The 121,896-nt window shown below is 38.9% G+C and overlaps 2 protein-coding genes and 2 long non-coding RNA genes across 13 annotated transcripts in view; 2 read left to right on the top strand and 2 right to left on the bottom strand.

Annotated features, from left to right (window-relative positions):
* Nucleotides 1-318: 318 nt before the first annotated feature.
* Nucleotides 319-53,537, bottom strand: LOC474655 (zinc finger protein 474). Of its 8 annotated transcripts, XR_005366574.1 has the most exons (6): nt 53,347-53,537; nt 26,333-27,579; nt 19,250-19,454; nt 5,460-5,545; nt 2,954-3,134; nt 324-491 (listed from the first exon to the last, which is right to left on the bottom strand). XR_005366574.1 is itself a non-coding variant. In XM_038551939.1 (5 exons), exons 3-5 carry the CDS (start codon nt 27,365-27,367, stop codon nt 340-342), a joined length of 1,368 nt encoding a protein of 455 aa, XP_038407867.1. In that variant the 5' UTR covers nt 27,368-27,579; nt 46,636-46,743; nt 53,347-53,535; the 3' UTR covers nt 319-339. The 8 variants fall into 8 exon arrangements, 7 of the variants coding, with proteins under 7 accessions (XP_038407867.1, XP_038407866.1, XP_038407865.1 ...); XM_038551939.1 differs by lacking the exons at nt 5,460-5,545; nt 19,250-19,454 and adding an exon at nt 46,636-46,743 and having other exon boundaries at nt 319-491; nt 53,347-53,535; XM_038551938.1 differs by lacking the exons at nt 5,460-5,545; nt 19,250-19,454 and adding an exon at nt 32,715-32,826 and having other exon boundaries at nt 319-491; nt 53,347-53,535.
* LOC111097999 lies at nt 53,522-65,048 on the top strand. Of its 2 annotated transcripts, XR_005366575.1 has the most exons (5): nt 53,522-53,644; nt 60,699-60,912; nt 61,685-61,818; nt 64,568-64,799; nt 64,986-65,048. It is a non-coding gene; the product is annotated as an uncharacterized LOC111097999 (long non-coding RNA). The 2 variants fall into 2 exon arrangements; XR_005366576.1 differs by lacking the exon at nt 60,699-60,912 and having other exon boundaries at nt 53,535-53,644.
* Nucleotides 65,049-103,804: 38,756 nt separating this feature from the next.
* LOX (lysyl oxidase) lies at nt 103,805-118,396 on the top strand. Of its 2 annotated transcripts, XM_038551944.1 has the most exons (7): nt 103,809-104,797; nt 105,142-105,250; nt 106,820-106,957; nt 108,209-108,365; nt 111,789-111,884; nt 112,239-112,354; nt 116,525-118,396. In XM_038551944.1, exons 1-7 carry the CDS (start codon nt 104,191-104,193, stop codon nt 116,529-116,531), a joined length of 1,230 nt encoding a protein of 409 aa, XP_038407872.1. In that variant the 5' UTR covers nt 103,809-104,190; the 3' UTR covers nt 116,532-118,396. The 2 variants fall into 2 exon arrangements, with proteins under 2 accessions (XP_038407873.1, XP_038407872.1); XM_038551945.1 differs by lacking the exon at nt 116,525-118,396 and having other exon boundaries at nt 103,805-104,797; nt 112,239-112,358.
* Nucleotides 106,441-121,896, bottom strand: part of LOC106559462 — a 29,257-nt gene continuing 13,801 nt past the window's right edge. Inside the window, exons 2-4 of the long non-coding RNA XR_005366577.1 lie at nt 107,746-107,852; nt 107,411-107,629; nt 106,441-107,045 (exon numbers count right to left, since the gene is read on the bottom strand). This is a non-coding gene — a long non-coding RNA (uncharacterized LOC106559462). The remainder of the gene's footprint in view (nt 107,046-107,410; nt 107,630-107,745; nt 107,853-121,896) is intronic.

The following is a 121,896-nucleotide window of genomic DNA, read 5'->3' as shown; positions in this document are numbered from 1 at the left end:
CAACAGTTGGCTCTGATATTTCCTGGAGACAACAATGCCAGCCCAGATGAGGTGCAGCCCACTTGTAATTCTGTCTGATGGGGTGTGACACGGCCCCCAGTGTGTCTGTGCTCCTGCACACAGCTACTCGTTAAAAGCAAAGCGTTGGCCCACCGCATCATGGTCACGGTCACACTCGTGCCACCAGAGCCCTGAGCTGGCTTCCCACACTAGACCACCTTGAGTGGGTTCCAGTGTTTCTTGTTTCCTCTCCTTCCCTCCTTTTCCCCCTTCCCTCCATACCCCAATCTCTCTCAAATGATCTAATTCCTGTAACACTTTTTGCTGGGAGAGAGGGCTTTACTTGGCGACTTTGGGTTTACAGGATCGTTGGTGAACAATCAGCCTGTCTGGCAGGAAGGTACGCCCACAAATATTACAGGGAACCAACTGGCTCAGGGCACTGGTCCAAGCAGCTTCATTTAAGGCATCGAGATCATAGAAACCTTTAGCTGGAAAGTTAAAGAAAAAAAGGAACAAAAAGGAAAGAAAAGAAAAATGGTAAAATGGATCAGTTTTTGTTCTGGAGAACCATACTCTACTTTTTATGGAAAATATTTTCAGGAAATACCTGTTGACTGAGGCTTTTAAACAAATCAGACAATTTTTGCCAAAAAAAAAAAAAAAAAAAAAAAAAGAGTACCGCTCCCTCTTTCAAGGGTTGAGTAAAAAGTTAGCTATGAACCGGAGACTTTTCACTCCTTGGATTTTTAAAAAAGGGGAAAATGTTGTTTTATGTGTTATGATATGCATTCTTTACTAATTATTAACATCTTTGCTTACACATTATTATCTTGCAAATACAACTTTTGGCCTTCTTTCAATTGACTCTAAATATAAACTGACAAAGGGAAAAGAACATGCATCTGTGTTTTTCCTCTTCTGTAATCCTTCAGTGGAATGTTCTTAATAGGCCAAAACTGACAGTTTAGGGTGAATTTAGGATGAATGATATCCTAAAAATTTATCATCTCTTCATGGCCATAGACTTGAAGATTCTTTAAATAATTTAAGTGAAGAATGCAAACAGAATAGTTAATCAGATGAAGAGAAGTGTCCTTAAGAAAACAAGGAAGACATCGAAAGATGTATAATCTTCACTGGCAGAGAGTACGAGAAAAGGCATATGGCTTTATTTTAGAAAAACAGTGTGGGATTTAGCTTTAATAAACCTTATTTAAATAGAATGGCTTTAGTACATTAAATTGACTGTGTCTTCGTATCGCCCCAAATAGGCCCCCCCTAAGTGTAGCCAGGCACTCAAACATAAATTGCATACTTTTCTTTTTGTCATTTTCACAGCAAATATTTCTTCATTAAAGCCCAGGCAATTCTCCTATGACTTCATCCTAATGGTTCACACAAGCATAGCAAACTTTAGATTCCCATCCTGCTACTCCTCAGGTTCTTTATTTCGCTCCACGGGAAATGAACCCCAGTACAACCTCGGACAAACTCAGTATCACTTTCCATTGCAGGATACGATATGTATTTTGAGAGCTTTGAAAATTATCGAAAAAAGAACAGCACGGACTTTCTCCTTACTCATACATGGTAATATGGATTCAAACATTCCACTTTATTGAGTCTCATTGGGGATGATTTTGTAACATGGTTACAAATGTTGGAGTAGGGCTTTGCCTTTGGATCCGGAGGAAGGGTTGTTTGGACTCCATGACCACAGTAAGTCATGGAGTGGAAAATGGGATGGGAATTCTCTCTGCTTCCAGATGAAGGATGCCTTTAGAAACAAAAACAGCACGGGGCCCAGAGCAAAACTGCGGGGAAGTGAGGTTATAAGGCCTCCCATTTCCACTTGTGGGCAATAACAGACTAATGAACCCCCCTTCAAACCAGTTGTTTCTCTCTCCTTTTCTAGACTCATGATCATTATACTCAGGCAGAGAAGCTGATATAGTCAGAAGTGCAGAAAACAGATTTTTGATCCCACAGAGAATTTCTAGGAAGAGAGCTTCAGCAAAGTAAACTTCTTTGTGGGCAAATGCTCTAATTTCTATGGATGGATGTGTTCATCTTGGGCTTTTTTTAAGATTTTATTTACATATTCATTAGAGACAGAGAGAAGCAGAGGGAGATGCAGGTTCCCTGTGGGGAGCGTGATGTGGAACTCCATCCTAGGACTCCAGGCTCATGACCTGAGCCCAAGGCAAACACTCAACCACTGAGCCACCCAGGGGCCCCTCATCTTGGGCTCTTTTCCCATCTGAATGATGAGTCCTCCTACTTTTGGCAAGGATTATGAATAGTCAGATTCTAGCAGCCTTTAGAACTTTATCATGACAATCTAGATTCCACTCTAGGTTGTTAGAGAACTCTCTTGGGTCACATCTCTAACAAGGTACTTAGGACTCATTTATACTAAAAGACTTGGAGTACCCTCCAGTTATACAAATCTAGTTACATAAGGAGGATTAATAAATTAGATAATACTTTTCTTAAGACCAAGAATGATTTTCCTTTGAGGGGATCCACTGAGAAAGTGACAATGGTAGAAATAAGATGAGCAAGCCCTAGTTTGCCTGGCAAACATTCTCTGAACTACTTTGTTCTCACCCTAAATGAGCAAGCAAAGGCTCTGTTAGGAGGCCACACTCACAGCAGCTTATGGAGTTTTATTTGCCTTGTGCGGTGCTTTACAAAATATTAGTTGCAAAATTTCAATGATCTGGGCATTGCCTATCGATTTCTGGATTTCTTGTTTCTTTTGTGTTATTGAAAAATATGCCCACATTGGGCTAAATTTCTTAATGGTAACAATGGGAAATAGGTTGCTGATTTCAGTTATTTGAATAACTAAGAAAGGAATATCTGTCCTCTTATAAGTTTAGCGAGAAAAGTCTCCCCTTATACAGTCAAGTTTTTTGTTTTTGTTTTTGTTTTTTCAAAAACTTACCAGTAATGGTCCTGACTTCTGGTTTTTTAGGTTCTGATCTCCTTAACTCTTTAGGTAACAAGTTGTTTTCATTATGCCACTTTTTCAGACATTGTGGTTCATGGATGGCAATAGATTTTGTTCCATATTCACGACCACAAATGTAGCAAACAACTGTTGGTGGACGCCTTATCATTGTTGGCTACAAGTAATATAAAATATCTGTTAGATAAAGTTCAAGTGCAGAAATTATACTTTAAAATTATAATACATTCAAATTAACTAGACAATCACATTAAAAAAATTCCAACCACCAGATAAATTGAACTTTTTTGGCAATTAAGATAATAAACCGTGTCATCTGAGTGATTGGGGTGGGAGTAAGGATGGCTTGGGAGGATAATAGGAAATAAAGAGATCACCAGAATTCTACAAATTGGTACTTTATAAATGTGTTTTAAATGTGTTTTCTCATTTAATAATTATTGATCACTTATTTTCTGGCTATTCTCAACACTGGCAGAGACTACGGAAATAAATCAGGTATCCTTTCAATAAAGTCAGGGTCTAGTATGCCAATATTCCTGAAAAGTAGAGTCCCAAGTGTCATTGGAGAGTTTAGAACTAACACTGTATACCACCTGAACAACTTCCTGTGATTCTAGGCCTTTTTTGATATGGACCAGGCTCCACCCCCAGGCAGGATGGTTAATCAATCGCATCTGGGAGTTGGTTGATAGTAGCCACTTCTCCACCAAGCCATGCTCCAAGAGCCCCCCACCTCCACCCGTCCATCCACAGGAGATGGAAAACAGTGTGAGTGAAGCCTCAGGGATGAAAACCTGAAGGTGAATACAGAGAAAAGCAACTAACATAAAATATTTTTATTAATAATAACAAATAGTTGCCTGGCGATCAGTGTAGCCTTGAGAACTAGAAACAGATGATTCAGCTGCAGCCATGCTATGAACAACCGTGAATGCCATGTTAAGATCTGGGGCAGCCCTGGTGGCCCAGTGGTTTAGTGCCACCATCAGCCAGGGTGTGATCCTGGAGACCAGGGATCAAGTCCCATGTCAGACTCCTGCATAGAGCCTGCTTCTCCCTCTGCCTCTCTCTCTCTCTCTGTCTGTCATGAATAAATAAATAAAATATATTTTTTTAAATCTGGATTTTGTCTTGTAAATGATATGAAACTGTTACATAGGGGACTAACTTATAAATGTACTTCAAAAAATTAGTCTGCTGATAATGTATATCAAGGGCTGTCTTGGCACCATGTCTTGGCACCATATCTATGAGAGCTTGAGCATCCATGTGGCTCTGGGGTAAGGAAACAGAAAGGCAAGTTGGGGAAGGAGAAAAAATGGATTCTGTTCTGGACCTGTTGCATTTGATAACCTAGTAGAATTCAAACATAGTCCAGCTGAAATAGCAAATAGAGGCCTGCCATTCAGAATTCATGGATTTCAGAGCTATGCACATAAAGAAGATGTTTAAAACCATGAAAATTCCAGAAAAGGAGTATATAGAGAATGTATGAAGGTAAAGTCCTGAAAGCATGTCTACAGTAAAGAGACTGGTCAAGGGAAATCACAGCCTAAAAAGATAAAGGTTCAAGTTCACAATTAAAGAAAAAGGGCATGAAGACAAAAGACTCCACTCAATTCTGGACACACTTCTGGTTTCCAGAAATGTGGTGTCAATAGTTCTGTCCAATGGCACACTAAGTAATGGGGAGGTTGAGGAAAGTCACTAGATTTGGTTGCCGACAGATTATATACCAGTAACTTTTGAGAGTTTAGCTCCAATGGCAGATAAGGATAACAACTAAACTGCTAGAAGTTAAGGATTAGGTCAAGGAGAACAGAAATCCACTTTCAAAAAGTTTGCAGAAAGGAAATTTGAGAGGTAGAGTTGAAGAAAGATCCATTTTTGAGGTGCCTCGCTGGTTGACTTGATTAAGTCTCTGACTCTTGGTTTCCACTCAGGCCCTGATCTCAGGGACATGAGATCAAGCCCTGCATCGGGTTCTACACTCACCGGAGATTCTCTCATTCCCCGGTTCCTCTCCCCTGCTCGAGCTCTCTCTCTCTCTCTCTCTCTCTCAAATAAATAAATCTTTAAAAAAAAGGTCTGTTTTGTTGCTGTTTTAGGGGTAGAAGTGTCTGAGGTAGAGACAGCCTGTTAGGACTCAGAGAAGAGGGATAATAAGTAAGAGAACGAGGTCTCAGAGGAGGTATGAGGAGATGGGATCCCGGGATGTAACTGGAGATGTTAGCCTCCAAGGACATAGAGAAAAAGTGAAAGAGAGATGGATGATCAAGAAGGGAGGCATAAGTGGAGCTCCTACAGGATGAATTTAGTCTTCTAAGTATGAGGCAAACCATCTTCAGACAATGAAAAGATTTGGATTCTGGGAATTAGAATAGCAAAAATTACTGAGATTTTTGGAAAAAAAAAAATCTGGGATTCTCTTAGCACTGCAGAGAACATGATAGTAACTCAATTAAGGAAAAATACTCACCGAATAATGGGAAGACCCAGTTAAGCTGAGCTGCACGAAACTTCAGTGGAATGAAATGACCTTTTCCAATAAGTGTGTAAGTAGCACTGGGTGGCATGAAAACAGAAACAAATTAAGTTGGTGGTGTGGTTTCCTTTGGGTATATATAAAAAGGGTAAAATGTGTGCATGTTGGAGAGTCAGCCAGCTTTTCACTAAGGCTAATGGGGGTTATACCTGCAGTGGAAAGAGCAAAATCAAAATAAGAAGGAAACACGTTTCTGGTTTCTGCATACCCAAGCATATATGACAAGATTCTAGGTGAGTAAAGCCACTGACACACACTAAGCAAAAATGGAAAGTGGAGTTACTCCTGAGATGATCCAGTTGAAAAAAAAAATGACACATTATTTATTAGAGGGGAAGTAGATGCGGGATGGGTAAAATAAGGTAAAGGGGATTAAGAGGTACTAACTTCCAGTTTTAAAATAAGTAAGTCACTGAAATGAGACAGATAGGGAATATGGTCAGTAATATTGTAATAACATTGTGGCAGATGGTAACTATACTTAGTGGGATGAGCATTGGGAATAAACAGAATTGTCAGATCACTATGTTTTATACCTGAAACTAATTTAACATATATCAACTCTACTTCAATAATTAAAAAATAATTTTTAAAATATTTTATTTATATATTTACCTAGAGCATGTGAGAGGGGAGAGGGGCAGAGAAAGAGAGAGAGAGAGAGAGAGACTCCAAGCTGAGTGCAGAGCCCAGTTTGGGGCTTGATTTCACAACCCTGACATCATGACCTGAGCTAAAATCAAGAGTCTGATACTTAACTGACTGAGCCTCCCAGGTGCCCTAAAAGAATAATTTTTTCAAAAGCACATTATTTGAAGCAGAATGTTTTTCTTCTCTTATTCTATGCTGAATTATGCCAATAAACCACATTCATCAAAAAATGACTGAATAGGTTTTAGCCTTCTTTTTTATTAGCCATGTAACAGGATCTAATAATGCCTGAAAAGTGACTTTAAAAATATTTGGGGAATTCAAGACCTAAGAGAAAGGCTAAAGCAGAAGCAATAATTTTCAAAACATCCAACAATTTCTTACTGTTTTTTACATGTTCATTTACTCGAAGATTAATTAAATACAGGTTTTTTTTAGTTTAACATGAGAAGCTTGTCTTTCTACTTTGAGAATAATGAATATTAATATTCCATATGAAAAGTATGAGCCAAATCCAGTATTTAACCAAGCATATAAGCAAAATAAATGGCACGGGTCATTAATGAAGACATTCATGTCACAATGTCAGAAGGTTTCTTTTGGAAGGAAAAATTAGAAGAAAGCAGACAGACGTAGAGGCCAGAAGACATGCACAAAATAACTTAAAGGGATGTGGGAGAAAATTAATACCATAAAAAGGCTAAGATGTTCTATATTATATTTTCCAAAGCCTGCTCCATGCTCTATTTGTGGTTGAACTGCAGTTGAACCTGCAACACACTCCATATTCTTAGGTTTTAAACATTTTACTCCTAAGCCTGCTCTAGGGAAGTGCAAGCGAGCAACCCAGACACCAGGAAAGAGAAAAATGCATCCCTGCTGGTCTGAAAGGAGATAAGAGAACCTCTTTATTTTTCATTAGTTTCAGGATTGTCAATCTGAAACTTGCAGAGAGCTGAACGATCTCCATCTCGTGGTTCCTTGCCACGGGTTTGCTCTTCAGCCTCTTTCTCTAGTGTTTTGAGATGGATGTGGGTGTGGGGAAGTTGGAGGGGAAGTAAAAGAGGAGGTGGGTGCCCCAGCGAAAAAGGTAAAAGACCCTTTCTTGGCTAAGGCACTACCGTGACTCGGCACAGCCCCAGCCCAGCAAGGCAGTGCCAGTGAAGCTTTGCCCTGCAGCATGGGGCTGACTACCTGGGGCCTTGCCAGGGCCATGGATTCCAGGAAACTGTAATCAAAAGGAAGGCAAAGAGGAAGCTGATAAGTCTAAAGTTCCTGCAGAGCAAATGGTTAGATCAACAGTTCTCCTGTCAATGTTTCAGATATTCTGGGGTGAGGCATTACTTTTTTTTTTAACATCAAAGTATAACATTCTTTAAGAACTTAATCCCCCAATCTACAGAAGGGCTCTTTCAGGTGTGAACTGTTTTATGGGGTGGGGCAGTTAAATGCCCCCTAATAAACTTTTGTTAGGGCTCATCACAAATTTGCTTTTGCTTCCTGATTTCCTGGGAAAGTCTACTGGGGCTGGATCTGGACAGAGGAGGTTGAGCACTTCAGGGAAAGCTTTCAGATGTGTGTATTTCTTTTAACTTGAATCCACTAACTTTCATATGTTTCCAATCATTTTGCTGGCCACTATTGGCATTATCATTTTATTTTCCACGCAGCAGTTTTTTCCTCCTTTTTACTAATGTCTTTTCTCCTTCAGGAACACTTCATGTTTAATCTTCTGGGCCAGGACTGTGCATGGCAAAGGAAAGAGGACATTTAACAACTTTTCTCCTAGTCAGTGTCATGACCAGTCATCCACCTACTCACTTTTACAACTGAAAATAAGTAACTGTCGCAACAAGTATTGGAGAGGATGCGGAGAAGGGGGAACCCTCGTACACTGTTGGTGGGAATGCAAACTGGTGTAGCCACTCTGCAAAAGAGTATGGAGGTTCCTCAAAAAAGTTAAAAACAGAACTATTCTATGATCCATGAATCACACTACTGGGTGTTTTACCCAAAGAACACAAAAACACTAATTCAAAGGGATACATGCACCCCATGTTTATAGCATCATTTTCTACAATAGCCAAACTATGGAAGCAGCCCAGGGGCCCACTGATAAATAAATGGATAAAGATGTGGCACATGTATACAGTGGAATATTATTCAGCCATAAAAAGAATGAAATCTTGCCACCTGCAAGTGTGTGGATGGAGCTAGAGAGTATAATAGTGAAGTAAGGCAGTCAGAGAAAGGCAAATACCATATGATTTCACTCATAAGTGAAATTTAAGAAAAACAAAAGAACATGAGAAAAAAGAGAGAGAGAGAAACCAAGAAATAGACTCTTAAGCCTAAAGAACACAATGATGGTGGCCAGAGGGGAAATGGTTAGTGGGGTGGGTGAAAGAGGTGTTGGGGATTAAGGAGGGCACTTGCTGTGATGAGCACCAGGTGACTTACGGGAGTGCTGAATCACTATAATGTGCACTTGAAACTAATGTAACACCATATGTTAGCTATACTGGAATTAAAATAAAAAATAAAAAAATAAAAAAATAAAAATAGCTGTGTAATACCACCATCTAAGCAATGGCAGCAGAATAAGGACCAAAAAAGAGAATGTTTCAGTATTAACCAAGGAATTGATAGAAGAATGGAAATGGTTCCAGTAATCCTAGAGTAGGATATCTATTTTAATAGCCTCAGTGACCTTCCTGACAGCTCAGTCTAAAAGGTAACCCCAGTGAACTGTACAACTCGGTTGCCATAGAGCTTATAGAAGGAAGTGTAACAGCTGGTTGAAGGGGAAAAATATTCCTAACATTCAGTGTTATTGTACAAACCTTCATGAAAGAGACACTGAAAAGTGAAATCCAAGTCATTACTAGCAATTTTACAAAAGGTCAAAAACTCTACATTAGATCATTTCTTCTATTAATCCTACAACAAAAACTAAGTAACAATAATGTGAAATTATATTTGTATGATATTATTCTTAGGAGGTTAGGGGAGCATAATCCAGCAATGTAACTTTTCTGATTTACATTTACTCCATGTAAATATGGAGTTTACATACTAATTTATACACGGAAACTCTGCCCCACAGCCATAAAAATTTATATTTAACAGTGCAACATAGAATTTAATCATTTGATTTGACAGGGTGTTTTGTTTTGTTTTCTTCTAAACACAAATAACTACCTGGTTTTCATATACATATATAATATATATTTTTATGTATATAGATATTCAACAATCTGTACAGGTTCTAAACATAAAGGGTCAATAGACCCTTTGAAGATCTAAATGAGTTATATGAACATCTTTCCAGAAAAATGCACATGTATATGGATATGATTTTGACTGATTGGTGGACTCCCTAGAGCCCACTCATTAACCCCTGGAAGTGAGCTGTTGGACCTTTACTTAGATCAAACTTTTTCCCCCAAATAGGTGCTTCTTTGTGTAAGGAACTCTTTGGCACCATTTAAATGCCTCAAAAAAGTGCTGAGTTGGAGCAAGAACATATGAAACACCACTTTTGGCTTTAGGGTGATCTTAAGTCCTACTTTGCCTAAACTAGTCCCCATGATACCTGTTGTCTTGACAAGTATTAATAGCTCCTTCTTGCATTTTTTAAGGTGTCTCCCTTTGATGAACAAATTCTGTGATCACTCTATTTCTGATCCCCTTTGGATACATTATTTAAAAAATAGAAGCAATGCAGAGATGAAACAATCAGACAAGCTCAGAAATCCTGAAGCTTTGACTCTAAGACTAGCAATAGATCGAGTTAAGCTTAGAACTAAAGCAAAATGACCCTAGAAATTGGGAGTTTGAGAAAAGAATTTTAAAAAAAAAAGGACATCTAAAAATTGACATCTTGACATCTAAAAATACTCTATCAAAATTTGGCAAAGGAAGGTGAGGGACAAAGATGTTAATGTTACTAAATTCTTTAGTGTCATGATAAACTGTCACTTAGAACTGTGTAAAATTAAAATCTGGAGCTACATTTTTTTCCCCCAAATCTGGTAACTTATCTTTGTTTCTTAACTGTAGTGGGCCCTCTAAAAACAAATATTCTGTAGTGAAGAAATAATTTTCTTTTTTTTAATTTTTTTTTTTTATGATAGTCATACAGAGAGAGAGAGAGAGAGAGAGGCAGAGACATAGGCAGAGGGAGAAGCAGGCTCCATGCACCGGGAGCCCGACGTGGGATTCGATCCCGGGTCTCCAGGATCACGCCCTGGGCCAAAGGCAGGCGCCAAACTGCTGCGCCACCCAGGGATCCCCAAGAAATAATTTTCTAAAGTTCAGGAATACTATCACCTTGTCTTTCGTTTCTTTTTGTCAAATTAAAGTAAAATTAAATATCTCTGTTTTTGCCTCTATGATATCTGTATTAATAATTTGGATATGACAAACTTGCTCCTATGAAAACATCTGCATGCCTATTTATTTATATATGTTCATGCACAGGGAGAGAGATGTTTGGAGTGATAGCCACTTAAGTCAAATTGAAAGGATCTTGGAGTAATTTTTATGCTGATCATTGTACTTTCCTAACGGCTTGAATTTTTATAATAAAAATTCAATTGTGTCATTTTTATAAGAATAAAGAAAATATAAACTCCAGGGTTAAAAGTTAGGTTGGGATTAGGTAATCAGAACAGATCAGTCCTAAAAGGAAAAATCGTGGAGCCCAAATTACTTTCTGAACATTCCTTAAATAACTGATAAAAGATGACAATCATGTCTGTGTATATAATCCAATCTAGAATTGTTATCAATTAGTAATTGGAACTAGAATTAATGTTTCAATGAATAGTTTTGCACAGCATAAAATAAAACTATAATGTAAAATGAAAATATTTACAGTATCTTAAATTACATTGTTCCACGAGTACCATTTTATTTTGTCAACTGTTTATACTTGAATATACATCATCCACATGCTTACATAGTGAAACTTAATTGAGGCCCTACAATTCCACCCTGTTACTTTAAAAAGTGATAAAAAAAAGACCTGGAAAAAAAAAATCCCTGAAGACAGAATTTAGCATGAATTTGTTTCCACCTAAGATAATCAAAACACAACTCTTTCAGGTATTTTAATTTTGTTCAGCTCATTTGTCGGGCTTGGCTGCATTAGCCAAAATATGATTTCAGAAATAACTAAATGAAGCCATATCATATTAGCCACCTTATGCTGAGAAGTGGCAGCCAAAGGGATAATCTGGGGGGATGGATGGATTGAATCATCCCCTGGTACTGTGTTGCCCATTTGTGGCTAGACTGACAAATCAACATATAATTTTCAGCCTCCCAGCTGCCCCCTTCTTTTCTCTACACTTGACTATGTTTGGTGCAGACTTAGCTTGTCTGATGTGGTACCCGGAATTTCTGTGGTTCTCTGTGGCTACAGAACAAAGGCCAAACGCTTCATGCTGACTTCATTCACGCCAACCTTAGCCCCACGAAGCAGGTCTATTAGCCACACCAAACTCGGCCCCAGACTCCAAGCTAGAGCCCACAGTCCTCAAGTTTTATTGCCCTCGTGACTTTATTTTTCTGCTCTTTCCAACATAACTGTTTAAATTGAGGACAGCATCTTCCCCATATTGGAGGTCATGCGGAATGCCAAGCTTAGCTTTCCTTGGTAAGGGAGACTAGTGTATCAACTACTCATTCATTTAGAAGGCAAAATGTGTAAGTGCTGTGATAAACGGAGCCTACAGTGGGAAGGAAGGAAGGGTTTTAACCAGAAGCCAGTATAATGGACTGCTGCACAGGTGGAAATGCACTTGACCTGTTCAACAATTACTGTAGTAAGTTAACATGAAAATGTTAAAGGAGGTCGTGAAGGCGTGAGAGAAAGCATGTGAGAGCAAGGAAGTAGTGTGTTCAAAATAAGTGGTCAGTCCTTGAGAACACACTCAAAGGTAGGCGCCTCTTCCAGGTGTCCTGCCACCTTCCTGCCTTGGTCCTGACCCCAGACTCCACTTTCTTGCCATTAGAAGCTAGCCAGACATGAGGCACTAGGGAGCGGTTTGACTTAACATTCTGGCAGCCAGTATTTTCTCTGCGGACAGAACTGCATCAGCCACAGCTCCACAGCTAAGGTGCTGTGTTGTTGGCCGAGGGGTGGGGTGGGGGGCAGACAGAGAGAGGGCAATGAAAAAAGTAATGAAAAGTGTCATGATTGTACTGAGATCTGAGCATAAGGATGAGGACCTCATACCTTTGAGATAGAATCAGATGAAGGAATGAATGGGTCACATGGGACACTTCATAATTCTCGTATATTAAAACCTCTGGATTTCTTTCTTGTTGAAGAAATGCAGACTGGTTCTGCCTGCCCTGAAGTAGACAGCACTCTTAAGTGATAAGAAAAACAGTGACACAAGTGGGAAGATCCGTGGATAGACAAAGTATAACCCTACCATTCCACGGGCGATCACTCAGCAATAAGAAAAGTGCTATTGCCACTTGCACCAACATGGATAACACTCAGAGCCTAGTTATGCTGAAAGAAGTCAAATGCAAAATAATACACTACCACCTGATTCCAGGGATAGAAAATCCACACTAAGCTCTAGTGCTTAAAAATCAAATCAGGGGTTGCCTGGACGTGGAAGCAGAATAAAGGTCATAAGGACTCTTCAGGGTGATGAAAACATTCCATATCTTGATTATGGTGGTGCTGTAGCAGGTACATAAAACTGTCAAGACTCACTGAATTGCACATGTTTAATGAGTGCAGTTTATTGTTTGTGTATCATTTCCCAATAAAGCTGGTTAAAAAGCATTCATTCAGACCTAGTTTAGGGGAGTATTTTGCATTGCTGTGCTCATGGACTGCGGTCAGTTCCAAGTCAGAAGCACACACTGTCAGAGGAAATTGCAGAACCAAATGATGTATCTTAGAGTGACTTTTGCCGGGCACTAGAGACTATTGTTAAGTCAATGTAGATTTGAAACCCTTTAACTTGTCTCCCAAGAAATTCTTGAAAACAGAAAAAAAAAAAATGAAAAAAGAACTAGAGAGAATAGAAAATGTTTTATTGAGATTTTTTTCCCCAGGACATCAAAATTTCTGCCCGAGACAATGCACCAGGAGCAACCTCACTCACATACAATTTCATTCAGAAAAGCCCAATTCTAGATTGTCAAGCCCAGCCCTGGGGCAGAGATGAATAATTTGAAAGTAGGGCTATCCCTCCATGCCCATGTGCATGGCATCTGGTCTGTTTGTAACATCGCTTGCACCAGTTTCTCATCTTCCAGTAAAGGGAACTTCAAAGTCTTTTAATATATATGTATGTGTGTGTGTGTGTGTGTGTGTGAGTGTGTGCACAAAAGACAGAGGTCAGGTCAGTCACTTTACTCAGGTGATGTCAGGGATATCCAAAGTCTTCCTTTGCTTCATACTATCCATTCCTCTACATTTTCGCTGGCCTTGTCCTTGACTTCCTCCAGCCTATGGTTATCATCTCTTGGCTCAGTTCCCTCAGGAGGAGAGAGAGAGAGTTCTGAGAGCTTTGGTTCTGGAAAGCCACAAGTACAATTAGCTATGTGTTACCAGAGAGCAGAGGAAGCCTCCCAGGTTTGCGCACTGGGAGGCAGTAGTTTGCTGGGTTTCTTTGCTGTCATGGAAACAGTTGGCCTGTTCCTTTTGAGGAGGTCATTTCAATGGTGTTGTGTCAAAGCAACCACATCAAAACATAAGGGATGTCATTTTATTACCAAATATGTATGTAAATTAAATGCCTGCCTGTTTCTTCCAAAGAACATGCTTTGCATATAACTTGGAAATGAAACCAAAAATACAGTTTAATTTTTCCTTTTTTTTTTAAAGTTGTACCATAATATCCTTGCATTAAAACAACCATATGTCCTGTGTTCATTTGGGGACATTCATTAATCTAAGAGTCAAAGAGGACTCAAGGAACCCAGAGCTAAGAACATCCTGAAAAAGAAACCGTCTCCTTTGGTGTAAACCATGACCTTGATGAGTACATAAGAGAAAGGTGCCCCGCCTTAAGACAGTTTTCAAACCAGCTGGTTGCAATCATTAGTCTGTAATGACACAAGTCACAAGATACAAAATTAAAAGGCGATGGTGATGGGAGGGATACACATGACAATCCTTTCCGTCTCAGGACTCAGCCTCCTAATATTCTTATGTATGTTGACATGTACTTTGTTTCTGGGAGTGTGACTGGTAATGACCACAGTATGGTCAGTCTGTAAATATCTGGGTTAAATGAGATTTTTTTCAACTTCACAAAAGCCAGTAAAGCAATGAGGTTCTAAATATTGATACTGAAGTTGCACACTGAGCAGAAAGAACCCAGAGACACCTCCTAAAAGCATAGCTCAGGATTTTGGAAGGTTGAGACCTACACTAAGTGGAAATGCATCTGGAGGAATGGGTTGTCTGTCAGGAGGTGACTCAGTGTAGTCCAGATAGGAAGAATCTTCTGGTTACAGGCACCCTGCTAGGTACAGAACCAGCAGCTTGTCCTAACAGTTGGGATAACCGTACTTACTTCCCCACCTTTATTTAGAAAATGGTTTTTCCCAAGCTCTTTTTCTGTGACAGTAGGTCAGGTGGACAGATCCCTATGTGGCATGCACAGAGCCCACTGCATGTGAAGTTAGTCAAGAAGCAGGGACAGGGTGACAAAGGGGCCCGCTGAGTGGAGGAAGCATTTCTTAACCTCTCCACCCACTAACATGTTGGAACTCAGAGTATAAGTTCTGAAAACCACTTTCCAGATTGTGGGATCTTTCTAGGATCCTGCACTTTTTGTGGCCCTGTAAAATTCTTAGAAGGTTAGACGCCTGAATGTTTGACCCACAAGAATAGCCTCATTGTCCCCAGGACTCCCACGGAGTCCAAATGGCAGTTGGCAGCTGGGGTGAGTTACTCTGTGCTCAGGCATGAAGTGTGCATGCCAGAGGTCCCTGCACACAGCTGTCACACGACTATGTGCATCCCTTCACAGGTCCCTTACAACTCAGGCTGTCCCCTTCACAGCTTCTCACCCAGGATTCCCCCCATAACTACCTCCCCTCTGCTTCATACTCTGGATCTCAGATTGTAACCTGATGGACCAATGACAATTTCAGCCAATGGGCAGGCATGTTTTATTTGATGGGCACACAGTGTTCTTAAAAGCTTTAAATGTGCTATCTTTAGGTAGGACTTCTTTTCCAGAATACCATAGGCTCTACTACACTCTATTGCCCTACATGCAGCCTACCCAAACCCGGAAAGCACTTGCGCCTGTGGTCCTGAGTAGCTATTGCTCCAATACAAGGCATTTGCCTTATATCTCATTTCTAAGAAAGGAGCTGAACTTATGGTTAATTGGCATGAATGTGCCAATGGCCGAGGGGGGTTTGTTTTCAATCTAGGAAATCTTTACATTGTTGCTGGGATGTCCTACAGAGTCAGTGCATTGAGTCAAAGGACTGAATCTCAGGCTGTGGAATTCAAAATTCACCAGGTAGCAGGGGAGATGTTTAGAGAAGAGGGCATACAATGAAAATTAACAGATTGTCCCAGTGAGAATCCCCTGCTTTCTTTGAATTTAGCACTGAGGCAGTTCTGATGGAACTCAACAGGAGTCTTGAAGCCCATCCATAGGTCTAGAGAAGTTTCTACTTTAGTGGCTGAAAATGGTTTCCAAGACCGCCTAGCAATCGTGTGCACAGTAATGGTGCAAACCCATAAGATGCCTGCTTGCTGGAGGATGTTTTGCTTCCCCCACTCCTGATCGCTGGCTGTCAAAAACAGGGCCTGTCCTGCCAGAGGCTGAGGGACTGTGCAGCTCTTTGGATGGGTGTCATACCATTGACAGCGTTCCTCTTTCTGCATGACAAAATTAAACAGAAAGAAGTTGGGCCCTCACTGCTGTTTTAGATTTTCCACACTCCTGATTCCTTCCATTAGGGCCAAATAATTGAAATGTCTGTGGTAAGTGCACAAGGCATATCAGAGAAGGCAGAAAGTTTGGATGGAGAAATAAAAGGAAAAGTTTTTCTCCTCCATACTTGTGGGAAAAAGAATAAAATCTCTTTTAGAAATTCTTGTGAACATTCCAATATTGAGAATATCTGACCAAGTAGCAGTTAATAATTACCCAGCACTTTCTAAGTGCCAGGCCTTGTACTAAGCACTTAACAGGCTTTAATGCCAATAATTCACTTTATAATCCTCCGGGGGGGACTCAGTGCCCCATTTTACAAATCAGAACATAAGGCACAGAGTAGTGAGTCATTAGTAAAACTTGTTTTCACTCAGACTGTAGCTCTTCCTCCCCTGCCCCTGCGAAGGAGCTGACGAGGGATGATTTGTCAGATACCATCCCGGGTACTATATGGGAGATCTTTCGTTCAGCCTTTCACAGTGGGTACACTGAAGCTTGGAAATTTTAGTAGTTGGCTCAAAGACCTGTGACGTCACTGTTCCTCTATTATCTGATCCCAGGTCTGTCTGATGTTTCTAGAAACAAGGCGGAGGTAAGGTCACCAAAGGTTATTAGAGTATCATTCTCGGTCTTATTTGTCCACAGAGTCAGCCACTGGGTGGGATTTGAGAGAAACCAGCAACACTCCTACGTCTGTTCTCTTGACTACCTTGAATGTTCATTCCTTTGGGGTGAACACTGTCCTCCCCCCAGATCCTCTTTCCAAAAGCAAATAGTCCTATGAAAGATTTTCCTGTGAAGTATTTTATAGAATCCTCCCAGCCCCTTTCCAACAATATAGAGAGGTGGGATTGGCAGGGACAGACAGGGTGCAGAAAGGCCTAAAAAGGAGAACAAGATCAAAATATGAGACCGGGTCACCGGAGACTCATTTCCCAAAGTCAGAATTTTGCCTGCAGCCATTTAGAGCATAATTTCAACAAACTTGACTGAGAATGAATGTGTATAATTAAGTTTCCATTCCCTCAGGCATGTCATACACATACCGACAAATTATAAATAGCATTTTAATATATAGGAGTAACGGCACAGCTCAATCTCAAACCTCAACAATTGTAGTTTGATTGTCTGGAAACCACCAGTATTTCACATTTACTTCTAGAGTTTTCAAACAATTCTGCCCAAATGTCACATCTGGAAGGATCGTTGTTTGAAATTGAATTGTTTTTGGAAATCACTGGATGCCACGTTAAGGAATTTTCTGACCCAGCCTGTATATTGGCCAACTATTAGAGTCTGTTACTTATGATGTAGAGTTTTGTTTTGCGGCTTTGAATGATAAGAAAGACTCAGACAATCATTTGGAAATGCTGCTAATATTCAAGTATCTTCACGTACCTGATTTTTAAAAACTAGCTACTTAGTATTTGGATTATATGCTTGGCATTTGAATTATTGAATTGCTCATCCTGAGATACAAGGCTGAAAAATGTAAGTTAAAGAATAAATTCCACATTGGTTTCTGCTCCCAAAAGGAATATAATTTCTTAGCTGAGGTCGTTCCCCCCACCCCCTTTTTCTCACATTTGAGATAAATATTCTTTTGCCCCCAATGTTTTGAAGGAGATTGGTTGGAAGGTGAGACTTGCCAAATTATTGTTAAGAATTACTTTCCTTGAAGAAAATGGTGGGAGGATGTCCCTGGTGTTTTGTTCTGGGCTTCTCTGTTTGGCATAATGCCTGACCTCGTGGCCATCAGATGACTTTCAGGTCACAGGTAAAATGAAACATCAAGGTAGAGCAAGAGAGGAAAAACTTACAAACTGAGAAAACCACTTAGTTTTTCCAGCTTTTATAGTTGGAGAGAAAAAAAAAAAGCATAGCTTAGATACTCTCCGACCTAAAACTTGGAATTTATGCTATTTCCAATGCTTGATTTGTCTCCAATTTATATGCTAAAGGGCCCCCCAGCTCAGAGGAGAGGCCAAAGAAGAATATTAGAATATTGATATATTGAAATATTGCAAACTTACTGAGTTCCTGGGTATATTAGACCCTTCTTCAATTTCTAGTACATTTCTTCCTTGTATGACAACCTCAAAGAGTTAACATTTTTTTAAAGATTATTTATTTGAGAGAGTGAAAGTGAGAGAGATCACAGAGGAAGAGGGGAAAGCAGCCTCCCAGCTGAGCAGAGAGCCTGATGTGGGACTTGATTCCAGGACCCCAGGATCATTACCTGAGCTAAAGGCAGACGCTTAACCTACTGAGCCACCCAGGTGGTCTGAGGTAAAAATTTGAAAGGGAAGTAGATGTAAGAAGGAAATGAATTATGTAATATAAAGGGAAAGCAAGAGACAGAGTCCTAAGTCAGACCTTCTTGAAGCTCTATATAGGTTGAACTTCTATTCACAGGTTGTGTTGCCTTTGGTGAAGTTCTAAGAATCTTGGGGGAGATATTAGTTGTTGACCTTGGAATTTGGATTTCTGAGAACTGGGTACATCCATTCAGTCATTACTCAAAGATTTACTAAGTTTTTGCAGCTAGAAAACATGGATGTCTGCTTGGGGCTGGAAGCAGGGAGGGGGAGGGACAGGGAGAAACAAGAACATGAAGACAAATGAAATTATTTAAGCTGAATTAATAATTCTTTGAGACTGTGGCATCTTGTAGCTTTGTTCATTTTAGGCCTGAATAATATTGGAATTTATTATATGTGATACTCTCCTCTCACAAAAGTTATAGTCAGTATATCTGTTTCTATAGGAGCAGAAAGCCACATATTGGAGCACCAGTGCAATGACTATCTAATATTGCTTTGGTCTTGGGACTCTGGAGGAGGTAACTCTGTCATGTTCTCTCCTATCACATATACAATTGCGATTTGAAGCTGATTTAAAAAAAATAATTATGTTAAGCTGTCATTTGTACAGAGGAGCATTACTCTTCACGTTTTCATATTAGGAAGTGATACATCAATTTCACTGGTGATGCAGTTGCTCTAAAATTTGTAACTACTCCCCCCCACACACACACACTACACACATAGTCCACACAGGCAATATACACGCACAAATGCCTTTGGGCTGGCTTCTAGAACCAAGAATGCAGAAGAGAACTGGTGTGGTTACCTCACAGTTGTGCTTGGTACACCTGAGAGCCATGGGATCCAAGCATGCTTCCCTGATATGCAGGCATGGTTGGCATCAAGGAAAGATGAAGACATGGCACACAGAGCTGGACATTAGTAGTTCAAATGTCAGCATCATCAGGGGGCAGTTTGTGAGGTCAATACTGGTCTCATGACATCAACACAGCTGAGGTGAATTGGGGCCACTGAAAGGGATTATAAAAGTGAGAACCCCCAGAAGGATCCCACTGAATGTTCCATCTACCATCTCCAAAGACTTCCAAGCCAGTCTTGCGTTTGGGAATCATAGAGGCAAATGGTTCCAGGAGCTTTAATCTTGATTTGTGTCTTGATGAAGACACAAATGACCAAGTAGACTCTTAAAAATAACCTTTTTCTCCCTATGTCTCTCTTTTCTATCAGATAGGCTTGATAAGCTTGACTGGCATTTCATTAAGAACATATGAGGTATAAGTAAACAGATCAAAGTTGGCTCATCTTCCCATTAGCAGCCTAAAACTTGCCTTATCTGCATGCAACCTCCTCTGGACATTGTGCAGATATGAAATCCCGCCCTCCCGGAGTGCTAGGATCCCCCCCACTGCTGTGTGTTTCTTCTCCAGGCTTCACACTTTGCCCTATGACCTCTCCTGTTTCTTCAACCTCCCTCTCTCCACTGAATCAGGATTCTAAACATTCACATATGATCTGGAGGTTCCCATCTTCTAAAGAAGCCTCTCTTAACCCAACATCTCTATTTCTAACTTACTCATTATTTCTCTCCTGGTCTTCAAAGCCAAACTTCTCAAAACACATCCTACTGTTATTGGTTCTAGGTAGTTTCACCATAAGTATTTTTTGCAAGCATATTTTTTTTTTGCTGCATAACTAATTGGCTGTAAGACAATTTTGCCATAAGAAATAAAATAATGAAAAACAAAAGAGGAAACAGTAAAATGGACATAATGAAACATAAAAAGTAATAAAATTATTCATTTCTTCCTTCATTAAAAAAGGTATCAGTTTTCCAAATACAAGGATGCATATTTGAAACTGAGCTTTGCATTGCATTGTGAAAGCCTTCTATACTGTTCATTCTTGGTATATTGTCACATAGTCTGTCTATAGATGTTCCAAAGTTCTATGGGAAACATGGAAGAAATGCTAACACTCTGATGCATTTGTTGCTGGGCTTTGTTATTATTGTCACTGATACATTATCATTTTCTGGTATGGTATAACGAACGCACAGTCTGGCTTCACACTCTCTTCTTTCTATCAAGTCTACATATGGTGTCGTTATTCACTATTTTAAGATCACCACATCTATTCGTCACCGTACAGAGTTTTATGAGGGCTAGGTAAGATTTATGTAATATAAAAATTGGAACTTTGTCAAGGAAGAAATGAAACCAAACTATTAACCAGTTATTTTGTCTTTTACAGCCAATTAGTTATGTAGTAAGAACGTGCAGCAAAATGCTTGGGGCAAAGATGTCTGTGGCAAAGATGCTTATGGCAGAAATACTGGACATGATTTTCATCATCCACACACTCCGGAACCGCCAACACTACACGGAATGTGTCCTTTCCAAGGTTATGAGACTCAATCCACATTGACAAGTTGAATAGGTATTTTTTTACCTTTATCCTACTCCACCTCCCAGTATCCCACACTGCTTTCTACTCTCTTGTGTGTGACATTTTCTGCAGTGTTTCCAGGCTCTCATTCTCCAGCTCCTCCTCCTCTAACCACTAAATCATGTAATGCCTTAGGGCTCAGCCTGTGTCTCCTTTTCCAACCCAGTACTCATTCTGATGACTTTACGTATATATTAATAATGCACAAATATATGTCCCAGTCCAATCTTCTCTTTTGAGACCCAGACTTATATATTCAGCCTGACTTAACCACTTAGATATCTCGCCAGCACTTTGAATTTGCTGTGTGTATGAAGGAACTACTGGTCTTAACCTCCAAGATCCTCCTCTGTCTCCAGTCTTGCCATCTTAGAAAATGACACCAGAGCACTTGTTCGAGCTAGAAGTCTGAGAGTCATGCTCATCCTCTCCTCACACCTTCACATCCCAACTACCACCAAATTCTGTCCAATATTCCTCATCTCTGTCTTCGCTACCAACATCCTTGGCCAAGCTTTCATCTGCTTTCAGCTGGGTCCCCGCAAGAATCACACAACTGATAACCTACATCCACTGGGCAGCTTCAGGGACTATGCTGTTTCTACAGCCACATCTTGTGTGCCTGTCACCCCCTTCATCAGGCTCTGACTAACCTATCTTTGGCCAGAATGTCTCTTCCTCTTACCATTCCCTTCTCACCACATCTTTACTCTTGGCAAATTCTTTCTTACCCATCACATCTCAGCTGAAATGTCACTTTCTTCCAGAGGTTTTCTCTAACTAAGATCCTGAATGTCAGCCTCCCATCATTAGACACTATCATATCACAATTTGGAATTCTATATTTATTTATATTTCCTATTTCCTCCATAAGAATAAAAACTCCATAAGATCAGGAAGTGTATCTTCTTTATGACTCTATATATAGTACTCAGTCCAATACCTAACAATAAATATTTGCTGAATAAATACACTTCTGTCCTCTGTCTTCTTAACACTTAGACTCTTTTTGTATCCCACACATGCCATGTCTCTTAGACTTGAAATGATAGGGTCTTTGGAATTAGATCTGATTCTGACACCCACTACCAAACTCACTATGTTGTTTAACCTCAATCTCCCCAGATAGAAAGTGGGAAAATTTTATCTGTTATGGTAATATTATGGAATATTAAAATGAGATCATGCACATATAGTGCTGATCATAAGGGAACTCAACAACAAAAAAAATCAGTTTCCTTTCTTCTATGCCTTCTTATAAACTCTAAATACTTTTGACCCCATAGATACAAATGTGCAAACACACTTGAAAAGGTGAGAATATGCATCCTTCCCTTCTGAGTCTTTCTGATGGTGACACGCCCATTGAGAGTTTTGCCTTTAGAGAATAAGTTACTTAGCCACAGAACACCATTAACAATGTTAAAGCAAATATATAGCTGTCGATCTAAATAACTGCAGTGTGTATTATATGGGCACTTTCTCAAATATATTTGGAGGTAACAGGAGATTTTTGACAGCATACAGACCATACTTTAAAAGAAAACAGCAGATGGCAGCACCAGATGCTAGAGATGTGTCTGGTGGGATTTTTTAGCTCAAATCTAAACATCTAGGATGCCAAAGGTAACTTAAAACTAGATTCAGAGAGAATCATTTATAAAAAAAAAAAAAAAAGATAATTTCCCTAAATAAAAACATGCCTGCTTTGTAATATAGTATGGGATTTTTAGGAACAATGTTTCACATGGTATAAGCAAAATTCCAAGAAAATAACCACATGCATTATCTAACTAATAAAAGGTAATGAGACAAAGCTTCATTTTGGTTTGTCACTACATTTAATTAACTACTGATCTGTGTTCCAATTAGCCAGAAATGACCTGAAATCCAAGAATGAAAGATGATTGGCTTCTAGGAAAGGGCAACATTTTCCTCAAATATTAAATGCAAGCATTAAAATTTATTCACTCATATCAAGATAAGGAGTAATAATGACCTTTATTACTATACTCCTGAGCATCACGTAGGCAATTGTTTATTAAAATGTTTGCTGAAATAGTAGGCTTACTAAAGAGACTAGAATTTAATAGATTACATAAATGCAATATTAACACTTAAAATGTTAATCTATGCATATCTTTATTATGCATCCAAATTTCCTCTGGACTTATCACCACTTTTATTTATTAAAAAAATTATTTATTTATTCATGAGAGACACAGAGAGGCAGAGACATAGGCAGAGGGAGATACAGGCTCCTCGCGAGGAGGCTGGGTATGGGACTCCATCCCAGGATCCTGGGATCACACCCTGAGCTGAAGGCTGACAACCACTGAGCCACCTAGGTGTCCCTTATCACTACTTTTAAATTCTTGCTTAGGTGGATATTGCTTACACAGGTTTTCCCTTTTTTTGGAGGAAAGAAAGAATGATTCAGCTCCTGATACTATCTAATGCAGATGCAGCGACCCCAGGGCAGTCACACCTTTGAAATAAAGATCTTCACTTCCTCTGCTTAGCATCCTTCACAGCTTGCCTGTGAGATCAGAAAGGGTACATTCAGGCCTATATTCTGGAAGAGAAGCAACGGTTAATTCGAGCGCATACAGTGGTTCATTGGGCAAAGCAGAGCGAAAGCAAAATGCCCACAGATGTCTCGGAGAAGAACTTGTCTCAGGCGGTATTTATTTGCGTGCAGATTTGATTGAAGGGTAACAGGAGCCCCTGTGTCATAAGAGAACTGAGCCAGTCTATGTTGGAGGAACATTCTGAGTGGGGAGGGCAATTCACTCTGCCAGCAAGACTTAGTCATTGTTGCCCAACTGGAGTGAATTGTTTTCCAAGCACTATGATCATGGTTCTGAAAATACTTTTCCTCACCTGAATTCTCTACGAGATTGAACCCCCGAGAGCATTAGGCATGATTGCTGATTCTGATCAACGATTCTAGAAGGAAATTGCTCTGATTGACAAGAGAAGAAGCATACATCTGAGCTGTGAAAAGAATGGCTGTGTGTCCTAGCCAAAAGTTGGCTGTCACAGGCAGATGAAATATTGAAATCTAATAGTGCACAAAGCAGAGATCTTCATGAGAAGTGGATTATTTCCCATAGTGTCTAAACTTTGAATGATACAAATAAATTGTACTACCTAAATTTTAAATGACACAAACAAAGGAAAACAGCCATAGATCAAATGGTAACTGAAAGTGAAAACCATACTACCTGGGAGAGGTTTCCTGCTGAAAACACTATGGAATGGCAAATATCTTTCCTAGGGAAGAAATAAAGTCCATGCCTCTCTGATGCCTGCCACTTTTGTCCATTTTAATTAATGCAAGATTGCTTTAAGTCTGGCAGCTAAAGGGACCCTATATTGGATGACCTTCCTAGGCCCTCCACGAAAGCCTGTGTGATCCCCAAACAGGCCAGCACATATTCAACAGCACCGAGAGCCAGTTTCTCACTGACACGCGCCTTCCCAGGCCTGGGAGCAGGGTTGGTTGTGCTGTGACAGAGCCACGTCCCCTAGATGCCCCTGTTCTGATGGAAGTCCACTACTTTGATCTAAATGCCCAAGTCACCAAGGGCCATCGCTGACCTCTTCCTCTGACATCTCCCCTCCAGATGCCTGGGTGAGTCAGGAAGTGTCTTCCTGTGAAGCCAGGGGCCCAGGCCAGCCTTCTTTAGCAGTCGTGACTGAGTGGGAACACGCCGTGCTCAGCCTGCTGGCACAAAGTATGTGTTATAACAGAAAGCACAAGAATCCTGACCACACTCTTCCCTATCTCGAGATCTGTACTTAGAACATGTGAAGCAAATGCATACAATCAGGAAACAGGGCGGCAAGTCAGAGAGCTAACGGACTTGCTGATTTGCGGCTCCGAGCCATGGAGTCTTGTGTTCTCTGAATCCAGACCCCACACGTTTTGGAAGAAAAGCAACAGCCAGAAGATGGGAAAAACAGATCATGTTTATGAGACCAGCCTGCAGCTCATGCCACATTTAAGAGTTTGGGTTTTGATTTTAGCACAGAAACTAGCCATTCTTGCTTCAGTGTTCATCAGAAAACTTGCCCAGTATCTCTCAGTCTGATTCTTTGGCTTTAGGATCATTGTCTTGGAATCTTCTAAACCAGTACATTTCTAGTCATTTCATTTTAAACATGAAAGTTAGGAAAAAGTACTAGAAGTTTGCCAATGTAATGCAACAAAAAAGCAAGGAAGAAAAGTTGCATTAAAAATAAAGGCTGCTTCCTGTTCCCCAAACTTAGTCCTTCTGGTTAACTCTTTTAGAATGGCTTGGGTAACTTCAGTTTCCCCAAGCAGTCCATTTAAAGGCAGGGGCGCCTGGCTGGCTCAGTCAGGAAAGAATGTGACTCAATCTCAGGATCGTGAGTTCGAGACCCACATCGGGAATGGCACCTACTCTAAAAAAAAAGAAAAAGAAAGAAAAAGAATCCCTACAGGATTTGCTTTAGATAGCCAACCATAGAGAAAAGATTTTGACCACTTCCTATTTCTCATGATTTGACATTCTGTAAGGAATGACACAAAACAGTGCACCCACGTCCTGTGCTTCTTGGCAAGACAAAGCACATGGACCACATCGTGTGGATAGCCACCCCCATAAGCATTCTTCCCCAGTTGTAGTTGATGGTGAACCTTCAGGTAAACAATACTTCACCATACCAGTTGGAGACCCATGGAGTCATGCTTATTCCCAGGTGCCCAAGTGGGGAGCAGCGCCTCGGGTCCAAACCAAACGCAGGGCACAGAGCAACAGTTCTGAGTGCTGCCCAAAACCATGAATCCGCACGTCTTTGCTTTGGAGTATGCCCTGGGGCTAATCTCCCACATATCATAATCATGGAAGTGTTAAAAGAAAACATGCTGTATCTGAAGAGCACATCTATTTCTGTAAGTGCTCCACTGCTTAATTGTTGATAAAGTCATTTGGGGTTTTTGACATAGATTCTATTTTAGTAAGATAAACTCAGCATAACGTGGTGTTGCCAAAAATGAATTCCTAAGGTAGATGACTAAAATAAACTGGTAATAAATATTGGCTGTTGGAATGGGAATTATATCTCTGCAATGTAGACACAGCATTAATGACTCATTTTCAAATAACAGTCTCTCCCAAGGATTATTGGTATGAGGAATCAGGGAAGAAAGACTTCCATCTCTCTTTTAGACAGCAGAGTAGAAGATGGCAATAAACCTACCAGGCAGGGATGTTCTTATATCTACTTTGTCAACAGAGATATAGGGCCCAACAGGGGTCAACTTGGATAGGCTGCAATGAGGCAGACATTTGGCATTGAAAGAAACCATCTTAGGGATGGAGGTAGCTGAGTCTGGGGATAGTTTTCTCTCAATCCCTTGGAGGTAGAATGTACTCCCAGGTCCACCCAATGCATCTCATGTGGCATGAATTACCTTATCAGTCACAGTGGGTGCTGCCATGTTCCTTGGTTGCTTGGAATTAGTGGACTCTTTTAGGCCACCTTTACTCCCTAAAGTCAAATTCTGAATTTTTTGCCCACTAGGTTGAGCTTTACAGCTTCTCTGGTGTACTGGAAGGCGGTCTGGGGCAAAGGTCCGGCAGCAATTTGGACAGGGCACCAGCTGTGCTTGAGTTGACCCTTCTTGGTTGGACAGTCCAGTTGAAAGTGTCTGGGGCTTCTGTGGGAGTGGTCGGCGATGCTCCCTGGGGAGCCGGTCATTTTCTATTTTCCACTTTTCCAGGCATTTGGGCTCATGAATGGGAAGGGACAGAGTGCCAAATTCCCTACCACAAATGTAGCAGATGAGAGTCTTTGGTCGAGCTGGGATGCCACTAGAAGCTTTCTTGGGACCAGCAGGATCATCAGAACTGGTGGGGTTTGGTGCTCTGGGCCTATCACCCTTTAGCTTGCAGCTTCTCTGGTGAATAAGAAGGCTATCTGGCAAGAATGTGCGGCCACAGGATTCGCAGGGCAGCAGCTGAGCTTGGAAACTTTGGTATGCTGCCTCATTCACTGCCTGAAGATTATAGGACCCAGTGCCCCCAAGAGGCTGTGGTTTGGAGGGTTCTGGCCTTCTCAGGTGCTTGGGCAATTTGCTATTTTCAATCCGCCACTTCTCCAAGCACTGAGGTTCATGAATGGCAATTGATTGTGACCCAAATTCTCGGCCACAGATATAGCACACCCGGAATCCAGGCCTGCGGGAGGGGATCACTGGGGGGCTGGGCTGACCTTCTGACATAATTCTCCAACTAGACCGTTTTGAGAGTATCACTGTTCCAGGTCTCATTTTCTGAGGTCCTGTCTTTATTTTTCTAGCAAGACTGACATGCTCTGTTTCTGGCAAAAGGCTAGAGTGGGAGTCACTACATAGAAGGGCTTGGTTGATAAGGAAGGTGGGTTCTTTAGAATGGTGGAAAGTCTGTTGCAATTTGTTGCAAACCCTTTTCTCCTTTCCTGTTTCCATTAACAAGCAAGTCTTTCTCTATGCTTGCTCTGATTTCAGGCCAGATTCCTTTTGGGATTCTGCTCAGAGTGAAGGTTAGTCAGGTTGGCTGTCCTGGGGTTCCACATTGTTGCCAACTCCTTAGACCCAAAGACCATGACTCAGAGCTTCATTGCAGGGCAGCAGTCTGGAATGCTGGAAAGTCCTCATTAAACCTCAGATGCCTCCAAGATCTGTGGGGGAAACATAAATTAAGAACTTATTACACACACACACACACACACACACACACACACACTTTTTAGATTGTAAGTTGATAAAGAACAGTCATTTTCTTTTTTTGACCTAGTATCCCCTTTGGCTAGATAGTAACTAGCACATAAGTTTTTTTCAGCAAATGTTGAAATAAATGTGAAAAAAATTTCCACTATGAATTGCACTATTACAAAATTTAAAGTCGTGTTCTGCCCAAAGAAAGATCGACAATTACAGTGTATCATAGACACATGCGGCATAAACTTACAGAGGCATGGTGGTAAGATCACAGAAGACAGAACTAGAAACTATGACAATGAGATTAATAAAACTGCAGGTAATGTAAAAAGATCTTCTTCCTTTTTTTTTTTTTTAAAGATTTATTTATTTATTCATGATAGACAGGCAGAGAGAGAGAGAGAGAGAGAGAGAGAGGCAGAGACACAGGCAGAGGGAGAAGCAGGCTCCAGGGAGGGAGCCTGATGTGGAACTCGATTCCGAGACCTCAGGATCACGCCCTGGGCCAAAGGCAGGAGCTAAACCGCTGAGCCACCCAGGGATCCCTAAAAAGACCTTCTTCCATTCCCTTAGGGATTCTTAACTTTAAAAAAATTTTTTTAATTTAAATTCAATTAATTAACATATAATGTATTATTGGTTTCAGAAGTAGAGGACAGTGATTCCTCAGTCTTATATAACACTTGGTGGTCATTATTACACCACGTGCTCTCCTTAATGCCCATCATCCAGTTACCTGTCCCCCTGCTGCCCTCCCCTCCAACAACCTTCAGTTTGTTTCCTAGCCTTTTAGTGCCATGATCCTTTTGACAGTTCTCTGAAGCCTATTATTTTAAAGGCAAAAAATAAAAATTTTACTATCACAAGTGAAACTAATTTAATTGAAATAGTTAATCAAATATCTTTAGTTGCAATATATATTTTATTCGAGTTATAGTAATATGCCATACCTAATGGATGCCCCTTAGCCTAAAGTTAAAAGCCCCTGCAGAAGGAATTCAATAGTGAATATAATGAGGATTGTCAGGAAACCCCACAGAGGGGGTAAACTTCATGTAACCTACCATGTATCCACTTTTTTTTATGGGAGTGGAGTATGAATAAATTGGGGCATAAATTTATTTTGGCCCCAAAGCTAAGAGTGCAACCCCAGCCAATACTATTCCTGGTAAAATATCTGTAGATATCCCCAGAGATGAGGATGCTCAGATTTTACTTGATTTTACTTTTACTTTTTTATATAGCTATTGTACTAAATTCTTTGTATTATCTCTATCTGTACCTACATCTATACAGCTAGAGAATATAGATACTAGTTAAATATTGGATAATTCAAATAATATACAATTGGATAAATATTATCTATTTATAAGTATAGTTATATATTACATAATATTATATAATATATAACTATAAAATAGAAGATAGATAATATCTGTCATATAAAAATATACTTTATATTTATATATCATATATTGCTATATATTTATAATGTATTATTTTAAATTACTTTAATTATCAATAATAAATTATTAATATATTATTATATTTAATAACATATAATTATATTATATACTACATAATATAGTAGATATTATCTATCTATCTTTCAAATAATTTTTGTAAAAACATGGCTCATGATTTTCCAAACAAACAAGAAAGGTTAGCTGATAAAATCTAGTTATGGGCAGAAGGCCAGGGAGTTTTTACCTTGGGGAGAGGCATAAGTGAATTTCATCCAGGGTGAAGATTATTGTCTAGGCCCTAAGAAAGATTATTGTCAGAAGTCTTAAGGCCTTCTTCATTCCCTGAAGGGACACTCAGGTCTGGATGGGAAGCTCTGTATCACTCGCGCCCAATCACAAAGGGAGCAGCGCCTGATCTGAGGTTAGACTGTGGACCACAGCAGACACCTGAGTTCGGGCACTACAAGGACAGCCTGCTGATAATTTCAAAACACTGGGCATTACATTTGATAAGGGACAAAAGAGCTGTAAGATCCATGCCTAGTTCCTGTATATTTTGGTGCTGAGGAAGGTCTGAATCTTTGCAAATAAGACTATCAGATCAGTTCTGGCACAGAAGAGGAAGTGATTCTTCATTTTGACAGATCCTAAGACAGTGATATGAATACATGTGACAAAAGAATGCATTGGCCCCAGGGTAGCTAGCACAGAAAATTAAGCTCACAGAAACAAAATGTATCACCTGGCTGGCACCATCCAAAAGAGAAAGTGGATCTACAAAACAGAAGGAATTAAGTAAACTGATTTCATTAGGTTTTTATTGGTACATAAGGGAAATAACCCCAAATCACTCTGCTTTGTTGTTTTTCGCATCTTGTTTACCAAGGATCTTTGTTTTCCTTTCCCACTTTCCTTCATACCAGGAAGTTGCAGATAACAAAAGGACTTAAGAAGACAGGAAAAATCAATGCATATAAATAATCTTACTTCCCCTAAACTTGATCACAGTTTCTCTTACACACACACACACACACACACACACACACACTGCTCCCAGTTGATCAGAATACTGGGAGAGGCCCCATAACTTGCCTCAGCAACTCCTATCTCCCTTAGGATCAGGTAAGAGGACTAATATTTACTGAACCCCAACTATGTATCAGGTATTGTACTAATTTTTTATGTACACAATTTCAATTAATTCTCAAACGAAGGCCAATAGGATTGTTTCAGTTTTATAAATGAAGACACTATGAGTCAGAAGACACGTAACTTGCCCAACTTAAAAACTAGTCAGTTTTTAAATGACAAAACTGAAAACCAATTCCAACTCTCTTTGGCTCTAAGAGTCAGTCAGCTCTTTCCATGATTCATTCTGCCTCAGATTCCACTGACAGAGCTTCTCTTTAGTTTTTATCCCTGTTTTAATGCATGATTCATCTGCCTCACCTGAAGGTAACTAAGTTCCCACCAGCTTTTACACTGCCCTTGAGAAGAAAGAGGAGAAAGGGAAGAGGGAAATAGGGCGCAGGAGGAGATAAGCCTCTGAGATGGAAAGAGAGACAGGAGAGACAGACTGGGAATACTGGAGACAGCATCTTTCCTGAAGCAACAGGACTCATTCTATTTTGCTGGAAGTGGCTCTGGCATCGTGTGCAATAAGGGTTCTTTTCCTGATCTCACCAACAACCTGAGAGAAATCTACACTACTATCCAGGAGAGGGGACAGGCGAGGGGGAATTGGGGTGCAGGGTGAAAGCCAAGGCAGCTCCAAAAGGCCAGATGATCTTCCCTTTGCACCGACTTCACCATTTTGATTAGGGATGGATCTTCATGCACACAGGCATTTTTGTGCTGTAGATACTTTCTCTGCAGCAAACATGAGAGTGTCATCATATTCCTAATTGTAACTTCATCCTTTTTTCTACCGTCTTTTTCCTCCTTCAATGTTCTCCTGAAGTTGCTTAAAGCTATCAAAAGATGAAAGGTGAAATACCTGGAAGAAGTGAAATTTTGGGGAACTGCAGTGTCTCATGGAGAGCCTTACCATGTTTCTTTCCACCAACAATTCTGACAAGGCCTAAGCAGCTCTCTCCTATAGGTTAATTCTACAAGCAAAACTACTGGAAAATACGAAATACATATAGTGAAATCACTTAAGAAATTGGCTTGCCACGCAGACACATCATAAAGCAACGTTGCAAGCTTATAAAGAGAACTACTTTGCAAAGCCAGTCAGCTTTACCCCAAGCAACCGTGGAGAAACATTCACTCCAATTGGTCTGAATTATTCATTTTGACGATATTTGCACAAAGGATGTTTAAAGAATGTCTTAGAAGGCATCACATTTTATCAATATGATGCCTTTTTTTCCATGCCCTTTGGGGTTCATGAGAAGGAAAAGACACTCAAAAGATGAATATAATAACCATGGAAATCCAAACCCATGTTGGCATGAGAAGGTGTTTCCCTATAAAAAGGGGTAGGGGGACAGAGCACAACCAAAGGATTAAATCTTAAAAAAAATTTAGTCTTTTGAAACAAAATAGATAGAAGTGATATATGACCCCTTCCCTGTTAGTATAGCATCCAAAGTCTTTAAATGGACAAATGAATAAATAAGAAAGATGGAGATGCTGGCTCTGAGGAAAATTATAAAATACAGAAGGTTTGTTTTTAATATCCTCTATCCACCCCATCCAGCAGGCTCCATTCTCCCCCGCCTGGAGTCCTCATATGCTTGCCAGCCAGTCTTCCTTACTTTTGAAATCTCGCTTTCAAAAAGGAGCTGATAGACTTTCTTGCACCAAGCCTTACGATTGATGAGGTAATATCCCTCCCAGCATCTGGCAGAGACAACTAGTTCCCCCCACCAGTAGTTATTCTGCCCAACTTCCTCAAATTAAGAGAGCCCCAATTTTTAGGTAGGCACATGATTTCTCATGCCAGTCCTCTTTGCAGGACTGTGTAAGACATGTCTGCAACCTGTTCCTCTTCCCTTCCTTGATACTGATGTTTAAAGCTGGATGTGATGGATGGATGTGATAGCTGGAGCTTTAGCAGCCATCATGGACCAGACTATATTCATGTGACCCCTAATGTGATGGAGCAGAAATTTAGATGGACTTGAGTCCCTAAAAAAGGTGAAGTCACCATACAGGCTCTCAAGTGTCACACTTGGCCTTTATTTACATAAGATAAATAAATATCTAATTGTATTTTAGCCACTTTCAAGGAGTCTTTTCCTTGCATGAAACCTATCTGTAAGGCCTAGTTCTAATGAGATGCAGTTGTATTTTAATAGCTGCCACTGGCTTAGCACAAAATGAATTTTAACAGTGATATTTCAAGCATCAGGATCTTCTTTTTTGATGAGTGAATTTTTTTTGAAAGAGTGCATGTTTGAGGTAAAAAATTACTTATTAAATATATAGTTTTTTCTAAAAATCAGAAATAAGTTGAAACTAAACATGAAGCAATGGTCCTTAACACATTGATTCACAATCTTCCTTTCCTAGAATTCTTTTTTTTGGGAACAAATTCAAATGACATGCTTTGCTTCAGGAAAATAAAAACTTATTTTTTTCCATATGCTTTTGAAAGAACAAGAAGGCATCATTGTTGTTACAATTATTAACAGTGTCTGTGTATTCCAAATGCTGTTTTCTGTATTCAGTTTTGTCATGTTCTGGAATTCCAGATGCTTCACTTCTGCTTTGCCAGCAGGCTCTCTCTGCAAACTGTGGTAAGGAAGGAGGATACAAGATTGGATCAGAAAGAGAAGCCTTGCTCCTTTTCCTTCTTTAAAGATTTTATTTATTTACTTATTTGAGAGAGAGAAAGTACAGGAGCAGGGGTAGGGATGCGGTTGGGGGAGGGGCAGAGGGAGAAGGAGAAGCAGACTCCCCGCTGAGCAGGAATCTTAACTCTGGGCTCCATCCCAGGACCCTGCGATTCTGAGCTGAGCCAAAGGCAGACACTTAACCAAGGGAGCCACCCAGGTGCACCTCGTCTTGCTACTTTTTAAAGGTTTCCTGTCTGCTTGTGGTTCCTATGAACATCAACCCCAGCAACACTTCTTCATCCTGACAGGAGTGGCTTCCTCTGGGAGTCCCTGAAACCAGTTTACAGTGTTTCCAACACTTCCAAACAAGATTCATTCCCTTTCCCTCTCCAAACAACATCATCAGCCAGTCTGTGTCTGTCTCTTCCTTGAAGATTTGATTTTCAACTCCATAAAGCACTTCTCCAAAGTTTCTAGGTTTTGATAATCCAAACCTCTTCCCTTTGATACTTCAGCCCTAGGAATGGTATCTGCTGCCTCCCTCATATAGTTATGTTCTCTTTTTACCCTGCTAGTTACTACGTACGTAACAACTTCTTTCCTGGTTAACAACTCTTCATATGAAATTGTAATTAAATAATTGGTATGGGTTCTATCTCCTAACTGATACAACCACCCTCAGAATGTAAGTAATAAAAATCTATGCTATTCAAGCTGCACATGACCTCAGTATTGCAATAAATATAAACTCAAATGAATTATTTAATAGCATCTTAGAAAATAATATAGTGCTTAACATTGAATCCTCAACTCATTCAGACCACTGAAAACATATTTTTGTAATTTTATACCATCATCATGCTTCAAGAACTAGACAATGTTGTTTGACCCTTTGTAACTGAATTAAACCAAAAGAGGAAACCTGCTGTTTTAGGCATATTCATATTTTCCTTCATTTTTATTTGATTTCCTTCTATAGCTGACCACTGAACCACAAGGCCACCACTGTCACATAGGGAGTCAATTTAAAGTGATCCCATTCCTAGATCAAGGCTGATGAGGGACTGCTGAGGAGAGTGGTCCAGCTCACTCTGGCTGGTTCTCTGCACTCCCTTATGTGTTGCCCGTGGGCCAGTAGCACTTGCAGTCCTCAACAATTCTAATGAGAGTGACAAAAGGCCAGATGAGAGCAACCAGGAACTGGAAATGGTCTGGTTTGGAAAAGACAGGAGCATTTTCTGTAAGGTAAAAAATAAAAATATATTCAGAAAATCCACTTAGCCTGAGGCATATGGCTTCAAGGGAATCTGGCTGTCCCTGCTGGCATTTCCAGGCTGATTTTGAATAACTAATGAAAATTTATTATCCTTCCTCATCTTTCCTTCACGGTGGAGAATTTTAAGCCAAGAAGTCAGTTTTTCCACCTTCATTCAATCTAATTGTCAGGTGTAGACATAGTAGTCTATAGTGTTAGGAAAGCCATGCAAACAGAACACGAGAGAAATGTACTCTTTACACTTCTAAGTAGAACTTTCAGTAAGGACATTTTATGTTGTTAGAGCTCATAATATCACCCTGTGAAGGCTATTGTTAGACTGAGTCTGTAATTTTCACTCTATATTGAGCTTCCAAATCACAGAGTACTCAAGAGTCATGAATGCCACACAGGTATGACCATGTAATTGTAACAATGACATTTGGAGTGGTGGAGAACTGGTTATGGAAACCATCAGTATAAGCACATTAGAATCCTATCATGTATAGAAATTCAAAGGGTAGACACAATAAAAAGTGGGGGAGTCAGGCTGTTGAATCATAAACCATCTTTGCTAACATCTGGGATACTACTATTCCATTAAAAAAGCTCTATTCTAAATAGTTCTTTCTCAAGACTTTAAAGCAGTGGTTGATAGGACAAATTTGGCCCATCTATAAGTTCTTTTTGGCCTTCCTAGAGTTAAAAATGTTTTGAGGCACCTGGGTGGCTCATTCAGTTGGGTTCCTGACTCTTGATCTCAGCTCTGATCTTGATCTCAGGGTCATGAGTTCAGGCCCCCCATTAGGCTCCATGCTGGGCATGGAACCTACTTAAGAAAACAGTTTAGGGATGCCTGGGTGGCTCAGTTGGTTAAGTACCCAGTTCTTGGTTTCGGCTCAGGTCATGATCTCATGGGCCTTTGGATTAAGCCCCATGTCAGGCTCCATCCTTAGTGGGGAGTCAGCTTGAAGATTCTCTCCCTCTGCCTCTCCGCACACTGACTCACCCTCTGTCTCTTTAAAATAAATAAATATAGCTGAGTGAAGTAAGTCAGTCGGAGAAAGACAAACATTATATGTTCTCATTCATTTGGGGAATATAAATAATAGTGAAAGGGAATATAAGGGAAGGGAGAAGAAATGTGTGGGAAATATCAGAAAGGAAGACAGAACGTAAAGACTGCTAACTCTGGGAAACGAACTAGGGGTGGTAGAAGGGGAGGAGGGCGGGGGGTGGGAGTGATTGGGTGACGGGCACTGGGGGTTATTCTGTATGTTGGTAAATTGAACACCAATAAAAAAAAATAAAAACAAAAAAATAAAATAAATATATCTTTAAAAAAAGTCTGAGTTAGGTGCCATTATTTCAAAGTTGGGAGCTATCACACAAAAGCAGAATTTGCGTTTCTTGTGAGAAAGTGGGAGAGCTGGCCATACAGAGTACACCTTCCAATGCGGCAACAACCCACATAAACTGATACGGAATAAAGTCTGTGCCTATGGGTGAGCCAGCCAATCTTTACACTTCCAAAGTTTCTCCTCAGTCTTTTGCTTTATTCATTTGTAGTTCATTCTTGATTCTCAAAGGCATTTGAGTTCCTGACGATTTGTAACCCTCACTTTAAACATTAAAAGTGTTTTTAAAACACTTTAAAGTGTTTTTCTCCTCAATTAAATGTTTAAATTATAAATATTTTAATAAATAATTAAAGTGTTTAAACACTTTAAAGTGTTCTTCTCCTCAATGAAATATTTAAATTTTTCTCCTCAGTTTAAATATTTGAATACCACTTCAAGGAGCACTCACTCTCAGTCAACTGGGAATCCAGATGAAGGTTTTTCTAGGGGAGATATTTACTAAAAGCCTGACAGAGTTATTGGCAAAAAATTTAGAAACAAAACTTTTAATGACAGCAGAGTGAGACTGAAAGACTTATTTCTAGGAAGGAAGGAAATATCCAAAGAGAAAAGAACCAGTGACCTGAGAAGGAATTTTCATACATTAATGGAAGGTAACAGGAAATGATGCATCTAATTTAAGAGAGAAAAAAAAAATCTAACAGTCAGTGTTTAGATCAGCCACAGGAGAGATGATAGAATGAAAAAAAAAAAAAAAGGAAAGAATGAAAGAAAAAAAAAAGAAATACAGAAAAGAAAAAACACAAAAAGAAATGTGTTTGGAGCCCATCTGAACTTTTTGGAGGCCTTCCCATGATTATTTAGTTACCACTGATATAACAAAAACTACTCTTCTGCTTAAGCCAAGGGTTCTTGATTTTCCATTAAATGATCCCTCACATTAAGAATGTTGAATTGTTTAAGTTATTAATCTAAAGAAAGAATCAGTCAGTCAAAAGAACATCAACAAACCATTAACAATATATTGTTAGAGTTCCAAGATTTGGGCTGGAAATACTTCCTAAGAGAATTATGCTTCCTTGTACGGATTACAGAATCTGGTGCACTTTTTCTTTCTGACAAACTGGCCATTTTGTCAAGTACCACCTATAAATTAGTTTGAATTGCAAATGTACAAGAACAGCATAGTGATTCCTTCTCAAGCTAGAATGAGGTATCAGGTGTCTACAGGTGATGTATTATGATAAAACACAGTGGGGGAAGGATAGAAACAATTTTAGAATTTTAAAATTATGAATAGATGCATGTGTTTCCTAGCCCCCATTATGTGATATGTTTGCAGAGAGTTCCCACTGTCTTTGTGCTCATGATTTATTGTCTCAGCATGCTACCTCACTATGGTATCTTTGGCACAGACTTACAAACCACAGGGTGGTAGTATCAGAAGGATAGTCACTGGATTAGTGTGTCCAGGTGGAAGCAAACAGAAAGAATAATATAGCTGCCTTTGAAGGGAGCTGCCTGACCAAGAGAGATTGGCCAATGAGAGATGGGCCTCACTATATCCTGGAGGAACCTTTTCTTAACCACATCATCCACTTACCAGACAACAGCCTCAAAATCGTGCCTTAGGGCTACCCACCTCAGGGAGGTGGGAGGTCGGTGCCTCCCAGAGCCTGGCTGACACTTAAATTGATCCTCATTACCATTCATTGCAGACATCAACACCCTTTGTTAATGCTCTCTCCACCCAAAGCTGTTTCTGAGGAAAATCCCTGGGAAGAAAGTCAAAAACCGGGCTGAGCCCATGAGGCTGCATTTCTGCTGTGTGTGTAATGAATGTGCCTCTATTTTCTGATCTGCTCAGCATGACTTCCCTGGTGGTGGCTCTGGAGACCTGAGAATTTATGTACGGCTACATACTGATGCCTGTTTCTGAACGTGGGCTCTTTGTTGCTGTTCTCCCCACAACTCTGGTCCTCCAATGTAAATAAGTCATCAACAAACTATTGTCATTCCCTTTGACACATCTGATTCTTGTGAACAAGGCTCTCTTTCACAGGCCAGATGGTCTGAGATCCCTGATGGTTCAGAGTCCTCCCTACAACATCCTTTCATTGCTCAGGAATCTTACATGGATATCCACTGCTGAAGAAAACCACTAGAAGGCATCTCCTAGTGTTTAGGAGGAACTTGTTCATCCTCTCTGTCCCCAGAGCACAGGCTGAACATGAAATGTGGTATACCTCTTTATATGCAAATCTTCTTAGCTTGTAGTTTACTTTCTTTTGTAGTTTAAAATTTACGGAAAACCTTCTTCCACCCCATGCCTAATAACTATCAGATAGCAAGGAAGTCAGTGAGAGTGTCAACTGCTTTGTTCTGTTTTCCTTTAGTAAACACAAAGAAGATCTGTGTGCTATTTTAAGTCATACCTAGGATCAGAAAGATCAGGATATTTGATAAGAATTCAATTTAAAATCAATTGTGTGGATGTTGATTTTTCCATTGTCTTGTGGTTTCAATAGGCTCCTTTCCCACCTTCTGTGCTGTCTCTTGCATTTTCTTTCATTGGCTCCACTATCTGTCTCAGCCCTAGATCTGGAAGGACAACCCAATGCAATAAGGAGAAAGTGCCATTAGGAAGGGCACCTGTGGTTGACTCCACTGCTAATTTGCCCTCTGAGCCTTAAAGGCAAAGCTGACTAGCTCACCACTGGAAAAGTGTGGTTTATAATTTAACTCTATTATATTCTGGAGGAAGCTGGATGAAAAATGAAAAGCCAAATATAAATCACATGAGTACTCAAAAGTGGACAGCTTTCCACTGAAAGAGGTGGGACAAGTGAAGAAGAAAGAGACCTATGGCTGCCTTGAAGATGGAGGAAAGGAGCTATGTGCTAAGGAACACGTAAGGTATCTAGAAGTTGGGAAGACCAAGGATACATAGGGCTTTCAAAAAGGGCTCCTACAAATGAACACAGCTTGGCTGATACTGATTTTAGCCTCAAGAAACCCTCATGTTGGACTTTTAACACAGAGAACCATAGACAATGAATTTGGTTACTTTAACCTGCTAATTTTATTGTATTTTGCTACAGCAGGCATAGAAAACTAAAATGCCCCAACAGAAAAAGATCAGCATAATGAATGCAGACTTCTGCAAAAATGTTGCTCAGCTGGTTTTACCCATTCTGTACTCTGGATTTTAATAGTTCACAGTCACCTAGCTCTATTTTCCACTGGAAACACCACCGGGGCAACTCTATCCCAGGGGTCATGATAAGACATCCCAGGCAGCCCTGTAGAATGAAAATTATAGTACAATTCTCCCTATTGTAACAAAGGCATAAATATTTAATCCAGTCTCTCTTTGTAGCTCTGGTGAGGACCCTAACCAGTGTGGCTCAGGAAATAATCCTTTCAGATTTTTCATTCTCCTCAGTGTGGTCTATACAGCGTTCTTGTCCACATGTCAAGCTTTTATTCCCCTTTCCTCTTTGACTGTATTCCTTGTCTTGGCATCTACATTTTTATATCAGGTAGAGTCTTTATTGACTGTTTTCTTCAGAAAATGCTCATGGCTAACTGACTCCACTACTTCTTAAGTGGTGTGCCATGTGCAGGACAAGTGTTCCCTTCTTTTTCTTCAACTGCGTTGTCAGGACCACAAGCATCCTTCTCAAACATTTGGAGCTGGATATTGAAACCCTTCCTAGGTGGAAAGGTTATTACCAGTTTGGATTCTGAGTTGAAAAGCCTTTTCTGTTTTGTGGAGTGGTTTCTTATTTGGAATTGTAGTGTATCAGATTATGCCACTTTGCATAAGGATTATTTTGAGTTGAAGGCAATTGGAAGAAGCAGATACAAGGAAAGCTTTCCGCTCTCCCTCTATTTGCCTAAAAGTAAGACATAAATTTGAAAAGATGTCTCTCTTTCCCAAACCAAGAAGGGAAACTCAAAGACAACTCTAGACTCTTGTCAGCTCAGAGCCAAGCACCAAGAGGAAGCTACAAAAAAAAAAAAAACATCACTAAATAACCCATATCTTCTATTAGTTTCCCCCATATATTTACCTTACTATATTTTGCCACCCCTGAAATCCTAAATCCCTTTGTCTTGTCACTTCTACACTAATTTATTGTTCTTTGTTAAGATGCAACATAAACCTTGAATTCTGACCATCCTGAGAGTTTCTCATCACTGAGTCCTCCTGTGTGTATGTGTGAAGCACTTGTTAATACACTATTTTTCTCTTGATTATCTGTCTTTAGTGTATTCTGTAGATCCAGCCACCGAACCAAAAAAGATATAGAAACTTTTTCCTCCCCTGCAGAGCCCTAGTATAAAAAGGATCCCTCAACATGCTGTGCCAATGATTCACTCTGTGCAACCACATCAGATGGCATCAATAGTTCATGGTCATTACAGTTCAGCCATTTCATACCCAATGTATATGTGTTATATAAACACGAGAAAAGCAAAAACAAAATTTGGAATATTCTGTACAAACAGCACAACATCAGAAATATTGCCTGTAGTGCTCAGAAAAAAGAGGTAGATTTGATTTTAATACAGAGTGAGACTATTTTGTCAATAACTGAGTCATATTTGGAATTTCTTTATAGAGGAAGGTCACACTAGATAAATCTCTGTATTAAAATGATGTAGCCATCTCAAATATGGAACACCCCTTCATGTTTCCCTGTCTGTGTGCTCCTCACAAAGACCTACTTAGCAATTCAACTTCAGAGTATGTTGCTTAAAGTACTGGTGAATGGTTGGTTTCAACTTCAGAGTATGTTGCTTAAAGTACTGGTGAATGGTTGGTTTGCTTTATCATTTTGTTCCCAGATTTTAGTTGCAGCCATGTGATCTGCTGCTGAGCTGTCTCCCTCAGTCTACACTTAATGTGATTGACTGTTTGGATCTAATTGTAGAAGCTTACATTTTCCTAGGTTCATTTCATCCCATTTGGTTTTATCTCATCATGATCCTTTAAGATATGTCTTGTTATCTAGATATTAAGAATTAATGTCTTAGGTCTGAAGATGACAAAATGATTATATTCTTAATTACAATTTTTATTAAGATAATTGTAGATTCACATGCAGTTCTAAGAAAAAATATAGATTCCTTGTGCCCCTGTCCATTTTCTCCCAAAGTAACATTGTATAAAATTATAATATCTCAACCAAAATATTGATATTGACACAATCCAGTTTTATCTGTATTTATGTATGTGTGTATTAAGCTCTATATAATTTTACCAACTACAAACATATGCACCACTACAGTTAAGATACTGAACAGTTCCAACACCATATGACGTCTCGTGTCACCAATTTGCACCCACCTCTCTCCCTCCCACTACCTCCTTCAAGTCTCCATCTCTTACTCCTAGACATCATTAATCTGTCCTCCATTTCTATAATTTTTTTTATTTCAATATGTTCTATAAATAGGGTCATGCTATACACAACCTTTTGGGATTGGCTTTTTTCTCAGCACAATTCCCTAATGACATATCTAAGTTGTTGTATGTTTCAATAATTAGCTGCTTTTTTTTTTTTTTTTTTTTTTGGGGGGGAATAAACAATCTCTTTATTGAACTACCTAGACTGGGAGTAGGGGTGGGCGGCGGGACCGGTCGCAGGAGACGCGCCCCGCAATTAGCTGCTTTTAATGGGCAAGTACTATTCTGTGGTAATTTGTTTTACTTGTTCAAGAACAATCAGGCTGATTACAGTTTGACTATTACAAATAAAGTTACTATAAACATTTGTCTGTAAAATAACAATGTTATTTGGGCTGGTTCTTGAAAGAAGAATAGAAGTTATATAGGGAGAAAGACATTTTCAGCTGAAACAGACAACAGCATATGCAGAGGTGTGAGAACCTAAAAGAGCATGATGTGCTTGAAAAATGTGGGGCTTTGGTTTGTGGTAGGAAGGACAGGTGCGTATATGGTGTATGTGAAAGTTTGTGGGTGTTTGAGTGTGTATGCCTATAAGGAGATGGGTATGTAATTAGATGTGAGTAGATGCCTATAAGGAGATGGGTATGTAATTAGATGTGAGCAGATGGATATAAGTGGATAAGTATGTGTATGGATGAGTGGTACATGAATGTGAGTGCATCAATGGATAGTAGTTGGTGGGTGTGTGAGGATGGGTGTGAGTAGATGGTTGAGATTGACAGTTGGAAATGTGTATGAGTGTATGAGTGTGTGTAACTGAGTGAGTGTATGTATTTGAGTGTGTAGATGGATACAAGTGAATGAGTATGGGTTGCCAGTGAGTGAATGGATGCATATGTATGAGTAAAGAAATGGATAGGTGTGATGTGAGTGGAGACATGGATGTGAGTGTGTGAATGGATGTGAATTAAGTACAGTGTGTATATGAAAGTGAGTAAATGTGTGTTTAGATGAGTATGAGTGATTGAGGTGTGTGGGTAGGTGTGAATAAATGATTGTGAGTGTGTAGAAGGCTGTGTATATATAAATGGATACAAGTTGTAAATGGATATAAATGTGTGTGTGTGTGTGTGTGTGTGTGTGTGTGTGTATCTGTGGACAGGTAGTAAAATGTGGGTGAAATGGCAGAGGGAAAAGAGTGAAGAATAACAGATTACCAGGGAAGGCAATCTGAAAATAAATTATGAAGAGCACTATAGCTACTTTCAGGAAATCTGATTGCCTTCTAGGAAATGAGGAACCTTTATAGATTTTCTTATAACACATGCAACATGTAATTGAAAAAAGATCTTGAGTAATAAAATCTGGAGAATATCAACATTTTACATCTAAGGACTACACAAAGGAAGTTCTTTAGTTTCCTAAAAGGATCCATTGCAGAATTTTCTCTAAAAACCAAACATTTAGTGGGAAAATAGATCACCCTAATCTACAAAATGTAATTTGTACCTAACTTCTTGAGACTATGTGTACTACACAAAGCCAAACTTATATGTTTCTTCCAGTTCTCAGGATCTGTTTAATGTTGTTTCAAACAGTTGCCTCCATGTCCCATCTTATATTACTAGTAGCTGACACATGTCTAAATATTTTTGTTAAAAATCCTGACAAATACTTCTGGACCAGAAAGCAAACTTCTGCTGTAGAATTTTGTGGCATTTAGATAGAACTTTAAAAAATGAAAGAATTTGTTTCAAAAGCATCTTCACTTTGGATGCTAAACCAATTCCCATTCCCCTTTCTGTGTGGCCTGGTATCAGGTCACTCAGATTTTAAGTTTGAACTGTCATATCTGGGGAAAAAAAAGTCAAAGTTCAAGCCAACCATGAAATCCACTGGTAAGCTCTAATTTGCTAAGTAAAAGCAGAAAAAAATAGCTTATAGCAAAGATTCAAGTTATACTCTTGTTAGTCTCCACTCTGAAGTACTTTTTGCATGCCACTTCTATAAATTGAGACCTACTTGAAATGCTAGCTCCAAAATGCTTATCAGTTGTGGAATCTTAGGATATCTAACTTCTGGATGTCTCAGTTTCATCTTAGGTTTGGTGAGATAATAATACCTTGCATAGTGATTGTGAGGTTTAAGACAAAATGCTTAGCATGCTGTTTGGTAGGTGGTAAGTATGTTATCATCATTGTCACTATGAGGCTTTAATGTCTGTGTTCTCCATATTTTCATAAACCCCACAGGTGGGAAAATGTAATTAGGAGACAAACTATAGATTTCTGTAATTATTCTCCTTTGGTAAAATATTCTGAGGAATTCAAAATTTTCATTCTTTGGCTAACTCAAATCAAATTTTATTTTATTTTACTTTTAAGATTTTATTTATTTGTTTGTTTGTTTGTTTGTTTGTTTGAGGAGAAAGAGCCTGTTGTGGGGCTCAATCTCACAATCCTGAGATCATGACCCGAGCCAAAACCAAGAGTTAGATGCTTAACCTACTGAGTCACCCAGGCACCCCAAATCATATTTTATTGAAACACATTCCAACCTGCAGTCCTAAAAAAGACAACTGAAAAGTTAGGAGATAAAGGAGTACATTTTCTAAAGGTGTCAAACTGAATCAGTATGAAATGTATCACTCTACTACCTGTCCCCAATCTGGGATCCTTGGAACAGAACTGGGTGCTGGACAAAATGTGGCCAATCCATGGCCTAACATGATAAGAACTGGTTCATTATGTTCCTCTCTCTGGGAAAAGAAGAGTAATGGTCACCTAAGCCAAGAGAGGACACTGAGAGAGAGCTGACACATCCCAGCAAATAAGTGATGTGTGGGAGGAAGGCAGAACAGAGGGAACGGGAGTGGCCATGGGAGAAACAGAGTAGAGCTGGTGGGACAAGCTGATGACAGGACACCTGGAGCTGCCACTGCTACTTGGGGACAGAAGAATGTGATGTTCTTCAGTCTTTACATATTACTTTGGGTTTAGAGAATATCTGTGCTCCTATAATGTCATGATACTCCTACCAGAAACAAGAAGCAGCTTTTGTCACCATGTCACAAATAAGAAATGAAACCTGATTCGGATGTTATCACTGTCAATCATGTCAGGTATGAAAGAGGAAGCAATCGCCTCACAGGTAGAAAAGTGGTGACCAGGTCAGGTTCACGGAGCTTGGCTGTGGACAGGCCTCTGTCACCAGCTCTCTTAAAAAGTGAAGCAGACTATGGTCTCTAGTTCTCTTCAGACTTTTCAACAATTTGAGAAAGAGACCTCATGAACATAGGCTTGAAAACCAATGGGGGGTAATATCTGGTTCTTAATGCTCTACTCAGCAGAAATAAAAAGAGCTTGGCTGAGAAGTTCCTTAGATTTTCCTCTAGAAATCTGAAACTTTATGAAAAAGTGCCTATAAATTATTTTGGTGTCTGGGCCAGAGAACAGAGTCTACTCAACTCTCTGGCTAGGAATTCCCCTGGGACATGTAGGTCTTATGTTTCCAGAGGTCTAGTTTTTAGATTCCCCTGTATTTCCATGCACATGTATCCTTCTCATAAATGGCCCACTGTCTGAAGCACTTGAATATGGTAAGAAGGCCTGCCTGGATTTATTTAATAATACATTCAGCCTGGAATGCTGCCTCTGGCAGTAGAGTCCAGAACAGAAATTTTGTGACATAATTTTCGAGTTCCCATTGCCTCCACCACCACCACCAACACATTATTCATTAAAGATATTTCCAAATTTCTTCCAACTCTTCCAATCATGAGTTAAAAGGCTAATTTTTACAATATGTTTACTCAGTTATGTATTGTTGAGATTTTACATCACTACAAATAGCGAAAATCCTATCCAGTCATTTCACGAAATAAAGGCATATCTTTTTATCAAAGTAAGAAGTCTGGAGGTCATCAGAGGCTTGATATTACCCATGCTTCAGTGATGGCCTTGGCTTTCCCCTCATGGATGTAACTGTTGCAATAGTACTACAGTATTATTTAAATCATGTCATTTTCCTGTCTTCCTACAGAACAGATAGGCTAATCTTAGGGTCCCTGCTCCTAGGGTCTAGTTGAGCTCTTCTCCTGTATAGGTTTTTTGTGATGGTTTGTGGCTGGCCCAGCTCCCAGGAAACAGTTCAGAGAATTCCATCACCCGATATCCACAGGACATGAAAACTGGGCGTCACAAACATCCTCTTACTTCTTCTTTCCTCCTTTTCCTTTCCTGAGTTTTCATGCCCAGAAGTCCTACCTACAAATACTATTTCACTAAAATACAAAACAGCAAATTTGTCATGTGCTTCCTAAGCTGCCTAAAAATGTTCTCCCTTCTTCACTGCCCTGAGAACTCTTTTGTTACCCTGGATCCTGAGGTGGGTACCTACAGCAGAGATACACTTAGTGAAATCTCCATTTGCTTCCAGTGAGCTTTGACAATTTTTCAGTGTTTTACCCACCCTACCCCCACTCTTCTTTTCTTCCAGGAGCTTTCTTTTAAATGTTTTAAGCTAGTTTTCATTTATGTGTTCATACCATCATGTTCCTAGTTTTCAAATCACTAGGATCTTATAATATATCATATATATCATATATATCATAATATATCATATATATCATATATATATATATATAAAACAGGATGACATATTTCAAGATGCTATGGAATCAACTTTTGAAGATGCATAAATTTAGAATCTATCCTGCAAATGTTGCATGGAAGGATGACGATTTTAGGCTACAAAACTCAATCCTTTTTGGTTAATTGTAAAATTTCAGTTACAAATCAACATTGAAAGAGATCCCATCACATTAAAGATATTTAAATTGTTGGTGAATCACAACAGAACCTATTTTATTTAGGAAAACAGTAGATAGTGTCCAATTAAGTAATTTTAGCTACAGCAGTATTCCAATGCTACTTATCAATAAGCTTCTCCTGAGAGCCTATGTTGAAAATTTATTTGCAAGTTTCTCGTCACCCATAAATATGGTAATAGCTAAAATAATTAAACTCCACTTGACATAGGAAATAGGCTAACTGAAGAGGAAAATGTGGTTCTAATTTTTGTTTGTTAAAATCTCATGTGTTTCATATATAAGACGGTTCACTTGGAACTGAATAGATAAAGCAATCCAAGATTTATCTTATTCTAATGTTGCATATCATTTGGTATTTTTGAAGGGAAAAGCCATGAACTGATTCAAATAATGTAAACCCTAATTTCTTATTACACATTTATGGTTTTAAAATTATCCATAATGTAAATAGCTTGTTACAAATTAAATATATGTATTTCCATCCTTCCAAAGAATATATATACTTGCTTAGCAAGAGGCTGGAATTTTATTACCTATATTTATTATCACATCACTTAGCACTCTGCTTCTAAATGCTGGCAAACAAGAACACACACACACACACACACACACGCACACATCTCTACACATATTCCCTCTAGGTCGGAGAATATATTGAGAATCATTGTCATAATCTTCACTTAGCAATGAATCCATGCCAGGGTCTATCTAACACTTATTTGGTAATGATTTGTTGGATTATAATCAGGTCAGATGGTACTAATAAGGACAATTATTGGCTGAAAATTGAATTCTGACTCTATCTGCAATTATTTATTTCTTTCCCCCATCCTCATTACTTCTCATTTTGCTCTTTGGTCGTTTCACAGTAATTTTACTAAAATAACCATTGACCATACCTCTGGGCTCGGAAGAAGTCACAGTGGTGGTGAGTTCAAGCTAAGATGATCATGGGGGTGTGTTCCTTTGCCTAGCTGTCCCACGAGATTCTTGATCTTAGTGTGGGCCTGCATGGGAGATGAGGGGTTGGGGAGAAGAGAGCTAGAGGAAAGGTAAAAGGCACTACTTTATTAGACACTAGAACATCTAATGTCTTTTTATTCTCTGTATGATCACCTGTTAATGATTTGGCAGAGAAGAAAACACTCTGCTCATTTTCTACCTTCTGCTCACCTTCTCATCTGAGAATCTTCATGCATCTTTTTCCTACATACTTTCATACCTGTCTCAGTTCTACCCCTATGATAATTGAGAACCCCATATGATATTACATTAATTGACGTATATCATTGATGTGGCCAGTTATTCCTTTTGGATGTCTGGCCTGCCCTCTTAAGTTTGTTGTCAGGCAGGTGAATGGACACGACTCACTACTATGTGCTGTTACAGTGGTAGTAGGTGAATATCCACTCCCGAGCTTCTGTCTTTTTTGGAGCAGTCATATTCAACTCCTTAAATCACAAAATAGGTCCTAAACGTCCCTGGATTAAGTGTCCCATGATTGTCCCACCACTCTCAAGTAAAACCCAAACTCTTTCCACAAAGGCCTCTGTATCCCTGTTTTTCTTTAAGTTTCTTCCTTTGTCTTCCTTTACTCTCCCTCCTGCCAGCCCTGAGCTTAATCCTTTCAGGTCCTTAAAGAACCCAAAGGCCTTCTCACTCCAGGGTAGGTTAGGGGAGGAACTGGCAAGAGGCTTTGCACATGCTCTTGCCATGGCTAGGAATCTTCCCCTAGTTCTTTGCAAAGTTTTCTCATATTTTCTCTCTTTAAACATCATCAACTCAAAGAGAACCTTTCTGACTACACTTCTTCCAGTACTTTCTCTCTCTCTCAAACACACATACTGACACACAGAGGAGCACACAGACACACCTACATGCAGAGATACATGTGTGCATATACATACAAATACACACATGCAGAAATACACATCATGTACACTCATACAAATGCACATATGCATACATGCACACATGTACCACTGCTACCACCATCGACACAGTCATTATGACAGTGACATTACTCTGTTTTCTTCATAGCACTTACTATATTTTTGTCTTATGTATGTATGTATGTATGTATGTATAATGTTTGTCTCCTCCACTTGGACGTAAACTCCAAGACATTAAAGGCTTGTTTTCTCTCCACATAACTGTATCCCTAGTGCTAGGCACATACTAGGTCCTAACAAAATAAACTGAATATTGAAGAACTCACTGAGATTAGCTTAATTTTATATTAATAATTTTAAATAGAAATCAATCCCTTTATTGAAATAGAGGAATAAAAACATAACAGGACTTTTGGAAAGGAACAGTTAACAGCCAGCTTTGTGGCATTTTCCCAGGTCTTTTGGGTACCTGAGCATCTAAACCATGTTTCTTGTAATCCTTAAGCAATTAGGAATTAGTATGCTAGCTTTAGAAGTCTAACTCTACCAAATCTGAGAGAAATGAGAATCCAGCCAAGGACTATGTCCTGGACCAAACCCTCATGGTAAAGAGAGTTTATCAAGTAATGAACAATAAGCATCTATAGCCTGGAGCTTCTCCCCAAGAATAGGGATAATAGGCACACCAGAGGTGACATATGATTAGCTAGGTAAGACACTGGGTGCTGTATGACAAGGCAGAAAGCTGAAGAAGGATCCAAGAAGTTAGCTTTCCTGCACTGAACTTATTCAAAAGTTGTTTCTCTTGATTACAGGCATTCTGAGTGCAGATGACTTCCAAAGGTTAATTCTCCTTGGAAGTCATATCTTTTCTGAAGAGAACCCCAAAGGACTAGGCATTCAGAGAAAGAAGAGCTTCATAGCCATGGGCCTTTAAATGTTAATGTATAAAATTGGAAGGTATTTCATCAGAACTGAAGATTAGACAAGTGTCAGAAAACCATAGCTCACTAGTCAAATCTGGCCAGCTGTCTGCTCCTTTCTGTAAATAAGGGTTTACTGGACCAAGTCACGCTTATTCATTTATGTATTTATCTTTGGCTGTTTTTGCCCTACAACTGCAGAGCATATGGCCCATAAGGCCTAAATTATTTATTATCTGGGCATTTAATAGGAAAAGTTTGAGGACTCCTGAATTAAAGCATACAAATGAAACCCCATTTTAATAGTGAAACATCCGATTATAAATCAACGTGAATTTATAAAGTAGTGCTCAACAACACCAGAATTCTACCAAGTTTTGCTTGCATGGGACTCCATCAAGCTCCTCATAGTCCTCTCTCAAACAACAACAAGAACAAAAACAATAACAATAACAAAAACCTCATAAAACTCTTGCTGCGTTGCACTCTGGACATTCCATTTGCAGCTTGTCATCACTTGAATCTCTTAACAGCTTGCGTTCTGTACATTCTCCTCCTTGCTGCCCCAATACGGTGTACACTATATGTAGTGCCATACTTGCATGCTCTGATATTTAGAAAATGCTGCTGTGTTTTTAAGACTCCACAGGAATCACCACCTGCTTCCTCAGGAAGGGTGTTTTGCAACAGTTCACATTCATCAGGGAGGTTTTTGTTTGTTTGTTTGTTTTGAATTGTATATATTCTTGAAAACGTTTCATTCACCAGAGAAGTTGGGAAAATGATTTAAGGTGATATTATATATAAACTTAAATTATACAGACACAGAGAAGAAACAGCCATGTTAATGTCCAAATTTATAAAGAAATTGCTCTTAGAAATATCATAGGAAATTCAAATTCTAAAATAAGATGAAAACTGCAACTGAAAGAAATGATAGTTTACATTCTGAAGCTTAGAGGAATGGATGTTTTTTGACTGCGATAGCAGACTTGGAAAGCCTGAGGAAATGTTCTTTAGTAGACACTTGAGTGTTGATAATTTTCTGTCAATTTACAAGAATGTATAAAGACATTGAACCTGGTGTTTATTTTACCAGAAACAGATTTTTTTCTCTATAATTGTGAGGAATACATTGTCAAATAGACAACATAGTGGAGATTATAAATAATGCTTCCTTGCAAAAATTATGAACAAGAAATATTCTCCTTCCTTCTTTCTTTGTCAAAAATAGTGCCTGGAATATAGTAGACACTCAATAAATTACTGAATGAATGAATGAATGAAAATTAAGCTCACATATCATTCTGTATAAATGCATTTGAAAAATGCATCTCTTTTGCTGGGATTATCATTCTTGAATTCATGTCCAACTAGATATTTTGGGGGCTTGTTTGTTACAGAATCACTTAAAATCAGATTGTTGCCTAGGGAGAAATTTGGACAACATGCAAGAAAAAAGTGCCCAACCTAATTCAAACTGTTGTGCATAGTTCTACTGGCAAGAAGTCATGGAGGGACTCCACTTATATATTTGTTTTTAATACTTGCTGGGCTACTTACTAGCCAAGATAAGCTGTGTTATTAAAAATTAACAATGCCAATAAAGATAGATAAATATGTTCATGTAATAGAAAAGAGTCTAGAAATACATGGTTGATTCACATGTGCAGTCAATTCATTTTTGACCAAGATGCAAAGACAATATAATGGAGGGAAGAAAACCTTTCAAACAAATGAAAGGGAATGTAGGAGAAAAGTTAATATTAACTCTACTTTCGCCACACATGAAACTTAATTCAAAGTGGATTATAGAACTAAAAATAAAAACTATAATATACTAATTGTACAAATACAAAAACTATAAAGCTTCTAGAAGCAAACATGGATTACCTTTATGACTTCAATAGATACAGAGACTTCTCAGACAAAACACAAGAAAAGCACTAAACTTAAAAAGAATTTAATTTTTCCCTTCATTTAAATTAGAAACCTCTATTCTTTAAAAGCCACACTCAAGAAATACCTGAGTGGCTCAGTTAGTTAAGGGTCTGCCTTCGACTCAGGTCATGAACCCAGAGTCCTGGGATCCAGCCCTGCATCAGGCTCCCCGATCAGCAAGGAGTCTGCTTCTCTTCTTCCTTTGCCCCTCCACCCCACTGGCACCCTCTCTTGCTTGCTCTCTCTCTCTCTCAAATAAATAAATAAAAATCTTAAAAAAAAAAAAAAAAAGCCACCATCAAGGAGTGCCTGGGTGGTTCAGTCAGTAAAGCATTCGACTCTTGATTTTGGCTCAGGTCATGATCTCAGGGGCCTGGCATCGAGTCCTACCATCAGGCTTGGTGCTTGGTGCAGTGTCTGTTTGTCCCTCTCCCTTTGCTTCTTCTCTCTCTCTCTTTCGCTCAAATAATAAATGAATTAAATCTTTTTAAAAATGTAAAAATAAAAACCACCCTCAAGAAAATTAAAAGCTAAGCCATAGATTGGAAAAAAATGTTTATAAGACATATATCTGAAAAGGATTTATACCATATATGTTTAGTCATAATTCAAACAACCTAATTTTTTAAAAAGGCAAAAACTTTGAATAGATTATGTACAACAGAAAAAGTATAGTCAAAAAAGTATAGTCATGGAGTAAGTTCATGAAATAAAATTCAACATCATTAGCTGTTAGTCATCAGCAAAATGCAAACTAGAGCCAGAGATACCACACACACTAGGATGGCTAAAATTAGAAAGGTTGCTAATACCAAGTGTTAGTGAGGATGTGTAAAACTGGAACACTCACACATGCCTGGTGGGAGTGTGAAATATATAAACACTCTGGAGAACAGTTTGGCAGACTCTCACAACATTAAACCTACATCTACCTAGGCATTCTATCCTTAAATAATTACCCAGGAGAAATGAAAACATATGTCCACAAAAGATATCTACAAATATTTATGGCAGCTTTTATTCTTAATAGTGAAAATTTTAAGAAACAACACAAGGGCACATCAACAGGCAAACGAGTAAGCAAATTCATGGGATAGAATATTACCCCACAATAAAAATGAACCAGTTTCTGATATAGTGATATAGATCCCATTAAAAATATTTTGTTGAATTAAAAAAATCATATATGAAGAGTATATGCTGAATTATTCCATCTATGAAACCCCAGAACAGGAAAAGCTAATCTGCAAGTAGATCTACAGAAAGTAGATCTTGCTTGTGGGTGGCTGGGTGGGTAGAGAATGTCCTATAAAGGCTAATTGACATGTTCTTATATTGATAACATCAGTAATCATTTATAATCATTTATCAAAACTCATCAAACCAAGAACTTAAAATGTGTGCATTTTACTGGATATGAATTATATATCAGTGAAGATGATATAAACAAGAAAAGAAGCATCCAAAATAAACAAAAAAATATAAACAGATACTTAATAAAAGCAAGATACCAATCTCCAACCAACTCCTATAAAAATGCTCAACTTCATTACTCAGGGAAATGCAAATTATAACCACAGTGACATATTATTTCATACCCAGTATATTGTTAAACATACATATACCATCGATTTCAATGCCAGGTCTGAACCTAAGATACATGAAAACATATGTTTACTGAAAGACTTGTAAAAGAGTGGTTTACAGCAGCCTTAATTGTTAGAGACCCAAATTGGAAACAAGCCAAATACCAATGAGTAGGAGAAGAGATAAACAAATGTGGAATAATCCCATAATGCAATAACACTCGTCTATAAAAAGAATTGAACTAGTAACATACATGGTAATATGGAATAATCCAAAAACATACTGCTGAGCCCAAGTCAGATACAAGAATATATACTATGTGAGTCTATTCCTATGAAGTTCACAAATTATTCTCTAGTGATAAAAATCAGAACAGTGGTTCTCTCAGAAGGATGATAGACTGGAAAGGATATGAGGAAACTTTCTGGATGATAGAAATATCCTATGTCTTGATTAAGGTGATGGTTTACATGGTTATATACATCTGTCAAACTCACTGGTTTTAGGAACTTGAATTTAAGAACTTAAGGTCAGTTACATTTCCACATGTACATTTTATCTCCATTAATGAAAAAAGAGGTCAAGTCAATTGAGTAACTATAGCCTTTATCAACCTTTTATCTTTCAAGGATAAGTTGGTTAATAAACGTATAATCCTAGATTAATGTAAGATATACTTTATCTACCTTTCTTTGAAGACAATTATTTTTAAATAATTATACATTTAAATAATATTATTCTTGGGGTGCCTGGGTGGCTCAGTTGGTTGAGTGTCCAACTCTTGGTTTCTGCTCAGGTCATGTTCTCAGGGTCATGAGATGTAGCCCTGAGTCAGCTCCCTGCTTAGTGTAGAGTCTGCTTGAGATTCTCTCTCTCTTCCTCAACCTCTGCCCCTCTCTCTGCTCTCTCTCTCTCTCTCTCTCTCTAAAACAAATAAATAAAATCCCTTCAAAAGGAATTTGGTTCTCTTTTAGCCCCTAAAACACTGAATCCATGGTTCACACTATTGCCAGCATCATCCCATAAAATAAAATGCTACTGGTTATTTTGTTTAGTGGTACTTGAAGGTTTTTACTTAATGAGTCATTATTTTATTTTGGAGTCCTTTTCTATAGTAAGAAAGTATTTATGACATACTAGTGAGATAGAAGTGGTGGAGGAAATCAAGATCAAGATAAAACAAGAACCTATTATTAGTTGAAAGGTAAGGTAGGAGACTAATTGATTAGACAACAAAGGAGAAGCATGGCTTCTGAGAGAGTCTCACCTGATAACATCTGTTGTCACCTTTTGGCTTCAGCTTTTCTAATGGCCTGCTGAGCCCCTCAGGGAGGGGGCTGGTGGAAACAGGAGCAGAAGATTGGTCTGGGAGCTCCACGATTCACATGCCTCTTGCAGGAGTTCTTACAGTACATGTGGCTGCTGGGAAGAGGAACCACAGCCTTTGTCGCCTAGAGGTATCCTGGCAACCTGTCAACAAAAGGGAAAGGACAGAGTTCTCTGGTAACAGATTGGAAAAATCCAAAACAAGGGGTGAAGGAACTCAGAAACCAACAGTCAAATAGGTATGAGTCTCAGCTTTCTTTTAAGTTGACTCTGGGAACTTTGCCAATGGACTGAGCACCAAAAAAGGAGACATGCATGAATTTAAGTCACAAGACTCTTCTCAGGGTGGAAATGGGAGTGGAACCAGCTTTTTCTTCTTCTAAGGAAGAAAAAGAAACAATTTACTGTCTTACTGATCTTTTCTTAGGTCTTTAGAAAGCATCATCTATAGTGAGGAAGCTTGGCCTCTTAGGGCAACAGATGGAGATTCTCCATGGTTCTCAAAGGGTAGATGTAGAAGCACATCTAAGATGTGGACATTACAGGTAGTTTATTTTCCAATGTTTCCTAAGTTACAGCAAACAACTTTAAGAACTAAGATCAACATTTGAAAATGCATCTGAAAGACTTATTCTTTTAAGTCCCATATTTAAAAATACTCTGAGACATTAAGCTAATTGTGGTACATTCCTGTGATGAATACTCTGCATGCACTAAGGCTCGTGAGGTGAAACATTTCATTAACTTGGGGAAAGTCCACAGTATATCTTTGGAAAGAGAAGCTCCCAAACAGAATAAATACTACAATCTCATCAAACTCTGAGTATGTGTACGTGTGTAGGTACATGCATGTGCTTTAACTCAAAGCACATACACCAATATGTTAACAGTAGTAGCTACTGGATGATGATGTTGAAAACATTCTACTAAATGTTTCTGAAGATTAGGAGTTGGGGGAGGGGGGAAAGCCCTAACCTCTGAGATTCTACAACCCTATCTCTTATCCCCAGATAACTGATTTGAGATATATAGGTCATTCACAGGACTGAATTCTATTGAATTTTTGTCTACAGATCCTGCCAGATAATGAAATTTCACATCCTAACATTTTATAATGCTCTAATGATGATTATTTATATAGAGAGATTTAATGATATTTCAGTTATATTATCACCTAAAGCAGTTCCAATTTGGATGTGTTTCTTCTGAAACCTTTCATAAAATGCCAGATAAACAGATAAATGATGAAGCATGCCTAAGAGCTACTCTAGGAGTGGGATCCAGAAAACTTCGTTTTACATTGGGCTTTTTACTAATTTGTGGGTCCCTAGTTAACCTATTTTGTACTTTGCCCAAACTCCATGTTTTCTTGGCCCTACTGTGAGCTAACTGAGATATTTCTCTAAAGATATTGCCCAATAAATAAACAGCATCCCAAATGCACCCACAGTACTACATTCAGCGATCCACCATTTGGGCCAGATGGCAGAAGAACAGATAGGAAACTCAGGTCTAGGGCAGGATAGTCCCAGGAAAACATGGAGAGCAGATACTGCCATGCTTGGGCAAAGAGTGCTTTATCTGGACTGGAAAGACTGCTCTCGAGAGGCCTGAAAACAATAGCTCCTCCAGCAGTGGGCACATGCTAAGTGGGCAGCTAAGAACTCATTCACAGCCCTCTCCTCCTTGGAGGAGTTGCTGACTTGCCAGCTGCTTTTTTGCATTTATCAGAGCTGCTTCTGAAAACTGACTGCAGAGGAGCCTTTGTTTTCTTGCAAATTCTGGGCCCATTTGAAATTCATGGGTCTGTAGTTTCAGCTTAAAGTGAACTTCCTGGTGTTCAAATCTATTTCATCTTGGCCAAACAGGCCTTCATATGTCTCTCTTCAGAAAGTCTCTGGTATCCTCTGTCTTAAAAGACAAGAATCTTCCTAGGTCCTCTCTGTCCTGCTCTGTCTCTTTCTCTGCCTCTTAAAGGGATCAACACTTTTAAGCAGTTTATAATTAAACAACAAAGAAGATCTAGCTCACAAGCCATCTTGGACATCAAATAACTCTTACAACACAACTTTTTGATGACTTAAGTGTAAATGAAGCAGAAACATATGGATTCCATTTTCTATAAATCACACACGATCCTTAAAAAAAAAAAATCAAGCGAGAATGTGCTCAGCACGATGTATTCTGTTTGCTTGAACCTAAAACATCTGAAAAATACTTGGAGGCCGATGAATCTAAAATATTTACCCATCCCTATATTTAACATTGAGTAGAAGAGCCCTTGATTCGTGGCAACAGCTAAAGTGCTCACATGTGTTGAGTGGACAACCGACGACCAGTTTAAGGTTCAAGGTAACTGTGCTCTATATTCTTTTCCCTCTCCAAACACTTAGATCAAAGACACCAAAGTCCTTACTTAAACAGAGTCTGGTTTGGTGTGCATGAGCTCTTCTCAGCACAAACAAGTGAGAGTCATTTCAAGCTCTTTGCTGTCCAATCATCTTTGTGTCTCTGTGGGATGATGCCAGGCTCCACCAATAATCGGGATCTGACCCCTTGTGGCAACAACCCCATCACCGGGAATTCTGGCAAATGTTCCCTTCATAAAATCACAGCTGTTGTGCCTGCACAAGCCCCCGACTTTTTCATTAAAGGAATAAATCATGGTGATTTTTATGGCGCAGGAGAAATATAGCTCCTTGCCGGATTCTCCAATGGTCTTTATGTCCCTTCACTGATGCAAAATCCAAGTCTCATTCTGAAAGCTACTTATAATACTTTTGAATACTTCATTCTTTAAACTGGGCAGGGGCTAGATTCTGCTTGCAAGATTTTTTTTTTTTTTTTTAATGGCAACGGCAGGAACTCAAACAGGATGTTTGTGAAGTTTGGCAAAATAGGTTCACTGGGCGTCTTGTTCTTTTCTACCCAGTTATTGTTTACTTTGCCTTCTGCCTGACTCAGAAACAGCAAGTGCTGGTTATCTCAAAACCTCCAACAGCCCTGCAAGGTGAAGCATGAATATCCTTGTTTGACAGATGAGGAAATGGGTTTAGAGGCTTCGAGCGATTGCCCCTGGCTGCCAGGCTAACCAAAAGTAAGTCTGAGACTGAAATATGTGTCTTTCTGGTGTTCAAGGACGCCCCTTTCGTGGACTCCTGCAAGACCTCACTGCCAGATTGCCACACAGAACAGTCTGATCTCAAAAGAGAGAGTCGTTTTCCAAGATATGCCTTTTGTCACAAGGAAAGAGTTTTATATGCTGCATTTAAGCATTTGCAGAAAATGTCCTGTGGTAGATTGGAAAAGGCAGAGGAAATGCTTTACATGCAGACTTTCAAAACTTAAAAAAATAAAGTATATTTGAGGCACAGGACTCTTGCCCAACACATCTTAAAGGACTCCTTGCCCCAGGACAGTGTTCCTCAACCTTTTTCTTTTTTTTCATCATTGCTCTCTCTTCAGATCACTTTAAATATGTATATTTTCTAATCACTCCCAGCCAGGAAATTTCAATACCACAGATAAACTTTATATCTGTTTATGTACAGTGGCCCCTGGTGAATCATAAACCAATGTATTATCTAAAATTATGTCACCCCCAAACCAATTTGTACTGCCTCCATGGAATGCATGCCTGAGGGACATACATCCAAAGAGCTGACAATATCGGCCTCAGATAATCTATGGTCAAGTTGATACACAGAAAAGATGACCAAGAGGACACAGAAACCATGGAAACCTTCCTAAACTGCCAAAACAAAAAGCACAGCAAATTGTCCTACAACTGTGTTCAAGAGAAAAATGGATTTGTTTGTGAAGGCCAGTAAGTGTATGATATTTTCTATGCACTTGAGTGGTTTACCATAGAACCAGAACTCTTGGAGCTGAAGTGGGCTTTAAAATAGCCTCTAGTCCAGCCAACTGTCTTCAGGAAAAATACATAATTGGCCTGATTTTTTTAAATTGATGAGGCAGAGGACATTAAGTTATTTGTTTATGTGCCACAAATTTCAAACTCAGACTCCAATAAAAAAAAAAAAAATTAAAGGACGCTCTTGCTTTATCCTTGGCATAGTGAAAAACATTGCCAGGGCAGAGAAAAGGATTTCTTTCTTTTGATCTCCTTTCCTGTGGATGGGGGACATTTTTTCAGTAATATATTTAGATGCTCCACTGATAATAAAATATTTTGTGATATACTGTGTGTAAATCCTCCTTTTTCGAAGGCCCGTGATTCTAGGTCTTAAATATCTGTTGTGAATCTGGATAACTCTTCACAAGTTCTAGCTCTTCAGAGTGTACTGGCACAGCTTTCCATCTTGCTTCTCTTTCTCTTTTTTGGCACTCTATAAACCCAGCCAAACACAGAACTTGTACATAGTAGGTACCTACAAATATTTACCCACTAAGCTGGGTACACATCTTTCTTTTAAAAAAAGATAATGTGACTAGCTTGGTTGAAGATAATTAAAAGTTACAAGATGCTAAGACCAGATTAATCCTTAAAGTTTTCTACTTTATATAACATAAACATTTTGAAATAATTTTGCTTCTCTTTTCAGACAACTGGCAGAAGTCCAATGCCTTATGGCATGTGAACAATAAATATTTAATAAATACTTAATCACCAGTTTATTGCCCACAGATTTCTAAAGCTGGTTTAAATTAGAGTGTTCATGGCTGATAACAGTCTAATATTTTACCTTTCCATGTGCATTTTATGAAGGGCATTTCAAACTCTTAATTGAAAACAGTAAGTTGTAAGGGAATTCCCTCTTATTCTCATTTTTTCCGTAGGTCTCAGATGGAGGCATGTTTCTTCTCTGGTAGTTGGCTTCCCTATGTTAGTCCCTTCTCTCTAGCACCTTTAATTTCTTCTCTTCTACGGGCTTCTTCCCTGTAGCCTTCAGGAAGTCTCCAATGTCCTCTGTCTTAAAATACAAGAATTAGTGGTTCTACCCTTTTCCTGATCAAAAGTGGTCCAAGTCACTGTCTCTCTTCTTATGGCTTCCTTCAGTTTTTACCTCCTCTTGGCCTATCAGCTGATTTCTGTCCCCTTTTCTGTCTGAAGCATCTTCTTAGAATATCACCAATGGCATCCCAATCAACTCATTGAAGAGTTTTTCCACTTTCTATCACCCTTGGTGACTTGATGTAGTTAACATGGTCACCCTCCCACCATCAGAACATCTGTCCTTTTAACCACCCTATTGGTTAAAAAAAATACACATACCTCAGACTAACTTTAAGAGTTGATGAATATAAATACAATCCAGTCAAGAAGTAAATAGTGCAAAGCCTAAGTCATGGCCCACAGTTCCTAGATTAGTGGGGACAGACATGGCAGCTGGTCAGATGGCCATAAGGAATGCTGTATTCTGAGACCTAGAAAGAAAGGAAGGAGGTCACTTTTGTTGTATACCATGTCTTGTGCCAGGCAATATGCTACTGAGTTGTCTCTCTGCTATGATAGGATGGAGTTTTCTGTTTATCTTCACTCCCTGATTTCCTATAGATCTTTGCTTAGACAGAGACTTAGGTAGGGTGTAACATCACGAAAGCTTTACCAAAGAATTGATCAATATCAGCAAGACCAAGTTTTTTTGCCTTGTACAGGCTCATGGTAGAGGCAGATAATGCCTCAAGATGAAGTTGTAAACTTTCAGAGTATGGTGGACCACGTCCCCATTGCCCTAACAGAATACATGGTGAGGGACACCAGGAAAAGAAAACATTGTCCAGATAACAACTCCAGTCTGACTATATGAACCAAATTAAAAATGGATAGGAAAATCATCCTCTGAATCAGTACTTCTTAAATGGTAATGATTCCTCCCTTCACTCCATGGACATTTGGCAATGTCTAGAGTTATTCTGGGTTGTCACATATGGGATAATGGGAGTGCTACTGACATCTAATAGGGAGAAGTCAGGGATGCAGCCAAACACTCTATAATGCACAACATAGCCCTTCACAGCAAAGAATTATCCGGCTTGAACTGTCATAGTGCCAGGGTTGAGCCTTGTGCTCTAGACTCTCTGTGCATTCAGAAGAGAATGCTTTCTTTCCAGAACAGGCAGTGTCAACAGGCTCTTTTTCAGACTCATGGTGCATAACTAAGGGATTACATTATAAATGAAGCAGCAGGCACAGAAAGTCTAAGTAGCTTAGTCATATTTCTGCAGCCAACAAGTGAGGATACCTTGGAAATGCATACCAGTCAGCCCTGCCTGACTGACTTCAAAGCCTATACTCTTGTCCACATCACCTACCCCAAGCAGCTAGGTGGCAGACATTCAGTTGTGTGTGACTAAGTGTAAAATCACTTCTGTAATGTAAAAGCCAGTTTGAGAAAGTGCAAAGACAGAAAAGTGAGATGAGTCTTCTCCTATGAAAGCTGTAATGGAATCAGAGTGGGCAGGAATACAGCTAGGAGCTGTGAGCTGTGTGAAGTGTGGGGAAGTGCATACGCTAAGGTATGAGTCCAGAGCCCAGTTACAGGAAAATATTGAGACAAGTTTACCTGGGCTGGTCAAGGACAGCCATACCAAAATTCACTCCTAGATAAAGCACAGCCTGGCAGAGGCTCTTGAGAGGTGATGGTCCCAGTCAGGTGAACATGGTCATGACCAAGTTTTACCTTTGAATGTGCTGTGTTCGTTATGCCCCATGAACCTTTAGCCACTCTGCCCCATTGTCCCCCATAGCTTCCACTCCTGGCAAGTCTCTGCCTCTTCCCTAATGCTTCTTCACAGACAGAGCAGCTGCTCAAACAGGACCACTGAATTTTGAACTTTTTGGCTAGTAAGATACTGCTTGGGGTTTATATTGTTAACAATACAGTATCTCCAATATCAGACTCAAAATGAGTACATTTACTTTCTAAAACTGGGGAGTCCCTGCTTTAATAAATGTTAGCCTTTTCTGTAGTCTAAATTTATCCCACTTCATTTTAGAAGAGTCATTTAAGGTTCGGAGGGAGAAAATTATCCATCCAGTGTAATATAGAGCCAAAAAGAATATGGTTTTTGTTTGCTCACTCTTTTGATACTACATTGATTTTTTTTCAATGAACAATATGTATATATGCATGTATACATTCACACACATGTGTATGCAATATATATATATGCTTTCTTGAATGGGAGATGCATCTATATATATGAGAGATGAAAAAAGAGCACACATGAAAGAGTAAATTCTTTTCCAACCTCTGACTCACCAGGTACCCACTCCAGGACCTATCCCAGTAGCAACCTGTACTATCAATTTCTTGTGCTTCCTTCCAGAAAGCCTATGCATTGACAGTTATATACCTACGTGTGAATACTGCCTCAGGATCCGAAGGCGGGTGCCCTTCCCATTCCTCTCTATGACCACAGCAGCTTCTATTGCTCAAGATGAGCCATGACAAAACAAATGACACATTTGTGCTGTTGAAGGAAAACTCAGTGACTCAGATAGACACAAATTGTTCCATACACCTTTCATCCTCATTACCAGGTAACTTTGCCAAGGTCAAGTGGTGACATTCTGATTTACCACTAAGCAGACTGGACACAACTCACATTTGACGAGAATCTGGAACTCAAATACCAAAAAGGAAAAAAAAATATTTTCTTAAGGCTTCCAGTTTCGTAATTGAACTTGCTTTCTTGCTTTGTTGAAAATATTATTTTCCTTCCAGTTCAATGAACACAGTTGATCTGAAAGAATAAAAACAGTACTCCCCCAAATCCCCAATTCATCACCAAATTGCTAAATTTAAGATCCAGTTCCACCATCTTCTTGACATCTCCACTTAGCGTCTCCGAAAATGAGGACCAAAAGGAACCTCATTGTTTTCACTAGCCAGATCAGGTTGAGCCAAATCCAGGTTCCAGGTATGAAATGCAAATTTGGCTCACTACAGCTTTACCATTTACAAGAATCTGTATTCAAATAAATCAGGGATACATTTCTCTTGGCTCTTATGGAGACCCTTTTAAATAGTGACTTCAGCCCTCCTAAGGCTTTTGTCCGGGTTGCCTAAAAGTGGACAATTTTCACAAGTTTGCTTTGGCACCGATGGTATGAATTTTTATTGAAAGTCACAGTTGTTTTAGTGGGCACCATGGTCTGCCAGCAGATCTGTGTAGAGGCCTCCCAGCCAATTCGATGAGAATTATGTGCACTTAAAACATGCCAAATGTTGTAAGGTGTGACACGTCTTCCAGCTCTTTGCTTGCTAGCTTGCTTGCAGAGGACCACTGATTCATTTGCACTTTTGTTTTAGGGACACAGTATAGCGTGTATTTGCAGCATTTCTGAAGTCAAACAGCTTTCTATATTGGAATTTACTCTGGTTTTTCCCTGCAAAGATTTATTTTTCTCTGGAGTAACACTCAATATGCTCTATTGTATCAAAAGGTAAGACAACAGAAAAGTAAGTTCATTAGGAGCATATATTTTACATTGAATTAAATAAGTAAAGATTTGGTTGGGAAGAGATGGGAAGGTAGCCCAAGCCCATTCTCAAAATGCCCTTTAAGTCGCCAGTGGAAAAGAGCACTGATTTAGGAGGTTTTAAATAAATGTACAGAGGTATGGGTGAGACAAAAAGAGACATCTGTTATGTTTATGCTACCATATGTAAATCATCACATCATCACCAGGAAGTCAAACTGAAATTGCCTAAAATTGGCATCTTCAAGGTCCTTGCCCCAAGATTGAGAAGTGCCCCCCACATTGTTCCTTTATTTTCTGATTTTTTCTATATCCCATTTTATCCTTGTGTCATATAACTTTCTATCATTGAAAAGCTTTTTAGAATTTTACTTTATAAAATACTGAAGAAGGCTTAGCTTATCAATGCAATGGCTAAACCTTAAAACAGTACAATTTTTGTTTTTAAAATTAGACCAAAATCCTCAAAGTCAGTTACTTCCTATTACAAATTTACTTCCTAGTAAATTTTTGGTAAGGCCAGAAAACCAATGCAAAGCAGAGAAAGATGTAGGTGAAAATAGATTTCATTAGCTGCCCTAGTGAAAAATATTTTAAAACAACTGAAAAAAATATGTTCTCTTTTACAATTTTCACCTTCCCTCCAATTATGCTAGCTTTAATGTTTTTCCTTTGAATTCTCCTGGGTTACAAAGCACTCTTAAAACCTCAAGATCATAAAAACAAGAAACCTTCCAAAATCACATGGGTAAAGTCTCAACCTGCTGTTAAAAATACTGCTGTTGGGCCAGTGCTTCATGCTGTGGGCAGGTTTCATAGGCTACATGAATGCAGAGAGCCACAGTGAGTAGTAATGAACTGCCGGGAGCATGGTGTTCTATACCACCCAGTCCCTGGAGAAACACCATGACAGATCCCAGGAGTTATCCTACTGACAGACATTCCTTACCTCATTTGCTCTTTCCTATTTCTTTAAAAAAAAATTACTTTCCCTTTCTCCCTTCCACCTGGGGATAGCCATGTCACTAAGGTCTGGCTAAAAAAGACACAAGAAAAAAGTTTATTAGAGCAGTTCTTCTTAAATTTAACAGTATATACGAATCACCTGAGGATCTTGTTAATCTACAGAATCTGAATTAGTAATCAGGATGGGCCTTGGGACATTGCATTTTAATTAGTTCCCAGGTGAGTGAGGATGCTGTGACCTGAGAACCACAATTTGAGTAGCAAGGTATTAGAGGGCTTCCAGCAAGGATTTTCTTCCTTGATTTTGCCAGAAGTGTACAAGGAAAAAGCTGCTTCCTGTAACTTCCTGCAGCTTCCAGCTTTCAAATAGGATTGGAGAGGGATGTGAGTATGGGACTATGTCAGCCATCTTGTACTGAAGAGGAATGGAAGCCAATGCTGAGAATAGCAAAGGAGAAGAATGGAAAGCATCTAGGTGTTTGATAATGTCATAATGTGGGACCCCTGGGTGGCTTAGCAGTTTAGCGCCTGCCTTCAGCCCAGGCCATGATCCTGGAGTCCTGGGATCAAGTCCCACATCGGGCTCCCTGCATGGAGCCTGCTTCTCCCTCTGCCTGTGTCTCTGCCTCTCACTGTCTCTCTATCTCTGTCTCTGTGTGTCTCTCATGAATAAATAAATAAAATAGTTAAAAAAAAGATAATGTCATAATGCCACTGAAGTTGAGTCACTTTGAAACCTCCTGCTCCTAGACTTCTTATTTTACTGGAATAATAAATATTATGATGGCTTAAGTCATCATTTGTCATGTTTTTTGTTAACTGCAACCAAACAGTTATTATATAAAATAAGGTGATCCATTCAGACTGCATTTTAATCAATCAGCCCAGAGGTAGATCCCATTTTTTATAGCCTGGGGCCTGCTGAGAGTCACAGGGCCTGAGGTACTGGAATTTAGGCTATAAGTCTTCTAGGAGGAAAGAAAATTCACTTATGTGTTGCCAGAATGAAAATTTAGTCTGAAGATTATAGCAAGTTGGTTTTTAGCCTCTGGCACAGAGGTAGGGAATGGGGGAATGTAGAGATATGAAAGATGCTGAAGTGTTTCTTTTAGTGTCTTATTCTTCTAATGAAACGTTTCTGAGGAATGAGAGAATCAGTTATTTCCCATGGTTGGGCTCAGAAAGTGAAGTTAACTGTTGAAATTCATTGACACTCAAAGGCATACTTTGATGCTCCATACTGAGGATATGGGTTGCAGAATTAAGAGTTAACTAATGTGTATTTGGGGGGCGGGGCACACTTGCTTTTCCTATTACTTAACAAACATGGCGTGGTGTAACTTTGCCAACAATGCATTTTCAATTTCTTGCTTTACCTTAAGTAAAGCTTTACCTTACCTTCTTTTACCCCCAAAGAACTCTGATATTTCCAGTTCTCTCCAAATCTTTGGTAGCTTTCTTTGCACTGTCTCGATTTTCTCATTGTAGTAGTTAGGCTACAAACTTATTTGCTGTGAAAGAAAGAAAGAAAGAAAGAAAGAAAGAAAGAAAGAAAGAAAGAAAGAAGAGAGAGAGAGAGAGAGAGAGGGAGGGAGGGAGGGAGGGAGGGAGGGAGGGAGGGAGGAAGAAAGAAAGAAAGAAAGAAAGAAAGAAAGAAAGAAAGAAAGAAAGGAGAGAGAAAAAGAAAGAAAGAAAAGAGAAAAATAGTCTTACTTAGATAGAAATGTATTTATGTCTCATTTCATAGTCTGAGTGAAAACATTTCAAGACAGAGAAGCATTTTCACAGTGTCAAGGACTCAAGCTTCTTATATCTTGTTGCTGCATCATCATGGAGCTTTTCTGCTTCATTGTCTGAGATGGCTGCTCAAGTTCCCACCATTACATCTCTAATCCAACCAGATATAAAGGGAAAAGAGGAAATGGAAGAGATGTCCCTCCCATTAAAAGCCATGTAGGACTTTAAGGACCATGCACCAGGTAAAACTCAAATTTTGCTACAAAAAAGAGAAGTGAAGAATGCATTTGAGAGACACACAGTCTTTGTCAGATGCATTGGTTAATTGGCTCAGAGGGTTTGTGATTGTCTTTCCACAACAATGATTTAAAAAAAAATAGCCCCAATTATTGTCCTTTTATTGATTTATTTTTATTTATTTATGATAGTCACAGAGAGAGAGAGAGAGAGAGAGAGAGAGAGGCAGAGACACAAGCAGAGGGAGAAGCAGGCTCCATGCACCGGGAGCCCGACGTGGGATTCGATCCCGGGTCTCCAGGATCGCGCCCTGGGCCAAAGGCAGGCGCCAAACCGCTGCGCCACCCAGGGATCCCTATTGTCCTTTTAGATGCCTGGTTTATTAGAGTACTCAGTTCCAGGACAGAGGTAAGGATAATTTGCAGCATAATCCCCTGTCTGTCACTCTGGTCTAGCTACTATGACCTCATATTTGTACTAAGAGGACTACAATGAAAAAACGAATAAAAACTAATCTGAGCAAGGTTTTGGGGGAGTTCATGGCATTTCTATATCCATACTAGAAGCTTCCATAACAATGAGAGGGGGCATTTGCAATAACCGTAACAGAGCTTTGGTTTAGGTGCCACTCTCCTGGGCATATGGCATCACATTCTGATTTAGTGATTGCAGTACGGTGGCAGGAAAACTTCTGATGTGCACTGTCGAAAGAGTTACTTCTTTGTTCATTGTCATTGCCATAGTGATTTGGATCAAAAGAGATCACAGATGGCACATTGAAGTCAAAAGATTTGGCTGCAAAACACGGCAAGAGTTTCCTGACAACTTTTAGGACTACTTTGGAAGAATTTGACAGATGCTTGCTTTTCCACCTAACAAGTGGAGCATGGCCAGAAAAATCCTGATGTGTAACTGTCCATTTTAATTCTTGCTTTGACTCTTATGAGATTTTATTCTTCATTCAGTAGTCCTCACAATTCCACACTTCCCAATGGCTACTAAATCTGTGTGGTTCAAGCCCATTTGATCCCATCTTCCACTGGTTAAAGCTTCTGTCTGAAAGAGACATAGATCATTTTCCTTCCCATTTCACTGCCCAAAGTAAGTCATAATCTTAAGGAAGCTGGGAGTGAAATAACTGCAACATACCCCGAGGAAGAGAATCAGAACATTCATAAACAGTCAAATGACTGCCACAGTACTTAAAGAGTAGATTGCAAATGTCATATGATAGAACTGGAAATATTAGTCATGATGATTGCTATAACCAAATTGAAAATGAATCACTCCACCTCATTTTGGTGCCAGCAAATACATTAACCACTACTGTCCCCACCTAGTGCAACTCTCCATGACTCTAAGATATATGGTGTGTCTCCTAATACTAGCCTAGTAGCCAAAGAGCATAAAGGAAACCATGATTCTGTTGGTCTACATTATACTGACAAATGAGCCATGTAGCAAATAAGGTCTCACATTTATGTTTAAAAGAAGTTATATTTCAAAGGTATTTTCTACTTTCCTCTAGAATGGCTAATGTGCACAGGGCTGGGATTAGGAAAATTTGTACAGAGTATGATTTGGAACTATTTCATCATCTTTTGTGGCTAATATCCTCTTCTTTTTTAAAGTAGGCACCACATCCAGTGTGGAGCCCAGTGTGGGACTTGAATTCATGACCGTGAGGTCAAGACCTGAGCTGAGACTAAGAGTCAGGCGCTGAACCAATTGAGCCACCCAGGCACTCCACGGCTAATGTGTTCTTTCCACTCTCCACCCCTGCTTCTTAAGGCTTCCAGAAGTCTAATACCCACACCTGGGTTTTCACATTCCAAAAAGAAACTCTTATAAGGGATGGTTTTAGTCTCAAAATTCACCATCAGAAGAATTTAACTCTACTGTGATCCATTCTTTAAGTACACCACTCTTTGAAAAAATTATTACAAAGTGTTCACAGCTAAAGGAATAGAATGTGCAATCCTTTCCACTAATAAATTTACAAATTAACAAGCGCTTTCAAATATTTTAAGCCAAAGGAGAAAGAAACAAGAAGAATTTCAGTCTTGGGGAAAAGAATGATGGGAGATCTCTTAATAGAACTTCCCTGGAGGGTTTCTCTCAAATCACTCCATAAACCTTGAAATGATCATTATAAACATAAACAGTACCTTTTACAATTCTTCTGCTGTTACAATAACCTAACTGATACCATCCAATGCTGGCAAAGATGCAGTTTAAATGACTTCTAAATCATTGCCTTGTATTAGGACAGGCATACTTTTCAGGAAAGAAAGCTTAGATTATCAACTCCATAGATAAATAAAGGATTAAATCCAACTGTTGATGAATGTTAAGCAAAATGCAAAAGAAATGTTCAAATATTCTTACACATAATCCCTTCTCCAGGCACACTACTTTCTTCTCATTTTGGGTGCACACGTGCTTCTTTGCTTTGTGGTCTTTCAAAATGTCATTAGCTCTGCCTAAAGTATACTTACCTTCTTTCCCTACCATCTTATGTTTTTGCTATTTCCTTTTTCTTTAGGATTTATTTAAATGCTATGTTTTCTAGGAAGTCCTACAACTCTGGGAGTAAGGGTTGAGCCCTATGTATGTATGTCTGTAGGACATACATTTCCCCATTCAAAGTACTGACCACTCTGTATCCTGGTCTGTACACCTCTACTGAAGAAAGCTTCATCAAGACAGGAATGGTAATTGCTGCCTTCTTAGTATGCCAGGAATAGTATTTGACTTCACTTTCAAAAGGATACTTTGAATAAATTAATATATTTAACATTGTAGAAATTGTCTCTTCTCCATATACTAACTGGTTGTACCCTTGCCTGGTGTTAGGGTTTCAAAATTTAACTATCTCAGTAAAGTAATAATAGATATGGATAGATTTATTCTCTCAGACATGGATCTGGGCAGAGTGATACGTTATCTATAAATAAATAAATAATTCCACAGTTAGGTTAAACAAAATATGTAAAACTCAATAAACACAAAGATGCTCCTAGGCATCTTGTTTATCAGACTTAAATATCAGATGTATTCCAAATGCTCAGCATTAGGGGATTATTTAAATAAATTATAGTGTGGCACCTGAATGGAATAATATGTAGCCAATTGAAATGGTGTTTAAAAAAAAAAAAAGATGGCTGAGGAGACTATCACAACATAGAAAAACCATATACAAAACATGCCATAACTAATTACAAAGTAAGACACTAAACTGTACAGACATCATTATTTTAACTATACAAAAACATGCATGTGAAAAAAAATAAAAAGAATGATCACATTAGAATGGTTGACCCTGGGTTATTTTCTTCTTGAGCCTGCAATGTAAATTCATGGGCTTATGTTACTTTTACAATTAAAGTATGTAACAAAGATATTGTGACTTCACATGCCAATTATGTATTCTGGGTAACAAGAGTCTGAGTAACTGTTATAGTTGAAAGTTTAAAACTTACTGTTCTAAGACTGGAAACTGCTATTGACTGGATAAAAGTAGACATTTTACTTCATGTAATAAACTAATAGAAAATAAATTACTCATCTAATAACAAAGGTTTCTTTTGCAGAACTCATTTTATCCAACTAAATGAAGGCAGTTGCATTACTTCCCAAACCAAGAGGAAAGCACAACTGGAAGGTGGCAGTTTGAGTCACAATAGGAAATGCTAGGGCAGGTGTAGGTCTTCTCTGATCTTGCTAACCAGAAACGCTAAATTTTCACATGAAACACCTGAATTATTGAGTGCCAAAAACGCAGAAGAGATGTAAAGGTAGAACAAGCAAATAACTAAACCAGGCAGTGTTTCATAAAGGAATTACCATGCCAGGCCTTGGCTCAAAAGCAAAAGTCTTTTTGTGAAGGGTTCACAGCTTCTATTAAATGCACGGTCAATCACAAAAACAAAACCCATCTGTTTGAGATTAACATTTGTAATAAACATTTTAAAGGAAGGAATGTGGAAAGCAAATATATATTGTGAAACAAAATCTACACTCCTGGGATAAGTAATACTTCCTTTAAAAGAACTTCAGGGCTTCAAAACTCATTCCTTACACCAAAAGAAATAACAATTAGATGCAGAACAGCACGTTAGCAGAGGCATATTCAGTTTTTGAGAAGGAAGAATATTAAGCCAAAAAACATGCACATGCTCCCAGTATATGGAATGCCAACCACCCCCCTTAGATGCCTGACAAGAGAAAAAATATATATGTGTAACTTGAGTATATTCTAAAAATTAGAAACACAAATTATGTATTTTAAAACCATGCCTTAGATATTTTAAATTGTTTGGCTACCTTAAGAAGTTATTTATCGAGTACTTCAACAGAGAATCATGACTTGCTCATTTATATTTGGACAATGGCATTAAATAAATGTATAAGCATATATTCAGAAAGATGTACTTGAAAGAGCGAGGCTAGGGCATATTAAAAACTAAATTGGGAGTTGTATTTTTTCCCAATATTTTTATGGCTAAATTTCACACATATGGACACATACTATACTAGATACTTAGCAAGTAGAAAAAAAATCCCTGTTTTTTTATACTCTTTGTTTTTTCAAGTTATTGCTGTTTTTAAATATCTGTGTTGAGAAATATATTTTAATAAATCTATCCAGTTCAGAAAAAGTATCCTCTTGGTCAATGTTGAATGATCTGGAGCTGTGCTATACAATACAAGAACCACTAGCCACATATAGCAAGTGAATATAAACATAAATTAATTAAAATTAAATGTGACATTTAATTCGTTTCAAGTACTTAGTAGCCACATGTGGCTACCATATTACCTGGCTCAGATTATAGAAATTTCCCATCACAGAAAGTTCTATTAGATAGCGCTGGTCTGGGGCCAGTTTGAAAGAGGAACTACTTGATAGAAATCTTGGACTGGGGGCCAGTAAAACTTTAAAGAATGGGTTTTGAGATCTGAAGAGTAGAAGTGAAAGCTGCACTGTAGAAAGGAAGTTAGGGCCTTACTTTAGGAAAGAGGGCCTACTGGTTATAGAAATGTCTGGAGTATTTTTAGAAACACCTACCATTCACTGTGGAGTGCTCCATCCAATTCCACCCTTATGCGTGTTCCAAATTTTTGAGAAATTCTCTACACACTGCCTTGGGTCAGTAGTATTTAGGCAAGCAAAAGTCAGTGTCACATAACACACCTGCGATGAGAGGAAATTAAGAATTCAATAGAAGTAGGATTTTAAGATCAGAGATAATCAGATCTCTCATCAGAGACAGAGGCAAGGTTAGCGATAATCCCCTGGTAATCTCCAACTTGCCCCCAAGTAAGAATCTCCAGAGAGGGGTTTGCATGAACTATCATAGGTGATCCTAACTGATTCTGGATTATTATTATCATTTGTAAAGATTTATTTATTCATTCATTCATTCATTCATTCATTCATTCATTCATTTTTATTTATTTATTCATGAGAGGCACAGAGAGAGAGAGGCAGAGACAAAGGCAGAGGGAGAAGCAGGCTCCATACAGGGAGCCTGATGTGGGACTCATCCTAGGACTCCAGGATCATGCCCTGGGCCAAAGGCAGGCGCCAAACCACTTCTCCACCCAGGGATCCCCGGATTCCGGATTATTTTGATTAATCGAGACAGAGGTTACACATCTTTGAAAAAAAGTATACATTACCATTCCTTTGTCTTTATTTTCTGAAAGATAATAAATACTTTATTAGGCATTAAGATGGATAGAAAACCCAAATGCATTCTCTATCTATCTAGCTCAGGAAAGGCTTAGGTTAAAAAGAGCTAGAGATCATTTTTTTGAGGGGGAAAAATGTATTGACTGACGATAAGAGATTGATTTTTGGAAACTTCCTCTTAGCTTTATGTTCTCTCTGTCTGCTCCTTGTTACCAGTTTCAGAAGCGTTCAAAATAGAAAAGGCCTTCCTGCAGAGCCTACTTTTTGAGGTAGGTGTTCATAAGATTTCCGGGTTGTCAATAGCAGAAAGGCCTTTAGCTTTTTGGTTGGGCTCAAGAGTGACTGTTCTTTTGTTTTTCAAAGACCAATAACATCCACCATATTAAACAGGAATTTCATGTTTATTTGTGGATTTTTTAAAAAGTCTTTTGGTCAGCCCTGCAAATAATACAGGCTTCCAAAATTAAAGGAATACCAAAATAACTATGGCATTTCCTCAGTTGAACATAATGGTTTCTTCAGAGCAGATTTGCTGCATAAACACTGAGCATTTTCTTTCCCTCCAGTAACATCTGTGAACAAGTTTACCCCTTCAGAAAACGAAGGACTAATAACTATGTCCAGACATGGGTGGGCACAGGTGCTTCAGCATGTACTTCCACAAACACATCCCAGTCCTGACAAGTGGGCTATTTCTGAAGGAGCCCTTCAGACCTCAATCACCCGGTGTGTTTGGCCAGAGAGAAGGGCAATCTGCTGGCAGCGATGTCAGCAGCAGCATCGAAAGGGACTGACTTTTTACTGGCAGAGTGCATTCCCTGAACATATTGACTCTCTGAACAGAGAACATCAGCCCAACAATTTATTAAAAGCAATTGTGTGTTTCCTAGGTCTAGCCAAACATTTGGTGCATGTTATACAACCCTCCAAGCCCAAATTTCAGTCCTACTTCTTTTAAGAAAAGCTTCCCAACTAGCCCAGATTAAAATGAACCTCAAATTTCTCATGACTATTGTCTGGAATGTTCACTGGACACTTAACCAGGCACTGCCTTATGAGAAGTACCTCTTCCATTTGTAATGAAGTTATTTTAAGTTTACATTCTATTTATTTTCTTATTTAAAACTTGTACTCTTTACCTCCAGCAACATCTCATACACTTTGAAGACAAATGTCTTGCTTTTTATATTTACTTGTTTGTTTGCCTAATGATACTTAGCGTGAGAGATTATACCTAATAGGCCTTAATATATTTCTGTTGATTTGAAAATAGAAATTTAGAATGGAAATTTGGAAAAAAAAGCATAAAACTCCTAGCTCCTTATAAAATCATTTTGGGTAGCAAGATGACATTTGTCCAGCACTCTGGTGGTATGAGAGAGAAATAAATTTAATTTTTATTAAAACTGAGGAGTTGGTGGGTATGTAAGAAAGAACAAATGATGCATATATGAGAAGTTTCAGAGCAATCACCTGAAGTGCTACCTGAAGGAAGCCTACTGAATCCAGCAAGTACTTGAATGAATATTACTTCACTTTATCACCAGTCACCAAGCTAAAAATCAGGCCTTCTTCTCTGTTTTCTAATATCCACTGTTTAGATGCTGATTATTTCATAATAGTCTGTTAAAATATTTTTTCCATTTAAAATTTTTGATTATTTATCCATTATTAAATTTTGAGTGTTACTTACAAATTTTGGATACAAGTAGTGCTTTATCAGATAAATGATTTATAAATATTTCCCCCAGTCTATGACTTAATTCTCCTAAAAGTGACTTTTGAAGAAGTTTTTAATTTTTTCAAGTTTTTATTTAAATTCTAATTAGTTAACATACAGTGTAATATTAGTTCCGCATGTATAATTTAGTGATTCAACACTTCCATACAACACCCAGTGCTCATCACAGCAAGTGCCCTCCTTAATTAATCCCCATCACCTATTTCCACCATCCCCCCACCCACCTCCCCTCTGGTAACCATCAGTGTGTTTTCTAGAGTTAAGAGTCTGTTTCCTGGATTTTCTCTCCTTTATTTTACCCCTGTGATTCATTTATTTTGTTTCTTAAACTCCACAAATGAGTGAAATCGTATGGCACTTGCCTTTCCCTGACTCATTTTGTTTAACATAATACTCTCTAGCTCCATCCATGTTGTTGCAAATGGCAAGATTTCATTCTATGTTATAGCTGAGTAATATTCCATTGTGTGTGTGTGTGTGTATGTGTGTGTGTGTGTGTGTGTGTGTGTATACAGCACATCACTATTCATATATCAGCTGATGGACATTTGGGCTATTTCCACAATTTGGCTACTATAGATAAAGGTTTTTAATTTTGATAGAGTCCAATTTACTGATTTTTGTAGGGGGTGGCATCTGCTTTCGGTGTTTTATCTAATATCTTTGCCTAAACCAAGATCTAAAAAATGCCTCTCCAGTGTTCTTTCCTGAAAAAAATTTATAGTTCTAGAGCATACATTTGAGTTCATTTTTGTATGTGGTGTGAGATATACATTGAAATTTATTTGTTTGTGTATGGATAGTCATTTGTTCCAGCACCATCTGTTGAGAAGATAATTTGAATTGTGTTTGTATCCTTTTGAAAACCTACCATAAATGTGTGGGTTTGTATCTGGACCCTCGACACTGTTTCACTGATCAGTTTGTCTATATTTAAACCCATACCATATTGTCTTGTTTTCTGCAGCTTTATAAATCTTCAAATTGGGCAGTGTTTGGTCTCCTACTTTGGTTCCTCTTTTTCAAAATTGTTGTGGCTGTTTTAAGTCTTTTTCATTTCCATATGAATCTTAGAATTGGCTTCTTCACGTCTACAAAACTGCCTGCTGGGATTTTTTTTCCCTTTCTTTTTTTAGATTGAATGGATAGTTGACCTATACATCAAATGGGGAGAATTAACATCTTCACAATATCTTAACATCTTTTAACTCATGATCAAGCAATATCTCTCCATTAATTTCAGTCTTCTTTAATTTCTCTCAACACTGTTTTAGAGTTTTCAGGACTTATATATTTGTTGGTACATTTATCCCTAAGTGTTTCATGTTATCTAATATTGGAAATGACATTGTCTTTTTTAAATTTTGATCGATTATTACTACCATATAGAAATACAATTGGTTTCCATATATTCATTATCCTGCAGCCTTGTTAAACTCACTTATTACTTCCATAAATTTAAAAAAAAAATTCCAAGAGGTTTTTTTACAAAGATAATCATATCATCTGTGAATACAGTTTTATTTCTTCCTTTCCATACTGGATGTCCTTATTCGTCTTGCCTTGATGAACTGGTTGGATACATTAGTATAATGGTGATTCAATTTGAATCAATTCATATTGAATGTTGATTCAATATGGTGACAGGAGACATCCTTGTTTTTTTTTCTTGGTCTTTGTGGAAACTCATTATTTTACCATTATGTGAGATGTTAACTGTAGTTTATTTATTTGCTTGTTTTTTCTCAGGTTAAAGAAGTTCCCTTGTATACCTGGTATGCTGAGAGTTTTATTTTTTGGGTTTTTTATTTTTATTTTTATTATTTTTTTCAATCAGGGATGGATATTGGCATTTTCAGATGACTTTCCTGTGTCTATTCAGTTGATCATACATTGTTTGTTTTGTAGTCACAAATTTTTGGTTGTTTTCAATATTTCTCTGCCCTCTTTGGAATTAACTATTTTTCTGATTCTAATTTTAACTCCTTTTTTCTGCTTATTACTTAAAATTTTTTGTTTTGTTATTTTAATTGTTCCTTTCAGGTTACTAGAATGCACCTTCTACTTAACACAATCCACTGTCAAGTGATATTATGCCATTTTGTGTATAGTTTAATAATATTATAATAATATACTTCATTTCTCCATCTTTGGTCTTATACTATTGTGTTCACACATTTTTTTACACATGTATTTTTGTTTAAATACTCATTACCTTTTAAAGATATTTAAATAATTTTCTTAAATCTTACATATTTGTTTCTACATATTTGCACCTTTTCTAGTGCTCTTCTTTTGTATAACCATGTTCCCAGTGCTACAATTTTCTTTCTTTCTGAGGGACTTGCTGTAAAGTTTTATACAATCCAGGTCTGTTGGTGATGAAGTTTTTCAGCTCTTATACATTTAAGAATGTCTTTATTATGCCTTCATTTTTGAAAACTATTTTGACTGAGTATAGAATTCTAAATTGGAAGGGTTTTTTTTCTTCCAGAACCTCACAGATGTTCCATTGTCTTCTTACTTGTATTGTTTCATTAAGACCTGGTCTTTGTTCCTAGGTAGGTAAAGTTTCTTTGTCTGGCTCTCAGAAAGAGTTCTTATCACAGATTTTTGTGCAATTTGGCTATGATTATGATTATGTGGTTTTCATCATGTTTTTTGTGATGAGATTTGTTGAGTTTCTTGGAGCTGCCAGTTAGAATCCTCATGTGTACAACTGACTCTTAGAGGAAATGTGTGATGAGTCATTACTAAGCATCCAAGGAAGGGCATCAAATGTTTCTTCATCCTCAGTGAACAGCATCTATGAGATGAAGAAACCTTTTTCTTGCTGGTGTTGACCACATCTCAGAGCATAACTTCTGTGTTATTGTTGAGGAAACTATCTGTCCTTGTTTGACTGGGACATTCCTGGTTATGACACATAGTTTTGAGCTAATTACTAATAAACTCCTTTTCACTTTAAAAATTTTGCAGTTTGAAAATGAAGTCTAGGGTCACCTAAACTATTATTATAAGAAAACCCAAGTCCCTTTACTTTCTTTTTTTAAAAGATTTTATTTATTCACTTGAGAGGGAGACAAGAGAGCATGGGAGGGGGTGTGGCAGGGAGCAGAGGAAAAGTGACAAGCAGACTTCATGCTGAGCAGGCAGCTGGGGCTGACGTGGGGCTTGATCCCTGGACCCTGAGATCATGACCTGAGCTGAAGTCAGATGCCTAACTAACTGAGGTACCCAGGTTCCCCCTCCTTTATTTTCTTTGCTAGCAGTTCTCTCAGTGTCAGGCAATATGCTAATAGATATTCCTCATCATCTTTTTGGCTTCATGGTGTCTATGTGATTGAGAGTATGCTGGCTCACCCATGCTTCTGTCAATTTCTCTTTGGAAAAGACCCAAGGAAATGGCTGTCACATTAAATGAGGAAACACCCATCTGTGGAACTGTTTTCTTTGTCTATACTTTAATGGGCAAACAAGACCAAGAAGACATTATTAAAGCTACTTTGTGACTGACACTTGATAGAGATGTATGAAGTCAGTAGCAATAACTGAGGGAGGTGCTTTGGGCAAACTCAGAATCTTGCACCCTGCAGTGAGGTTTGCAGAAGGCAGGCAAACATGAAGGCAAGATGAAGGCATCTGAACAAATGCTATTGAGAAAGACTATCCTCCTCCAGTGTTCAAAGGCTGCATTAGCTTCCCCTTATATCCAGATGTCATTGTGGGCAGAAAGAAAGGGAAAAGAAATCTTGAAAGTGAAAGTTAGTCTGGACAAACATGTTTGAATGTGAAGAGAATAATGTGCCTTTAATTGGCAAGTGCAATTATTTTTCTGGCATCAGCAGGAATAGGGTTGCCAAGGCAAGATGAGAATTTTAAAGAACAAAGAAACTACGTTTGTTGTAGATTTGAATCTTGGTGTGTACTTTTCAGTCCCTTCCCTCACTGCATAATACATGCCTAACTGTCAGTGATCATCTTTGGGGTAAAGTTCTCCAGAGAAAGCCTGGTTCTGGAGGGTGACTCAGATTCCTCCAGTCTCCTGAAGTCAGAACCTAGAGCCAGAGCCTAGAGCACCAAGGCTACTCCCCTCTCTGAGCAACTGATGTTGCTGCCTTGGGCATAATAAGAATCTCCTGGAACAAGTAAACACAGCTCACAATGCTCTTTGTTTGATCAGTTCACCTTCTTCTCACACATTCTCCCACATGGGAGAGGACAAAAGAACTAGACTCTTACTCTGTTTCCTCTTCAAACATGAATAGCATACATGAAAGACACAAAGAAAGTTTATGGAAGTCTAGTCCCTTCTGTTAGTCTTATAAAAATTCTATATAGGATATTTATGAAAATAACAAAATGCACACTTAATTTTTGGCTTCTAGTTGGTTCTATCCCATACAGTAGAAATCCTGATGCAGTCTAGATCAACAGTTGTTTATTCATTTAAGAATTCAGTTCAAACACTTATTTATAAAAATTATACTTAACCTTTAAACTTATATTTCAAATTAAAAATAGAAATTTATTCACTGTTTATGAAAAAGCATGCAGATTTATTTACAATCCTTTGATGTATAGCCAGTAGGTCAAATGATGGAATACATGCTGTTTTTTTTAATAACCCACTTCATCATGCATCATCTATAGTTTCCAATTTTTCTTTTTTTTAGGTTGATTGAGATTTTGAAGATGCTTGTAAAGCAATCTGAGTGTAAAAGCCTTCCAGAGTAAAATGATTCTCTCCTCTTCCACTTTTTTTACCCTAATTGTCTACATGTAATTCAACAGCAATTGTTAGTGATTTATCTCTATCAAGTGTTTTAAGTTTTCAACTTAATTTTCATATGAACAATGATTTCCCTTTTTTTACTTTAATTAATTTATGTAATAATTTATAAATTAAAGTTGTAAGTACAGCTGACAAAACAGACTGGAGAACAAATACAACTATTGTTTATGGGTAAAAGCTTACCTTGGCAGGTAGGAGCTTGATAGAGAAAAGCCTGCTGTTAGTAAACATTCAGTAAGTCATGGGCACTGATGAGTGTGCTTTACACAGAGGAAGGTAAAACACTGGTTAGTATAGCCCCTGGATGAAGTAGTCATAAACTAGTAAAGTTTTTTTACAAAACCATTCTTGGTAAACTTACATTGCATTACATAAGCAATTTTTAAAAATATTTTATTTATTTATTTATTCATGATACACATGGGGGGGGGGGGCGCGTGCAGAGACACAAGCAGGCTCCACGCAGGGAGCCCGATGCGGGACTCGATCCCGGGACTCCAGGACCGTGTCCTGGGCCAAAGGCAGGCGCCAAACCCCTGAGCCACCCAGGGATCCCACATAAGCAATTTTTTAACAGTGTTCACCAGCAGCAATCTTTATTGACAAAGTCAACTGGGCTTTTATTTACTTGCTTTGTAGTGTTCAGAACAGGTACTCTTCCTACAATGCTACTGTGACTTTTTTATTATTGTCTCTATAATCTCTTTCCCACCTGGTCTTTCCCTTTGAAATAATGAGTAAGTTCTGCTTCTTGTATGTACATAGGGAGCTCTTAGCTGGGCTTTCTGAGTTATCTCCATCCTGCTTTTCTGGGACTTTCCTAGTTTTCCTGCCAAGATTTTTCCCACATTTTTATCTACTGCCTGGATCAGCCCTATTCCATCTTCTAAACTTGAGTTTTTCAAAATGTTTACAGTTGGTGAGGCAGGGGCACCCAGCCATCAGATCAGGGGATTGCTTAATGCTAGGAGAGGGTCATACAGACTCTCTGCTGGACTACATTTCAACCTTTTAGTTCCTGGGTCATGGGGAGATCTGAGTCGGAGGCAGCAGGAACACAGTTGAGAGGCTTACAACAGCAGCTATGCACCTACAAGCATCTTAATATTTTATCAACTATAGCAAAAAGTTATATGTTCTGAGTGAGTATAAGCTAACAGATTACAGAACCTTCTTACAATTCTAAGGCACTTTCATTTTATATATACATAAGCATACAAATATATACCCACACTAACGTCACTCCCCAAAATTGTTTCTATTGGCAAATTGTAACATTAGGAGTTGTTAAAAAAAGTCAATATGGCCATTTAAGTATATAAAAATAATTATTTTTAGATTTCCCATCATAGAGGTCCAATATTAACAATCCTACTCTGAAAGTGGTGATAATTAGAACATATTCTTACTTCTGATGGAAAACTTTAAAATTCAAATGTTTTTTTTTTGAAATGGTTTTATTTGGGGTTCATTAACAGCCTCGATCTAATGAAATCATCCATATATTCTAAATTCAGTGATATAAGTGAGAAGAAAAAAAAGAGCAATGGGAGCTTTAGAATTTCTCTCTACTTGAGTAGAAGTTAGAGCTGATTGTATCAAAGATCTAATAGTACTTCTTAGGGTGAAATGCCACTTCTGCTCATGCTTCACTTGACTAGAAATACTAAGTTCATGATAATTATCCTTTATGGAAAATCTTGTATTTTTCATTAAAAAGTGTGTTTGTTCTCAAATATTTGTAAGATAAGTAGATATGTACTCACGAGGTGGCTTTGAAATAACCCATTAGAGGAGTGGGACATAGATGTAATGAGACTGACCATGTTTAGTAAGTGCTGACATTGGATGTGGGTGCTTGGGAGCTCATCCTATTATTCTCTCTACTTTTATTGATGTTTAAAATTTTCCACAAGAGAAAGATTTTTTTCCTCTTCCATTTTTTTTTTATTTTACTTCAGGCATAATCCTACTTACACTTCTAATTTATTTTCTTAAAATGGAAAAGAAAAGATCATTGGAATAGCTTGTATTCAGTTAAAATTCAACCGATCCTAAAATAATGAGCCCTTTCCCATAGTCACATCTGCTGTCATTATTTATAATTTACTTATGGTACTTATTTTTATGGTAATTGGAAAAATTATCTTGGGCTCATTATCACAGAGTTAACAAACTTCAGAGTATTTCTGTTCAAAATTCATTTAACAAATATAAATGGAATACCTCCTGTGTACCAGTAGCAGTGTGGTAGGCACTAGGGTTATCTGTGGTAAATAAATAGATATATTTTCAAAATCTTAGTGTGAGAAATAGATATTTGTTAAATCTGTGCTGGATTTTATCTATTTTTCTATTTGGAAGAACAAGGTGTACAGAATGCCTTATCACAATTTTCCCAACATTTGGCTTCTAATAGGAAATATACTTTTTATAAGATTATCATATTTTCACATTACTTTCAAATTAATGTCTATAAATAGCTTCTTATCAAAGTGGGACAAGTTGATAAGATAAATTAATTAGCTTTTGGCATTGGCCTGCTAACATAAAGAAGGTGAAAATATTAATTGTAGAATAGTACAGTGTAAAAATATTTACAACTTGGTGAGGAAGCTATTGTCAGGTCTGGGATTTGATTTTACCCCCACTTACGCAGTAATAAATGAGCCTGTTGCTGTTTCATTTCATGAACGCTGGCTGAAGATTTGAGATCCTGCAAAAACACAGGACTCTTTGGCTCATGGCACAGCAAGCAGCATGAGCTTCAGCATATTTATACTGGCTCCCCTGCCCCCAGGTTCTGTATGCTCACTATGTTCAGTGCATACAGTGGGTTTGCATCACTGCTAAAGAACAATGAACTTGGAAAATCCACTATTTTTTTAATAAAGTATTTATTTATTTATTCATTTATTTATTTATTTATGAGAGAACAAATAAGAGGGAGACAGAGAGAGAGAGAAAGAAAGAGATACTACAAGTGGGGGGAGGGAGAAGGACAAGCCCAATCCATGCTGAATGTAGAGCCTGATGTGGGGTTTGATCTCACGACCCTCAGATCACAACCTGAGCCAAAAATCAAGAGTTGTAAGCTTAACCAACTGAGCCACTACTTTTTAAACAAATGGTAAGCAAGCCTGTTCCTTGTCTGGGGGAAATACACATACCTCATTGTCTCAGAAGAGACTGGAAGTTCAGTTCTGTCCTGGACTGGAAACTAGACTACAGGGCATCTGCACTCACTCCCAACTCTGGTATGCTAAGGTCTCGGATTGAAAATTGTGCTTTCCTGTTGAGTTATAAGAGTTTCTAATTCAATCACCATTTTTAAACAGGCTTATGAAGATAGTTTTTTTCAGTAATAAATTTCATGTGATTTCTGGTTCTGAGAACCTCATTCTGCCTAAGGCCAAAAAGTTAAGACAGAATGAGTAAAATTCAGCGGCTTCACAGATATTGTAGTTTAACACACAATCAGACTGGGATGCCCTCCCCCTTTCCCCGGGGTTTGAAGCTCCTGTGGCTAGCACAAATGTGGTAGAATGAGTGAGCATGGGGATAGGAAGACATTCACTTCCTGATCTGCTTAGGACAGAGGCTGGCTGCCTATTCCACATGTCACTCTTGTCGTGTACAAACAGGCCATATGCAAGATCTCCTTGGATCAACAGTGAAGTCATGAGAAAAAGAGGAGAGCACAGAAGGTAACACAAGAATTACCCCACCACACAAAGCTAATCAAACATTGCTTCATGATTAGAAGTGCTAGGGTGCATGGAAATAAGGGACCCAACTCTTGCGAAATTAAGTCACTCATCTTCAGGTTTCTTTCCTCATATGGGAAGCCAGGCATACATGTGCAGTTGGACCTATCACGCTTATAACAGAGCAGAATCTAGAAAATAAGCTCCTGAACGTTACTCTCAGTGACCAGGAGAGGGCACCTAGCACAAATGAATGAAAAAATCCAGGCAACAGCAAGCAGCATCCTCTTGCACTCTACTACCTGCACTTTACAGATCAATTTATTTCATGTGTCCACAGCAAACTGTTTTTAATCTAAGGACAATTGTTACACATTCTTCTTGATGACAGTTCGGTACTATATATCAGGTGGCCAAGATTCTCATATCCCCATATAGGGCACAGAAATAAGTCTATATGAGTAAAAAATAATTTCAGTGGGAAGAATTTATTTTTGGGGACAGTTTCCCAAAATGAACACTTTAGAGGAATTAAAATGTGTTTAAGGAATCTTTCAGAAGAGGGGAAATATACTTATTACTTATCCTTCCTGTATGGAAGGATATCTGATTTATTCTCTCTCCGATTTCTTACACACACGTATGTGGTTTGGCTCAGACTGTGAGCTCAAAGAATTCACTGCTGAACACATGAAAACAGGGGACATAATATTATTATATCATAAAACAAAATGGGATGCTATATCTGTGCCGCACCCCCCCCCACCGCCCCAAAAAAGAAACCTGAATTCTATGTATTTCTTTTTAGGTATTGCACAGACATAAACAACAATAAATTGGCCAACCATAATCTTCAGGCATGTAATTTTCTTTCTTCCCAAAGCAGACACTCCCTGGGAAAATACAAATAAGTTCTAATTGCAAAGCCTCCTTTGCACAAAAAGAAAGTAGGCCTCCTTGACCAGAGCACAAAATAATCTTTTCCAAGAGGACTTGAATGAGCACCTCATGATCCAAGGAAAAAATACATACCAAGACTTTTTACTACTTTATTTTGTTTCATTTTCAAATACTTTTTATAGCCATGGAAAAAAACATATTGATGAATCGGTTTTTCCAAAACAAAACCATTATGTCTTTTAATTTTAGCCTGAAACTAGCTCTCCATCTCTAGTATTTGAGAAGTAACACTGTGGCAGAGTGTGGCTGAGGGACTTGCTCAGGGACAATGTGTCCAACTTTGTGGGTTATATTCCTACCCATGAGGCACTGATTTCACACTATAAAATCGTCTGCAAATTCCGTATTGTTTTTGTCTACCAGATATAAAGAAATCCAAACTGATCGAAATTAATGCAAACTAATCCAAAGTGATAATGGCTTAATTTACATGATAGCTACTGTAACCAACTGTAGTTCAGGAATCTAATTTTTTACCATTCAAAGGAAGTACATTTTGCTCCTGGCTGACAATTATTGTCCGTGCTATTAGTAATGATAAACAAAGCCCTTATTGAGTGGCTGCTATGTGCCATTATCCTCTCAATTATCTTCCAAGATCACTTTGGTTGTCCCCATGTTACAGAAGAAAAGACTGAAGGTCTCAGAGATGTCAAGTAACCATCCCAAAGCGCAGAGCATTAGTGGCAGAAGTGGAGATGGCACAGGTTGTATCTGATTCCTCAACCTTGCTGTGGCCACCACTCTTCTCAACTGTGTGTATTATTTTCTGATATTGAAACATAGATGCCATTTTCTATTCTTAGCAACAGTAACTACTTTCCTAATTCTGTTTTTGAATTTAGGGCAGAAAGGGAGTACAAAGCAAATTAACTGTATATTGCACTTAATAAAAATCCAGAAAATATGGTGAGTTCTTATGATACAAAGTGCACTTGTTTTTTAAAAGATTTTATTTATTTATTCATGACAGAGAGAGAGAAAGAGGCAGAGACACAGGCAGAGGGAGAAGCAGGCTCCATGCAGGGAGCCCGACGTGGAACTCGATCCCTGGACTCCAGGATCACGCCCTGGGCCAAAGGTGGTGCTAAAACAGGACACCAGGGCTGCCCATAAAAAGTGCACTTGTGTTAGTAGGTTGAGTACATAATTCTATATACATTTTTCTGAGAGATCTTATTATTAATCAATATTAAGGCAGTGTGTCTATTAATTTCAGTTATAAGCACAGGTAAAAATCTTGTTAGATACAGTCCTTCACGATCTAATACTCAAATTCTTGAAACAACAATATATGCTTCTCTATGATGAAATACAAATTTCAGGAGGTTCAAGTAGATTATCCAAAAATTTGTCCATGTGCTTATGCTTCAAGGACCACACAGGTTTTAAAATTGCTTTTATACACTTCATCCAGTTCAACCTAGGTGACGTTACATGCTTTAGCAAACCTAAGGCCTATTTTTAAAAGATTAGGTACAGAAAATCTCACAAGTGCATACAATCCTTCTGAACAGTTGCCTTCTTCCTGAGAGCCACCAGTGTCAAAACAAGCAAGGGTTTTTATGTGGTTACTGGCTGCCGGAGCCACTCCTTGGCAGGAGTGTTCAAGACCAGTTGAGCCTTGGGGAAAATACCCAGAAGATGAAAAGACAAAAGATAGAATTCTGGGGCTGCAAGCCATGTCTGACTAGCCCCTGCCTGGCTCTCTCCTGCGGGCTGTAGCAATCTGACCCAAGCCTAATCCAGGTGTTTGGAGGAGTCAGTGTAAGTGACTGCTCTGTGGTCAGAGAGCTAGTGTGTTGAAGCGGATGCAGGAGACAGACTTTTCCTGTGTGTCTCCTGAGCATTTTGTGGACATGGATGAAGTCCTGGCATTGCATTGGCCTGAGAGCTGCTTAGCTGTGGGAAAGGGTGGGATGCGGCTTCCCTTTCACCAGTCCATCCACCTGTTCTCTTCAAGGGTGATACTCCAATGCCGTAGGAAAGGGAATTCACCACATTCTGTTCTGCTGTATTCACTCCAGCTCCGTCCTCTGCCTTGGGGGTGCCCCTGAGGTGCTAACAAGAAAGACAGCAGGCTGTGGGGACATGCATCCTAGGAGTACCCAGACCAGGCTTCAGGTCACCCAAGTGGCAGATAAACTAGTATCTGTGGAATACAGGTGTAAAAGAAATTTATTTTTCACAACACATCCCTTAACTGTGCCTTTTGAATTTCATAGAATGTGCTATGAGTAGGGGTTTTGTGGTCAAACGGCTATCAAGTCTCATTTCTACCAGTCTAGACAGATTATTCAACCTCTCATCTGTACAATGATGGGAAGACTCTAAATAAGAAGTGTTCGCCATTTTTAAACTGGGCCAATCTTAAATGGCAGTAGCAAGTTGCTCGTGGCAGATTTTCAGGCATTCTGACGGCATTCGAGATACATATGGCAGTGGCTTCTCCGACAACACAACAGTTGTTTTTGCCACACATTCCTTTCCCTTCTTCTGGCAATCATATCCACATACTCCTTTGGAGAACTACTATCTTCCCAATTCTCAAATGATTTGTTTTGGGTTGACTTGATGCTTGGTACTGGGCATTGACATAGAACTGATGGCTGGTCAGTTGGAGCTTTGGATCCCCTGGTCGTAGTGAGGTAGAAAGCAACAACTTCGCAAGATTGTCTTCAACATATGAACAGTGGTGCTACTCTGGATTGCACCTCTTCCTGCCCAGACCACATATATTGGTTAGGAAAAGCTTTCCTCTTCTATGTTGACTCCAACTCACAAGATGTGAGGATGTATGAGGCAAATTAGCACTCACAGACAAGGTGGACTACATCAGTGAAGGTCACAGCAGGTTTTTAAAGCACAGGAAGATTAGTACACCAGGTAGAAGGAGCTACATTTGCTGTCACGGGAAGGTCGGTGGCTTTAGTTTTGGATAAACAGAATTTTCCAAATCCTCTCAAGGCTCATATCCATGATTCTTAGAACTTTCCTCTTCCCAAGCAATGCATTTTCACATAAGAAATCTGGCAAGTCTGTGAATTCAACCTATGCTGTAATTTGATAGGCCATTGAGTCAGACTCTGTGATTGATTTCTGGCTACCGACAACCCACAAAAAAGAAAATTCTTGTAAGGCTAAAAATGTCCTAGTTCCCTGGTAGTGAGTGGAAAATTTAAAGCCCTCAATTTCTCATTTCTTTTTTTAATCTCTCCAGTACAGTTTTCAGCAGCCAGTTTTTCCCCTATTTGTCACATTTACTCTCCCATGGCCCTTATCATTCAATTATCAAAGCTATGTGGCTTTTGCTTTTTTTTTTTTTAAGATTTATTTATTCATTTATTTTAGAGAGAGCACGCTTGAGTGAGTGGAGATGCAGAAGGGAAGGGAGAGAGAATCTTAAGCAGATCGTTGCTGAGCATGGGGCCTGAAGTGGGGCTCCACCCTACAGCCCTGAGATCACAACCGAAGCTGAAAATCAAGAGTCAGAGGCTGGGGGATCCCTGGGTGGCGCAGCAGTTTAGCGCGCCTGCCTTTGGCCCAGGGAGTGATCCTGGAGACCCGGCATCAAGTCCCACGTCGGGCTCCCAGTGCATGGAGCCTGCTTCTCCCTCTGCCTATGTCTCTGCCTCTCTCTCTCTCTCTGTGTGTGACTATCATAAAAAAAAAAAAAAAAAAAAAGAGTCAGAGGCTGGGGATCCCTGGGTGGCTCAGCAGTTTAGTGCCTGCCTTTGGCCCAGGGCATGATTCTGGAGTCCCAGGATTGAGTCCCATGGAGCCTGCTTCTCCCTCTCCCTCTGCTTATGTCTCTGCCTCTCTCTCTCTCTGTTGTGTCTCTCATGAATAAATAAATACAAATCTTAAAAAAAAAAAGTCTGAGGCTTAACCAGCTGAGCCACCCAGGTGCCCCTCACAGCTATGTTTTCTATAGGCACTGCATTCCAGGTGCCATGGATTATTATTAATCCATCATTTTACAGTAAGTCAATCCTCATTTCCTTCAAATCCAAGTACGCTAAATGTCTACTCCAATGTCTCAAATGCTATTATCAATCAGGATGCAGTCAGAGATAACAGAAAACGCTCTAGCTTAAGCAGGAAGTACCTTAAATCAGGGAATTAGGTCTTTATAAAATCCTTGAAAGAGATGGAGAATTGGATGTTAGCCTGGCCTCCAGCAATAATTGCAGAATGATTCTGTAACACTGGCTCGCCAAAGGAACTGTTACCTAGACCACATTTAGAAAAGCTGGGAAGCTGGAAGCAGTCCCTGGAACTATTGCTCTGGGAACACTTACCTTAGCTGCAGTCCAGGGATCTGGAAGGTACAGTTGTTAGCTCCAGAGCCCTCTTGTCCCTCCTGGGCTCTGTGCTAGTCCTAGCCCCACAAAACTACAGAATCGATCCTGTGACCTCTGCAGCAGGCAACCCCAATTCCCACATAATCACGTTTGCCAGCAAAATCAGCAGAAATGGAAGAAGGAGAAACTGCCTTGCCTCAGGTTCAGGTTTTGTGCATCCCATCTGATTGCAGAGACGAATTATTGAGCCCTAGCTTTAGGGGGCTCTGAAAGGTACACATTTTAGCTGTCCTACCTTAGCAGTTCAGGAAGGCTCACAAGGAGGACCATCTCCCCCATAAAATCCCAAAGCAAAATTCTAGCAAGCCTGAAACAAATGACCTCATTTATTCTTGGATTTGTAATAAATGTAGTTCTTGGATGCTTCACAGTTACACAATGTTAATAAGCTCCATTCTGAGTCTAGCTTAAGCACCATGTTTTTCCCAGCTAGCTGCCATTCTGTCAGGCCTGTACTACTTATTGAGCTTCCTTCTCCATGTGGTCAAGGGCTGAGTCCAAAGCAAAACAAATTAACTTCTAGTGATTCATGAATTGAAAGGTTCTATAAATAGCCTTTAAATAATGTTTAAATTTAGGGCACCTGGGCGGCTAAGTGGTTGAGCGTCTGCCTTCAGCTCAGGTCATGATCCCAGGGTCCTAGAATCAAGTCTCCTTGATTCTCCTTCTGCCTGTCTCTGCCTCTCTCTCTCTGTGTCTCTCATGAATAAATAAATAAAATCTTTTTAAAAAATAATGTTTAAATTTATTTAAAGTAGATGTGAGGGTAAGGCATCATATATCTTAGTGGAAGAGGCAAGGAAATATTTCAGATACTACAGATGTAAGGGAGGACCATTGTCTCCTTGAGCATTTTTTGTTTGGTTGGTTGACCAGTTTCCTAGAAAATGTAGTGATCTTTTTGTCTACATTAACTGACAAAGAAGCCAAATAGTATCTTGAGGAGGTATAGTAATTTTCCAAAATAACAGATATCAAAGTGACTTATGTGCAAGGGAAAAATAGAATAAATGAGTCACACTGAGCCCCTAACAGCCCCAGGCTCCTTGGGATATGGAGCCACATATGAGCAAAGTCCCACATAAGATGTGTACAACCGCATCTTGTGGTTTAGGATTTTTAAAGTATGGGCAAATAAAAAAAGAGAAAAAGTCATACTTTTTAATTGTTTAGGTTAATGGTTTGACTTTTGAAAGCAACAATGAATTGTTCACAAATACATTCAATGGATTGAAATAAACCAGGGGAGGAAATCAAAAGTATTGTAATCATGCTCAGAACCTCACAAAGGTGCAACTGTGAAAATGTCTTTAAAATTTAAAATCATTCTTTTTTTTAAAATTTATTTATGATAGTCACAGAGAGAGAGAGAGAGAGAGAGAGAGGCAGAGACATAGGCAGAAGGAGAAGCAGGCTCCATGTACTGGGAGCCCGATGTGGGATTCGATCCCGGGTCTCCAGGATCGTGCCCTGGGCCAAAGGCAGGCACTAAACCGCTGCGTCACCCAGGGATCCCTTAAAATCATTCTTGAATTGTTCTCTACATTAAGGCATATCCTAACTAAGACTTTGGAGATAAACCAGCCCATTCACAAATGAATTTTTTTAAGTTACTTTTGGTACTCAGGGTCTACCATTTGCAATTTAGTTGCTTACACTTATATTCTGCATTTCTTTAGGTTTGTTCCATACACTACCTAACTGGAAAGAAGAGCAAAGAAATTCAGAGAGAAAAATGTCAAAATCTGACTGAGAGCCATGTATTCAGTGTTTGGTTGAGCAGTGATGTTGTGGCTTTAGGATCCCTATCACTGCTTCAGTTCCTCACAGCTTTGGGGGTCTTTCCAGTCCATTGTGTTCTTACAAAACTGACCCCCCCTTCTTAACATGACCTAAGTGTGGTCTTTGTACTTACATATCCAAAAGAGTATAATTTAATAAATAGTGTATTGGTAAAGTATAAAGAACCACAACAAAAAAAGAAAAGTGGGGGGGGGGGAATGCAAAGAAATGGTTAAAAGAAAGAGCATAAGAGAGTCAAATTCAATGTTGAATTTGAAGAAAACATATACCCTGTTTCTTGGATGTGCTGAGTGAATCTATCCATAAATCTCTTCTTCCAGCATATGGGCTTGACCTACCCACCAACTTTCCAACAGACGAATGTCTCCACCCAGCTACTCATTCCAGAGTTATAGTTATTGAGTCAAATGCCTTGGCCATTCTAAGAAAATTCCACAAGTAACAATTACTGTACTTGGCAGGAAGCCTGGTAATACCCGGCTAGAACTTTATTTTTTTATTGATTTAAAAATACATTTCTAAAATATTTCTCAGATTTATTGCTACTTAGGAAAGTGTATTATCAAAATATAAAGTGAAGTAAGAACTAGAAGAAGTAACTTTGGATAATAAGTAGACAATAGTATTCCAAATCAATATACTATTTAATTATAATTGAAATATAATTGAGTCCCTGTCCCCAAATGGCCTGTTTTCAAATAGTAAATAAAAGCAGTTGGAATCTTTACTAAGTCTCTTGGTGGGGGAAAATTTGCCTACAAATGGATCGTGTGTTGTTAATACAAGCCACATGACTTCACATTCTTTTTCATGGACAGTTTTTTTCCTCATATCCTTATAAACTTAACTTAGCCCCTTAACATGATCTTCCCACTGCCACCCTCTCTCTCATCTGCCTCCTTGGAGAGGAGGGACCCTCCCACCAGCCTCTTACCAATAGCTAGAGCTGCCTATAGACACACTCTCAGCTGCATGACTTTCCCTGTCAAGTTTACTCTTTCCCTGGGTTTTGATAGCTTTTCTTTTTTTTTTTTTTTTTTTTGATAGCTTTTCTCATAAGAATTATCCCATCATTCAATCTCTGCATAGAAAATGAGATCCAGGGACACCAGAGTGGCTCAGTTGGTTAAGGGTCTGCTTTCAGCTCAGGTCATGATCTCAGGGTCCTGGGATCAAGGCTCGAGTGGGGCTCCCTGCTCCCTGCTCAGTGAAGAGTCTGCTTCTCCCTCTCCCTCTGACCCTCCTCTCCACTTGTGATCTCTCTTTCTCTCTGTATCAAATGAATAAATAAAGTATTTAAAAAAAAAAAAGAAAGAAAGAAAATGAGATCCAACCAGGAAGACTTTCTCCTTGGAAGAAAACAAAGAGTTGAGGGAAGCTATGTATATTTGCAAAGTAATTCTATTTTCTCTGTTACCTTTGGCTTCATTAGATCTTTATTCACACTACCAAGAGGAGAATGCCATATGTGTTTGCACAACTCACCACCCCTACGCTTCACACTCCAACATGTTTTTCCTCTTTGCTTGAGTCAGACAGGCTCCCACCACCTACTGTGGAAAGTAGACCATGCCTGTGTCCATCTAAATTTCTCCTAAAAGATTGGAAAAGAAATGCATCAGTTGTAGGATTTTTAAAAAGATTTTATTTATTTATTCGTGAGAGATACAGAGAGAGAGAGAGAGAGAGAGAGAAGCAGAGACACAGGTAGAGGGAGAAGCAGGCTCCATGCAGGGAGCCCGATATGGGACTCGATTCCGGGTCTCCAGGTCAGGCCCTGGGCTGAAGGCAGCGCAAAACTGCTGAGCCACCCAGGGATCCTCAGTTGCAGGATTTTAATGCACACCCAGGGTACCCGTTTTCAGTACTCATTTCAGGAGGGTACTCCTCCTCACATGAGGAGGAAGGTGATTTCACAGAATTCTTCTTTTTTTTTTTTTGAAAGAGAGAGAATACATATGTGTATGTGGTGGGGCGGGGGTGGAGGTGGGGGAGGAAAGGAAGAAAGGAAGAAAGAGGAAAGGAAGAAAGCATCTCAAGCAGGCTCTACACCTAGCACGGACCCGGACCCTGGGCTGGATCTCACAACCCTGAGATCATCACCCAAGCCGCGATCAAAAGTTGGACATTTAATCAGGAGCCACCTGGGCACACTGAGAATTCTATGACATGGGCACTTAGCTCCTGGATGACCTGCACCAACACAATTGAGGCAGTATGGGACCAAGCCGAGCCACCAAAGTTTGGGGGAATCAGAAATGGTTCAGAAAACTTTTCTCCTATTCTAGGTACTATAAAATGTAGGGAATTGCATAGTTGAAACTATACACTGTTGTTAAATGAGGACCCTTCCCAACCTGGCACTCCCCTAGTAAGAGGAGGGGGGGCCCACCATCAGAAACCTCACTTTAAATAAAGCAACCCACTTAGAGAGGCTGAGTCAGCCTTGCCTCATCCTTTTTTCTTCAAGTCCTCCCTAGATCTGGGGTTTAGGCTTATCCATCTGTAATACTCCTGCAGGGAAGCTCTTGGCCTACGTCAGCCCCAGTTAGATTCACTAACCACAAAAATTCAGGGAGATTCTGAGAAACTATAGTAAAGTTGAAGACTGCTTCATGTATTCTGAAGTATAAAACTGTTTAATAATTCTTCCTAATTGATCCTTCCCTCAGGAACTTGATCCAGGCAATTATGAGCCTACATCAGACTCTATTGCCCCCTAGAGGATGACTTATTTCAATGGTTTTCTCTATGAATGCAAGAGCAGTTTCTACCCACTCACAGTTAAGAACTTGACATAGGGCTTCCAGCACGTCCCCATCTTGCCATACACTCCTGCTTGAGCAATGAGGAAGTCCACTATGGAAAGGAAAGCATTGTGTCACTTGAAGCCCACTAGACCTATAGAAAACATTTTTCTGTTTCCAAGGAGGGCTACTAAAGCAGTTTCAAGTCATTTGTTAACCACACCTAAAATTCCATTTCTTGAGTTCCTGGTGAGACACCTCCCAAGAATTTCTCAAATTCCTAGTAGCAAGTAGCCTGTATCGGTAAATCCAGAAGCTGTTTAACTTCAGATGTCTCAGTGGAAGCCATGTTCTGAAGACATGAAATTTTTGGAAGATGAGTAGAGACATTAAAATAACGTCTACTATTGTCTTCCTTTCTTTTAGGAATTGCTACAAGAAATTGAGAAAATGTCCAAGCAATTGAGAATCTGTTGAGAATGGTTTCAAAACCAAACTCTAGATTCCCTCATTACAACGCTACTACATACATCTAGTTCTACATTACAGCATCCCTGTCCCCCAAATTGACATTTTGTTTCAGTACATCTCCCCAACATGTCACTGGTTTTCAGTATTACTCTAAAACTCACTGGCACTTTTTTGGGGGACAATTTTCTCACTTATAACTATTCTGTTAATAGTTTGGCAGGCATGGAGTGTTTAGTTCTTGCAATTATTGTATACTAGCCTCAAAAGTCTGAAAAGTAGTCCTAACATGTAACTCAAATAGAATTTGGGCTCCATAACAACTCAGCAGGATGTTGATTCATTAAACAATAATCAATCATCCTAATAGCAAGTAAGCAATTAGAAATTTAGTTTGTCTCCAAGGGAAATGCCAAAATAGGGGGTACATACTGAAGATATAGACAATTTTCTTTTAAAACCTCTTTAGACATCGTACAGTCTCAATCTCTAGCCAATCTCTATTCTCAGAAATTAAGTTGGAGTACGATCATGACAGATAAGTCTTTTTGTTATAGGTGATTAAGAATAATATGGCACATTATAGCAGTATTTTATTTAGTGGTCCCTTAGTATCATCAGTAAGGTATATTATTTCTTTCTAGAAATAATCAATTTGATGATACCTATTTATTTATAAGGAAATGAGTAAACTGTGTCAACTTTTCACCAATCACTTATTTAAAACTGGTTATTAGTACAAGGTTATAGCATAGTAAAAATGTATTGATAAAGAAAACAGCAGTTTCTGTTTATATTTATTCTTTGTTCCTCTAGCTACTTGTAGAGGATATTTTTCTTTTTTGAAAGCAAGCCTTTAATGGAGATACTTAGAGAAAAGCCTATTTGATTGTGTACATAAGTGTCAACACAAAGTCTGTTGTAATTTGCGGATTTCCTCTGTGGCTTGCTTAAAAGATCACTAAATGATCATTTTGCACTTCACATATGAAAATATCACCATTTGGAATGCAGCTGGAGTTGCTCTTAGCAGGCTCTGTTATTTCCCAGGACAAGTCATAGTATTTTTAGGAACCCTATCTCAATGCTTATGCATTGCATTTTGCCACGTAAACTTTGTAGTTTAGTGTTAGATCATTTTAAAGTTCCTTCTCCTCTCATTCACAATCCACCATGCAGTTATTATTGAACTGCCCAGACACCATTCTCAACAAAGGACAGTGTATAAAATATCCAGAGTTCTAAGAAGACGTGAACAACAGCTGAGTTGAACAAATTATTCAATTTATAAATGAATATTTAAATAGGATAACTCTAAAACTCTTTAGTCTATTAGAAAACTGCTTTGTTTACAATTAAGTTACCCTTACCCTTTTAAAATTAAGAAACATGTAGATACCGGTACATGTCAATGTGAGAGCCTGACTAAATCCAGTTTGGTGTGGTCAAGTATTGGGCAAGATTTCCCATTCACCTCCGCCAAGACCCTGTCATTTTAGTGAGATTAAGGTTCCAATTGCCTCAGCCCAAGACCTCTGGAGCAGACGTTCTGCTATTCTGGTTAAATTATGCCCATTTCTCTCCCAAGTGAGTAAATACTTCAGTTCCCATGCTGAGACAACTGAAGTGACTTTTCATTTGGCACACTGATTCTGGGAGTGTAATACATGTTTGTTGAAACCATACCAGGCTAGGACAAAGTATTTTTATGATTACTACTTATTAACATGTGTTGAGAACAGATATTGTACTTGGTCCACACACAATACATAAAGAAAGTCATCATTCTTACAGATGGAAATAAACAGCTTGGATGAATATACTGATGAAACTTATATCCTTATGGAAATGATAGTTCAGTTGGGAAGACAAACACTGAACATGTAATTACGAGCAAGGCCAGCTTTACAAAGAAGTTCAGTATACTATGTATGTGCAAAAGACAAGGAGCTGATCTTGTCTTGGGGTTTTGGGAAAGTCTCCAGAAAGAAATGACCTTCAAACTGAGACTTGAAGAAATAGATAAAGTTGGCTAGCAAAAGAGAAGAGGAAAGAGTGGTTCATGTAAAAAAGGCCCTGATGGGAGAAAGCATGACAGCTTTGTCTGGACGTTGCAACAAATAGTAGCAGTGTAAGGGGGTAGGGCTGTGAGGAGAAAGGGATGGTGGTGCCATTGGACCTACAGAGGAGGCAAGAACAGGGTTCATTAGGCCATAGCATGGGCTTTCTATTTTATCTCAAGGGCAGTGAGAATCTCTTAAATCGTTGTAGTGACAGGAATGGCAAGGTCAGAAGTATGTTTGTAAAGAAGTCATCCTGGCTGCTGTATGGAATATGTGAATGGTGGGCATTGGTGAATGTGGGGAGATTGTTTAGGAAGTTATTGCCTAAGAGAGAGATAATTGGTGACATGTGCAGAGTGTGTGAAATGAAGTTAGTGAGAAGTAAAAATGCCTGAAAATTTTAAGCAGGTCCAGTGGATCATTTGGTGGGTTGGATACTGAGGTAAAGGACTGGGCGACCTGAGGGATGACTTCCCAGTTTCTGGACTAGCCAGCTGGGACTATGGTTACTAAGATAAATGACAGTAAAGGAAAAATTATGGCACAGAAAAATAATGTTTGAGCATATTATATATTAGAAATTTTGGAATAGATGCATATGTATTAATGTATTATTAACCATTCATTTAGAAATAATTTCCTTCTTATCCATGTTTAAACATAACTTTCATACATACAAATATTGCTCCTGCCTCCTCTTATGCAACCCTTTTATTGATTCTGTGATGGGTTAAAATTATTTAAAAAGTAAATAAAATACCTTATAATTTTTTTATCTTCTAGATTTTTATGAATTACCATAAATAGTTGCAAAGTGTTAAATCTTGAGATTAAATAGCAAGTGAGAGCAGCCCTGGTGGCTCAGCAGTTTAGTGCCGACTTCAGCCCAGGGCATGATCCTGGAGACTCGGGATCAAGTCCCATGTCAGGCTCCCTGCATGGAGCCTGCTTCTCCCTCTGCCTGTGTCTCTGCCTCTCTCTCTCTCTCTGTGTCTCTCATGAATAAATAAAATCTTAGAAAAAATAGCAAGTGAATATTTTTGAAAATATCTGGTTATATCCAATATTGTGATTATATGAAATGAATTATTCATGTCCTTTTCAGTAGATTTTTTTTATGGTCAAAATTATCTTCCCCAATAAAATGATTCATTCACAGATAAATATGTATCATATATATATTTCTTAGACAAAGATATAACTGAATGTATCTGTGTGAGTGAGCCCAAGTTAATATAGTAGAGGAACCACTCAGCTAACCCAAAGGATTGTAAAATAACAGTAGATAGGTTCTTTTAAGCCCAACGTTTGGGGATGGTTTGTTATATAGCAATAGTTAACTGAAATGGTGGGATTTTTTCCTTATCTATATTCTAAAATTGTTTACATACAGTCATGCTGAGCATTTCTCGACCTTTTCTCTCTTTTATTTACATCCACCACACCTCTTTTGCAGTCTTTTGTAATTCTCTTTACATATTAATGAAAAAGAGTTTTTAAGGGGATATTAAGTCAATATATAAAATCAGTTGTATTTCTATAAACTAGCAACAAACTAGAAAATTAAATTTAAAAATTTTCACTTATAATAACTTCAAAACACATAAAATACTTATGAATAAATCTAAAACAAAAGATGCCTCGCTTTTATACTGAACATTACAAAACCTTGCTGTAAGAAATTAAAGAAGATCTGAATAAGTGGAGTGATATACCATGTTCATGGATTGGAAAATTCTTATTATTAAAATGTAAATGGTACCCAAATTGGTCTATAGATTCAATGTAACTTAGTGAAAATTCCAGCAGTATTTTAGGTAGAAATTGACAGGCTATTTCCGAAGTACATGTGGAAATGCAATGAACCTAAGATGATCAGAATAATTTTAGTAAAAAATATATATATAAAATTGAAGGACTTTCACTATGTAATTTCACTATGTAATTTCAATACTTACTATCTACAATAATCAAGACAGTGTGATAATGGCATAAGAATAATACATTAGTGAAAAATAATATGGAGTCCAGAAAGAGTTCTATACATAAAAGGTAAACAGATTTTTGACATAGCTGCCAAGGGGCATCTTAAAGGAAGAATGGTCTTTTCAACAAATAGTGCTGTATCAACTGGATATCCATGTGGAAACAAATAATCCTCAACTCCTATCTCACACTATACCCCAAAATATGTTAAATGGACCACAGACTTATAGAGAAGGCTGTCTTACAAAGCTTTTAGAAGAAAACGTAGAAGGAAATCTTGTGAACTTGAGCTAGAAAAAGATTTCTTTGACAAGACAAAAAAAAGTACTAACCATAAAAGAAGACAAACTGGTGAACTAGATTTTATCAAAATTACAAACTCTTGTTCTTCAAAAGACATCATTAAGAAAATGAAAAGGTAAGGCCAAGACAGAGAAAATATTTGTAATGCGTATGTGTCACATAAATAAGTCTGTGTTCAGAACGTACACAAACCTCTTCCTTCTCAATAGAATATAAAAAAATAAAAAATTGGGCAAAAGATTAGAATATATATTTCACAAATGTGTAACACATGAAAAATAGCACATGACAGGAATGCTCAAAATTATTAGTCATTAAAGAAATGCAAATTAAAACAACGATGAGATATCACTTCATAACCAATGACTAAAATGGAAAAAAAAAAAACCCTGAAATATTCAGGGGTTGGCAAGGATGCAGAACAACAAGAACTCTGTATATGGCTGGTGTGAAGGTAAATAATATAATTATTAATAAAAAGATTTTACAGTTTCTTGTGAAATTAAACATGTACCTATTCTAAAGATGCAATTCTGCCCCTAAGTACTTACCAAAAAATACATTCATAGAATAATTTGTAGATGAATGCTCACAGCAGCTTTATTCATAATAGCCCCATCTGGAAAACACATAATTTCATAGCATGAAATACTACTCACCAAGAAAAACAAATGAACCTCTGATTGAGCAACAATATGTATGAATTTAGCAGACATGCTGAGCAAAAGAACAGACACAAAAGGGTCCCCGCTGTATAATTCCCACTTACATGAACTTCTAAAGGGGATAAAACTAGGCTAACTGAAAAAAAAAATCAGACTGTGGTTTCCTGGGGGAGGAGTAGAGTAGGCTTATGGGGATTTTGTGTAATAATATGGAAATAATCTGTGTCTTCATTGTGGTGCCAGTTTCAAAGGCAGATACATTTACTAAAATTCTTTAAACTGTACACTTGAAAATTGCACATTTTATATTATGTAAATTATAACTCGATAACGTTTATTTTTCACAAAATATTCCTGCTTCAATGTAACAAAATCAGCACTTTAAAAAGTAAACAAGAATGTCTCTGTTTCTACGTTTATAGAAAGCTTTTTTGCATGATTGTCTATATACAAAATAGTCATTGTTGACTTTTAAATTCAAATGTCCAAGTACCAAGTAGTAACAATAATCATCATCTATTTAGTGCCTAGTATAAGCTAGATTCTCTGCCATACACTTAGCAACAATCCTGCAAGGTAGATCTTACTATCTTTATATTTGATTAAGAAACTTGTGTCTCAGAATAGTTAAGTAAGTTGTCCAAGAACTCTCTGTTGTAGAGGTGAGAGTTTCTCCAAGGACTGTCTGTCTCTATCGCCTATATTCTTTCTACTATATGCCATCTTCCAGTTGACTTGTATATCACACCTATTCCAAAATCATTTGCCTGGAGGTACTAGGTAAGTAGTTGTTGCTAGCCTACTCATTTAATTGTCTTGTCCACAATCTCCTTGTCATATGACCTTTAATGAGTCATTCAGCCAAATTTCTCCAATAATTAAAACCATGAATATATTAAAAAAAAAAAAAACAACCTAACACTTCCCTTCTACATCACATGGCAGGAGTTTAATATGGTGTATATAATAGGGTAGATCTGGGTTCAAGATCTAATTCTGCCAATTTTTAACTGAGCATGCTGCTTTATCTAAGTTTCATTCCTTTATCCATAAAATGAAAGTATTAATAACCACTTTCACAGGGGTGTTGTGAGGATAAAATGAGGTAATGCGCTTAAGTATTTGCATTGTGCCAACAACACAGTAAATGACAAGAAATAGAAATGCGTATTATTAATGAGGGACAGGTATTGCCCTGTTAAAGAGGGTGTTTACTTTTCTTATTATTGCATATTTCCTTATTATTTCCTTCCTCTACTACAGATCAATTTAGCAAGTGTGGAAAGGTCCTAAGTAGTCAACTCGATCATTTTGGCATTGGTGATTCCTTAGCTGCAGATCATTTTGAAGTTGTATACATTCATTCAAGATTTTTCATTTGGTATTTAATATTTCCATTTAATATTTTCCAATATTCCATTCTGCTATAGGCTCTCGTATTATTTCCAAAATCTTATGCAGACCATGGACAATAGAGTATAAAAGATAAGTCATTGGCAGAAAAACCCATCTTGTTCCCATAAGCAGCCCAGAGGAGTGGTCATACTGTCATGAGACACTGTTCCCAAAGACTTTATGAGCTCAGTTTTTCTCTTTTTATCAGCTACCTTCTGGAAGAAATTACTATGATCCATGAGAGAATTGAAATGTAAAAAATATATGTAGAAGGCAAAGAAACCCATGTATACAACCATGTCCTAAGTGGGTCTGCTTTAAGAGATTATCACTGCTTTAAGAACCATTACATAGAAATCTGTGATTCTGCACTCAAAGTGCCATATAGTCAAGAGGAAGTAAGATGGCTTAAATGAGTAGTATTCCAATAATAAAAAAACCAAAAAGAATTATGATTCTCGAGACTGATCTCAAGTACAGTTAGGAAACAGGGTTTCTCTTCATAGTCCCACCATCTTCCTTCCACTCTGCCTCTATCCCAAACATGCATAACAGTCTTAAATGCTCTGAGATCTATTCCTTTATAGGGGAGGGAGGAAAAAGAAAAAACACAAGTCCAAATAATTTGCATTAGGTTGTTAGTAATTTGTTGGCTTGTTCCTCCTGGGCCCCCCAAAAAAGCAGTACACCTAGGGTTAATGATGAGATGAGCACTGGGTGTTTTTTTTTTTTTTTTTTTTTTTTTTTTAGCACTGGGTGTTATACTGTATGTTGGCAAATTGAATTTAAATAAAATTTTTTTAAAAAAACCCAAAACAGGGAGAAGACTAATGGTTGGTTACAGTCACTGCATGTGATAGGCAGATGAAGGAGATGCCATAGTTCAACATAAATGCCCTCCTACCCTCTATCCCACCGTCTGAGATGATCCCACCCATGTTATATGAAATTAAACCTTAAACAACATCCATGGTTCTAAGAAATGAAGCTGAATCCATCCAGGAAGAGCTGAGAGGCCAGGCAGGCCAGGATGTAGACCAGGGAGCATATTAGGCTATCCACTGGAAATAGGAATGACCTTTGTACACTGCACGGTGTGAAGAACACTTGCTTCATTGTCATTGGACAGTCTGTCCAGTCCAATCAAGTCACTTGGACTTTACTTCTCGGCAGTTTTGCCAACTGGCTGACCCCTTATTTTTTGTGGTCAATATAACCAAGTTACTTTGAACTCTGATTCAGTGAATTTCAAAGGGCCATTCTCCTATCATAAATTCATCTCTTCTCATTTTTCCATTTTGTTATAATGACTACCATTATTTACTTAATCACATATGAATATGTAGAAAAGACACTAGAATGAAATACTTTTCAATTCCCTACGGGCAAGTTCCACATTTCCATTCCCTAGGTGGCCCAAGGGGATGGGTAACCAAAGAAGATATATTTAAAATTTGTTATTTCTGGAATTCCTCTACTCAGTCTGTTTACAGATTTTCTTTTCAGCCCATTCTTGACACACATACAAATGTGTACCAACTGTCTACTTTTTATATTTGGATGAGTACCTGGAAGTGCTATGTGGCAGAAGACAAGAATAAGAAGGGAACACAAGAGCACTGTAGACTTTAGTACTTACTTACTCAGTCCTCTCCTCCATTTTACTCCAAGTAAGATGAGTTCTAGTTCTTTGTTTCACTCTGTTGCCATTTCTGAATTACTTTTTAAAAATGTGCTCCTTATTCATCTCTTAAGTCATTCCTCTTGTGTTGATGTCATACCTTCCTATTTTCTCAATCATATCCCCTCCCCCCACATCTCCAACTACCCACTTTCTTTATTTTTCTTTGTGATGTTTCCAAACTACATGGCACCAAAGCACATATGAACATTCATCTTCACTAATGAACAAAATTGATATGAACTTTCTGATCCCCAAACAAAAGAATTTATGTTCAACCTGGAATTCTTTAGTGTTCTGGCCCTGGTCATTCAAGTGGCATTGTTTGGTGGTTTGGGCTTCCTGCATAATTCTACTTCCCATTTATATGAATTATCCCATAACTATAAATATAGTTAACAAATACCATGAATATAAGCCTTATGACAAATTCTACTTCTAGGTCAATGGACCAACCATTGTTTCAGTTTAAACTCTTGATATGGAATGGTTACCTGGCTGGCTCCTTCGGCAGAGCATGCAACTCTTAATTTGGGGGTTGTGAGTTTAAGTCCCATGTTGGATACAGATATTACTTAAAAATAAAATTTTAAAAAATTCTTGATGTCAATAGTTCTAGAACCTAAAAAAGTGGATTAGTCTCATTCCAACATTCTTCTTCATATGGTATATACTGCAGAATTATCCATTAAAAGAAAGTCTCAAGGTCAAAGTGGAATCAGCTCCGGCCCTTACCAAAGCTAAAAAGCTAAAGGTATTTTGACGTATCTGCCATAGTTGTTGTTATTTCATTGTTGATTAGAAGAAAGTGTGGTTAATCCAGTTTTATAGAATACATTATAGAAATCCATTTATATAGAATAATAGTTTTGTCATTGAAAAGAGGGCATGGTATATAGCCCACTAGGGCCCAGTTGCTCCCTTTTCCCTCTTGTTTTATGGTCAGGGTGAAACACACTTCTGATGTAATAAGCCTAATTGGATTTCGATGTCTGTGTGGCTGTTGCCCTTGGTTCTGGCTGTTCTTTGCTTTGTCCAGGAGGAAGCCTGCTTGTCAAAGCTGGTCTCCTCAAGCTTTCCACACTGGCCCAGGCAGAGTATCTCCCGGCCTGAGCAAACTGCTGGTCAGAAACTGCCCAAACATGATTAATGGGGTTCCCACCTACTGTCCCCTCTCCCTGAGTACTCCCACTGCCCAGGCAGCCGGGCATGGGCTCCGGCATCTCCTGGTTTCCTCTGTGGTAATAAACGCTTTCTGTGATGGTAAAAAAAAAAAAAAAAAAAAAAAATATATATATATATATATATATATATATATATATATATATATATATATATCTACAGTGTCTCCTACAGGCCTTGCACAGTTTCAATTGTCTCCCACGTGGTAGCCATATGTTTGTTTTCAGCTGACTGAGTCTTAAGCCAGAGAGACTTTAGAGAAAGTGGAAGAGAGAGAAAACCAGCAAAATATCTTATTAGGAAGGGTGACATAGGATAATATGTTTTCTACCCTTAAGTACTGTATGTGTGTTTAAAAGAAAATACATATTGCATACTACTACTGTTCTAGCTATTTATACTCTGATAATACATTTTTAAGTCTGTTAGCACAAATTTGAAACAAATGATAAAGCTCGTTCAGCTATAAATTCTGCAAATGAGTGAATCAGTTGACATTCATTGAGTGTTCATGTGTGTAAATCAACCTTATGGTATACTACGCTTCAGAGCATAAATGTGATCAAGGGAGATTTGTAAAAAACAAAAATGTACACTGAATTTCACTGAAGGGAAATATGTAAAATGGGAAAATAGTAGTCCATAGACTCTAACTCACACATAAAATATATCAGATGTTTTGAGGTCCAAATAAAGGAGTTACTTAATGAAATATTAATGTTCATAATGCAACATTATAGTGAATAAATGCAAAGTCACTGGAATTACTTAGACACAAAGAATCAGCAGCTTTAAAACTAGGAATAAAGGCTTTAGAAAGAATTTGGGTTAATCTTTTAGTTATCCTACAGAAAACTAAAAGCCAGGGGAAGTAAATCAGCTGTTTAAAGATGCACAGCTTTTTCTTTCTTTCTTTCTTTCTTTCTTCTTTCTTTCTTTCTTTTTTTTCTTTTTTTTCTTTTTTCTTTTCTTTTCTTTTTTTTGAGCACCAGGATGGAAAATTTTCAACAACATCCAGCATAAACTTTCTACCCTCCCATTAGGGGCTGCTCTGGTCTGCCAATCTGACAGTGTCTGTCATCTCCACAGAAGAGATCTTCCCTCAGCCACGTGTGGTCAAGCACTAGCAGTTACGGGATTCTGTTTCTGGGGAACAAGCCATTCATGGGCAGATGAGAGATGAGAGATAATTACATTCTCTCCCTTCCTGCTTCCCCTATCATTTAGCCTGTCCATCCAAATTATATACACCTGCTTCTTTTTGCTCCATCTTCTCTTAGTGGGTTCGGAGAAACTGAGTAGTTTAATTTTAAGTTCTGCAGCAAGTCTATAAAATGTCTCTGACTTTCAGACAGAGATGTGGCACTGTTCACTTGCTCTCAGTGGGATTTGCACTTGCATTTTCACCTTCATCATATAATGGTGGACTTGCCAATCCACTGGCAAGCTTCCACCTGAAGCCTTTGTAACCAAGGATGCTGTGTGGTCACAGGAAGAGCAAATCTAATTTGACTCAAAAAGAGCCAACCCCAGGGTACCTAGGCAGCTCAGCGGTTGAGCGTCTGCCTTTGGCTCAGGTAATGATCCCAGGGTCCTGGGATGGAGTTCCACATCAGGCTCCCTGCAGTGAGCCTTATTCTCCCTCTGCTTATGTCTCTTCCTCTCTTTGTGTGTCGCTTATGAATAAAAAATAAAATAAAATAAAGACCCGAAACCCATCAAGTTTGATGTAGAATCATGAGATCTGATTAGCTGAGAGAACCAGTCACAATCCCCCTCAGTATCAGTCAGGGTTCTTAAGTGGCAGACAACAGCAACTGACTCTGACCATGTCAAGCCACAAAGGAAGGCAATGGAGAAAAGTAAGGAAAAGCTGAAGGATCAGGTCTTGGAAGGTACTGGTCTGAAACAGCTCAAGGGGAATCCGTGTAGCAAGAACTCGTAGAAACTTTCTTGAGTAGCGGCAAGAGTGAGCTCCAACATTTTTGAGCCTTGTGTCCATCTGCTCATGATTCCAATTGTAGGGAGATGGTTTGATGAGCCAAGCTGGGATCTTGTTGCCACTGCTTGCAGTGGCAAAACTCTTATGAATGCTCAGTCAATCCCACCATGCAACAGTGTAGGGGAGTTTTCCCAAAGGAAAATACAGTGGTTCTCGCTAGGAAAAACAAAAAACAAAAAAACACAAAAAAAAGAACAAAGAAAGGAACATGGATGCTAGGCATTCAAATCAGCAGCTGTCCACCACATCATCAAAATGCGGTGGTTAAATTGCAGAGAAAGAGATCGACAGTGAGAGGTGAATAATGAAGTATATCTAGACAACAGCCTAGTAATGAGACTGATAAAAAAAAGTTATTAAAATCTGGTTCTGAGTCACAGTTTTAAATCAGCCTAAAGATTTTTTTTCTTTGAGATGCTTCCAACACTACCCAAACCCTGCATGGTATGTTTGGGTAACTGGTCCATTAAGTATCTCTTTCCAGGCAGCATTACCTGCCTCCTACCCATCTGCCACCCATTCTTGTCTGGCTACTCCTACTCCTTTGTCCTTACCAGAATCTGAACTCCGAGGCTATTTCTTCAGAAACCCCTTTGCTTACACTGGAAGATCAACCAAACACCATAGGATGTTTTACTGAATTTTCACAGTTTAGCAAATGATGATTTAACTTTTTTAAAGAATCCAAAGCCAAACCTCCAAATCGGATGTAGAATGAGAAAAGTCATGTAAAACGCTTCCTTGAAGCTGCCTTCCAAGTGCTATCTTGGGCACACTTGGTGTAGCCCCCCTTTACTGAAATGTCCTGGTAGATGCTGTCCAGATGAAAGATGGTTCTCCACTTTTGCTGGAAGTACAAATCAGGCCGGCGTTTTGAAAAAGAGACAGGTTTATCCATCTCTTCAGGGTTAGACGTGGCTTTGTTCCCTGTAAAATTTCACTTTTGGTTATTAAAATATTCACTGTAGGAAACAAATTTGTAACCCATTTCTCATATTACCTACACACAGAAAAACAAAATTTGATATCCTGGGGTTTATTTGCTGAGGGCGCTTACCATAAAAGCGAGTGAGTATGCATTGGGAAATTCGTCTGGTTAACTCCTTATGGATAAACGTTAGTCACCAGCATCCCTCCCCACCCCACCCCCGCCCCCGTTCCTCCCCGACTCTCGCCCCCAGCACCCTCCCCACCTCCCGACTTCCCGCCTCTCCAGGGCTGGTGACCTAATAGCATTTTTCTTCATGCATATTTTGGCGTCGCCCCATGGCCTGGCTGCCTTCGCCTGTCTGAGTCTTTTGAAATTCCTGCATGTTCGCCCCAGATTAAGCCGAGTGTGTCTCAGGATGTGTGCTCCGTTTTGTTCTTTCCCCTTAACGCTCCCTGTGCAACGTGTCTGGGGGGAGGAGGACAGGACGGGAGGGAGGGGCAGAGGCGAGGAGCTGTCCGCCTTGCACGTTTCCAATCGCATTACGTGAACAAATAGCGGAGGGGCTGCCGGGCCAGAACTGCTTGTGTAACTTTGCAAACGTGCCAGAAAGTTTAAAATCTCTCCTCCTTCCTTCACTCCAGACGCTGCCCGCTCGCCGGGGCCGCCGCGCCGCTCCCCGCCGCCTTCCAGGAGGACTGGGAAAGAGGAGACAGGCGGGTGCCACGTCCCAGCAGCCGCCTTTGCTGGGCAAGGGTCCGCAGCCCACCCTTGGCATTGCTTGTAGGGACTGAGTTACCGGCCTCCCTGGTTGAAGATTTCTCCCCTCCCTCACGTGATTCGGGCCCCGTTTCTCTCTTCTCCGATCTGCGTCCTCCCGGAGTGGGAGCAGTCAGGCGACGGGAGCGATGCGCTTCGCCTGGACCGCGCTTCTGCTCGGGCCGCTGCAGCTCTGCGCGCTCCTGCGCTGCGCCCCGCCGGCAGCCGGCCAACAGCAGCCCCCTCGCCAGCCGCCCGCGGCTCCGGCCGCCTGGCGCCAGAGGATCCAATGGGAGAACAACGGGCAGGTGTTCAGCCTGCTGAGCCTGGGCTCGCAGTACCAGCCGCAGCGCCGACGGGACCCGGGCACCACCGCCCCGGGCGCTGCCAACGCCGCAGCCCCGCAGCCGCGCACGCCGATCCTGCTGCTCCGCAACCGCACGGCGGCAGCGCGGGAGCGGGCCGCAGGCACGGCGGGGGGCGCCGGCCGACCCAGACCCGCCGCCCGCCACTGGTTCCAGGCTGGCTACTCGGCGTCCGGGGCCCGCGACGCCAACCAGACCGCGCCGGGAGAGCGCCCGGCGCTCAGTAACCTGCGGCCGCCCAGCCGCGTGGATGGCATGGTGGGCGACGACCCCTACAACCCCTACAAGTACTCCGACGACAACCCCTATTACAACTACTACGACACGTACGAAAGGCCTCGGCCTGGGAGCAGGTATCGGCCCGGATACGGCACCGGCTATTTCCAGTACGGTAAGCACCCCAAGTCGCAGGAAGCAGCCGCGCACCCCTTCCGCCACTCCGTGGCTCCCCAACGTGGCTGCCTGGGCGCGGCAGGCCTTAGTCCCCGCGGCTCCGATCCCTCCCCCTGCGCCTGCAGAGGCAGCCCTGGAATCCGGTGCAAACCGCGCGCGCCTGGCCCCTCCTGCTTTCTTTCCACTTTGCTTTGCAGCCCTTGGCGTCCCCCGTCCTCCTGCTACCCGCAGCCCGCTTGGGTGAAGGGTGAGGAGTCAGGGACACGGAGGGTACCCAGGGCCGGGGTAGGGGGTGCTGGGCTGGCTCACAGCTACCTATCCCCATCGCCTCCTGACGTTTAGGTCTCCCGGACCTGGTGCCAGATCCGTACTACATCCAGGCGTCCACGTACGTGCAAAAGATGTCCATGTACAACCTGAGATGCGCTGCAGAGGAGAACTGCTTGGCCAGGTACTGGTCGGGCTCTCCGCGGCCGGGCTGCCCCATCTGTGGGTCAGGCGCTGCTCCAGCGCCTGGTCCTCCTGACTGCTGCTCTTGTTCCATGCACACAAGAATTGGGAAATGCGGCAAGAGCTGGGAAGTGGAATGTGGTCTCCTGGGCATGCTGAACTGGATGGAGAGTTTAACATTTTCAAGATTTCTGTGGGTTCCGACTTTCAAACTGTGACACACATCAGGGAGATGGGGTAAACCCTAATCCTGGAGAGTTGAGATCTCGCGTTCTTTTTCCAAGACCCTCAGACTTTGGAGCTAGTGGTTTCCCATAACTTTCTATCAAAGAACTGTACAATACCATGGAAAAAATTTTGTAATGGAAGAGCTTGTTAATAACCCCTTAAAACACAGAGGGCTAATTTGCCAGTGTGGCACCCCTCATCAGCAAAGGTTAGGTTTTCTTCTTTTGTTTGAGGCCACAATTTAATTTCGTTGTTTTGGTATTACTTCAGCCAGAATAAGAGCATGATCAAGAGCTTTGTTTTTGAATCAGTCCTAAAATAAAGTCATAGCAATTTGGGGAATGGAATTCTCTGACTTTGCCGCTGGGAAACCAGCAGAGGGAGCAAAAGATGTTTTGATAGGTCTCATAAAATTTTTTTCAAGTGGAAAGTGAAAATACTCAACAGTATGTGAATATATATTCCCACAAAATATGTTAGAAGGAAGAGAGTAGTGTTTATCTGTTCAGTTCTTCTTCCACTTTGACCCTTTGTAACTGTCAGGCTAAAGGAAGAGAAGAAAGCTGAACTCATCCATTTTGAGTCTTGCACTCCCTAGGATGTTATTACAGTCATGCCATTGTTTTCAAGATAGCGAAATTGCAAAATTATTTCTCTAATCTGGGTGTATGCTTCTAGAATTATTTCCCCACTTTACATCTTAGGAAACTATTTAAGAAGAAACGTATTGTTAAATTCAAAGTTCTTAATAAGTACATAAGATTTTTTTAAAAAATTTGAGATAACTGCTACTCATTCATGTGGCTAAACAAGAACTGATTATAAGTACAAAATTTACTTATCACACGTACACTCTTAATCCTAATTTTATTATACTTTTTAACTGCAGGTTTCTTTTTTTTTTTTTAATTTTTTATTTATTTATGATAGTCACAGAGAGAGAGAGAGAGGCAGAGACACAGGCAGAGGGAGAAGCAGGTTCCATGCACCGGGAGCCTGATGTGGGATTCGATCCCGGGTCTTCAGGATCTCGCCCTGGGCCAAAGGCAGGCGCCAAACCGCTGAGCCACCCAGGGATCCTAACTGCAGGTTTCTATAGTGGTCATTCATTCACTGATTCAACAAATATTCACTGAACTCTGACCACTTGCCAGGCATCGTTCTAGGATCTGGAGATTCAGCAATAAACAAAATAAGCAAAATGCCCCAGGTCTCTTGCAACTGATAGTCTAGTTGGAGGTGGGAGGTAGTTGCCATTATAAAATGGAAAGGGTTTTGCTTGTAATTCATCTTTAGATAGTATCCTGTGAAAGTACTAATGTTTCCTTCTTCAAAACCACAGCTCAGCATACAGGGCAGATGTCAGAGATTATGATCACAGGGTGCTGCTAAGATTCCCTCAAAGAGTGAAAAACCAAGGGACATCAGATTTCTTACCCAGCCGACCAAGATATTCCTGGGAATGGCACAGTTGTCACCAGTAAGTGGATGGGCCTCCTAGGTCCTTCTGAGTTGTGTTTTCCTTTTTTTCACAGAGTTCTTGATGTGACAAGTGCAAAGTCTTATTTCTTACAGAAAAGGGAGAAAATTACTGTTATGATTACATTCAGAATTTTCTCTGTGTAATGTGACATCATCAAGGAAACATATCAGCTACAGGATCCTGTTATCTTTTAAAATGGAAATTCAAATCCAGCTCGTTAAAATTCTAAGTTCAGCTCATTAAAACTGCTGATAGGGATACAGCATTGGCTTCCCTAATATTTTATTCCAATGAATTATAGGTAAGATTTCCAAAAAAAAAGCTTGTTCTAGCCAAGATCACCTACAGTTAGTCAGCATTTCATAAAGTCCACAGGTGATCAGAAGGATTCATATACCAATCTCAGAGAAAAATAGAGATGATATACTCCATGAGCTGAGAAGGACCTACCTCTGTCTTTTAAAAGGCCTGTATCAAAGCCAGGGTAATAGCCTGCTTTGTCCTAAATTTAAAGATCTTTATAGAAGGTGGTTCTATGATTTGCCTTGGTAACTTGTCCAGGTACTTAATGCCAGGAAATCCTGATGGGTGCCCTGAAACCTTCTGCAATTTGAGCAATTTTTTCTTGTTCTTTCCTTACATGAGAAGATAAACATCTCAGTACCTTCCCTGAAATGAAATGAGAGAAAACAGATATAAACACTGAATTTTCTGATAAAATAAAATTATTTCATTTCTCAATAAAAGTTTATACTTATTAAATAATAATTGTGGGAAAAACATACCATTATTTCTCCTTTGCATTTTAGTAATGGTTTTGCATTTTTAAAAATCTCACAGAAACCTCCCATGAGTCATGTGCTCTTCTTTTATTTGGAACGAAACATCAATCCTGGCAGCCAAAGGAAACAGATTAGAGAGCATATGGCAGGTTTTACTTAAATGCAGATAATTTAGTATCTTTTTCTATTTAATATTCAAAGATAAAACAGGGTGTAATAGGAAAACAAGATATTCAAACTAAGTCATTTTTTATTCCTAGAAGCAAAGCTAAAAGCTTACAATTCTGATAGATCTCTATTCCTAGGAAAAAGGGCTAGCATGAATCTGGCTTTAAGAAGATAAACTTGATCTCAATTTTAGTGTGAAAACACGTGTGGGAGGCAGTGGGGGAGTCATCTAAAGTCCTCATGGCTTTGTTTCTCTGTATGTTACTGACCTCTGTCTCTGTGTTGTGTGGGACATCAGACATTACCACAGCATGGATGAATTCAGCCACTATGACCTACTTGATGCCAGTACCCAGAGGAGAGTGGCTGAAGGCCACAAAGCCAGTTTCTGTCTTGAGGACACATCCTGTGACTATGGCTACCACAGGCGATTTGCATGTACAGCACATACACAGGTAGGTTGGCCCTCTGACATCAGAAACCTAAAAGCTTCAGAGAGAAAACTGTGGTCTTCTCTTTTCTTTCCTCCTGCCACTCTTTTATAAACTATTTCATTTAGGGGTTCATCTGATCAAGATGGAGAATAACTGGGAAAAGGAAACTGGTCTCTTGAGGATTTTATTTATTTATTGATTGATTGATTGATTGATTGATTGATTTAGAGGGAGAGAAAAGTTGGGGATGGGCAGAGGGAGAGAGAGCGATAGGGAATTCCAAGCAGACTCCAAGCACAGAATGAAGCCTGACGTGCGGCCAAACTCATGACCCTGAGATCATGACCTGAGCTGAAATCAAGAGTCAGACAATTAAGTGACTGAGCCACTCAGGTGCCCCAGATTCAAAGTAGTTTTTAAAGACTTTCATCATTTCAAAAAGTCAATGTGCATAATCGCTATGTTCATAGTGAAAAGCAGTGGTTTAGTCCCTGAACAAATCTGACTGGCTTCCAGTATCTGCACTCATTCTGTACTCTTTAACTGCCTCGGTAAATAACTGTGGAGGAGACACTTCTGTTTTCTCACCTTCAAAACCATTCCTCTCTCCACCCATTAAGCTAGAGAGAGAACAGTGCTTGGGGTTACCCAAAGAGAGAACCTACGTTTCTTATAAAGCACCTCAGAATCAGTCTCTTTTAAAGCATGCAAATGAGAGCGGAAGGATATAATTTCTTTTTCCACACGTATGTAGTTAAACCTGCGGTATAATTGATGTCAGATGTCCTTTGTGGATTTTTAAAAATCGTGCTGACCTAAACAGTGTGTATGTCTTATAATGGGAAAATGTGTGTCAGTTAAAAGCCAAGCCAGTATTTCTATAAGAAACCCTCATTTTTATAAAGGGACATTATAATTTTACTCCAGCGGAAATTTTGGCAAGGGGCAGTGAATGTGCATGACGCACCAAGGGATCAGCAGCTGGCATTTCAGGGAGCAAATTCCAGGGCTGTGGCAGGAAGCTTTTCAGTGACCTAAATGTTACCACTGCCTCTTCCTCTGAGCTTTAAACATCATAGCAATTGCAGAGGGAAATGATTCAATTCCATGCTCTGGGGGAAGCAATGCACTTACTCTAAGTAAAAGTTGATGCAACCTACCCACATTACACATATGTGGGCAGAGAGATTCCCTTTACACTCAGTGATCCACAGTCACCATCTGCCCGTGTTGTGGCTGGAGTTTATTCTCTCCATTTAGAAAAAGAGGCACTATGGACAGCTGTGTGTTGAAATATTTGAATTTAAGTCTATAGCTATATAAAGTACTTCAGTCTCTCAATTCCCTGGGGTGACCCAACTTCATTTTCTATGGGAGCTTTCTGACTAATCATCTTCTGTTTATATCCTATTTAACTACTGTTCACCATGTCTTGCGTTAAAAGTGATTTGTTTATTCGTGTTTTTCACTATACTGGTGTTTCTTTAACATGGACTTCATTTGAAGGCACAAAAAAAAAAAAAAAATTCTCACAAAGCCCCAGTGTTGACTTAGATTAGTTGTATTACAATGCTGTTTAAGTGTATCCAAACATAAAAGAAGATATAACTTCCTTATATCTATACTTCCATATAACCCTTAAGTTCTTAGATAACGAATTTACATTTTCAACATATATGAAACTAGAAACAGTTACATTAACATCATTAATTTAATGTAACCAACAGTTCTTTTGCTAAAACCAATGAGCTAATTTAGCCAGCACTGGTGAAAGCTCTACATTTCACCTGTTTTTAAAGTTTGACTGTGAATACGTGATATGCTTGTTGTTTTTTTAATAGTCTTAAAAATTCCTATTATTTGTGTACAAGTTCAAACAATCAAAGTTAAAACTTAACTTAAATCCTGCCAGCTGGAGTACCAACTTCAGCACTCTTTAAAGCTCTTTTGTTCACTTGAAGGTAAGATCAGTACTGTAGCATTCTTTAAAGTCTTAAATCGATAGCTAATCAGTCAATGGAGGTGTTACAAATATAGGTAGGGGTGGGACTCCAAGTTAGCAGCAGAGCAACAATTACAATAGCTAGCACTTACTGAGTATCTACTACTGCCAGGATCAGAATTAAATGTGCCGGGCCCAGAAACTAAACAATCTTCATCTGGTTCTCCCTGCTGCAGCACAGGTACTTTTGAGTTTGGCCTGTGTGTACTGCTGTGTGCTGTATGAAAGCACGGTGCTACACCATTCTTCCCAAATTAGGCAATAGCCATACTGGCATTGATAGAATATGCTTGGCGGGTTTTGCCATCTCTTTGGTGATCAAAGTGTTCTTAAGACCAAAGAAATTTTGGGTGCTGAAATTAAATGGCAGTAATGAATTAAAATGATTCTAGCATATGATTTTAAATTTACTTTAGATGAGCATTAGAATGAAAATATAACAATTCAAGCTTCTCAAGAAGAACTAATGGAATCAAGAACCCACCTATGGACTTCAATTTAAGCAAATTTTCCCAGACTGTAACTTTCTGGAGAGTAAGGACCCTATCTATTAGAATTTTTCTCCTTCCTACCTGTAGAAGGCACTCATTTCCTTATAGAAGTGAGTATCTTAGTAAGTGGACTGATGTGCTGATATTCATTAACTGAGGCATACATTCATCCTTTTCTTTCAATAAAATATTTCAGTGGGATATGAGACAGAGAATAGTGTGGTGGTCAAGACTAGGGACCCTGGACCCCAAACATCTAAACTCAAAACCAGCTCAGCCATTTGCTAGCTATATATCCTTGAGTGACTTTATTGACCTTAAAGTGACTCATTTTCCTCATCTGCGAAATGGAGATAATAATAGCACCTATCTCATGTACTTGTGAAAATTGAATTTATAAATGTAATATGTTTAAAATTGTTAAACATAACAAAAAATGCAACAAAAATCCACTCTCAGGGAGTTTATAATCTCTAGTTAGATATATTCTAATACAGTACTGTTATAATACAGAGTGTTAGAGGACAAACACTATAAAATCTGGGCAGAGTAAAGGAAGGTAATTTCCAAGAGAAAGTGGGAAGGGTTGTACTGACGACACTTGAGCTAGGTGGATTATTACATGGCCATTATTCTCGAACTGGTGATATTCTAGAATTTTGATAGAATCCTGTTCTGTCAATTTAAGATTGTATTTATCGCTGGTGATTGATGACACTTTTAAGAAGCTAGATGTACTACTACTTATATTAGTCCTGTATTTTTTTTAGCTGGAGGTGCTATAAGGCTGAGTAATATATACTTCTCAAAGGAGATGCAATATAAGTATAGTTTTATGTCAAACTCTTGTAAGTACTAACTTAAAATTTAATTTGCAAATAATAAGCACATTCTTTAGCATACTCTGACCATTTATCCTCTTTTTAAATGTTTAAATTTTATTTGTTTTAGGGGTTGAGTCCTGGCTGCTATGATACCTACAATGCAGACATAGACTGCCAATGGATTGATATTACAGATGTAAAACCTGGAAACTACATTCTAAAGGTAGAGACTTTTGAAAATATAAACCTATAATTTATTTCGATTGGAACTCAATGGGCCTCCCCTTCTGAATCACTGTTAAATAATCACAATCGTGCAAGCAACTATACGCCTCCTAGAAATATTTCTTACCAACCCATATATATGAAAAAAAAATTTTAAGAACTTTGGGGGAAAATATATAGCCTCTTTCTATAACTTCTCCAGAACTTTACCACTTGCCTAACTTTTTAAATCCCCTCCCTGCCTGATTTAGTTGAAGCATTTCCTTGTTCTAGCCCTGTGGAAATAGGAAGAGAGTAACCAGCAAACACTGCTGACGAATTCTGAAACATGGATGATGTTTATGTTGCCTAGGTCAGTGTGAACCCCAGCTACCTGGTGCCTGAATCGGACTATTCCAACAATGTCGTGCGCTGTGAAATCCGCTACACGGGACACCATGCATATGCCTCGGGCTGCACAATCTCACCGTGAGTCCCATTTGCCTAGTTTCATAATTCTCTTCTCAAAGTGTTTTAGTTCACTGACAGGCATTAAACATATATTTGTATTTTTTTAAATGTTTATTTTTATTTATTTGAGAGCAAGAGAGAGAGAAAGCAAAAGAGAGAGCACGAGTGGGGGGAGAGGTAGAGGGAGAAGCAGACTCCCTTCTGAGCAGAGAGCCTGATGATGCAGGGCTCAGGGCTTGATCCCAGAACCCTGGGATCATGACCTGAGCTGAAGGCAGATGCTTAATCGACTGAGCCACACTGGTGCCCCTCTAAGTGTCTGTTTCTAATACTACTGCAGCTTCCTTATAAGACGGTCCATGTTATCACATCATTAGAGCTGATCTTTCTTTGACGAGCTAGAGAAGGGGGTGGGGAAATGTACTCACGTTTTTATCATCTTTTTTTTTAAATCATCTTTTATCATCTTCATCTAAGCTCAGCTAAAGCTTAGCTTCCAAGACAAGACATACACACAGAACACGCTGTTTATCCAAAAAGCCCGTGTGGCGGCTGAATATGTAAAACATGCAATGTGCAGTGTGGGTGACCTTGTGGGATCCCAAACAGTTGGATTTCCTGTCTCCTTGCCAGAATCCATGAAGCAGCTCTGAAGAAATTCCTAGAGTTCTTTAAAATACATTTTGAAAATCATTGCCTTAAAGTATTCCAACTGAAGAGGTCAGACTGCCTGTTCTATAGAAACCCAAGATTTTACAAATTTGAGTTCTAAAACCACAAGTACTAGAAAAGTGCCTTACAAAAGGAAGGGCGTGTGGAGGTTCCTCTGTAATTTTCTTAAGCCCTGGAACCCTTCTGTGAATGAAATCTTAGAGGGAATCCCAGCACATGAATATTAACAGGGGTGGTGCTGTGATTAAAGTAATGGGACCAAGGTTAGGTAGTTTGATTTGCTTGTCTCTCTTCTACTCCATCCTTAAGCTTACCTGCTCTAGTATTGCTGGGTTAGTGATCCTAACTTCCTAACTACCTGTGCCACCTGTGACTGATCACAACAGAAAAACAGCATTAGAATGATATTGAACATGCATCCATGCAGGAGAGGCACCCATGTCTCTGGGTCACGTGGAGCCCTGTCAAAGAGCTACGCTTACACTTAATAAACATTTCTCCCAGATACTCAAACCAGGACAACAGTTGGCCACCCATACATCTGTAGTTTGAGGGGTTTCCCAACTTCCTTAAACCTCATTGTTGAGGTTGTCTTCCACACCCGGGCTCCTGGCCAGGGGATGTGTGAGGCTTCTATTGAGCAGTGCATGTTCAATGTATAGTGTCTTGGGTTGCGTTCACCTTGGAGGGAGCCCTTTCCTTATTCCATAAAGGAGCAGAACCTGTGCTTTACAAGTGTCATCACAACTTTGGAGATAGATGCAGCCTAGAACAGCAAAGGGACAGCACAGAAAATAAGATAATCAAATATATTCTTCTGAACATGCCCACAGTGCAGAAAACCTGGCTGGGTTTATGGCCCATATTGTGTGGAGCTGGTCAAAGTATAAATGAAGATCCTCAGCACATAAGTGTAATCTAAGCAAAAATAAAGCATTATAAAATACATGGTTTAATTAATTTCTCTTATTTTTTATCATTCCTTATTCACTCATTCTCTATATATTCATTGACAGTCTCACTTTTGCACTGTGTATTTATTGAGGTCCTTCATCAGGTGTTAGAGAGTAAAACAAAGATAAATATGATTTCTGACCATTTACTGTGCCCCTTTAGCTGTATTATAATAATTTGCAATTAATTACTTGTGGCTGTCCTGTATAATGTTTGTCTCCTACCCACTCTGACATGGTTGGGACCTAGACACTCTTGTCCACCACTGGATTCCCCGGGGGCAGGCCTACCACCATGTAGCCTCTCATTCCATATTCAAATAATAGAGAAATGACCCTCTCCTTCAGGGACTTCAGGATGTGGAATTGAAAGGCCAAGAGAAATACACATATAACTGTAGCAGAGATACACTATGAAAATTCTAAGAGGGGTGAAGTAAAATGCAGAGGAAACAGCAGGACCTCTGCTATAGGCTAGCTGACTCCCAGGTACAACTGCTGGCCTTGCACTGAGAACACGTCTGGAAACGTGAGTCTTTTTGCATAGAATATGTCTTACTTTTCATCAGTAGAATCTATTGAATTGGGTATTGCCAGGTATTTAAAACAAATAAAAATTATTATATTGCTCCAGCACAGTGTTGTTCTTTTTTTTTTTTAAACCAGTTGTCACTAACTACAACTAAATTTTAAGAGTGGTTGAGGTAACATTTTAATAAGCAATAATGATCAGATGGAAATATGAGACAGTATGATGACCCATAGTGACTTGTAATCAAATAACAAGATCCACTCTATGTGTGGAAAATAACGAGAGCTATGCAGAGATCATGACAGAGGAATCCTTACCTTCAGGAGAATGATGCCTGGCCTCCTTTATTCTGACTTTCATTTCTGGTCTCCCTTGTGAGGGATCAGCATTCTGAGGAAGGAGAGATTTCCTCTGGCTGAGACTCAGGAGTGGCTTTAGGAAGCATTTGAATGGAGCCTTGAAGGCTGAGGAGGATTGCACTGGGGGCAGTTAAGGGAGGGCATGCCAGGAGAGGTCAACATCCTGGCTGCCCTGTGGCAGGAAGAAACTGCAGGCGTGTTTGGAAAACCAAGTCATCTAGTGTGGTTAAGGAGTTAAGATTTGGGTGAAAAGGATGGAAAGGTAAATTGGGACCAGGGAGCATTGAAGAGCAAGCTAAAAAGTTTGAACTTCATTCTAAAGGCCATGGGGAGTCTTTGAAGTTCTTGAGGAAGGAGTCTAACTTGCTAAACCTAAAGTGTGGTCAGTCTGGTAGCTCTGAGAGCAGCCCTGCCTGTGATTCCCTTGGTAATGTTATTGAACTTTTTTAATTCCTAAAGACATATCATCTCTCAGTTCGCCTCACTGTTTTCATCTCACTGTTTTCATGCTAATCGCATACCGAAGAACATTCCACTGGTAGGTAAAAACTACCCAAGAGAGGGTGTGCCTTTGATATATCCACTCTCTCTCTCAATCTTTTAAAAATTTATTTATAAGAGAGAGAGAGAGAGAGAGAGAGAGAGATAACGGGCTCTGGGGGAGGAGCAGAGGGAGAGAGAGAATCTCAAGCAGACTCCACACTAAGTGCAAAGCCCAATGCAGGGCTCGATCTCATGACCCTGAGATCATGACCTGAGCTGAAACCAAGAGCTGGATGCTTAACCGACTGAACCACCCAGGTGCTCCACCTCTTTCTTTTTCCCCATCGTAAACAAAATGTATGGACCGAGGGACTGTGGTTCAGGTCAGTTTTATGATACTATGATTAAGTTCTCTCTCACAAAACTTAGTATCTGGAAATTGCTGGCTTATGATTTGGAATGCTTCATTTCTTTACATGAGGACCTATGATCACAGTGTAAACAATATATTTGATTGGTTGGCTTTGACTCAGTCTTTGCCTATTAAGGCATCAGTCTACATCCAAAACAATGCTGGGAAAGGAGTACTGTGGGACAGTGCAGAGGCCATGAACCTGCTTCTAGGTGGGCATACAGTGCTTGCTCTATGGAGTGAGCTCATCTGGACAGGGCTATTGGTTCTCTAAGTCCTGCTTTTCTCTTGGTTACTTCAGAGGCTGTTTCTTTTCACTCTAAACATTAAGTCTGTAGGTATCAGGTATACACTTTCTGCTACTAACATAGTCTCTTCCTTTAAATAATTTTTTTTAGAGATTTTATTTATTTATTTATTTATTTGAGAGAGTGAGTGAAAGAGAGACAGAGTATGGGGGGAGGGTGTTGGCAGAGGGAGAAGCAGGCTCGCCACTAAGCAGCCAAATTCAGGACTCAATCCCAGGACTACAGGATCATGACACAGCCGAAGGCAGACGCTTAACTGACTGAGCCACCCAGGCACCCCTCCTTTAAATCATCATTAAAATAATGTATTAATGAGTAATTTCACGAGGTGACTATTGCAGACTACTGCAGAGGTAGAGGGAAATTGCCACAGATTTTTTTTTAAAAGATCAACTTTAAACTTGTCTACTGTACTCACTCATAATATTATCAAGTTAATAATTTGTCTTATTTTGTTTTCTTAATCTAGGTATTAGAAAGCAAGCCAAAACTCCCAATGGATAAATCAGTGCCTGGTGTTCTGAAGTGGGAAAAGAATAGATTAACTTCAGTAGGATTTACATAATTTGAAAGAGTGAACAGAAAACAACAAGGAACTTTTGTTTGGACTGTTTTATAACATAGCACATAACTGGATTTTGAACATTTAAATTGGCATTATTTGGGAAATTTTTAATATCATTCATATAACTTTGTGAATGAACACGGTGTTTTCATTCTGTAGATGCACACTTTGGCTCTTTGAAGGAAATCCAAATTTCTTATGCTCCTTTGGAAATTATGGTGGAAAAGGGAAATTAACATTTCAGTGTTTCAAAATGAAACAAAATTACTATGAAGTGAGAATTTTCTTAAGTGCTGAAACTTAAGTGAACCAAAACACTAACTAACTGGCTTGTATTTGTCTTAGTATAGATTAATTCAGAAAGGAGGCTCCTACTGTTCAAATAGATACAGACACATTTGGTGCTGAGCAAGGAACAAAGATTACCATTGGTGTCAAGCAATATTACTATATAGCAGAGAAATGGCAATATATGTATTCAGATAGTTACATCCCTATATAAAATTTATGTTTACATTTTAAAATTAGTAAACTCCTGTCTTTCTGTTCAGTGTACCATTTCATTCTGACTTAAGTCAGCTTTTGTTTTGGAACAAAATGAGTAACTGAGCTGTCCAATTCCTGCCTGACATTCGTTGATGCTGCCTTAATTCTTTAATTTTCCTATAGGCAGAGACCTTTTAAGTGACATTCTTAAAATCACCATTCTGGGGACTGGTGTATGGAGGACAGCTTTGTCTATGGGAGGTCATTCTGATGACAGATGTGATATATTCAGAAATACTAGCTATGTGTTTAAATATATAGAACTATTAGCCTAAAACTTTTCCTGGCTGACATACAAATCATATAAACAAGTCCCCAAAACCACAATTGTCTCTCACTTTAAAAAATTAATTTAAAAAATCTTAGGTTTTCAACTTTTCTACATTTTTCTTTAATGTTTAGCTTTAAAATGAAGAATGCTAAAAACAATTTAAACTATCCAGAATAGATAACATAGTATCTGGATATAGGAACATTATCAAGGTCATCAAGGAATCAGTAACACTTTTTTTTTTCTTTTTCTTTCTGTATCTGAAGTATAAACCAAATTAGCAAAGCACATAACATGACATAATTGAGGGGTTGGTGAATAAGGGAAAAAAAAAAAAACTTTCCATAAAACTGAAGGACTGTGCTGCATAATGAGACAGCTGTGATTTTATTTTAAAACTGTGAAACCATGTGCCATAACAAAATTTGGAAAATTCCTTTTTTTTCCTAGTTCTAAAAGGTGCAGAGAGAAATCAAATGACACTTTTAAGTTAGTGGTGCTTAGACAGAAGTCTTCCTGCATTAACCAATATTAAAATCTCAAGCAAGGGATTTCCAATGCCAGGACATGTTTGGTAGAATTTAAAAGTGAGTTGGGATCCCTGTATTACAGGTCATAGAGTTGTAAAGTCTATCAACACCAACTACTAAGAGTCTTTCTGCACTCACTAGTGCCTAGCACAGCAAGAGGGTCTAGAAGATGGACAGTCATCCAGAGGTGGATGCAATCCTCATCTGCCAACAGAGAATGCAGCTTGATAGAGACCAGGAACTTTTATTGATCTGGTATCTGAGCTATGGAATAGTTTCTTTGATGTACCTCTTTGCCTTATATTGCTTTGTTAGTTTTAAGACTGTAGAACCATCCTTTCAAATCATAATCTTTTTTAATAGAGATATTTTAATATACTTGCTTTAAACACACACACACACACACACACACACACACACACACACACACACACAAAACTACTGTCAGTATTAATACTGAGCCAGACTGGCATCTACAGATTAAGGCCTATCATTTCATTAAGATTCTTACCCCTATAAAAATTATATTATGGCCTTTGGACATATATGAGAAGACATTTTCTATCATTCACTGAGCCTTCCACCTATCTGTCCACCCATCGTCATTTGAGGGCCTAATATGTGTCAGGCACTTACATGCTAGGCCTTGGGATATTAAAAAAAATCTCTCCCCTAACTTCAATAAGTATTAAAAATGTCATATTACCCTTTAGGTTCACCTTATTTCATTTTTAACAACTATACATGTATGTCTAAAGTTTTTCTATTTTTAGCACTATTGTTTTTCATGACCATATTTTATTTTAAAAAATAAGTTAAAATAAATAGTTATATGCATGTATGTGTTACTAATAATTAAAACTATGTTTTCAATCATTAAAATGTCTGCCTCTTAAATATAACACCTACTATTTGGTTGGTTTTTTTAAAATAACTTTCAATTAGGAGGCTAAAGATTCTTGCTTATTCCTTATGTAAATATTCCTTCCTCCCACTACCCCTAAACACTCTCAAAAAACTTACACATATTGATTTAACACTCAATATTTTTGAACCTCAAGGGATCTCTCCTTTAAGTAACTACAAAAATTGTAATGATTAGCTGGTAAAAGTCACCCATTAATAAAATTTAAATAAAAAACCTAATCCAGTCTTACCAAACTCCACATAAAATATTTTTACAAAAGGAAGCAGAAATAATCCTAAAACTGTTGAGTACTGAAAAGAGACTGGCTTTTAAATTAATAAAGACTAAAAAAATGAACTAAATAGGAAAATAATTTATTGATTCCTTCCATATGCCATATTTGTGGCCTCACACTTATTCAGACTACAGTCTGGATTAAAGATGTCTTGACCTTTAAAGCTAGGATTCAGTTTCCCAGCAGTACCATAACATACGAATCCACACATATCCATAAGAATCCATTGCCTATTTCCAGGGAATCTTTATATTTTTACATAGTAATTTTATTTACAATCTCTACCATCTAATTATTCATTAGGTATTATTCATAATAACGAACAATTTTTTCTCTCTTTGAAATTTCATAGGATAATCCCACATATAAATATCCCCAATATTCGGGTTCCGGAGGAAATGCAGTGCACTAAAATGATTGCAGCACTAAGAATTCATCTTCAGCAAACTTTCTGAAAATACAGACAATATTTTGTTTTAAAAATACCTTGTTTTGATATTAACCATATGGTAACTGATAGGTAAAAATTACCCTTTCCCTGTATTTTTTATGTTCAGAATTTATATTCACAATCAACATATTCAATCTACTACATATTCAATCAACTACTAAAAGTCCTGGGCCACTTTTGAACACTTAAAGCATTTCATTTATCCTTCAAACCAAAATGGTGCTGAAATACTTCAACTTGAATGTAAAATGTATTAAATCTTAGCTCACAGGATATAAACATTTAATTAATATATAACTGCTTGCTACAAACTAAGCGACATGTTATCTGGTATTGTAATGTTTTTAATGAAGTTTTAATTTCTTCCAAATTTTTCAGGTAACCTATTTGTAAAACATTTGTAACTTTTTCTGAAGAGCTCTTATTTTAAATGCCCAGACACTGGCTTTATAGTCTTCTTTACACTCTCACATTCTTTTATTATATGCTTATATTATGATTGCAAGATTATGTAAAAATGCCTTGAATAAATGATTTCAAGTGTCTGTAGTGGTCATTTGTTGCTAAGTGTAAATAAATGATAGGACTTTCATTTTACGTTAAAATCCTAAAACCATATCTATGGTTGGTGGTTTGCTTAACTGCCTTTTTTATTAACAAACTGTTTAAAGAGCTCACATACCTGAAACTTGTCTTTGATGGATAAAAATCTAGCTGATGTTTCTTTTTTCTTTTCTTTTCTTTTCTTTCTTTTTTTTTTTTTTTTAAAGAAAAGGAGTGGGGAGGGGAAGAGGGAGATGGAGAGAGAGAATCCTAAGCATGCTGGGCATGGAGCCTGACTGGGACTTGATCTCACAATCCTGAGACCACAGCCTGAGCCAAAAATTAAGAGTCAGATTCTTAACTGACGGAGCGAACCAGGTGCCCCCCTAGCAGATGTTTTATTTTTTTTAAAGATTTTATTTATTTATTCATGAGAGATACAGAGAGAGAGAGAGAGGCAGAGACATAGGCAGAGGGAGAAGCAGGCTTCCTCACAGGGAGCCTGTGGCAGTACTCGACCCCAGAACCCCGGGATCATGACCTGAACCAAAGGCAGATTCTCAACCACTGAGCCACCCAGGTTCCCCTAGCCGACGTTTTAAAAAGAAACTCATACATGAATGGATCCTAACCTCTATCACCATTAGCAACAACTTCTAAGGATGCAGAGCAGGCATTATGAGAACAATGGCACTCTAATTAGGGTTTATAAGAAATATATCTGAGCTTAAATACTCAAGAACTTATCCAATTCAAGCTACCAATTACTTATAAAAAGAACCATTGCTATTACAGTGACCCTTACCTAAATGTGGACCAGATTAGCCTGGAAGCTGGTAACCCGGAAGGACAAACAGGCCTCAAACTGTGGACAAGTGCTTTGGGGGCATGATTTGCAAAACTAACTCACAAAAACAATTCATCTTTTACAAGCTCCTACAGGTAAAATGGATGTAGGCTTGTGGTGTAAATCTGAGTTGTATGGTATCTGGGACATTGCCAGTTTCATGCTTCCCTCACCTGTTCAAAGTATCTGAACACACTTTCATTATTAATGAAAATATGATTTATTTTGTCTCATCAGTGGTCAGTGTTTCAAGCACTGTTGATTCAAACAAAAGCTCATGAAGCAAAGACAGGGGAGGGAGGATCTTTCCTTCTCAGAAAATCTGACTGCCTCATGTTACTTATTAATATTTCTAATCCTTGCCATTTCTATTAGCAGAGGATTAATACAGAGGTTGAATAATCACTTAAAGCACATGTAGAGGAATTCTAGTTTTCATAAGACACGTTACTCAGAAAGAATCCCATAGAAGAAGTAGTATGGAAGATGTTATCACTATGGTGGAGATTCCCGGTACATATTACCATGTTAAAGAATCTTAGAAACCTTGCAGTAAAGAAGCCACTTTGTGTTATCCAGTGTTTCTTAAACTTGATTTGCTAAAGAAATCTTTTTTTTTTTTTTTTTAAATAACACCTGCTATTCTGTTAAACCACTAATCTTGGAAGATTTGGGATTTGACATAGTAAGTAAAAACCAGTTCATAAAAATGAGGTAATTTAGAAATTAATTAAAACAAATAAAAGAAGTGGAAGTATTTGGCCTATGGGACACAGAAACACCTAAAACCCACTAATTTACCACTTGCCTTGCTTTATAAAAAACCTAATGGTTAAATAGGATCCCTTCAGTGGAAACAATCATTTTAGTCTCTAAACCATGTTCT

The sequence above is a fragment of the Canis lupus genome, chromosome 11 (assembly GCF_011100685.1).
Source record: "Canis lupus familiaris isolate Mischka breed German Shepherd chromosome 11, alternate assembly UU_Cfam_GSD_1.0, whole genome shotgun sequence".
In the NCBI taxonomy this organism is placed as follows: Eukaryota; Metazoa; Chordata; class Mammalia; order Carnivora; family Canidae; genus Canis; species Canis lupus.
The sequence above is the reverse complement of the archived record's forward strand: the minus strand, read 5'-3'. Positions and strand labels throughout refer to the sequence as shown.

Coding starts and splice junctions, on each gene's coding strand:
- LOC474655 (XM_038551939.1), bottom strand. CDS start 27,367: ATGGAAACAGGAAAGGAGAAAAGGGTTTGCAACAAATTGCAACAGACT. Junction 3,135..26,332: donor CACCCACTGTGACTGATAAG/GTAATTCATGCC, acceptor TATTACTTGTAG/CCAACAATGATAAGGCGTCC. Junction 492..2,953: donor AGAAGTCAGGACCATTACTG/GTAAGTTTTTGA, acceptor TTAACTTTCCAG/CTAAAGGTTTCTATGATCTC.
- LOX (XM_038551944.1), top strand. CDS start 104,191: ATGCGCTTCGCCTGGACCGCGCTTCTGCTCGGGCCGCTGCAGCTCTGC. Junction 104,798..105,141: donor CACCGGCTATTTCCAGTACG/GTAAGCACCCCA, acceptor CCTGACGTTTAG/GTCTCCCGGACCTGGTGCCA. Junction 106,958..108,208: donor GAATGGCACAGTTGTCACCA/GTAAGTGGATGG, acceptor GTGGGACATCAG/ACATTACCACAGCATGGATG.